Below are 144,179 nucleotides of genomic sequence, written 5' to 3'. Positions count from 1 at the left end.
TGTGCGCACACACACATTCACACAGACACGCATGTACTTTTAAAACATGACAATAACTTATTTAAATGAGAATTTTGCCTTTGTACCCAACAGAAAATGATAATTGAAACTCAAGTAAATTGTGGTGGAAAGTCCACTAGGATTCCATGGAGAGAATTCATTAGCTAGAGGATGCAAATAAGATTGGTGGTGAGAAGTCTGGAGAGACAGCAACAATCGTTTTCCAGTAAGAATGGAAAAAACTGCCTGAGGTTTTGGCTGTGTCTGCAGATCTGGGTTAATGATTTTATAAGCCAATTCAAAATGGCAGGATTCTGTTTGGCCCATTTTCCTACTATAGTGCATTCCAACCTGGAAGTATCAGACCCTTCAGAAGCTCAAGTGTCTGGGCTAGAAAACAGCCACGCTGGATTGAGCTGGAGATCCAACAACAGGCTGAACAGAACAGAAGATGGACACAACTGCTGAGACAGCCTCTCATGGCTAAGGTGTGGTAAGAATAGTAATAGCCATTGAGTTAGATGGGCGAGACACTCTTCTAAGTCCTCTCCTTGAATTGACTCATTTAAGCCAACAATAACTCTACAAGGAGGTACTGTCATTATCCCCTTTTTACATGTGGCAAAATTGAAGTACAGAGAGATCAGTAAGTGGTGGGCCTGGGATGTAGAGCAGGTGATCTGGCTCCAGAGCCTCTGCCCTTAACACCATAGCACCCCTTACCTGCAGAAGCCTAGGTGGATTTCCTTGGAAAACTCAGAAAGTCTTATGTTCTATTGAAATATCTGTGCTAAGAAAGGTTGTGACCTGCTACACTGCTTCCTGGATGAGAGTGAGGAAATTTGGGTCTAGCTCTGCCATTCATTAGCGACCTGGCCTTTGGCAAATCACATAACCTCCCTAGGCATCTGCGTCCTTCCTTATATATGAATCACGTTGTTAGGCTGATTCCTACAATTACATCTAGCTATGAAATTCTATCATCCTGATCATTGTGAGATTATACTATTTACAAATGTTTTTTGTCATTATATATATTATTATTACAATCCTTTTCATTATATTCGGGAAATACCTTTAATGATATATAGCTGACTTACTAATTTGTGAGTAAAAATCTTCTGAAGGAATATGTCTTATCCCTTGAACAATATGTTAAATCATGCCTCTTCTAATATTTTCAAATGAGATCTGGAAAGAAAAAAGAGTAAGGGCTGAGCAATGCATTGTTAATTTCTAAGTATACATGGAAATACCATGAATGGGGAAATACATAATGCTTTGATTAATAGAGAGCCATTCCTGCCATAGTTTATATTAGTAATTGCCCGGTAAAAACTCTGTTTTATCTAGGCTGACTTGAGATGGGAATTTCAGATCCAGCTCTGGCACAAGCTAGACCTGTGATCTTGGGCAAATCCCCACAGCCTCCTTGTTGTCAGTATTTGAAGGAAGATGTTTGGGCCATCTGGTTTTCTTATGAGCATAATGATGCAGATGTGGGCAGGGCTTCCCTGGAAGAGCTCTGTTCCCAAGGCAATTCTGCCAGTGTGGACCCAAGTCAATTGCTCCTGAAAGGAGGCCTCAATCTTGGCATCTTTGACAGGCTTCATAAGATACATTGCTAAAGGTGGAAATTTCCAAGTTACATCTAAATGATATTCAGAAAATGGCAGAGGATATGACGCCTCTTACCATCTCCCCAACTCCATGCATAGGGTTCAGCAGGAGAAGCTGCCCCAGGTATCATGCATGCTCAGCAGGTAGATGCTGGAGGACCACCCTTCAAAAGCTATTGTTTTCCCCCGAGTGTAATGGAAGGTTGTTGCCTCTGTGAGTAGCTCCCTTAGAAGCAGGACTGTCAGGAACTATTCCCAAGTCCCAGCAGAGCTGCCATAAGCTGTGCTTGGCCCTTTAGTATGAAGCCCACTTTAGGTTCTGTCTGGTCCTGTCCCCCAAAACCTCGTTTGATTCAGTCTCTTCAGTTCAATACAATTTGCCTCTGAGTGCACCAATGTGGGGAGATGAGAGTTTCAGCCTCGGCTCTCTCACTCTGTAGACCTGTGATCCTAGGCAAATCTACTCCACCCACTCCTATCCATAGCCTATGATCTGCTCTAGCATTTCTCATTAGTGCTGTATCAGAATTCCAGAACTCTGCCAGGCACAGTGGCTCACTCCTATAATCCCAGCACTTTGGGAGGCCAGGGCAGGAGGATATCTTGAACCCAGGAGTTTGAGACCAGCCTGGGCACTGTAAGGAGACCCCATCTCTACAAAAAGGTTTTTAAAAATTAGCCTGGTGTGGTGGTGTGGGATTATAGTTCCAGCCACTCTGGAGGTTGAGGTGGGAGGCTTGCTTGAGCCCAGGAGTTCGAAGCTGCAACGAACCATGATTGTGCCACTGCATTCCAATCTGGGTAACAGCCCCATCTCAAAAAAAAAAGAAAAAAAGGAAAATAAAAAAAAAGAATTCCAGAATTCCTAAGCTAATCTTTCTGTATTTTGCTGGTTGGAGAACTAGTCGATTAACTACTGTACAGGTAAATTCTATAATTCTACAGGTAAACACAGGCAACTGCTCATTTCCACGGCCGTCATGAGTGTGGCCCATGTGCATGTGTATGTTTGTGTGTGTGCGTGCACGCAGTTTCCAAAAGCTTTTTCCAAACTTGGGTTTTGCAATTCCTAAACACCTATTCGGTTCTTCTCTGAAGATTCTGAGTGTTCTTTTTGTACCAGTATATTTGTACCACACCTACCAACCTGCAAATAGGCGCTAATCCCCCACAGTAATTAGCCCTAAACAATATTTAAGTGCTTAATTTTTTTCAAGGTCTGTTTGTTTTGCCCATGACACTAATTTATGGTTAGGTTATAATGATGGCAACCACGACCATTTAAACTGCTAAGAAATTCTTAAGCTTTTAGGGACCTTATTTTGGGGAGGCAAAACCCCCCCTAAAATGTTGCTTATTTTATTATTATTTTTGTTTTAAAATTCTCCCAGGATTTTCTCTTCACACTTTACCTCATTCTAGGTATTTTAGGAATAACTAACAGTGAACTTGTCTGGGTAAAACTGCCCTGAGCTATTCTTTAATTATCACTTCTTTTGCTTCTGTGAATGGCTGTTCAATGACACTGTCAGCAGTGGAATGAACCAAATTACTTTAATTATGGAGTAATTGCACAGAGTGATGGTAATTAAATCTTAATCAGTTTAAGTGAGTGAATTAATTGCTCTAACTTGGAATGCACACCACAGCAAGAGGAGTTGTTTTTTGGTTTAATTAACACCATCCACTAAAGTCACATCATATTCTAAAATGTAGACAATTAATGAATTTGATATTATTCTCACCTTCGCAAGAACTAGGACAGAATACATGCTGAGAAAGGTAGTGTACTAAGGGAATGATAGAAAACTTAATATTCTTGTCACTTGTATAGATATATTGGTTGCAGTCTCTACTTTGCCTTCTGGAGAAATGTGCAAATAGAAATATTTCCATACAATTAGCTTCTGGCCCCATTTCATTTCGATATTCCTTGATCTGTGCAACAGTATACATTTCCAAATTTGTTAATGTTTTAAATTTCTACAGCCTGAATTTCACAGTGAATCTATCCATCATTTACTTCCTTTTTGTTTGGGAGAGTCCAGCCCTTGTGAAGGTGTGCTTAGGGTCTTCATAAAATTTGATTATTTGTCAATCATCGTTTATTGGAAACAGATTTCCTTGCTGCTTCTATTACCCATTCCCTAGCACTGGAAAATGCTTTGTGTTTTTATAGCAACTTTTCTGCCTCTATCTAGATCAGCAGTGTTCACTCTTGATGTTGCTTTAGAATCATCTATGGAGTTTTAAAAAGTTGCCAGTGCCCAGGCCTCACTCCAGAATTTAGAGGGGTGAGACCCAGGCGTGAGTATGTTTTTAAAACTCTTCAGGTGATTCTAGTATACATCGCCAGTTGATAACCACTGATTGAGAAATTCCATCTGTCTCATCCCATTAACCCTTAGAGGAAGATGGTATTATCACAGATTTCCAGATGGAGAGCACTCTGTGGTCAGGACAGAGTCTGAGGCTTGAGAGCTAGACCTAGTCCTCAGACAATCCTCCACCGCCTCTCTTAAGAGCCAATTTATCTAAATATTTCACCACCATGCTCCAGAATAAATCAAGTTGGTAAGTCCTAGTTTATAAACTAGAGAAGCAAAGAAGCAAAAGAAATAAACATGGTTTATTTAGCAGTCTTAGGCATTGTCCTATTAAACTTCCAATAAGAAAAAGGTATGTTTCTCTCTGCCCCGGGGTCGTGATATGTGTGCAGGTGCTTTATTGTCAGTGGGTAGTAATGATTGAGTAGAATTGATGGAGGGAAATGGCATTTGCCAGTTCTGCCAGATGTGAGTAACAGGTGAGCTTCTCAAGGTTGTACATTGTCAAAGGCAGGAGGAATTAGGTCTTCTCTGATTTCCATGTCCATACGCATTAAGCCTCTATGCTATAGGCTCCAGCTCAGAGTTAACACGAGACAGTGGAAACTTGACCCAATTCTATGAGTGGATTCTTGGATGTATTCACATGTGAGTTAAAATGTGAATTGGGTTTTGAAAAATAAAATTTTTCTATGCGGAAAAAGGAAGAAAATGTCCTACAAACCAAAGGTACTTCTGTAGGGCCAAAACGTGTATGTCTGGGAAACTTACATGGTCTTGGTATGACTAGAGCATGCACTGTGGAGGGAAGATATTTTATTAAAGCCAATAGACCAAAACTGCCAATAATCCACTTCTAGGCTGAAAAGGTAAAAGTATTTGGCTTGTTGTAGCAAGAGAGAATGAATGGCAGAAAGTTTGTGGAGCAGCTCAGTAACACGGAGTTGGGAAAGGCTTATTATAGGACTTGTGTTTTGCTGAGTGGTTCTCAGGTTTGAAAAAGTGCAGGCCCATTCTGGGTTGAGCGCCATCAAGAACAGAGGCAATTCAGTAATTGGGTATTAATAATTTGATTTAGGAGATAGAATAATTAAAGTGGGGCTAGCATCATCAATAGCAAAGTCTTTTGTGTTAGCTGGGAGTGGGGAGGGTTGTAGTCACTTTTGTGGTTGCAGAGTATCCTTGTCTCTGCTGCTTCAGACAGGGTCATGGAGGGAACTTGTCTGATCCTTGTGCTGTGAGCGTAGTTTATGTTCAGCTGGGGCATCAATGCAGTTGCTTTTCACTTTCTCAAGGGACCAGGCCCTTGATTGCCATTTTAAGGAGCTAGGACTTAAATGTTGAAAAGTTTTGAGGAGTGAAAAAACAAAATTTCTGTTTTGGAAAGACCCCTCAGGTGGTATATGGAGGGTGGCTTTTAATATAAGATGAGATACAGATGGCCCCATAGGAACAGAAGAAAGAAAATGCTCTGGGCAGTGAGGCTGGAGAGCAAAGGACTGAGAAGAGATGCTTTCAGGGCAGAAAAGAGAAAACTTGTGCTGCTTAACAATTCAAAGAGAAACAACAATACCAAGTTCCTTGAACAAATCATAGGAAGCTTCTTTATCTTTGTGATTTAATTGGGGAAAATAGCATCTTAAAAAGTGTCCTTTTTCTCCGGGCGCGGTGGCTCATGCCTGTAATCCCAGCACTTTGGGAGGCTGAGGCGGGCGGATCACCAGGTCAGGAGATCGAGACCATCCTGGCTAACACGGTGAAACCCCATCTCTACTAAAAATACAAAAAATTAACCGGTCATGGTGGCGGGCGCCTATAGTCCCAGCTACTCTAGAGGTTGAGGCAGGAGAATCGCCTGAACCTGAGAGGCGGAGCTTGCAGTGAGCCGAGATCGCGCCACCGCACTCCAGCCTGGGCGGCAGAGCGAGACTCAGTCTCGAAAAAATAAAAAAAAAGTTTCTTTTTTCTTGAAAAGTAAAGCCCAGTGTTTACTAAGTTCCTGCATGGACAAATAGTTTCTGGGGTCACCTAAAACTTGTAGCCTTTTGGCTTCAGCTCTGGTAATGCCCCTACAGTAGCCTTTTCCCACTTAGGATGGAAAGAGTTTGCAATATGTTCATCCTGGCACAATTCAAGCAAATACACCAAAGCAAAGAGACAGCTGGTTCAGGATTTTCTTTGGGAGATAAATTCTGTCTGTTTGTCCAGGACCGTGAGTCCTGAATCACCTGCCAGGAGCCTGAGCAGCAGAGAGAGGGACAGGTGAGGAAATGGGTGAGGTCACTCTGCTCAGGCCTGGTTCTCCAGCTCTCGCTTCATCTGATTTTGCCCCAAAGGAAGACTAAATGGGCCATTCTGGAGAAATAAGAAATTAGTAGAATACAATAAAATACTGGAAATGAGGAGAAAAAAAAGGAGAAAACTTTGGTGTCAGGCAGGAGGTTGGCAGGATCTGTGCAGAGGGGAGGGAATGGTCTTACTTTTAAAAACAGGGTCCTAATTATATTGTTTCCCTGATTTTTTTTTAAACCACAAGATTGTCATTTACTGATATAAAAACAGATGAATAGAGAAGACTCACATGATAGAAGGAAAAATGAACTGAACGATGAAATCGGTAACAGCAAATCACATAGTATTATAACTACTAATGACCATAAGGAATTTTAGTTATTGGGGAGGGGGGGAAGGATATGAAGAGATCCAAAAGTCTTTTTTTTAGTCTTTTTAGAGGTGGGGAAGAATTGCCTCAAGTCGCTTAACTATAATCTGTGACAGCACATTTATGTAAATAGCTTTGAGCAGAGTGCTTCTCAACATTTACTTCTATCCCATTTAACATAAATGTTTTGAGGAGCAGATATTGGTTTAAGAGCAACATTTTATAAAATTCAGATGACTTATTTACTTTTACAAGCCTATTCGGCAGATTAATTTTTCTAAAACTGTTTTTTTTTTAAGCCAAATGAAACCCTCAGAAAGTGAGGATTCTATTAGTTCATGACCTTATGTTTTAGTGGCAAAAAAGTGGCTTTGCAACCCATAAAATGTGTTAATGTAGGGATAGAAATCTTTATCCTTCCACTTATACTAGGTCCAATCAACAGAATGGATTGGGCCTAAATAATCTGACATTAGTATTAAAACAAATATTTAAAAACACATGTATCCATTACTGGTACATTATGTATGGAGTTTAGTTCTTGGTATTAAGATACATGTTGACCCCAAAAGTGTTCAGTAGAAACCATTACTATGTGTGAAGTTAGGCAGGGAATACAGATTATGATTTATATCCATTTTTCAATTAGTAGCAGAGAAAAGATTTGATGGCCATTTACAAATTGATTAGCAAGGCAGCAGATTAAAAAGACGGTACCTTGTGGCATTCTTTGCTTTATTGTCTTTGCCTGTGACCAGCTGCAGTGTTGAAGGACATTTGCCATGAGCAAACTGCACATCAATTTTCAGATTTCACAAGTAAGCAATGCTGGCACTAGCCCAAAAGGCATGCCAAAGCCTCCAAAAACCATAAGCCAGTTCAGTGATCAACAAGGTGGAAGTGGCGTTACCTATGGCTATATGGTTAATTTTTACTGTTTTCCAAAAATTTAGTTTTACTTATTTCAAAATATATCTCACTTTCCATTCAATTGCCCAGGTTTTCCAGCACCTAATATGTTAATTACCCAATAACTCAGTGGTCTCCAGCCTTTTTGGCACCAGGGACCAGTTTAGTGGAAGACAATATTTTCATAGGCTGAGGGGTTGCGGGGGTGGTTTGGGGATGAAACTGTTCGGCATCAGATCATAGGCATTAGTTAGATTCTCATAAGGAGCACATAGCCTAGATCCCTCACATGTGCAGTTCACAACAGGATTCATGCTCTTAAGAGAATCTAATGCCACTGTTGATCTGACCCCGAGGTGGAGCACAGGCGGTAATGCTCCCTCACGTGCTGCTCACATCCCTCTGTGCCGCCCAGTTCCTAACAGGCCAAGGACCAGTACAGGTCCATGGCCAGGTAGTTGAGGACCCCTGCAATAACTCATTTCTTTAGCACATATCATTTTGAGCACCTGCCATTTGTTTTCATTCTGTCAAACCCCATGGGAGTCTATACATAGATGGATAATACATGGCCCCTGCCCTCATGGAGCTTATACTTTACATGAAGAATCATTAAACATTAAATGGTGGTCTGTTAAGAAGATAACACTAAGTCAATAACCAAAGGCATAGTAAATTGCTTAAGTGTCAAATAAGTGGAATAGCTGGTATAAGTGCTCTCAGCTCATGTCAAGCAGGAAATCACTGTTGGGTTGGAGTTGTCAGTTGTAGCTTTCTGAGAAAATAGGTAGCAAGCTGGTTCATGAAAGATGAATTGGGGCAGAGGTATGCTGGTAAAAACCAGCTCCTGGGATGGGGAGCCTGATTTGTAGCATTCGTCAATGTCCACAAATACTCCCACCATGGCTGACTTAAAACTACCAATCAAACATTAATGAATGTGAAGTGGGATGCCCACACTTGGCACACATGAGCCAGTGCAAGCCAACTCCCACACCACTAAATGGAAGATTGACAAGCGATCAAGATTCATTCAGCTCAACAAGTATTTTGAAAAAGGAAAGAACTGTATGGTTTTAAGTTCTCTCAGTAAGTAAAATAGCATTTTGCCTTACTTCCTTCTCCTCCCCAATTCCCTCAGCACAGTCCTAATTATAAACTGAACGCCTTTGAAACCTACATGAAGCACCTTTCCTATTAAAGGTGACAATGCTGACATAGCACCAGCACTGCCTTTAAGGTGCTTTTCTCTAGAGTACTGGCCTTGCCCTAATCTATTTACTTGATCTTTCTCAGCATCTCTTATGAGCAGGTCATACATTTCCAACACAATGGGTCCAGATCAGAAGTGCAGGCTGTGCCCCCAGAACGCGTCGAAGTTGCATACAAGCGCAGAATTAGACCACGTTTAAAACGTGGTAGAACTTGGCTGATTTGCTCCCTCTTGGCCATCCATTTGAAGTGTGCAGTGAGGACCCCAAGTCCTGATCTCATCATTCAAGAGATGTTAAAATGCCTGTGGTGAATCTGACTTTAATTTACCATGACTGCTAAAACAGAGGCTTTGGAAACTAAAGCAGTAGCAAGTCTCCTGTGTGAGGCCAGAGCTCTTGAGGGGGCATTTAGCAGCAGCAGATTTTACACGTATGAATCCAAAAAAATTAATGCGTCTTAAATATTTCTAGCAACCTTCCAGGTTCCCAGTTCATGGCTCAGCAGGGGAAAGGCAAGGGGCTCGCTCGTTCATTCATTCATTCACTATAAAAGGATTAAAATAGAGCTCGGTTTTTCTGGCTTCAACCCTTGCCTCCTTTTTCCTTTTTCTTTTCTCACCCCTGCCCCATCCCCTACCTTTTTTTGCTACCTCCCCTTCCGTGAACCCTGACTAACAGACAACCCACATGCTTATAAAAACAGCTCTTGAAAGAACAGTTCTGACGGTTACTGGGATGAGATTGCTCCAGTGCTCCCAAGCAGGAGGCATAAAAAACCCAGAGCAATCTCCAGCTGTTCCAAAGGCAGATCGTACAGCAGTTAGAGATACAGAAAACTGCAACCTCTACCAGACCACAAGGACAGGCCCCCACTCTTCTCAATCTTTGAGACCCCCAATACTGCTTCATCTTGGGGAGTTTCTGGGTCTTCAGATCTAGATTCTCATCAGCTGAATAAAGCCTTTAACCTGTATTTGGATCACTTGAACTATTGATTTTTCCCTGACAGAACAAATGTGTATTGACCATCTCCTCTTGCCAAGTACTTATCCAGGTGCTTTGGGTATGTTGGGGCTCAGAAAAAAATATGCCAAAGTGAAAAACTCAGAAGCAGCCTCAGAAGCAAACATTTTTCTCTGACCTTCTCCTGCTCTCTTATCCCTCAGTTCCTTTCTCCCCCAAGGCAGGTCATAGAAACCAGAACCCCCTTTCCCCAAAGCCAGCCGTAAAACCGAAAAAAGCCTTACTCTAACTTTCCCTCTGCCTTACTATGTAAAAACTGGCCATAAAGAAATTATCTGACTTCCCTTGTTTAGGTCATTAGACTGCCATTCCAGAGAAGGAGGAAATGCATTCTCAGAGAAGCCAAGAAGAATCTAAACAGGCCGTGCTGGGCTTCCCAGCTCAGTCTACAGCTAGCATTAGATGTAACCCTTTCTGCCCAATCATATTTCGACACAATTGTCCAGACTTTGTTGAACCTAAGCATAAAAATGGATAGTTCCTCTGTTATCCTTGAGTCTTCATTCTGAAGGCTCCTGTGTATACACATTAAAGAAATTTGCATGCCTTTTCTCTAATCTGCCTTTTGTGAGTTGATTTTTCCACAAACTTTCAGAGGGCCAAAGGGAAAGCTCTCTCTTGGCCCCCATAGCTCTATCAGTGAGCAAAGAAAAGACTTCCTGCTCTCATGTAGTCTACAACCTGGCCATCCACAAAAACATGGGCTGCCTGCTTTTGGTTGGGACAGCGGTTTTATATAGGGGAGCCATAAACATAATGATTGAAGTAGAATTCTAAGTTTCTAGGCCCACTGCCCATTCCCCAAATATTGTTTATGACCATAATCTTCTCTCTGACTTCCTATTTTCATTCTAAATTGGAATAAATGACTTGGTCTTTACCAAACACTGCATGTTTCCGAAAGGACTTCCAAAAGGACTTTCCAGAAAGTACCAGACTCTTAGGAATGGCATGTGGTGGGAGATTAAAAATACATTCTTAATTTATTTGATAGGAGCAATGGGGAGGTCAAATAGCTTACTGATTTCTCTAATTATATATCTAAATCACCAACTCATTGTGTTTGCTAAGAATTACTAACACAATAAATGAAGTACTACCAGAATGGTCTTTTATTGTCTAGAATTTCTGGTGTATGGTGATAATAACAAGCGAACTGACTTTTAGTTGGTTTTGTTTTTAAATTCTCTCCAGACAATGTACCTCTATTTTGCCTGCACCTTGATCTGACATTCCCACCCTTTCCCCTCCCTTGGGACACCAAAGCTCTTATTTCAAGTATTTTCTTAGACCTTTCTCATCTAGAAAGTCTCTTCTGACAAATCCATGCCAAGCTGACTCCCAATATCTGTTTCTTCTTCAATTTTCTGTAGCTGTTATACTCTATATCTTTATAGCCCTTATTTAAATGCAATGCTAAATGTGTTTAACTATTCCTTCCTATAAATCATGTTTCTCCTCAAACAGAATTTAATGAGGGCATAACTGGGTCTGGAATCCATCACCTACCAAATGACAGAAATTGTTCATCAATTGGTAGTGGATGAAGGTGTGGGTGGCAAGTGCAAACCAGTACCTCTCAAAGGCCCTGCTCCCCTCGCTGTAGGAAAGCATATCAATGCCCCAGCCTGGGCCCAAGTTGTGCTCCTTGCAGAGACTCAGCTACATCTAGCAATGTCTAATGACCTAGTGCAGCAGCCCACCAAGTATCTCCTAGGAGGGAGTGGGGAGTCAGGCCAGTGAGCGTAATCTGGCAGCAACATTTCAGGAATAATGGGCAGAATGATTCTGAGTACAGGGTGGGCACTTAGGCTTGGGTTAGAGGGAAAAAAGGAAGGATGTAAAAGCTCGGCGAAACTTCAGGGCCCTAGTTGTACTGCTGGGGACCTCTGTAACGAGTCTCACGAAAGGTTGGGTCTCTGCCCTCCTTTGCCACAAATTCTTGTGCAGCTTCCACAGCATGGTCTCCAGACAATGACAGGAGCCCTGTGCAGAAGCAGTATGATGAGAAAAAATAGCATCAGGAAGGGGTTGTAGTGGCTGACAAAGGCAGTGCCTGTCAGGGATGGTCAAGCCCAGCAGGTGCCACCTATTAATTGTAAAACCCTAATATTTATTAAAAACATAACCTTGCTCCCCGCACTAAGCTAGTGTACTTTATGCATGTTATTTTAATTGTTCACCATCCTATGAGATAGTTTGATCTCATGGATACAGTGTTATAGAATCAGCATGGCAACTGACTGGATTTGTCCAAGAACACACAAGGCACACCCCAGGAAACAGACACACTTGTGGGGTGAGCTCTCCAGGAGCTGAATATCAGATGAGTGTTTCCAGTGGCTGTTTTATTCATGTGATCCCATTCAATTTCACAGGTTGGTGAACCTCTGGAAAATGTGGGTGGTAATAATAAAGTAATCATACTGGGTTAAGGAGAAGGTAGATAAACACAAATCACAAATAACACAAAGTAATCTATGCTCAAATATCCGGAGGGATGGCACTGTCCTGACAACCCCAGGATAGCTCTGTAACTAGGAGGAAACTGATTAGCACTGATTGCTAGCAGATTGCTGTCCCCTGCAGGGCGAGAAGACAGAAGACACGCCTTGGGGATGTGCATGAGGGTGGGAAGCCTCTCACCATCCTCCTTCTCCCCCTGCCACCCCTAGGGGAGGCTAATTAGCTGGTGCCTATTCCTAGGCCCCAAAGAAGTGACTGCTTCTTCACTACACTTAGGTCAGTGGTCTCAACTTCAGCTGCTGGGTGTTAGAACCACCTGGGGGCTTTAAGAGCGTCCCCATTCACCCTCTCAGAGATATATAATGTAATTGGTCTAGGGTATGGCCTGGGGGCATCAGGAAGTTTTAAAGGTCCCCCAGCTGTTTCTCATGGGCTGTTGCCAAGCTTGAAAACACCTGGGTTACAGCAAGCCCTGATAAAGGAGAATTGATTGCACTTACATTTATTGAGCAACTATTATCCCCAGCCCTTGTGTTGGGTGCTTTATACAGATCCTTTATAATCCTTAAAATCAACTTGCAAGTGGCTATGATCATCTTAAGGTTGAGTTAAGGTCACAGACAGTCCATTCCATTTGCCAGTCCCCAAACCCAATCTTTTTCTGCTAAATCTGTTTCCTCTCCTGGAAGGACAACACCGTCATTCCAAACACTGAAAGCGAGATAAAAAGAGATCACAGACTGTGTTCTCAGACACTCTTTGTTAAAGATATCTGTGAAGAATTGTAAAGAGAGGCTCTATGACACCTTTTCCACAAAGATTGCATAATTGCCATTGAACCTGCCTCCTTCCACACAGTTTTGCTTCCCGTACCTCCAGAAAGGGTCTGTCTCTGTTACTTGATACTTCCTCTTTCTCATCCTTATAATGGTGCTATACTAGGTGCTAAAGGATATAGCGAGATAGAGTACACAGTGCTTGTCTTCAGGAAAATCCTGACTTCGGTGATTGACTGAGTGACAAGTATTAAAGGAAACTACTTTGGAATAGTAATATAGGGCAGGAGGCTAAACACGTGAAAGGCAGTGAATTGCTCTAACCCTTTATTTAAAATGTGGCCCTTAGACCAACTGCACCAACATCATGTTAGAACTTATTAGAAATGCAGACTCTCAGGCCCCGCCCAGACCTACTGATTCAGAATCTGCATCTTCAACGATCGCGGTGTGATGTATTTGTACATTAACGTTTGAGAAGTCATGGTCAGGAGCTGTAGCAACATTACTTTGGTCCCATTTTGTTGCCGTAGGAACATCTGTTTTATCTTTTTTTTTTTTTTTTGAGAACTAAAACTCACCCCCCCTCCCCCAACACACACACTTTTTTTAAGGACATAGTTGCAATTCTCCCTGCCCTTCTGAAAGTACAGAAAACCAAGATGAGCAGAGAACCGGGATCTTGTTCATAACTAAGTCTTTTGTAAGGCTTCCGTATATGGCCCCAGGTGCCCTGGCACAGCTGCTGATATTTAGTTACGTTCTGCACCAGCAATTCTAGCATTTGGGAATGAAATTCATTTTTCTCTCTCTGGATTATGAAGGCCTGGGGCAAAGGAGATGAAGAAAGCGGCACTCGGAGGAAATCTGTATTGGAAGTATCAGGTGTGGCAGCGAGGTCAGAGGCATTTTCATTGTAGGTTCTGGCGTTTTATTTAGGCCTTGGCAATCTATCCCTTTAAATGGAGATGGGAGAATTTCTTTAATAAGGCCACAAAGAAAGATTTGTAGTTCTAAAGGGCTCAACATTTGACTCACAAGCCCTCATATTGAGTTACACCCTAAATAGGGTTTGTGTTCTCTCTGTTTGCAATAATTACTCTTGGAAACGTTCAGTGAGGTTTTCTCGATCATGATCTTCCAACACTTGTAATATTAATTGTTCTGTTTAATAAGGAAATCACAGCCCCATTTAACCTTACGTCAGTGTATGATTTTCATTTAGTCAAGTAATGAAGTGAATAGGTTCTTCAGATCCTGGATCTCTTTAACGAAACTGTTCTGCAACTTGTTTTATCATTAAGAATAAAGACCCACCTTTGCTATTGAACATAGCCAGAAACAAAACCCACTCAAAGGGAGGAATGAATTTGCACAGGCTGGGAAACTCTGGAGTTCAAAGGATGTGGGTGACTTTGAAACAAACTGTGTTGATTCTTTCAAAGTTGCAGAATTATGCAATATAGTGTTTGCATTTGGGAGAATTAATTATGATCCCAAGTCATGGGTTAGAAATATAATTAAACTGATTAGTGTCATAGGATAAAAATAAAAAGCGAGGCTGTGACAGCTTCCCGTGTCCCCCTTTCCCCTCCCCTAGAAAGGCTCTTAAAGGAACTTTTAAAACATAAGCCTTTGTTCCCTCGATCTATGGTGTCCAGGTCAGGTGGACCCTGCGGCGTGGCTGAAATATTTCAAACAGTCACTCACAAATGTGTCATTTGACCTGCTGTTCTTCCAAAGAGGTATGAAAAATATGTTTCTTGCTGAGATAACTTGAAATCAAATAAACATAATCTCTTTAATTCTTTCTAAATAGTTCCATATTTTACATCTAAACACAATAGAACACAAAGCTTCTGGCTTTAAAAAAAGTTTTTATTTTTTATTTTTTATGTGTTTGGTGGTGTGGGATTTTTCTTCCTTTTAGTTCATGTTAGTTTGAATGTAACAGTATAATTTACATTTAAAACTGTGGGAATATATTTCCCTCGGTTTGGAGACACACAGAGCATATGGCAATAAGGTTACTTGGTTAAATGTATAAGTTTGCTTTTATGAGTGCTATCTTTAACAAGGACAGATGTTCTTATTTACATTAACCATCACTTGACAGACCAGAGGAGTCTTCACCATGGCTTGCAACAAATTGAACAATATTTTCTTATGTAAAATTGGTTCTGGTCCATTGTTTTTATTTATCTGAAATAATGGCACTCACTCAAGTTTGTAATAACACTGTCATGGCTGAAGGGAGTTTGCTTTAGGTATTATATCTATTATCTGCTCCCTCTCCTTTCTTTAAACAGAATCTCTAAGGGGAAAGTCTAAATGTGGCTCGGATTTAAGAAGAAGAAGAAGAAAAAAAAAAAAACCCAAAAGCTTCCCTAAAACCTCATTGTGTAGGATGTTATTTTAGATTGTTTTAAGATTTTTAATAATTCTTGTTTGTTTGCCTTTGGCTTTGAGCATTGGATAAAAGAGAACTTGCCTTATTCTTACGGGAGAATTAGATGGCATGGAGTTGTCACACAATGCTCCATCCATTTTCTTTGCTGTTTTATGAGGCAAGCCTACCTAACCTTTTGCCCAAACAAAAAGTATTTACCTGGTACTCCCCAGCAGTGGATACAGTTAGCAGTTTGGAAGTGTTTGCTTTTCTTCACCACCACTAGGGTATGCTCTAGTGCCATAAGATATGCATGTTTTTTTCTTTAGATCATTGGCAAGGTGGATGATGAAATGCCTAGAAAAAAACAAAACAAAACAAAAAAACACCTTTCCATCTAATTACAGAAGTGTCCCTTTAATTGTCTTAGTAAGACTGGATTATGTTCGCCAATTTGATTAAGGTGGAACTGAAGACAACTTCAACATTCATGCATGACAATATTTTGAGTGAGTTTATATTTTGTATTTGAAGTTGTTCTACTTAGCTCCAGTGCAGTGGTGAGAAATACTATGTCCCTTCCATTCACAAGCTACATTTTCAGGCAATAACTCTTTCACTTTACTTATAAGCATCAGTGTGGGCCCAGCACATGAATGTGTAGTGAGGTTACTTGGGCAGAATTAACACCTTCGAAGACAGAAAGGTGTCTGCAAGCCAGGATGGATGTGTCTCCCATTTTTGTTCATTTCCACCATCTTTAAAAAACCTAATCGCCATCTATGTGGCAGACCTTCATCAATATCAATACATTCACTAGAATTAGAAGGCTTAGCTTGAGGGTCTGCTGCCCTCTTCTCAAATCCCCGGCAGAAGCCCCCGCACTTGATCTTGGGTTTCCCGGGGTAGTGGTAAGAGCACAGCGCAGGATCCCCGTGGTGGCTGGCTATGTTGGAGAACGCTCTGTGTTCATCACTGTGATTCTAGCACATTTGAGCAGTGCCTCCTCCTTCATCCCTCTATTAGAACATCTTCATTCCCATCTTCCATCTTCCTTCCTCCCTAGGAGAGGGCAGGTCATTGAGATTCTCTCTTGGTACTGTGGCCCTTCAGTTCCCTTTATGCCTCTGGTGACCTAACGTCCTTTTGCTCCTGGACCTTTAAACAGCTTCAAACCCCAAATAACTTCCTCCTCCAGTACATTAATCATAATATGCAGCAAAGGCTAAAACAAGGTCCTTATAGCTGGGACCGTTTGTCCCCCTGGATGTCTAAGACTCCTGCTCAGGGTTCAGTGACTACCACCTCTGGGTCTCACATTCTCTTTCTGACCAGAGAAGGTTGCCCAAGACTGCTTTCCCAAAAGTATGTGACTGGGTCTGCCTGGACAGACGGAGGCCCAACTCAGAGGAAAGCTTTGTGTGCCAACTTGAATAGGTTGGCTCCGGAGGGACCACAGCCCAGAAAGCTATCTGAGATGGACCAGGGTTCCAGGCTTCCTTTGCCTCTAGATGGGTTAAAGGGACCCCTGTAGATGTCAAGTACCACCTGTGTGGTACTTGATGATCCTCTATTCCTGTGAACATCAAGTTAGATTCAGAGTTGACAGTGTTCCAGCTTCCTTTTCAGGTGGTGGTGAATGCTCTTCAGTTGAAGCTGTCTCTTGCACAATGGGGACACAAAGAGGTACCTTGGGAGATTTAGAAACACCCCTCCCAGTAATCTCCACCCAGCCCCTTTCAAAGCCACCCCAAATAAAAGTAGAATCTAAATAAAAGCAGTGCACCTGCTATGCAGGTACAACTTGAAGCCAAGTCGTGTAACGAGCGGTCCTTCTAAGTTCTAACCAGAGCCCCAACCCTATGGACATCAAGTCATCATTCTTCTGGTATGAAGACCCCATGCTGACTCCTGAAAAACCCTTAAGACTTCTGTTTCAGAGACTTAGGAGAGCTAGCCCCTACTGGGCTCTAAGCCTCTGGGGACAAATGAGCACAATCTGCCCTATTCCTCATCCTGGGGTTCTGTCAGGACCAGGAGCCCCCAGAGTGCCAGGTTCTATGGACCTCAGAAACCTCTGAGAATACCCATGAAGATGGCTTATGTGGTTAACAAAGCTCCTGCACTGACTCTCACTGACCCTGAGTCTCCTCTTACTCTCTTGAAGTTTCTTCTGCCTCGTGCTTGTGTGACTTGCAGACATCTTTGGGCAGCAAAAGCAAAAGCAAACCCAGCAATCTTCTTCTTATCTGGGCAGCAGCATAAAACTATGCATAGAAAAAGCACAGGCTCCAAATTCCTCCACTTGTTAGTGATGTAATCTAGGAGGATTATGCAAACTTTCTGTGCCTCAGTTTTCTTTTTTGTAAAAGAAAGGTAACATGTGACACCAGGCTTAGTGTGGCATACTGCCATCCCCAAAGTGAAAATCAGTGCTATCAGGTGAGGCAGAGAATTTGTCAAGCTAAGTGCATTAACTGATCCATTCATCTGAAGTTGGTTTACTCAATCATATTTGTCAAAACCTCCTTTAAGGAGGAAGTATTATATTATTCCTTCATGGATTTATATCACTTATCAAACAAACTGTAATTCAAATGGCAAATGTTTGACAGACTTGAAGAGAAAAAAATTCTGAGGTTTGCAAAAGCATAAATATGTTTTCATACCATGCTATTGAATTTTCCCCACCAAACATATCATAATATATTGACTTTTTTGGTCATTACAATTATTTAACTGACATTTATTAAATGTACTGTGGGAAAAGTTGGAGGTATAAAAATGAAAAAAAAAAAAGTTCCAATTTATAAGCTACTGATATCCCACCTGGGGATACAGCCACACACCTAGGAGCTATAAAGACAGTTTGTCAAATAGAATTTGTGCATAATTATGGTTGCTCATAGTTTATGACGATGAATGCTATTTGATACTCTTATATCAAAATACAAATGCATTTATATTTGGGAGTATTTTCTCCCAAGCCACTTTACCCGTTGAATACAGTGACAGGAATGTATAATATAGAAAGAACTTTGGACTAAAACCCAGTTTCGGTTCTGCCATCAACCAGCTGTGTGGCTCAGGTGAGATGCTTAACTTCCCTGGTGTCAGCTTCCTTACCTGTTAAATGAAGAGTTGTTGCATGTTCTCACAAGTGGAAGCTGAACATTGAACACACATAAATGTGGGAACAACAAACACTGTGGATTACTAGAGGGCGGAGGGTGGGGTGGGTTAAAAAACTATGTACTGGGTACTACGCTCACTACCTGGGTGATAGAATCAGTACTCCAAACCTCAGCATCACGCAATATTCCCATGTAACAAATCTGCATACGTACCCCCTGTATCTAAAATAAAAGTTGAAATTTTAAAAAACCTGAAGGGCTGTACCTTTAGATCAGTGGGACCCAGACCAAGCTAATCAACACCTGGGAAGCTCTAGAAATGTTCAGCTATTCAGGCTGTATCTGGAACTACTAATTAGCATCAACAGGGGTAAGCCCAGGAATGGGCATTTTTGAAAAGCTCCACCAGATGTTTCTGATAATAAGACATGTTTCAGAAATATTAATACTGCATTAGAAGGCTGGGCGTGGTGGCTCATGTATGTAATCCCAGCATTTTGGGAGGCCAAGGTGGGCAGATCACTTGAGGTGAGGAGTTGAAGATCAGTCTGGCCAACATGGTGAAACCCCATCTCTACTAAAAATACAAAAATTAGCCGGGTCTGGTGGCATACATCTGTAATCCAAACTACTCAGGAAGCTGAGGCAGGAGAATCACTTGAGCCCAGGAGGTGGAGGTTGCAGTGAGCTGAGATCACACCACTGCACTCCAGCCTGGAAGACAAAGTGAGACTCTATTTCAAAAAAAAAAAAAAAAAAGAAAGAAAAGAAACACTACGTTAGGAAACTGGCTACAGTTGGTCTTTCATTGGCATGGCTCTCTTCTTACTCTATTTAAAGAAATACCTCAAGAAGAATCTCTCAAATTCAACTCATCTCCACCATCACCCTCCTTGCTCCTTGCTGACTGATTTTGGGACACATTGCTTTGCACCTGCAGCCTTGGCCACACACCTCTGCTCCTCCTGTGTCCTTGGGGCCCTCGTCCACTGGGAGTCCCACACTGTTCTGACTGCTTGGGTTCTGCCTCTGTAGCTCACTAATTCCTATGTCTGAAGCCACTTATGGGGATAAATCCAGTTCCTCCTATCCCAACCCCACCCCCACCACCCCTCTTATGCACATACTCAGGCTCTGGGGCCAATCCTAGCCCGAGACAAGGACACTTAAAAAACTAACTCCAGGACTCAAATCAAGCGATACAGATGAGATAGCATCCTATCGTAATTGGTATGTGGGCCCTGAGATGAAATTCCTGGGTTTGGATTCCTGCTCTGCTGCTCACTGGCTATGTGACTTGGCTATGTCAGCTAACCTGTCTATGGTTCCCTTTTCTCATCTGTAAATGGGAATAAAATATTTTTCTATCTTTTTTTTTTTTTTTTTGAGATGGAGTTTTGCTCTTGTTGCCCCGCCTGGAGTACAGCGGCATGATCTCAGCTCACCGCAACCTCTGCCTCCCCAGTTCAAGCGATTCTCCTGCCTCAGCCTCTCAGGTAGCTGGGATTATAGGCACTCACCACAACATCTGGTTACTTTTTGTATTTTTAGTAGAGATGGGGTTTCACCATGTTGGCCAGGCTGGTCTCGAACTCCTGACCTCAGGTAATCCACCTGCCTCGGCCTCCCAAAGTGCTGGGATTACAGGCCTGAGCCACTGCGCCCAGCCAATATTTTTCTATCTTACAGGGTTACTGGGAATGTAAAATGAGATCATGTGTAGCAGCTAAGATTTTTGAGTGCTTACCTTGTGGCAGGCATTTTTCTAAGCGTTGTGGGTCTATTAACTCATTTCACTGGTGAGATAGGTCTCAGACCCAGGCAGGCTCAGAATTCACAGTTTCATCCACTATACTATAATTTATGTAATGTGTTTGATGAAGTACTTAGCATTAGTAGGAATGCAATAAATATTAATCTACAGAAAATCTGCCATGCGTTCATCCTGATTCTGATTCACTTTTTATTTAGGACACAGAATCTGGACTATTGCTTTATATGCTGTGACTATTCTTTTATCCTACAGTCCAATTATTGGTGGACTCTGCAGTGTTCTCTGAGACTCCAACTTACTACGTTCTCCAGTCACCCATTTCCCTCAGGACCTGGGTTCCTCCTGTTTCAGCCATCTTCTGAGATCCTAAGAGACAGGCACAGTAGCTCATGCCTGTAATCCCAGCACTTTGGGAGACTGAGGCAGGCAGATCACAAGCTCAGGAGTTTGAGACCAGCCTGGCCAATATGGTGAAACCCTGTCTCTACTAAAAATGCAAAAATTAGGCGGGTGTGGTGGCATGCACCTGTAGTCCCAGCTACTTGGGAGGCTGAGGCAGGAGAATCGCTTGAGAATCACTTGAACCTGGAGGACGGAGGTTGCAGTGAGCCAAGATGGCACCATTGCACTCCAGCCTGGGTGACAGAGCAAGACTCAGTCTCAAAAATAAAAAATAAAAAAAAAAAATAAAAAATAAAAAAAAATCCCTCACGTGAGGTCTTGCTGACCCCTGTGTCTTTAACCCTAGCAATCTTTGTGTTCTGGCTTCTGTCATCATCATGAGAAGGACATGGTCATGCTAATTTAATGGAAGACGAGAGATACATAGAAGAGAATTCAGTCACCCCAGTCCTCCCAGCCAAGGTCATCCTATCCCAGCTGGGAGCTAGCCAGCTGACCCTCAGACAGGCAAGCAAGTTTAGCTAAGATCAGCAAAGTCACCTTGCCAGTTTCCCCAGATGCATGAGCAGTAATAAACCCTTATTGTTGTATGCCGCTGAGGTTTTGTGGTGTTCTGTTACATAGCATTATTGAAGCAATAGATCCATAAATGTTAAGTGATAGCACATGGATGCAATCAATGAAACCCAGAATGTGGGAAATTGTCCAGGATAAATAATGTAGTTTCTTCTCTTGTCCTGTGTATTCTTTCATCCCTGTATTCTGGAGGAAGAAACGTTAGAGATTAAAGAAGACTTAAGAGACTTATGAGTCAAAGGCAATGTCTGCATTTTTTCTTTTTGCAACAGGATCTTGCTCTGTCACGAAGGCTGGTGTGCAGTGGTGTGATCACGACTCGCTGCAGCCTCAACCTACCGGACTCAAGCAATCCTCCCATCTCAGCTTCCCAAGTAGCTGGGACCACAGGCTTACGCCACCATGCCTGGCTAATTTTTAAAAAATTTTTTGTAGAGACAGGGTCTCCTTAAGGTACCCAGGTTGGTCTTGAACTCCTGGACTCGAATGATCCTCCTACCTTGGCCTCCCGAAGTTCTGGGATTACAGGTGTGAGCCACCACACCCTGCCAATGTCTGCAGCTTATATGAACTTTAATGCAAACAAAACTGATATAAAAATATGTATGAAATAATCAGGGAAATTTAACACTAACAGCTTAGTAATATTAAAAAATTACTAATTTGGCCAGGTGCGGTGGCTCATGCCTGTAATCCCAGCACTTTGGGAGGCTGAGGCGGGTGGATCATGATGTCAGGAGTTCGAGACCAGCCTGCCCAACATGGCAAAACCCCGTCTCCACTAAAAATACAAAAAATTAGCCGGGCATGGTGGCGGGAGCCTGTAATCCCAGCTACTCAGGAGGCTGAGGCAGGAGAATTGCTTGAATCTGGGAGGCAGAGGTTGCAGTGAGCTGAGATTGAGCCACTGCACTCCAGCCTGGGTGACAAGAGTGAAACTCGGTCTCAAAAAAAAAAAAAAATTACTAATTTTTGCATGTCCTAATGGTATTATGGTTATGTGTTTTTAAAGAAGACAATACTTCTGAGACATACATACTGAAACATTCATGGATAAAATGATATGATGTCTGGGATTTTCTTTAAAATAATCCAGTGAGGTAGAAAGTGGGAGAGAGGTATAAATGAAATAAGATTAGGCATATATTGATAAGTGTTAAAGCTGGGTAATAGGTACCAGAGGCTCATTATACTATTCACACTAGTTCTATGTATGTTTGAACATTTCTTATAATAAAAAGTAAGAAAGGACAAAAAGGAAGGAGAGAAGGAAGGGAAGGATGGAGGGAGGAAATGAAACTTCCAGGGACAGAGGATGGGTCACAGAATGAGGTCAGGACTTGGGACCTGCCATGCGATATTACTTACGATGAGAACCCCAGGCTGAGCTGTTAAGATAAGACCTACTTGTGCATCCTTTAGTGCTGAAGTAGGAGCAACCATTATATAGCCTCAGAGTAAATGTGGGAAAAAATACAGTAGAAAATATGCATGCAAGCAATAATCTTAAGGCCAAAGAAGGTCTAATGGCATAAAATAGAATCAACAGATCTAACAAATGGGAAAATTCACACCTGAGGAAATAAATACAATAGGGCAATCCTTAAGACATTAAAAAGAAAATAGCAATAATACAACAAAAACTGGAAGTTATGAGAAAGAATGTACAATTTCATATGCACAACATATAATTCAATTATGAAGTAAGCATTAGAAAAGTGAAGAATAAGAAGAAACTAGAAATCATGAAAGTGAAAAATACAGTTGATTATTATACCACTAAAAAATTCATTAGATAGGCTAGCTGGTTTATAACTGTTTGTAACTGAAGAGGCAATAAGCACATTAGAAGAGAGAACTAAGTCTCTCAAAATGTAGCTCAGAGAGATAAGAAATAGGGAATACATAACAGATGTAGAAACAAGGAAAAGCCCAGAGTTCCAGAAGAGAAGGAAAGATGGTATGATAGAGAAACAATCTTTGAAAAGATAATGGCTGACAATTTTCTAAAACTAAAAGAAGATTTGAATCTTCAAGTGGAAAAGAACAAATGAGTACCAAACAGAATAAATTAGAAGAGATCTATGCTCAGATACATTACAGAAGAATTTTAAAACAATAAAGACAAAGTGAAAAAAAATCCTAAAAGCTGCCACAGAGAAAAGGCAAAATAGCTAAGGGAATGACAATTTGATTGATAACAGATTTCTCATCAATAGATTCCACGGGGAAAAGAAAATAGAGTGAAGAAAAAGCACTAAGGGGCCAGGCACGGTGGCTCACGCCTGTAATCCCAGCACTTTGGGAGGCTGAGGCGGGTTGATCACCTGAGGTCAGGAGTTCGAGACCACCCCGGCCAACATGGTGAAACCCTGCCCCTACTTAAAATACAAAAATTAGCTGGCGTGGTAGTCAGCACCTGTAATCTCAGCTACTCGGGAGGCTGAGGCAGGAGAATCACTTGAACCCAGGAGGCAGAGGTTGCAGTGAGCCAAGATGGTACCACTGTCCTCCAGTCTGGGTGACAGAAGACTCTGTCAAAAAAAAAAAAAAAAAAAGAAAAGAGAAAAGCACTGAGGGGGAAAATAATGAATCCAAAATTCTATACCCAGCTAAATCATTCAAAATCAAAAATCGAGATAAAGAGGAAACAAGTTCAGATATACAGAGATTCAGAAACTACTAAAAGATATATTTCAGAAAAAAAGAAAAATGAGCCCAGAAGGAAGTGGCAGATATAAAAAAAGTTAGTAAATCAGAAAATTGCCTGGAAAAGCAAGCATCTGTATTTAAATATGAATATTATACTGTGTTTAATTTTGTTTTTCTTCATTTCTATTAGCATTACTCTGGATGGGACCAAAGTCAGCTCTCACCTAGATTATTGGGATGGTTATTTCTAATCACTTTCCCCACCTCTACTGTTACCCACCTCTTCTTCTCTACTCTATAGCCACAGTGAACTTTCTGAAATGCGAATCATAACCCTTTAAATGTTCCCTAATGTGTTTTAGGATAAAGGTTCTAGAATAATATGCGACAAGATGAGTTTTGTTTTGAGTGTCATTTTTGCTGCTCTAGATATTTTTCCTTCCCCCATCCCAAGAAAGTAGTCAGATTTTTGTGTTTTCTTGGAGTCTGTGTTAGAGAACTGAAAGGAGAGGTTACCAGGAAGAAGATAACTCCTGTCCCAGATTTTATTTGTGACCTTTGGGCTCATGGATGTTAGCTTGTCCCAGAGAAGGAGAGGAAGAGGTCAAGAGCTGGGTGTTTAAGAGAGACAGAAGTAGACAAACTAGAGGACTGAGAGATATTTCCAGAGTTAAGAGATGAGTTTCTGAAAGGCTTTCAATGAGATGGGGACCCTGAGCCACTTGTTAGTAACATTTCAGACTAAGGACTGATGGAAAATGGTGGAATGGATTAACGGGAACTAGGACGGTGCTATTCACAGACAGCCATCTCTTTGGTATCCAGAAGGGAAATATCTCTGCAGGCTCAAATGTGGCACTGGTGTTGCTTGCACCTGCTTTCAAGAGACCATGTGGATGTGGACAATGAGGACATCAGCATAGGCCACTGTGCAGATTAAGCCCAGAATCCTGTGGTTAGAGCCTGGTGGGGTGGGGCTGGAGAAGAAAGGAGCCCCGGTAATGACTGAGTGAATATTCTGATAACCATGTGGGATATGGATTCAAAAAAGATTAAATTTGGCTTATTAAAGTAAAGTCAATGTGCCCTTGTGGTGTGAATTAAAGTTCCTGTCTCTTCCACCTGGGTTATCATCTTTACATAACGTGTCCTCACAACCCATTCCCTCAGCATCACCCTTGACTGCCTACCCTGTCCTCAGCACACAAGGCCCACATAACTATTGGCTTCAGTGCACCATTCCTCTTTAACTCTAGGTCTTCATGTGCACCATGCTTTCCTTCTTCCCCCAGCAGCCCTCACCTGGTGAACTCCTGTTCTACTTCAAGTCTCAGCTTCTTTGAAGCCCCCTGTGATCCCATAACACCCTGCGTTTTCCCAATCATACCCCTTTTTCATATAATGTTGTCATTGCCAGATTGCGTATTGTATCTCCCGCTGGTCTGTGAGCTCTGGGAGGACAGAAATAATGCATGCCATACTTATAATTGTTTACCAGTGCACAGAGCCTGGAACACAGTACACTCAATTGATATTTTTAAAGTGGATAATAATAACAATAACCCACATTTCTTGAGTGCTTTCTCTGTGCCAAGCTGGGTGCTAAACTCTGAATCTAGATTATTTTTATTTAATTCTCATGATATCTCCATTTAATAGATGGGAGAAAATAAGGTATGTGAAGTAACTTGCCCAACCAGTGAGTGCTGGAGATGGGATTTGAACTCGAAGTCTAACTCCAAAGACCATAAATGTAACTATCACCCTTCAGTCGTGAAAGGAGCATAGCTCCTGGTAGGCCAGGCACTCCATGCTCCTGGGCTCTAGCAAGAGTGGCTTTCTGATGAGAGAACCCTCTTCTTGCTCATGACAGTTTCCTGCAACCCATGCGTGCTGCCTGCTCCTTCCGTGTTCCCACCCTTTCTGCTCTTGCGACCTTCCCCCACTTCTATAAACACGTGTGCTTCATGTATTTCTCTTGTGTCTAAGACATTGCTTTTCAAGATGAAGTCTCTAAAACCTATTAAACCTGTATTTATTCATGTACACAGGGAAGAAAATTCTCATGTGTCCCTTGGGTAGTATATTTGAATCTTAGTAACATTTGCAAAATGGTCCCCTGGACTACCTCCACTGATTTATAATCTGCTTATTCCAGATGTTCTGAGCCCAACTTCATGGTTCAACAGAATAACATACTCAACACTAGGTATTACCACAGAGAAACAAAGCCCTTTTATTGGGTTTGTGGAAAAATAAAACACTAGGAATGGCATTACCTGCCCAGTTTGCTATTCCCCTTCCAATGCCTGATAGAAGTCTTGCATGTTCAGGTAGTCTTCATTTCAGCATATCTTTGGTTTACTCTGGACTTGCTCTCGATATCCTTCCAAGACAAGGACTCAACTTTTGGCATGTCACTTTTCCCACGTGGGGAGATGCAAACAGCAGGGACAGACCTATGGCATCATCTAATATAAATGATATAATGCCAGTCCCAGAAGCCTTGGCATATGTGGGTCCCCGACCTACTGAAGTATTTTCCTTTCTCTACTCCATTTGCATTCCCATTCTTATTGGCACTCCCATTTTTCAGAGAAAAGCCAGTTTCCCACTGGGGTCTGTTATATGAGAAGTAAAGGGCTTCTCCCTCACTTATTCACTCCTAAGACCCAGGCAAATGAAAAATGATCTGTCTTAGGAAGATAAATTTAACTATGACACTCTTCCAATGGGTTGTGAAAATAGTAAGTTGTCTTTTGACTCTTGAAACATTTTTGAGCCAATATTTGCCTTCTTCTAAATCCCAACAATTAGTGTGGCTCTTTTCTAAAGGGGTAGGAAAGTATTAGTCAAAGAAAATCCTTAAACTACAGTCTGACACCTATTATGCTTTTTTTTTTCTTCCCAACTTCCAAGATTAGATAATCACAAGCAAACTGACACTTCTGGAGACATTTCCAACTCTAGTGTTTAGTGTGGCTGAATGACTCGAATCATAAGAATTTCAGGTCAAGGAGAAGGAGAGAGCATTAGCATACAGCAACATTGGCCACTGGGGTCTTGGATTATTGATGTTCAAAGAGCACCATCCAGGAACTCCATTGCTATAAGCACAGAGACCACTCACTGCATAGCCCATAGCAGGCAAACTTTAATTATATGTGGAATTGCCATTTGTATGCATATGCATGAAACTATTCATTTTATCAACTACTTTAAACTTATCAAGATGTTATACACCTATCCCTTGGTTATTTTTCTTCAAATCTTGATGACATCAATGCAGGAAACATGAGATAGAAGAACATGTACTAGAGCAGAAGCCAAGTACTGGATCATTAACTACATCTGTGATCCGGAGCATGTAAATCCTGTTACATGGAAGATCCTTTATTCTCCTAACTAAATACCTTGATGATGTTGGGTCATCAAAGGTAGTTTAGAGATAGCTTACCCTAAGGTAAACTAACATGCTGTGCAGAAGAGAGGAGAAGAAAGAGTTTGCAACGGCAAGTTTGAGAAAAGGAGAAATCGGGGGAGAGTGAGCAGGAACCTGGGGAGATGGTTGTTGGTTGAACACTCCTCTTTCCATTCTCTCAGAACTCAGCTTGTTTGGAACCAGTGGGTTTCTCTGGAAACTGAAGAAAGGACTGAGTTTGAGCTATGAGGAGTAATTTTTTTTTTTTTTTTTTTTTTGAGACAGAGTGTTGCTCTGTAGCCCAGGCTGGAGTGCAGTGGCGCGATCTTGGCTCACTTCTACCTCTGCCTCCCAGGTCCTGGTTCAGGCAATTCTCCTGACTCAGCCTCCCGAGTAGCTGGGATTACAGGCACATGACATCATACCCAGCTAATTTTTGTGTTTTCAGTAGAGACGGGGTTTCACCATGTTGGCCAGGCTGGTCTTGAACTCCTGACCCTCATGATCCACCAACCTCCTCCCAAAGTGCTGGGATTACAGGCGTGAGCCACCATGCCCAGCCGCTATGCAGAATAATTGAAGAGCTAGAGATGAGTGGAACAAGGCAGCAAGATTTCCTGGAAATATTGGGATGGAGTTTGGACTTGCACAGACCACGGAATTGAAGTTTTTATCCAAGGCTGACTAAGTCTCTAGGGAGCACCAAGCTTCCCAGATCACGTCCTGGTTGCAAATGGATAGTTTGTTTGTCTCATATATTTTCAGTTCTAGCTAATTACCTTTGAAATGGAAGTAGAAAAGTGTCAGTTTTACTTGCCCTATTTTCAAATAATATCCTATCAAATTTCTTCTAAATGTTATATAACAGTTAATATTTATTGTGACTCACAATATACCAAGTTCTGTTCTTTTTTGTTATTTTACTTAATCTTTACACAAAACTTAAGAGGATGGCACTGTTATCATTCTCATTTTTCAGATGAGTCATATGGGGCCAGTTAATTTAAGAACTTTCAAGATCACAGTGATAACTAGTAGAGCCAGGATTTGAACACAGGCTGCTCCCTGAATGACTATGAAAATGCTTAATATTTTATAAGTTCCATAATTACCTTCTAAATTATCGTTTATAATTATATACCTCTTACATTTCCTTTGTCATTTGGTTTGTATCTTGGGTCTGGGTTAGGAGAGACTTTCCTTAGGGTGGGGGGTTTAGATGTAATCTTTTCTGAAAGCAGTAAGCAAGGTTAGATATCCTCTCTGTGTCCCTTCTACAGTCAATCTTCAAATTATTCCCGGTACTTACTATGTTCTAGGTACTGTGCTAGGTACTTGAATACATTCACAGTCCTAGTATTCAATATTCATTTTCCATCTGATAGATAGATTTTACTATCATTTTCTTACTAAATGTAAAAACTTTATTCTTTGAACTTGAAATAGAACAAAAAGATTTTGAAAATAACACAAACCTTTTAATACTCTAATTAAATAATTCAAATATTAAGTGAATCAGATTTTGAAACAGTATTACCTTAATATTTGTTAGAAGACTCTTCAGTGTTGAGGCCATACAATACTTATTTTCCAAACTGTATATTGAGTTAACGATTTGAATTTTCCCACAATCCTGATTCACATATGATTTTTTCCCCCTTCAGGCAGAAAAAAATATTTGCCCCATATATATTTTTTATTTTTGTATCACGGGTCTTGTTGGGGGTTGTATAGATTAAAGCTGGCTGCAAATTCTTTACGTTTGAGAGGTAAAGTCAAATTCCTCTCCCCTTGAATCTGGGCTGGCTTTACTGACTTGCCTGATCAAGAGAATACAGCACAAGCAACATTCTGTGCCTTCTAAGCCTAAGACATAAAAACCTTACAGCTTCTGCCTAGGCCTCTTATAAGTCTCTGAAAACTTAGTTCAACTACTCTGAGACTGCAATGTTGGAGAAGCCACATGAGACCATTCAGATCAAAAGTCTCAGCTGAGCCCAGCATTCCGGCCATCCCTACCAAGGCATCAGGCATGTAGTAAAGGCATTTTGGACTTTCCGGACTGGCCTATCTGCCATCTGAATACCATCCAGTGACCCCAGTCAATGCTACACAAAACAGAAGAATCTCCTAGCTGAGCCCTGTATACATTTTGGACTCATAAAATTATAAGATATAATAAATGGTTGTCATATGCCACCAGGGGGGTAGTTTAACATAATAACAGGTAACTGGAACAAAGATTTTTGAAACACTTTATGAACATTTAATTTCTCTAATGTAGGAAAAATTATATTTAGAAATTAAAATACAATGATTAAATAAGAAGATTTTTAAATGTAATTTAAACAGGAGAAAATTCATTTAGGGCAAACATTTTTGTAGCTCCTACTGTCTCAGATTCTTCACATGCATTATAATGTCTAATTCAAAAGAGCTGTAGTTTGGCTTTTCTCCTTCTCATTTGCTTATTTACAAATATTTTACTCTTCTTTTTTTCTTTTTCTTTTTCTTTCTTTCTTTTTTTTTGAGATGGAGTCTCACTCTGTCACCCAGGCTGGAGTGCAGTGGTATAATCTCAGCTTACTGCAACCTCCACCTCCCGGGTTCAAGTGATTCTCATGCCTCAGCCTCCTGAGTAGCTGGGATTACAAGCACACGCCACCATGCCCAGCTGATTTTTATATTTTTAGTAGAGATGGGATTTCACTGTGTTGGCCAGGCTGGTTTTGAACTCCTGGCCTCAAATGATCTGCCTGCCTCAACTTCTCAAAAGTGTTGGGATTACAGGCATAAGCCACTGGTGCCTGGCCATACTACTCTTTATCAAAGTAATACAATGCACATGGCAAAACATGTAAGAATACAGAGCAATTTATAATGTAAGCAATATCTCCTATCCTTCTTTGCTTCTCCACTAGTCCTCTTTTCTCAGGGGCAACCACTTTTAACTTTTAATGACTTTAGTTCTACTCAGGGTTACCTCCCTGAACAGTAGACCTCTGGTGCCCCTAGTGCTATTTATCTCTTGATTTATGAGTATAAGACATTATTTATTAGGCTGGGTGCAGTGGCTCACACCTGTAATCCCAGCACTTTGGAAGGCCGAGGCAGGTGGATCACTTGAGGTCAAGAGTTTGAGACCAACCTGGCCAACATGGTGAAACCCCGTCTCTACTAAAAACACAAAAATTAGCCAGGTGTGGTGGGGGCACTTGTAACCCCAGCTACTCAGGAGGCTGAGACAGGAGAATCACTTGAACCCAAGAGGCGGAGGTTGCAGTGAGCCAAGATGGCACCACTGCACTACAGCCTGGGTGACAAAGCGAGACTCTCTCTCTCAAAAAAAAAAACAAAAAAAAAACATTATTTATTGACTCTCCAGTGCCAGAGTTCATTGCCACTATCCTCACCTTCACTCCTAATTTTCATAGTTGTTATTTTAACTTACTAATTGTTTACTTTTGTGCCTTTAAATAATATTTCTTTTTATGTGATATCTTAGAGTTTTGTTTAAAAAAATGGGTTTACTAAAACTGTGAAGATTACTGACAAATATCAGACTATAAAACTGAATTTTTTGTGTTTGTTTTTGTTTTTTTGGCCAAAGATCTGAACAGAATCATAAAGTTTACGTCTGAAAAGTAAATTGGTTTTAGGAGAGAGTTCAGTACTTGATTACATTAGATTACCACAAGGAATTTTGAAAGAAAATTTACTTTCATGCTGAAATATACTTTCCTTGAGTAGAAAACACTTCCACATAATCACTTATATTAAATGGCACTAAAAAGATGCAGGAAAATTCGTGAGTTATTTCATGTCAACTCAGGGTAATATTCTGGTTAGTATTCATTACAGGCCAGGCATGGTGGCTCATGTCTGTAATCCCAGCCCTTTGGGAGGCTAAGGCGAGTGGATTGCTTGAGTTCAGGAGTTTAAGACCAGCCGGGGCAACATGGCGAAATTCTGTCTCTACAAAAAAAATACAAAATGTAGCTGGGTGTGGCGGCACGTGTCTGTAGTCCCAGCTACTGGGGAGGCTGAGGTGGGAGGATCACTTAAGCCTGGGGAGGCCGAGGTTGCAGTGAGCCATGATCACGCACGCCACCACATTCCAACCTGGGCGACAGAGCAAAGATCCTGTTTAAAAAAAAAAAAAAAAAAAAAGGTATTCATTACAATACTGTCCGTTAGATAACTCCAGAATCTTCCTTCCTAGCTATTTTGAAAAATATGTGATATATAGAAACGTGCATAAAGCATTTTTAAATGGTTTAAAGAATAATTATAAAGAATACACCCATGTGACCACCACCCAAATCAAGAACAGAAATATTGACAGTCTGTCGAAGCCCATATGTACCCCTCTCCAATCATAGCTCCCGCTTACCTGCAGAGATTAACCCAACACCTGCAATCTTGATTTTATTTTCTTTATAGTTTTAAACCCTATGGAGGTATATATAGAGAGATATATGATATAGTATACAATTTTTCAATGTATACCTATTGTTTAGATATACATTGTGCATATATAGCATATATGATATTATATATACACAATGCATATCTAAACAATATAGTTTGGTTTCACTATGGCTCACACCTGTAATCCCAGCACTTTGGGAGGCCGAGGCAGGTGGATCACCTGAGGTCAGGAGTTCAAGAGAAGCCTGGCTAACATGGTGAAACTCTGTCTGTACTAAAAATACAAAAATTAGCTGAGTGTTGTGGCACACACCTGTAATCCCAGCTACGTGGGAGGCTGAGGCAGGAGAATCACTTAAACCCAGGAGATGGAGGTTGCAGTGAGCCGAGACCATGCCACTGCACTCCAGCCTGGGGAACAAGAGTGAAACCTCCATCTCAAAAATAAATAAATAAACAAATAAGTAAATAAACAACTAGAATCATTCCACATGTGTTCTATCATAACTTGTTCCTTTTGCCCAATATTTTGTTTGTGAGAATCACCCAGATTTTTCCATGGTAGCTAGCTATAGTTTGTTCATTCTCTTTGTTGTATACTATTTTATTGTATGAACATAAGAGGATTTATTTCTCTATTCTGCCGTTGATAGATGTTTGAGGCTGTTCCTGTATGGGGGCTATTATGAACAACACTGCTGTGGACATGCTGTATGTGTCTCCTGGTTTCTCTAGGTATAAAACTGGAGTGGAATTACTGAGTGGCAGACTCTAAACACCTTTGACTGTACTAGAAATGTCTGTTTTCCAAGTGGTTGGAAGTGGTTTCCAAGTGGTTATGCTCCTGGTAACATTTCTATTGTTCCAAACACTTGCCAACATCATATATAGTTAGACTTTAATTTTTGCAAACCTAGTAGGTGTGTAGTATCTCATTGTGGTTTTCATTTGTATTTCTCTGATTACTAGTAAAGTTAAAGATGTATACAAATATTTACTTACAGTTAATTCTAGGTCAAATTATATGAATATCTTTACAAATTTTTGATACACATAGATAAATTGACCTCTAAAATATTATACCAAATTCCCTTATCACCAATCCCCCATATCTATTAAATACCTTTGACAATTGTAAAGGTGGAAATGGCATTCGTTTATTTTTATTTCAAATTCCTTTGGTTACTAATACATTTGTATGTTTAAAATTACTATTCTGAGGCATTTGACAGGGATATTTGTATCCCTTGTATTTTCTTATTGTAGATGGATTACTGGTTGGTATTCTAGGCATCTAATTTCTAGTCTAAAGTTTCTAACCTTAAATTTCACTGATAATAGAAATATTAAGACATTGACTTTATATCAAGTGGGGTTTGGGGGAATTAGACATCTAAATTGTAATTTGTAGGTGAATTTCAGTGCATTAATGTCTGTGAAGCTACTCTGAATGCTCAGAAAGAATAAAACAGAGGAATGACTTTTGCTTTCAGAAAGATGAAATAGGTATATTTTTTGAATACTTCTTGCTAAGTACAACTAAACACCCTGGACATTATATATAAAGCAAAGATAATGAGACTTCAAAATGTGAAGAAAAAAAGGCAGTTGAGGCAGGAGCTCTGAAATCTGAAGAACAGCAGAGTGGTGAGGTCTCTGGACTTCTTTTTCTCTCTTATATCACAGATTGGTTGCTAAAGAAGCTAGCAACCCAGAGATGCCAATGGGCCCAGACAAAAAAAAAAAAAAAAGCCCCAACAAAAATCCTCATCCCCCTAGCTAAAAGAACAAGAAAGGGGCAAGACAGATACATTTAGAAAACAATCACTGTACTGTAGGCAAAACCAAAGAATAAACCATGAGGAAGGCTGAGTGGGCAGCCTAGACTTCTACCCTCTTCAGGTGCCTCCACATACCACCAGGGTCATGTCAAAGAAGGTAAAGGAAGAAGCCAGAACTTTCATTCTGGTTGGGTGGTAATGAGATCCCTCTTCTCCACAGTGGCAGTGGAGACCACGTGGGGATCTTAGACTTCCACCCCTGCCCAGAAAGAATGAGGTCCCCCTCTCCCTCCCTTCTGGGGTAGTATCAGAGGGAGCCTAGTGCGAGTCAGGACTTTCACCACTGTCCAAGGAAAAGGAGGCCATCTCCCTACCCCCATAACCATGTGGTGCTAGTGGAAACCACAAGTGGAATAGTGACGAGGCACTCCTTCACCTCGCAGCAGGGAGGCAGCAGTAGAGGCCCAGCGGGTAGGTGGAATGTCCACCTCTGCTCAGCAATAATGAGGAGCCACCTCCTTTGTTTCAACAGAAGCTAGATGCTGGCCGTAAATCCCAGGAAGACTCCCAGAGCCAAATTTAGGGTACCATAGGGCCACGGATCTATGTGTTTACTTTCCGTCAATTTGATGTTCTGTATCTAATTGAGTGTTCCCTGGCCTTTGTGATGTTCTTTGAATGTGTCAACTTGGCTTGGCTACATTCCTCAGTTTTTCAATCAAACACGGATCTTGGTGTTGCTGTGATGGTATTTTGTAGACATGACTACAGTTCATAATCAGTTGACTTTTTCTTTTTTTTCTCCAAGCAGAGTCTTGCTCTGTCACCCAGGCTGGAGTGCAGTGGCACAATCGTGGCTTACTGAAGCCTCTGCCTCCCAGGTTCAAGCAATTCTCGTGCCTCAGCCTCCTGAGGAGCTGGAATTACAGGTATACGCCACCACACCTGGCTTTTTTTTTTTTTTTTTTTTTTTGTATTTTTAGTATTGATGGGGTTTTGCCATGTTGGCCTGGCTGGTCTTGAACTCCTGGCCTCAAGTGATTCTCCCACCTCAGCCTCCCGAAGTGCTGGGTTTACAGGCATGAGCCACCACACCCGGCCTCAGTTGTCTTCAAAACCGTGAGATTAGCATAGTTAATCTGCTAGGCCTGATTCAATCAGTGGAAAGGCCTTAAGAGCAGGGATATGGGTCCCCGATGAAGACAAACTTCCACCTGTGGACAACAGCTTTCTGCCATGCCCAAGAGTTCCAGTCTTCCCTTCCTAATGGCCTGTGCTATGGGCTTCAGAGTTACTTAGCCAGCCCTCACAATTACATAAGACAATTCCTTGCAACAAATTGTATCATACATAGGTCTCCTACTAGTTCTGTTTCTCTGGATGAATCCCACATTATTTACATATTTTTCTGCTTTATGGTTTGTATTATAGTGGCTAACTCTAAGCCATCCTAGAATGATGTAGAGCATAAACAATAAATCAATACTCCTTGTATGTCCTTTTGGTCTGCCTCAGGATCAAGTCCAACCATCGCTTGTTTACACATCATGTGTAAAGAGAGACATCATGAGGTCTTTCTCTTTATCTCTAACATTTTCTATCTTCAACCCTTCTCTTCTGTCCTCCTCGGTTCCATCCTCTCCAATAATCTGTACATCTTTACTTCATCACTATCTCTCTCCAAATACTCCCTTGAGTTACAAACAAAACAAGACATTCAAAAATCTTCATTTGACACTTCGATCCCTGTGAATTTTCATGCTATTTCTCTCTTTCCCTTCACTGCCAAACTTTTTGCAAATGTATTCTATTTTCATGTCTTCCATTTGCTCACTTCTTAGCCCTCTAGTACCTTGTTTCCATATATACTACTCTACTGAAGCTGACCTCTTGAACTTTCAAGGTTCAAATACCTCCAGGTCTCCAAATCCAACCATGCAGAGCCTGCTAGTTGCCCATCAGTATCCATTCTCCCCTTCTTCCTTTGTAATAGAATTCTAGGCAAACTGTCCAGCTGAAAAGTCCATTTCGCAGCATCCTTTGCCCCTAGGAATGACCTGTTATTCGATTTTGACCAATTAGATGTAGCAAGATTGTGGAACAGCACGGAAGGGCCTGTTTGAGCGTTCTTTTTTAAAAAAGCTGGAGCAGGCCTTTCTCTTCCCATTCTTTCTTTTTCTTCCTCAAGAACAGATGTAATGTCTGGAGCATTAGCAGCCACCTTGGATCAGTAGATGACCTTGAGAATGTAAGCTGAGTGGGATGGTGCAGAAAGATATGAGGACTTCAGCTTTGTCCCTAGTGGAATCAGGGAGTTGCCAAGCCAGTGTTAGATTGACTTCCTCCAGACTTCTGACTTCTTTTATATAGGAGAATGATTGTTTTAATGTTTAAGACACTGTAGCAGGATCTGTCACTAGTAGCTAAATGCAATCCCTAACGGATATACCAATGATCTCTGATTATTCATGTATTCATTTATTACATAAATATTTGTTTAGCACCCATTTTGTGCCAGGCATCATTTTAAATATGGTAGAAATTAGACAAAGTCCATCAGGTTTGACAGGCTATTTAGACATAGAAATGGAGAGGTCGGGGGCAGTTGGGTTTTTTAAAATAATCGGTCGTTAGAAAAGAGAAGCAGAGGAGGTATAATTTTGAGATATATTGCCCAATAGTTGCCCTTTAAAGCTTCAATATGATCATCTCGGGAAAGAAGACAGAAAGAGAGAAAAGTCTAGAACAGCCCAGGAATACTCCAGCATTTGGAGGACTGACGGAAGCAGAGCCAGGGCAGGGAGGCCATTGATAAAAGGAAAACCAAAGAGTGTGCTATCAATGAAGGCCAGAAAAGAAAATACTTCCAGGGAGGAAGGAATAGTCAGATGCTTACTGAGAGGTAGAGTCAGACACAAACAGAGAACTGGAAGTTCTTAATCTTCAAAGGAAAACAACCATGAAGCTAATGAAGCTTAGGCCTCACAGTTCCTCTCTAGCCCAGGTGTCTTCCAATATCTTGTGCCTAATTCTGTATCTGCAGTTTTGTATCAGTTTGCTTACAGATAATTCTCCAAGTTTTATACACTTGAGCTTCACAAAATCTAGACGTGCCTCTCTTCATTGTCCTTTACCTCTCTGTAACATCCTGACCACATGTACTTCATCGACTTTTCTTTAGCTTCTGGTGGTGCCTCATTCTCTTACACTGTTCTCTCCCCTTCTCCAGCCATTCCCTAAATGAGAATATGGGCTGACATTAGACCTCAACCTTGTTCTCTCTACACTATCCCCTTATCAAGTTAGTCATTTATATCATCCTTACATGAGCAACTCCTAAATTTGTACTTCCAGCACTGATCTCTACCTCCCAAACATGGACAAAGAATTATTCCCCTCCAAAATAAAAAATTTTAAATAAAACTCATCAGCAAAAGTGAAATGCATAAAAAGGAAAAGAAGTATATGCTTGACCCAGTCAAGGTTACTCATTGGCATGTTCTTTCAGCAAAGACAGCCTATCTTAACTATCAACAAAAACTAAGGCAGCCTATCTTAGTTATCTATTGCTGATAACTTACAAATTACCCTGCATTTATCAACTTAAAACAACATTTATTATCTCGCAGTTTCTGTAGGACAGCAGTCTGGATGAGGCTTAGTTAGGTCCTCTGCTTCAGGGTCATCCACAGGCTGCAATCCAAGTCTTGACAGGAGTTATAGTTATCTCAAGGCTTATGTGGGGGAAGGACTCTCTTCTTAGCTCCCTCATATGGTGTTGCCTAGATTCAGTTCCTCTAAGGTTGTTGGACTGAGGGTCTCAGTTCCTTGCCAGCTGTTGGCTAGAGGCAGCTCTCAGTATCTTCCCATGTGGACCTTTCCACAGGGCAGCCTACACCATGGTAGGTGGCTTCATCAGAGAGAACAAGTGAGAGGACAAGAGGGAGTGCCAGCAAGATGAAAGTTAGTCTTTCATAACCTAATCTTGAAAGTGACATCCATCACTTTTGCCTTATTGTATTGATAGAAGCCAATCCTTAGGTTAAGCTCACACACAAGGGGAGCAGCTTATACAGGAAGTGAGTGAGGAGGCAGGGATATCTGGGAAGCCATTTTAGAAGCACTCTACCACACAGCCCCTCTCCTCCAGGAACTCACAGTACAGCTGAGAAATTACCTGGAAAAGGCTGGAAATTGTATAAGTACTTGGAAAAGACTAAGGTATGCTGGCCCCATGACCGTCAAGGTAGGTATACGTTACTCTATAGTTTAGTCGCTGTGTCCCTATCAAATTGCGTGTAACACATTTGAGATTGTCACTGGTTTTCAGTGTGTCTTTGAGATACATTCCATGGGGGTTGCTCTCCTCCCCTCCCACTCCAGGATAATTGCTTTAATAATAAAACATAAGCTTAAAAAGCTTAACTGCGCTGTTATGTGGTTGTCCTATTAACAGCCCCGATTCTTTTTTTGCGTTACAGCTTATTGTAAAATATGGTGATTCAATTTCATTTTCCACTTTGTTGTGTTGAAAGCTCCAGCAAAACACTCCTCTTCATTAAACTAGGAGACACCTTTATCATGGTTTGAGTTATCTGCATGAATACAGGAACTCAAATTTCCCGACTCATCTACAGAGTTTTCATTATGCTATGGAATGAAAAAAAAAAAGACGCACTAGCATATTCTAATCTCTCTAAAAATTACTCAGTGATTTAATAAGTAGCACACAGACTTATTGTAATTAGTCATAGTAACGTAGTAAATCGTAATAAATACATAATTGCGATTAATGTATTTATTGGCTTACTTTGCACATACGGTAAATACACCACCCTTTGTTTTAGCACAGGTAGGGGCTCCTGGCTGATCCTGGCCCTTTTGTGCAGTTCCACCCCGCGCCGTAGGGGGCAGGAGCAGCCCTTCCTCGCTCGCGGTTTTCGACGCTGCTTTGGTCTCTGTCAGACCCAACCAAGTCAGTATAAAAGGGGGGAATAGCCATGGAGACGGTAGGCCTGTGGCCGGGCTTGCTTTTTAAAGGGAAAGCTCTCCCGATGATTAGGAACCTTAAATCACATTATAAGTAGGTGAACGCCAATGCATGGTGCACTGCGGGAAAACTCCCAGGGCCTGGCTCAAGGGAGGCCTGGCATTTTCTCCTCCCCGCGCTCAGGAGGAGAAAGGTGCGGTCCAACCCGCGGAGGCTCGACCCGGAAGCCGCCGTGGCAGCCGCACAAGCTGCGCTCGTCTCTCGGCTGGGGAGCTCCGTGTCGCACCGGGTTCTTGAGCCGGCCGTGTCCTCCTCCCTCGGTCGCCACTGGCCCATGAGTCCCCATGGCGACGGCAGGGGCCAGGCCCGGGGACGGGCAGTCCGAGTGGGGCTGCGGCGCTCCGGGGGCATCCGCGGCGGCATGGCCGTGTTCGCCGCCGTGGCCGCAGTGTTCACCCTCACCCTGCCCCCCTCGGTACCGGGGGGAGACTCCGGTAAAGTACTCGCAGGGTTGCCCCTTCTGTCCCTCTCCCCTGGTCCCAGAACAGGCAGGGTCTGTGTCTGGCCCCTGCTCTTGGCATTCGGTCTGGTCAGCTCTGGGCCTCCATCCACCTGCCTTTGCACAGCGCACTGTTGTGTGTTCCAGAGCCCACTTCTGTTTCCATCCCTGTCTTTGGTTTCTTAGTTCTCAGGCTTTCGAGATGGGGCTTATTGTTGGTTTCGCTTGGTGGAGCTTATCGACCACTCCACTTCCCCAGATCTTTTTTCCTGGTCCTGAGTATTTACTTTCAGTCTTTTTTAGTCCACAGATTTAGTCACCGAGTCCATACTATGTTTCAAACAAAAGAACAGTAGTGGCGAACAGATAATTGCGAGTGTTCCCAGTGCGGTTAGACAATACACAAGTTAATGAATAAACAGCATATTAACTGGTGATAAGTTATGGAGACAGTAGGAGGGAAATATGATTAAGAGTGGGGGTAAGTAGTGGGTCCTTCCGAATGGCTATTCAGGAGAGACCTCTGAAGAGGTGTTGTTTTAGTTGAAACCTGAATATTGAGAAGGAACTAGCCATGCGGAATAGTTGCAGGAGAACTCTTAAAAAGGTGGAAGCCAGGTGTGGCTGTTTCTGTGAAAAAGAAAAGCATGACTCATTGGCCCTTTAAATCACACTAACTGTTTTCTATTTGATGCAAGAAACAAGATCCATGTTTTGTTTTTGGATTCAATAATGCCATATCATGGCCAGTAATTTTGTCAGAATAGTGCTGTAATTTCAGGTGGTGAACCTATGGACTGAAGAAGCAGCTTTTGCTGCACGACCAGTGATCCCCAAATTGAACAGCTTAAACAGTAAACGTTTATCGTCTCCCGTTTCTGTAAATCAGGAATCTGGGTGCCGTTTAAGCTAGATACCCGTACTCAGAACAAGGTTGCTGTCATGGTGTGCGATGGGGCTGCGGTCTTCTCAAGGCTCAATTTGGGGAGAAACGCAATCTAGTTCTTTGCTATGTGGGTCTCCATAAGTTAACTGACTTCTGTCAAGAAAAAGACGAAAAGTAGAGGTTAAGGGGACATATTCTGAAGTCAATATACTTGGGGTCTTTTCCTGATTACTCTGTGTGACTTTGGGCATAGCTTAGCCTTAGTTTTCTCATTCATAAAAGGAAAATAATAATTGCACCTACTTTTAAGGGTAGCTGGGAGGGTTAAATCTGACACCTCTGTCATTTTGTAACCTAATACTGTAAGTGATATACCACTTCTCCATTTTATTCCTGGAACTTCGTCAGTAAACCCAACCCATATTCAAGGGGGAAGGATTACACAGGTGAGAATATCAGGAGTTGTATTCGTGGGGATCATATTTAGGGCTGCCTACCACATTGAAGATCCTTGATGTTCCATCTTCAGATTGTTAGCTTTCTTCTTTCAGGTCCTGTTGCACAAGTAGGGATAGTGTTTCATTCGTGTAGTAGGGAGTTTCTGTACCATGTTACCAAGATTGGTATTTCATAATGGAAGTAACTTTATAGTTGTGAGAGTTTTGGTACTGAAGAGTATTATTCAGAGGTAAAGTCGTTCTGTTACTTGTAAAAAAAAAAAAAAAAAAGATTGACAGTTACTTATGGTTGGTTGAGTTTGAAGGATGGGAGTGAGATTTATAATAACTGACGTTTGTTGGGCACTTTCTGTGTGCCAGGCACCGTTCCAAGTGCTTTATATGGGTTGTTGTTTTAACCCTCCCAGCTACCCTTAAAAGTAGGTGCAATTATTATTTTCCTTTTATAAATGAGAAAACTAAGGCTAAGCTATGCCCAAAGTCACACAGAGTAATCAGGAAAAGAACCCAAGTATATTGACTTCAGAATATGCCCCCTTAACCTCTACTTTTCGTCAAAACATTTCATGAAATTCTTTTCTAAATCCACCGTCACATATGTGGTGATATTTAAAATCTATTTAAAATCATGATTATTGCCTTGCCTTTATTAATACTGTATTTTATTTTTTCCCAAAAGAATAAAGTTGTGTATTCACCTTGAGTTACCAAACTTTAGGTGCTTTAATTTTGTTTGGTTTGATGTTAAATAGTGGTTGCTTCTAATATTTTTATGTTCATTTTTGGGAATGATAAACTTTTCCAAGTATATGCCAATGTGGAAAATTTGCTTTATCGTATATTTGATAATTGTGTTTACGTGTTGAATGTACTATTCTTGAATGTTTATGAATTATATTTTCATCAATAAACAGAACACATCTCAAAGCCAATATAAAGCATGTATTCTTCTTCCTGATAAGTCTTATATTTTACTCCATAGATTCATCACATTGTGTGGTCTTGCCAAAATTATTCTTTGTACCACTTGGCACACATAGTTCATATATGGGCAGGGTGCTCGTGGTGCTTTTCGGGGAGGGGGTAGGAATCTGGCCTTCACTAAATTAGTTTGTATGTGAGTTTGTTTCAAAGATACTGTCTTTAACAGATGTGATGTGTGACAATCTAGTCTAATTAATATTGAGAAGTATGATATAAAGGGAGCTGATTTTTGTAAAGGTTAAGCATCTGCTGACAACTCTGGGCTTGCCATTAGTTTGTATTGCAGACAATAAAGCTGTGGTTCTCAGGCTGGAACGTACTTCAGAATTACCTGGGAAACTTGAGCCCTCAGTGCCAGTGGGTCTTAGTAGATGATGGAATTTGGAGGTATGGGCAAGGAATCTTCATTTTTAAAAAGCTGATTAATTCTGATGCAGGTAGACACAACTCTGAGGAACCTTTCGTGTAAAGGGTTGGGAGAAAGCCAAGACTCGGGAAGCTCGCGGTTTTTTTACTATTCACTTCCTCTGCTCTTTATCACAATCAATTTAAGAGTAGTATTTCCCTTTAGATCTTTATCAAGGTTACATTTAGAGGCTTTGAATGGGGACATCTTTTCTATTTCGAGTTTAGTTTAACATTTGATAAGAATTGATGAAAGTTTGTCACATTCTAGATTTATCTTTATAGCAGCAGAACTCTGGCAAATAATAACAGCACACTGACTTTTCCACGGTAAAAATAAGTTAGAGAAAAATAGGTTATTTTTCTTAATGTTAAATGTAATTCTGAATACATTTTAAATGGAGGAGAATGAATAGTGACCTTTGAAATTTTGAACTTATGGTGGCTTCGTCACAAAAAGATTACAAGAACAAAAAACTTGAAAATAGTTTGGAGCTAAAGACTTAAGAGCTAATCCATTATGGAGTAAACTACAAAATCATATCCTTTACAGTAGTTAACAAAGGGAACAGTTCTTTGAGACATCGTGAGACCATAAACTATTTAAAAAGAAGCATTTAGGATATAAATTGTGCTGGTTTCTAAGGTGCTCTTGAATATCTCTTCACAAAAGTCCTTAAGTAATTGACTAAATCTGTCTTCAGGTGCCCTTATAAGGCTTCCATGATGCAGTCACCTAAGACTGGGGTGTCTTAGTAGCAAGGATGACAATGTGATGTCTTTTTGTTAAGCTCTGTGTGTATGGCTTGAATTGATGCTTGCTTTGTGTGTGGCCAGAGGGGAGAGGTGGTGGTATCCTGGCAGGATCGTGAAATGGATAGGATAATGTTTTTAAACTTAGTGGGAGAGAGAAATGAAAACCAACCAGAATATAAGCCCATCTAAAGTGCTAAATAGACTCAAGCAGGTTCTATGGAGGAGGAAGAAGTGATTAATTCTGATGGGGAGGCTGGGGAAGCAGGTGTCTAAGAAAAGGTTACCGAGAAGGTGGCAATTGAACTTAGCCTTGAAGGATTTCAGGGGAGAATGCTAGGGAAAATACTCCAGGGTGAGAAAAAGTGCGAAGAGGTGCAAAAGAGGAGCAATCCAGAGAAACAGTGGGTAATCAGATTTGACTGGAGGGAACATAGGTTTCATGGATATAAGCCTAGAAAAGGGACCTTGAAACCATAGAAAGCTTGAACATCATGCTGAGGAATCTGAACTTCATTCAGTAAGCAGAGAGCAGCCATTGAGAAGTTTTAGACTAGGGATGCAATCCAGCCTTTTGTGTGTGTGTGTGTATGTGTGTGTGTGTGTGTGTGTGTGTGTGTTTGTTTAGGGGCATGGGGCAAGGCAGGTGTTGATTATACGTGATTTCAGTATGAAGATGAATTGAAGTAGGATTGGTCAAGTCTATTGCCATAGTCCAGGCCAGAGAGAGTAAAGGTCTAAATTGTAGCTGGGACAGAAATTAAAAGCAGAGTATTGCTATCTATGAAAGGATAGGAAATGGACAGTAGTACATTTCCTAATAGATACTAGTAACTTTCATGAGTCATTCATCAATATTGATTCCTTACATTGTACAGTATTACAATGTACAGGGATGAGTCAGAAATAGTCCCTGTGCTCTGAGTACGTAAAAGGTTAACAAATAGGCATCAAATTACTGCATCATAATTTTAGAAATAGTCACTAATGGTGAGGAACTATAAAGGACTGTGTAAGGAATATTATTTAATGGTTTGAAAAAATGTCTTACAGTGGACCTTGCCAAAATAACCTGGAGTTAATAAACACTTGGAAATCATTGAAAGATATCCAGTGCAATTAATGTGGAGAAGATATCCAAATGCCAGTTTTAGGGTAGTATGGGACATTTATGGAGTGTCCAAACCTCAGATGTGTGCACATTTTACCTTACCATAAGGTTGCATCTTTATAGACTTTCGTGCTAATTTCTTGAGGGATAATAAAGCATATTACACTAATGCTCCAACAGTATTTGTATATTTGCAAGTGGATACAACTTTCAAGAGGGAAAACAAGCATTTTTTAAAGACCAGAATTTACCTATATTTCCACTGACCACTTCTTAAAGACTATCAAAGATAGTTTGTTCAATAAGACCTAAGGGAGAAAATATTCTTAGACTATTTCATGCTGTTAAATCTCTACAGATTTACAGTTTTATCCAGTCAAATTAATGCAAAACCCCAATGCAAGCATTTGGATTTTGAAAACTTTGGAGGAGTGTCATTCTCTAATAGTAATTATTGGTTTTACATTATTTTTTCACAGGGGAACTGATCACAGCCGCACATGAGCTTGCAGTAAGTATTAGTTTTATTGTTTAATCAATGCTCTCATTAACAGTTTTAGGAATTAAGAAAGTTTAATTAAGCATGGAGTAAAGTAGATTAATTTATTTTCAAACCCCAGTTTTTAGTAACTTATAAGTACAGTACGTGACAATTTACTTTAAGTTTTAAATCCAATTAAACTAAATTATAAAGCAAAGCCTTTACTATATATACAGTAGCTGCCTTATTATCACCCCAAATTTTGTATAAGCTGTGGAGAATAAAATAAATCGGGTTAACAGTTTTAATAAGTTTATTATTTAATAAACTTTATTATGGTGCATGATCCCTTTAGGCAAGACCTTAACGACTGTCAGCATGGTGGTAATCCGATAGCAGTGTGGTCTTTCAACTTTCTAACCAATACGATATTTCAGAACCTGCTTTTTTTCAATAGCCTTTTAAATGACCCTAATGTACTGTGAACCCAGAGAACAAACTGCTTAAGAACTGACAATGAAATATGTCACCCTTTCTCTGGGTGACGCACCATGTGATAGACGCTGCCAAATCCACTAAAGAAAATATTTATTTGTATCGCCTCAAGAGGATTACAATAGAAAACCACTATTCAAACATTTAGTCATTGGTGCCTAATCTTTATAGTTGCCTGAGAAAAGGGCTACTTTTCAATTAAGGCCTGTGTGACTCTTCCTTTCCTAGATGAAAACCTTCAAACTGTTGCTAATTTTTCCGTAGGTTGCGCATCCTCCTGGCTATCCGTTGTTCACGCTGGTGGCTAAACTGGCAATTATACTGTTTCCTTTTGGTTCAATTGCCTACCGCGTCAATCTTCTCTGTGGCTTATTTGGAGCAGTAGCTGCATCATTACTTTTTTTCACTGTTTTCAGGTAAAGTAGTTGATTAGTTAAAATTAATTTTGAGCAGTTGGAGATGTAGATTTCTTATGGCTCAAGTACATACGTTAAAAAAATCTTTTGTTGCTTGGTTTCCCTAACACATGTGATTTTACTTTCTTAATTTATAATAATTTCATATGCATTCGACCCCTCAAATGATTACACAGTTGGTTTTGTTTCATACAATGGAGTGAAGGTGTCACCAGTTCATTATCACAGTTCTCTGATTAGGCAGAACTAATGAGGTTTGTCATTTTATGAAGATGCAGATGGGCCACTTTAATTCAAGAATATGAGGTTCATCTTTTGGTAAATGGTAAATATCATGTAATTACTCACAGTATTGCTGATGGGCAGCTGCCAATCAGGTCCAGGGCTGATATCTAATTATATTGTATTCTAAATATGACCATGTTGTATACTTTTTGAAATAAGAATATTAACTAAGGAAATCAATTTGGGATGTGGTTTTAGTAAGGTTTCACTCTGTTGCATTATGGCTGTAGGAAAGGTAGGCAAATTAGATCCCATGTAATTCATTGATAGAAGACTTTCTTAGTTTGGAAGGCTACCCTGCTTTTAAAACATTGGTCATTAGTTTAGAATGCTGGTAACCCATTTGTCTTTGATGTTTCTGTCTCCTTCATTCTTAACTCAGTGCATCCTATACCTAAGAGGATTATAGTGAAAAATACAAATTACACTTTCTGCAAAAGGAAAAACCAAATTAAAACACTTCTTCTAAAAACTTTTGCATGTCTTATTATGAAACAAATGATTTCTGTAGGTAAATATAATTTGAATGGGTATAATTTCAAATGTCATTTTTGGAGACCAATATTTTTATTTGTGTTAAAGTCATAATACTGCCCTTTAGCTAAATTCAAAATTGTTTCTTAACTATTTATAGAAAGATAAGAGTTAGTATAACTATAACTCTGAAGTTTACTTTTGATCTGTATGTGAAAAAACTTTCAGATTCAAGTATTATAACTGTTGATCTTTTCCCAAATTGTTATATTATTAAATTTGTTATTTTAGTCTTTATGAAATATTTAAAATAATGTTTCTGCTTAGATTCATTAGTACTATTAATATTTTTCTTTTTCTCAATGGTTAGGATAATTTTTATTAGAATTGTTCCTTCTGAGTCTTTTGTAATTAAGAATCTGTCAGTATTTCCACTGAGAGAAAAAGTGTTTTTTGTTTTTAAATATCTAGGTTGAACGGGAACTTCCTTGTTCTGTATTGAATGAGTACATTATTAATTTTCACAAGATACTTTAGAACAAAAACATTTAAAGAAGACTAATATATTCATTTTGATAGTCTGTATTTTAGATCATTTATGTAACATATACATATATTTAAATGTTATGTAGCTATAAATAGCTCTTTGTGCAAGTAAAGGGATTCATTTTCTAAAACTTTTCCATGTTTTTCAACATTAATTGTTGATGCCATTCCATATGAGAACCACTAAAAATCATAAATAAAAATCTTAAAAATTTACAGAATCTGGATAGCTCTGGACAGTACTTTTCTTTAAAAATAGCTTTTATTAATTACTATGATTGATTATAATGGGTTTAGACTAGCATGCTAGCCTATAACGCTTTTCTTTTAATATACATGGCTAATGATGTATTTTATACTTGCTGACATGTGCTTTAAATTCAGTCTCTTAATATGACTAAATTAGGTATTTGAGTGGTTTTAATAATATAGTATGTGCTTTGGAAAAGTTGCTTTCTTTCAGAAAAGGGATCTAACTATTATCTCTTACATAATTTTAATATGAAAATACTTCATTATTTTGAATACAAATAATTGACAAGGTACACGTCCTTTGGGAATAACCTAGTTCAAGTGGCAAATCTGTTTTGTCAAACAATAGACACCCTTCAAAAAGGAGAAGCCATCTCTATGGTAATAGGACTAACAGTAGCCTATTGATTGAGTGGAAGAAGACATTATACAATGTCAGCTGGCTTGTTACAATTTCATTTGTTGTATGACCTGAACTTAACCTTTAAAACCTTTCTTCTGTGAATATAAACCCAACAGCAGGACACAGTTTTTGTACAACCATTACAGTGATGGCTTTTTTCCTGTCCCAGTGTACAGTAAATGTGTTTCTTTGCAGGTTGACTCCCTTATCAGAATTTGTTTAGGAGACATTTCACTACTTTATTCATTTACAAACCAAATCATCATTCCGTTTTGTTGTTGAATATTGAAGGGTTTTGATCCAGGAAACAGTTTTATTCTTTCTTTCCCCCATCACTTAAGAGACCATTACTGTACATGTAGGATTAGTGCTGACTGGTGTGCAGTAAATTAATTCTTTTAACAGGTTTAGGTTTTTTTCAGGTAATTGTTCACATAGCATTCACTATATTTAGCTCTTGGGGTGGACATAAAGACCTTCTGTACCTTTTAAACAAAGATTTTATTTCAAAAGCAAATTTATGTTTAAATGTGTTGATGTAAAAAGCTCCATTTTTTTCAGTAAACATGACTTAGATTGAAAGAGCACTTTATTCGTTGTTTCCAATTACTATGTAATTTTTGCTTTTCTTGCATCTTTTTCATGCTTTTAAAAGCTGTAAGATGTCATTAACACTGCATTTTTTGTCAGTCTTTCCTAATGGTTGGCAAGAACTCATTAATATTTGCTTTGCTCTAATGTAGAAAGCATATGAGTAAAACAGCACATTGAAAGCCGTATGTGTCACTGTAGTTTATTGAATTAAAAATAGTAAGATTGTGGCAGTTGTTTCTGTAAGTATTTATTTGTGTATTGTCCCCTTAAGGAGTATTTTTAAGCCTCCATTATGTTAGGGGAGTTTAATCTAGTACATCTCATTTATATGAAATAGTATTCATTTTATTAATGTGTACATCTGTGTTTCTAAGGCTGTAATATAGTTAGTGATTTCTGGGAACTGGGGTTTTCTTTTTTAAGGCTATTAAAGTAAATGATTTTTAGATTTAGTAGCATAATATTTAAAATGCCCTATTCTATTTGAAATTCACAAATCCTATTAATATAAAATTTTAAAGTTATAGGTAATATAAATCATTAACATGAACACCATTTAACATTATTTAATGCTTGAATTTCAAAATCATTTTCTAGGAAGTGTCAAACTAGGTCTTATTTACTGAATAAAGAAGGAGTACTGAAGTCACTATCATTAAACATCTATATTCTCATCCTTCATATGTTCCGGTATCACTAAAAGAGAAGGGAGCATGTTGATAGCATTGTATAAAAATTCTTTACCTCAGGGAAGATTTACATTGCTTATGATATCAGTGGAGGGTATATGTTGTGTCATTTATTTTGGTAGTTACAGTGCAGGGGATGTATTCTCAACAGGCCTGAGAGTCAGCCTATCCTTTTCAAACTATGACCGGCCAAATGGAACTATAGAATTCATTCCACAATATTTGTTGAAGACTCATGTGAATTGAAAGTAAAGCTCTTATTTTTTATAATCAAAATTCAGTGCTTATTTTAAAGAAAGTAATACAAAGTTACTAACCATTAAATAGGCAGTTTTTCAAATATTTTTTCTAAAAGGTGTAGTTTCATGAAACTCACATAAAAATACTTCCTAACATCATTAATATTGTGCAGTAAGACATCAGATCTCTTAATGTCAAGTAGATTACCTAGAATATGGGAATATTAATAATATTAAAGGTATATTGAAACTTTGCTTACTACAAAGAACGTACGATCAATTTCAGTAATCCTTAAATACCTTCTGGCAGATTGTTTTGTGCCAGTATTTAACTCATGGATTTTATAATTTTATAACTTATATATTTTTGAACATTGTGTTGCTGCTAAAAATTAATTTGATTAAATTTTAGAAAGCGAAGACTTGATTCTGAGCACTGTGTCTGCTATTCTTATAGCTTCAGCTAAGATTCCATTCAATAAAGAATAGAAAATTAAAATACCATACCTTAGAGAATGCAGAATCTCCTGCTTAAGGGACATTTGGATTTTCCAGCTCAAAGAGTATTTTAGATTATTGCCATAGAGAATAATGTGAAGCTCTTCCTAATTTCAGAAGTAACTATGCATGAGTAACAAATAGTTACCAAGTTTTTGTAGTTGAAGAAGAATGGAAAGTACTGGAGCATTAATTTCCATTCAGGAGAATATCTGTCTTGATCCTTGGTTAATTGATCATATATTTCTCTCATACTTGTATTAAAATTGCATTGACTTAGACTGCTTAAGCATATTAAGAGCTTGGTTCATTTGCATTTTCTTATAAGTAGAGGGACATATTAGGCTCAAATAGCAGCGCTTCATTTTGAAAGAAAAAAAAAGCAGGGCAAAAACTCTTTTTTAAGACTGTAGAGTCTTTTCTGACAGCTAGTCAGAGTTAGAATTAGTTCAAGGAAATGTTAATAATGCACTGCCTGGCCTAATCCCTTTGATATCACCAGGTATCCTCCTGTTCATGGGTTAATTGCTTTAAAAGCGAAGGCAATATTCTGAGCGGTGGGCCGCTTCACCTTTTCACAGCTGTTACCATTGAGTGACAACTAAATCCCATGTGTAAGATGAGGAAGAGCTCAATCTCCAATTGGGAGAAAATTTATGTAAACCACAATCCCTTCAGAATGTGCGGAAGTCATAGACTTTCTTGATTTACTCTGCTTTTCCCAGAAAGCTCTATTGTTCACTTTCCTAAGTCCCATCAACCCTTTGTAGCAGAATATCACAGCAGCAGCAGATAGCTTGAAATATATAAATGCTATCATAGCTCTGATTAATAGCAGTGCTTATGAGTCAAGTCTGATAACAGTGCAGCTCTCCACTCAATTTCAGATACTGCTAATGGAATCTGTCTTCTCCAATTGTAATATGAGAAGGCCTAATTTGCCATGGAGCTTGGAGCTGTCACCAGTAGGGGATTGTGGGGTCAGATGGGAGCTGCCAGGTTTTTGCCCTGCAGCTTGTATCTCTCACTTTGAATAGAGCAGCCCCCTGCCTGCCAGTTAGCTGATAGGCCGCCGTGGGGTTTATGCCACTATATACAATAGGAAAGGGCTACATAGGCTGACTTTATAATTGTGAAGCTAGCTCATATTTCCATAGCTACTGTGCTGCATAATTTCTAATAAGTGGTTTTAACAAATGTCAGATTATGAAAAGTTTCCTCAATTACAAAAACTTATGAAACATTTAAATTGCTAAATCTGTTTCCTGCCGAGATTTTGCCACTGGAACTAGTCATCAGTTATTATGGTTGTAATAATAAGCGCATGTATTTCTTTAAATTACAAATAAAATTATAGATCATAACTCATATAGATTTGGTGCTTTTCAAAGCCATAAAAATAGAAAGTAGCCTTAATGAATTGAGATATTAAGATATACTTCATAACTTTGCATAAGACTACTCAATATTAGATCTCTATTGTTTATTAAGTTGGTTAGTATTGCTGAGGAAAGTAGTTTAATACCTCATTTTGTTGACTTTAGTTATTTGGATGTTTTACATTGACTTCCTATACTTTTAGTATCTTAACATTGTAAAAATTACACAGCATCTTCTAAGTCTTCAGTTAAAAAGGACTTTGCGTGATGATATGCCTTGGCTGGTGCCTTTGAGAATACTCTGACGGAATATCCTTTTAACCAATTTCAGTCTTGCTACTGAATGCAAAATACATTTCGAAGATTGAGTAACAAACTGATCTTGAGGTTTTATATGTTTTTATACATTTTAAACAAAATTGACTAAAATATGTAATTGGGGAGTTATTTTAAACCAGGCTGTACCATTGTGCAAGTTACTTGGCATACTGTGAAAACTTAGTAAAACGTGAATTAAATTGCATTTATAAATTGTGTTATAAAGTTCCTATAAAGCCTAGTTGAATGTTTTCTTCCACATATTCAGGAATAAGTTGATGGAGTATAATAAAATGAATTGTTTTAAACTTTAAGTAGCTTTATGATTTAATAGCTAATGCACAACTCTTAATTCTAATGGAAATTGTGTGATTACATTTTATTTATGGGAGCTATTCCTAACCTTACTCCCTGCATTTTAGTTGTGCTTTTTTCCTTTTTGAAAGCTTTAAATTTTTTACTCTAATTTTATGTAGTGGTTTTGAATCAGGAATAATACTTTATACTTTCCCTTTTAGAGTACTGGTGGTGAATATTTATATAGCTGAAAATTCTGAGTAAAACTGTTCTCCTTGTGATCAAACCTCATGAAGTAGAACTAACCTTAGTAAGTTTTTATCTGGAATGACAGTAAATTTTTCTAAAATGTGGAAGAAAGGACTTATTTGCAAATTCATTAAAGACGGAAATATTTTAAGTTTTTTTAGGTTCAGTGATGATGGCTTCACAGATGTACCTTTTATATCATGTCCTAAATTATTGATTTATGTTCTTAAGTCTAAACTTGACAATGAAAAGATTTATATTCTACTGCTCTCTCAGTGGCCTCATTATAATTTTCCCACAGAGTACCTGGCACATGTTAGATACCCAGAACATATTTGTTGAAAGAATGTTGAGTGAGCTGCCACCAAAAGAAGGAGGCTTAGCAGGACTTAGGTTTTCAGTAACTTAGCTCCCTAGTTTGACCATTCTGCAGGTAGACTGGAGAGAGAAATACATTGTGTTGATTATATGAATGAGCCTGAAGGGAACTTTTATGTCGTTTTCATGAATAAGACCCAGAAAGATAAGAACGTGGAAGGATAAGGGTGGTAGATTTGCTGTTCATTTTATCCTCCTTACCATACCTCTTCCCTGTAGTCAGCTGCACTATTTTAGTTGTCACTATGAATTGACACTAATAGTAATTTATTAAACAGTAACGTTCAGATGCTGCACTGTGGCCTGCCCAGTCAAATTCCACCTCAAGTAGGAATTCTCAGTACATTCAGTATAGACAGTAGGGCAGTGTACCTTCCGTGTTGGGTTCTTTGCATGCAAGTAACACTGAAGACAAATACATTCATGAATTTTATGAGGCATGCCAAATGTGTGTTCGGAAAGAATTTCAGGTTTCTGTTATTTGCCTTTTGATTAAGGGTTAGACAAACATGTGACTACACATGAAAGTCAAATACTGTGTAGCGGAAAGAAAAATATACCTTATCAATAGCAAACCTGTGTCAATGGTGTAAATTGTAACCTCGTGATTTATCCATTGTGTCAACAGATGAATAGTATTCCATCAGTGAGAAAACTACTATGCAATCAGTACCTTTCTTAGGAATCTTATCTAGGTCTCATGAATTTTGTGGACCAAAAAAAGAAGACAGTTATGTTTTAAGCAGAGAATTCTGATGCTCACATTTGATGCTTAATAGCATCACATCATCTTTACTCCAGTGGAGAATTTCTGTCATTTGCATGATCTGGGTGAGATTTTAAACACTTGACTGTCCTTCCCATACTGTCATACTCTTGGTGTGTCTTTTTTGTTGACTAAACACTGTGCTCTCCTGGAATGTGAACTACATGGTTTTATTGTTAACCTAAGTAAAAAGCAATCAGGAGGATTTATCTACTTCAAATATACTGTAAAGTATATTTTTTATATAAAGTATAAAATTATTTATATAAAACAAAATGTACTTCAATGACTTTTGGATTTAATATTTTGAATAATCTGTATCAGTGCTTTCACCCATTATTATGAGATCTTAGAATTAAGTTTACCTCTCTAACAGTGTTAAAACTTGATTTTGATTATTGGTATTGACAAGTGAGTATCTTTTATAATACAAGGGTTGTGTTATTAAAATTATCATAGTGGTGGTGTTTGAAGATTGTGATCTTTTCCTCATATGACCTAATATGATTTTTATCTTTCTATAAGTCAGATTAGATGACTAAAATATGTATTTCATTTGAAGGAATACCTCATTTGACCTTGCTCTATTGGGGCTCTGTAAGAATTAGATTGAGAATGGAAAACATTTTTTCTCATATCTAATTTATCATAAAGTGTTCTCAAGTTAAAATAGAAAATAGTTTAAACTATTAGCCATATATTTGTGAGTTCTGGTGAAAAGAGTTCTCATTTATTCACAACCTCATTTGAATTTCTCTTTTGCTTTTAGTTTGGTTGAAGTAATAATCAATTTCAGTGGGAAAAAAATGGCTTTTCACTTTAATGGGCTAATTTTAAGATTCTACTTTAGCATGTTATTAACTCCTTAGTTGCTTTTTTAAAATAATAAGCATATTTGCCCAAAAGAATAAAATGGAAATTGAAAATAGGTCTCCTGGATTGCCAAGTGAAAACAATCATATTTTTGATTATATCATTTTTATTTGAAAAAAATCATCAGACTTACTCTATGGGTAGATGACAATTGTCTGTCTTATTTTGGGTGTAGTTTTATTTACAGTTCATCTACACTTTAGACTTTATGGATTATACAAGATAGCTTGTTTTGTGAGCTCAGATTAACAATCTCATTTAAATCTCCTATTTAAATAATGTCAGGTTGGACATTCCTTCCATTTATTTTTAAAAGAAAGATTACTTAAGTCAGAAATTTGGACTACCAATTCATTTAATAGTATTGTATACAAAAGATTTATGAATAATGTTTTGCTCTACTTATATAATTTAACTCTGCCAAAAAAATTTAAAATACATGTTGTAGCCTTTCCAGGGGAAACATTTTTATAGAGTATGTCTCCTGATTAGAGTTATTCCCAAAAAGAGATTGCAACTAACTTGTCTGATCACTCACTCACAGGTTCCCTTCATTGATAGCGATGATAATTGGCCAGGATCATGAGACAATAAAGGCCCCAGTAATGAAAAAGGATAGTGGATTAATTGGAAGCTCTAGGAATTCTGTAAACTCATAGGAATATGGCTTTCTTTTAAACTCATAATAAACAGATGATAAAAGTGCTTCTCAGTACTCTCTCTTAGCAAGTGTGAGACTAGATATGCCTTCAGATATATTTGTTGTTATGATTTTTGTAGCATCACAACCTCATTTGAATTTCTGCACAGGTAAAAAAGTCTTCTGCACATTTGACTTTCTTTTTCTAGCTCCAATATGTAGTGTCTTATTGATATGGAGGGTTCATTGTTGTTTGGCTCAATAAAATATAAAATGGGAAATTTGATGTGTTTGTTTGAAATTTCACAAAAGTTTGAGAAAATTTCTTTACAAATCAATGTGTAAAAGGCAATATGAGTAACTGTGAACCTATATTTTATTTTATTTTCTTTTTTGGAGTCAAGGGTGTCACTCTGTCACCTCAACCTCCTGGGCTCAAGCCATCCTCCCGCTTCAGCCTCCCACATAGCTGGGACTACAGGCATATGCACCATGGCCAGCTAATTTTTATTCATTTTTATTTTTTAGTAGAGATGAAATCTCACTAAGTTGCCCAGGCTGGTTATGAACCCCCAAGCACAAGCGATCCTCTGCCTCAGCCTTGCAAAGTGCTGGGATTACAGGGATGAGCCACCACGCCCAATCTGTATTTTATTATTCTCTTTGAAATATTTATTTTATAGACAAGGAATAAAGTAATATGAAAATAGAAAGTTTTTGAAAGGAAATTATTACTTCTATACCCTTGCCAAAAGAATATTTAAACACTCGAATTAAGGTACAGAATGATAAAATAATATTCCTTAGTTTCTGGAAGATCTATCCATACAAACATCATTTTATTTAAGAAAAAAAATCAGTGTAACAAGTTTAAAATGAATTCTTTAATTTTTCCCTTAATAGCATTTGTTACCAAGACACCATTTATATAATAGTAAAAGACAGTGATAATAAAGGACATGGCTCTTAAATAAAATTTACCCCAAGACCAAAACATCTTTTGTCTTAATTTTTTGCAGTTTAAAAAAATATTTATTTCCAAATAATGGCATAAGTAATTTTATCAAGCATTATTTGAAAATGTTTGGACTTACATTGAGGTCATTAGGAACCACTGCTACTTGGAGGGCATTAAAAACTAAAAGTATGTCTTAATATATATATGGGAAACAATTAGTTTTTCAAAAAATCAAGTAGTTTTTCTAGGGACACATACACATATATATGTGAATGCATACATACATGTATTGAGATATATTTTTAATTAAAAAATATATCAGGCCGGGCACGGTGGCTCACGCCTGTAATCCCAGCACTTTGGGAGGCCGAGGCGGGCGGATCACCTGAGGTCAGGAGTTCGAGACTAGGCTCAACATGGAGAAACTCCGTCTCTACTAAAAATACAAAATTAGCCGGGTGTGGTGGTGCATGCCTGTAATCCCAGCTACTCGGGAGGTTGAGGCAGGAGAATTGCTTGAACCTGAGAGGCAGAGGTTGCAGTGAGCTGAGATCGCGCCATTGCACTCCAGCCTGGGCAACAAGAGCGAAACTCTATATATATATATATATATATATGTATACCAATATGCTGACAGGTTATCCAGTATTATCAATAGTCCAAAAATAATTTTTTGACTTTGTAATACATTATATAGAGGATTTTAAGTTCTTAAAATCTGGTTTCTTTATAGTGTTTTGATTAGGTTACGGTTAAAAATTTATATTCCTCAGGGTCTTTTTTTTTTATAAATATAGAAAGATCTATTTCATACCTATTCATTGCGTTTAATTGGATGAGAACCTAGAGAAGGGGCAAGTATACTAGTCTTAGAGAAAATATTTCAGGGAATACTTGCAAAAGACGATGCTTATACAGAGTTGTAAACAGTTACGTGGGAGTTAGCAAAGTGAAGGCAAAACAGTGTTCCACATACAGGTTAAACATCCCTAATTAAAAAATCTGAAATCCAGAATGTTCCAAAATCTGAAACTTTTTGAATACTGACATGATGCCCAAAGGAAGTGCTCATTGGAGCATATTGGATTTCAGATTTTCTGATTAGAAATGTTTAACTGATATGTGTTCTTAAGATATTCCAAAATCTGAAAAAATCCAAAATTTGAAACACTTCTGGTCCCAGGCTTTTCAGATAAGGGATCCTCAACCTGTATAGAGAACCTCATTTGCAAAGAAACCCCAAAGTGGAGAAACAGCTTTTAAGTATAGGGACTTGCAAGTCATTTAGTGTTGATGAAACATAAAGTTTGATGTGCTATGTTAAAAGACCAGATTATGAAAGGTTTTTTATGTCAGATGAGGGGCTTATATTATATCATTAAAGGAGAGGACTGGGGGCAGATGGCTTACCATGTTGTTGGATTGGTTTGAGTCTGAGGTGATGATAATAGCTAAAATGGGATGGCGGTGGTATGGATGGAGGGAAGATTAGCTTTAAAAATTATTATGAAATGAAATTGGCAGGATGTGTTATTTTCGACAGAGAGAGAGAGGGAAAATAAGCTTTGATGATCACTACTAGGTCTCTCAACTTAATTAACTTGGTAGATAATGAAAGTCACTAAGATAGAGAATACAGGAGTAGGAAATCATTTTTAGAAAAGAGAATGAGAAATTAATTTTGTACATGTTGACATTGAGGTTCTGTGGGGCATCCAGAGTTGGACCGGCATTGGAGTGTACCATAGTTGGTTGGAGATATTTAAGTCCAACAGTACAGGAGAGTGCAGTGCGGGGAACAGATCTGTTTTTTTCAGTTTGTGGTTAGCAGTTGAAATCAAGATAGTGGATAAAGTTACTCTAACCACCTAGAGTGTGTAGAGTGAGAAAAGCAATTGCCTGAGAATGAAATCTGGGGAAATAACCAGCTTTAAAGAAACTAATGGAAAAAGAGGAGACATTCAGAAAAAAAACACAGAAGGAAGATGCAGAGCGAAAAAAGGAAAACCAGGGGGATATGTGGTCCCAGACATCAACTCAGTAAAGTGTGTCAAGGGGAGTGGTCATCAACAGGGATCCACACAGCAGAGAGGTCCAGAAAGCCTGTTGTCACTGGGGACCTCAGCAAGAGCAATTTCAATAGAAGGCTACAATGAGAAGAGAGGTAGAGGCTGCAGATGTGGACATGTGAGGCTGATACTGAGCCTAGCCCTTACCCTGAAATGTGTCTTCATGAAAACATCCCTGATGCCAACCTGCTTTGTAGTCATTTATCTTTGTCTCACTAAGGTGAAATGAAGTATGCTCAGATAATGCATAGGAAATATGACTTGAGCAATATAATGAGACTGTCTTCTTACAGAATCAATGAATTAACTGAAGACTTTCAAAGTCTTCAGAAAATCATCATCCTTATCACTACTGGCGTCATCCTTTGATGTGTCAGCACAAATCACAGATATGACTTGCTGTGTCCTGACGTGGGGGTCACGGCTCCTTAGTAGCATGCATGTGAAGCCATGGCACTGGGCCACAGAGCTGTATTTCTACATTGCACTCAGCCTGCAGACTTACTAGTGCACATGTACCAACTACTGGCAGACTTTCAGGACAAATACTTAGTTTTATTGAAAATCTTAGGATTTTGAGAACAGCTTTTTAAAACTCTGTTCCATCATTGGCTGCTTTCAACAGTAGAGTCTAATCTTGCTTAACTGGCCTGTTCCATCCACCAGCAATTTGATGTTGCCTTCCCCAATCCACTTTTCACTCCCTGGTATGACTTTAGCTTTCATTTCACCCATTTCATTGATGGCTCACACTGTCTGCGGTGTAATTGGCACCCACAAACCTTTGCTCATCCTTCTTACCTCCTCCATTAGCTCCGTATTGGCTTTACTTCCTTTGCTATTCAGTCTAGGCCCCATGATTCATTACTTTAACTCCCACTCTTGTCCTGTCCTTTTGCCCTCCTGTCCCTCTCACCTAGTAAAACCCCAAAGGATGGCTCTATCCAGCATCTCCAGGATAAAATAATATTTTATTATTATAATAAAGCCTGGCTCAGGCTACTGCAGACCTACCCACAGCCATGTGTACTGACGCTGCTGCTCCATCTCCACAGTCTCTGTAGTCTTCAAACTCAGCTGAGCATTAATTGCTACCTACAAAGCCTTGTGTGTACCCTTCTTGAGCTGTGGAATTTTTCCATAACAGATGTTTCAAGTTATCTCAACTTCTTAATCCACTAGTTTGTATATGTTACACAACAAGTAACTGTTGATTGATTCTGAGTCTTAGCATAAGGTAAACTTAAAAAAAAATTGTGTTAGCAGAGGAGTCTTATTATACATATAGCTCTGATAAACTGGCTCATGATCTTCAGTCTGTTTTCGTTGCTGCTTAACTGGATAAGGTGTAAAGGTAAAACAAAAACAAACAAAAAACCTCCTGATTTGGAAGACTTAGCTGAACCTATCTTTGGAAACAGAATCAATTAAACATGTATGTGTTACTTGGACTAAATCCAACATAAGCCCATACAAAATGGTAGTTCAAGCATCTCAGGTTTTTTAGAGAACGTTAGAATCTATTGTTTAAATTATCTATCATCCTCTTTGCAAAAATCCAAAGTCATTTGGGTCTTAATGGATAATTTTTCTTCCAAAATGAAAAGAGATGATGATAGTCAGATACAGTAGACAATTTGGTCAACATTTAAATAAGCAGTAAATATCCTACATATTAACTGTCATAAAGTAAACTTTTAAAGGCAGTGTGTTGAAATATGTACATTTTAAGGAGCATTCAGAGTTTGACTTATAAAATCCTATTGAAATCAAAGAAATTCATACAGGCTTACCCCATATAGATTATTGTACGAAAACATGAATACTAGTTCCTCCAAAACATTTCGTATTCTGTATATCCTATGTATGGACGTACACATGACTTTCTGCTCTTAGAGGCATACCTCCACTCTTCTGTTTTGCACAAGACTAGGAGAACAGGAGCATTTTATTTTCAGAATTTCTTCACACAGTTTTCCTTGAAAAAATAATGAGAAGTATACTAAAGAGGGAAGACTGTGTTTCAGTCAGGGTTCTTGGTTGCAAGCAGGTGACTCTGGCTGTGGTTTGCCGAAAAGAAACATAGTAAAATGAAGTTGGGAAGAACTCTACAATTCAATAATTAAAAAAAATCCAATTTAAGAAATGAGCAAAGGGTCTGAATAGACATTTCTTTAAGGGAGATACACAAATGGCCAATAAACACAGAAAAAGATGCTCAGCAGCATTAGCCATTAGGAAAATGCAAATCCAAACCTCAGTGAGATGCCACTTCACACTGACTAGGATGGCTAGAATTAAAAAGCTAGATAGCAAGTGCTCACTAGGATGTGGAAAAGTCAGACTCATACACTGCTGTTGGGAAACAAATTGAAAGATCCACTACGCTTTTGTGTGCAATACATTAGGACTACAAGGCAAATTCCTGTAGACTTAGTTTGATTTCCGAGCAAGTTCATCTGATGCTAAAAAGGTTGAGATTTTAGATTTGATTTCCATTACTGGTTTCATAATCAGTTACCTTGTCTTCTACGATTTTACCCAGCGGTCTCACATTATTTCTCTAATGCCAAGGAAAATCAGGTGAAACAGTACATGGATTGCAAAATCATGTTGACCTTAGTGGGGAGATGGAGAGAGAGAATTCAGATTATAGACCTTGCTGATATGGGATTAGTCTTCAGTAAATTACTTATGTACCTAACTTTGTGTAACAATCTAAGATAACCAGATAAATATTATTGAAGTCAAAAATTTGACCTTACATTCTTCAATTTTTAAAAGCTTAGGAAATATTTGAAAAAGCAGTTAACGTAGTTCATAATTCTAATATTTAATGTCAGCGGTTCAAATGCGTTAGGATGCCTTTCTGAGTGTAATAATATGTGTTAAAAATCATTGTAGATTAGTGAATGTTGAGTTTTCTTCCTGAGGATTCATTTATATCAGGATTTTATTCTGCTTAGCTTCAGGTAACACATTTCTGCAGGAATGTTGTAGAAATGATGCTGTATTCTTTTCACTAGAAGAGATTGGGAAGCATATGATGTTTGTCCTATTAGTAATGCTGTTAATTTTGCTCCTGTGGTTAAGATTGTGTCTGACAGTTTTCACCACTGTGAAGTTACCATTTTTCCCTTGGTAATTCATCTATTTATAGGAGGTACCTTGAGACTATACATATTCTGTTACTCCAAAACTTTTGCCCACTAGTTTTGGTATTCCTTGATTATTATTAAGATGGCTGCCAAATGGTGATTTCTGATTCCATCATTTCTTCTGCAATTATTAGTGACTTTCTATGGAAAGGCCAATGATGTCCTTCTCACCTATTTATTTACATCACTAGATTCATGGTTTCTTATGAATTAAGTGATTTACAAGCTATTACTATAATTATTTTTGATGCTTAAATTATCCCAGATTTGCCCAGTGGGAGCCTCTTTAAGCTGGCTCCTGTGTCCTTCTGTCATGCCCCCATCATTCTTTGAGCACTTCTTTACTTTCTGGCACAAGATGTTTCAGACTAATTTTGTGCTAGAGCTACCCCGGCTCTAGAATCAGCCATTTCTCCAAGGATGCTAATTTCGGTTTTAAATAGAGGAAGGAATCTTGTATCTTATGCTGACTTTCCTAAATAATATTGGCATATGAAACTTAGAAGTTCCTTTAAAAATGTTAGAAATACTTTAATTTGTTCTCTCGTTCAGTAAGTTTCCTTTGTGTGTTTGGGGCTAGATACTTCCAATATAAATGAAATTTAACTCCAATTCACATTTCAAAAACAATGTTAAAGTAATTGTTACAGACAATTAAATACTATAGATGTACAGAATGGGCTAAAAACCTAGGAACTGAAGAAACATTTGAGAAAGAAGTAGGATTTAAATAAATAGGAGCAGGGAGGACTTTAGAATCAGGGGTACAGAATGAGCAAAGGTATAGTGCTAGGCATAGGCATGTCTTATTAGGAAATTTTGATGAGCCTGACTAATTGGTGGAGAGAATAATGTTGATCATTAGTGAATGAGTGGGATCCAATTTATTGGAAGCCTGGATTCTAGGCTGACTGATTTAGAACTTATCCCTGAAGCAGCGGAGAGTCCTTAAGTTTTTGGACTGGGTAGTCATAAAGAGTATGTTTTAGGAAACTTGATATGATGTTATATTGTAGAATAGATTGAAAAACAGAAGACAAATTAGGGAACTCTTAAAATAATTAAGTTTAAGGCAGTAAAAATACAAATAGGAATGAGTAGACAGGAAAGTAATTTGGAAGGAAGAAATAATAATGTGTTGAATCAGGATCACTAGAAGAATGGGAAGCTGAAAGAAACGGGAAACTGCTGATTTTTATAAGAGAAAGAAAACAGAAATAAATTGCAAACAGAAACTCAAAGTAAAAACAGGTTTACTGATATTGAGATTTTTATTTAATCATTTAAAAATAATGATTGACTAAAGCCATAGAACTACTCTGTAACTTTTTATACAAAAGAATATAGTTGAAAATTAATGGTTTGGAGCTATAGAATATAATTGTTAGATGCAGTAATGCTTGCTGAATTTTCTAACACTATTAGAAATAGGCATTTCATAATAGCTTTCATTTTCATAGTTTTAGGTTAATAAGGAAATAGAAAGTTGTTTTGGTTTGATATGCACTAGTAAATTCAACCACACTACCAGTCTCACATCAAATCTCTGAACTGAGATCCAGATTCCTGATTGTTTTAAATGATATGGGTTTTGTTGGCATTTGTGGGTGAGAAATTTGTTTCTAAGTATAGCATCTGATTCTTCTGGTGTTACTGAAATTCACATTCCCATCTTCTTCTTTAGAAAAAAAATTAGTTTCAACTTCAACATTGTCTAAAAAAAAAACCCTTGCAAAGTAAGAACTGCACTGTATAAGATATTGAAATCATCAAATATTGTGATCAAGACATTCTTTGCCATGTGCTGAGAGATGATAATAGAAGGTACCTAGGTCCAAACATTCTACCTGAAGTGAGAATGTATTTTCCTGAATAAATATTTTTTCATTTATTAATTTTTACAATCAAACATTTAGGTGTTAACTAGACCATCCTTCTTCATGGATAGAGCAAGAAAATGACACAGGTTTGTTCTCTCTCTAGCTACTGTGTCTTCAGGTTTTCTGAACTGGCGTGAATCCTAGCAGTTAACATCTGAGGACTGAACCTCATTCTAGCCATAGGTTAGTTTATTTGTTCATTAATAGGTTAACATGTGAACTTCCTAATTAAAATTTGTTGAAGGAAATTATTATATGAGGTAATGTATTAACCATATAATGTGTTGGAGTAGTGCTGGGTGACTGTCATAGTTTCTGCTGGTACGGTTTACCAAAAGGAAAATAAAGTTAGTTCTTTTTGTTGGGAAAGAAGATTTCATGTTATCTGTGTTTGCAGGCTTTCTGGCTCATCTGCTGGAGGAATCCTTGCTGCGGGGGTGTTTTCATTTTCTCGTCTAACATGGCAGTGGTCCATTGCAGCAGAGGTTTTTAGCTTAAACAATCTGTTTGTGGGGCTGCTTATGGCTCTTACTGTACATTTTGAGGAAGCAGCAACTGCTAAGGAGAGATCAAAGGTAACCTATTTTGATCAAAGTGAAATCAGTTTTTGTTTTAATTTTTAGACAGATGTATTTCTTTTTAACGTTGGCTTAAATACCATTTATCTATTCTGATTACCGTCGGGATAATCTAGCATGTTGAGAAAGAAAATGATCTCAGTCTTTTTTTATTATGGATGGAACCAGGATAGCCCTTATAAAACATGGCACTTTTCTTCCCTCAGAGTTCAAAAGTTTTTTGGAGAATTAGAGGATTATAAAATCCCCTGTGTGTCCGGTGGGAAAGATAGGCTTGTTGGTTAATTCACCATCATTTGTTTGTGTATATTATCAGAAGGTGCCAAGCTCTACACTGGCCCCCTTAAGTTAGGATACATTGACTCACTCCTTAATTGCCAAGAAAGGTCAAATTTGTAATTTACTTAACTAAAAGAAGAGTGTCAAATGTAAACCATGAAGTAGTTCAGAAGAGATTACAATGAACTTTAAGGTAAACACTATCATCAAAATCACTTGACATGTGAAAGAACCTATCTTCTAAGAACTTACAGTCTACACATTGGGAAATGCCAAATCATCTTAGTATAGGCAGCTTTGTGTTGTTAAAGAGTATAGAAACAAAAGAACATCATGGTTTATATGTGGTTTCCTGTGATGCTATTAGAGGGGGTTTTTGGCTTAAAAAATGTCTGATCATGTTAAAAAATTATTCAATTCACTTTTTAAAGAGTGAGAAGGCACACTATTCAGGTTCAGGTATAGGGACAACTGCAATGGGGTTTTGTAGTAGGGGAAAGAAATCAGGCTCAATTCCAAATACAAGGGAAAGTGGGAATTTATAGCCAAGGAGCAGGGTGGGAGTTAGTCGATGGAAAATTACTGAGAGGAAACATCAGTGGTAAAGGGAGATTTGACTGAATTCTTGCTGAAAGCAAGCCAGGGTGATCAGACATCACCTAGGGAATGGTAGTGGATGAAGAACTTGATCGGATATTGAGAATTAGTGTTCTGGCTAAACTGACTTGACAGGATTGATGCTAAAACTGGACAATGCAGAGATGAACATGGAAACTCAAAAGTCAGGACCTAATTGGGAAGAGTTCAGAGGAGCCTGACTTGAGTTTGGTCAAGGAGAGAACCTTTGCCAGTTATGAAACTAACACATGTTGGAAAAACAAAAACACCACCCAGTGATAACCAGGTTTCTAAATAAAAGTGGCTCTATTTCATTTGTTTAATAGGAGAAAAAACAATTGCTGAATTTCAATTACAGATTTTACTTGAATAAGCATTACACAATACCCTATTACTATTACAACTTACCTATTTATCATACAGGATTTTCTAAAAGTTGGTTTGAAAACAGTTATTTAAGATCAAATTGCAATTATTTGAAGAACGTGGAAAATATTAATAAAAATAATAGTAACAAATATTAATGATTATTAAAATAACTGCTTGCATCTTAAAGAGGTTGATTTTAACCTAACTTATGATACAAATGCTTGGTTTTGATATAAAAATGGCTTTTTATTATTGTTCTTAGAGTTTTAGGTGAATTTTTTACTTAGTTTTTTTTTTTTTTAAATTTATTTTCAGATAGCTAAAATTGGTGCTTTCTGCTGTGGCCTCAGTTTATGTAACCAGCACACAATAATACTCTATGTTTTGTGCATAATACCTTGGATTCTCTTTCAACTTTTAAAAAAGAAGGTAAGTTTTTGAATTTTGTAAAAATAAAAATGTACAATATTTTACTTAGGTCTAATATAACATTTTTGTCATGAGAAAATTTCAGGCTTTTTCTTGGGTTTCATGTAAAGCATAAATAACCCTAGGGCCTAACAATATTGACTGAAAAAAATAGGATTTACAAAAATTATGCGGTATTGATTGCAGTGGCATCTGGCCTGTTCCATAATTTTGTGACTGATTCTGAATAGCATCTCGATGAAAGTAGGCTAAAAGGACTTAAAGCAACAATATCAAATTTTCTTAATTATCATTTTATACATTCTAAAACACAGAGTGGTGTGCCATCATACTTCATTTATTTAACTGTGTGCCGAGTCCTTGCCCTGTGCCATATGCTTGCTCCAGGTGCTGAAGAGTCAGCTCTCAACAAAACAGACATCACTGCTATTGTGAACTAAATAATAAAATCTCTGGTAACAGTATTGTTTTCTCAAAACGGATTCCCTAGAATTAAAAATGATTTATTGTTATTCTTTCTCTGAAAGAAAAAAATGATTGTTAATTAAAATGGCAATATGAAGCAACATAGGAAAATTACTTCATTAGGCAATGCGAGATTAAGGAACCCAGAGGTTAAAATAGTCTATATACAAAGCCAGCACTAGAGTCTTTTTACCTTATTGTTTGTTTGTGTACAAACTCAACTTTACTTATCCTTTTATTGTTTGTTCATTATACCCAGCTATAATCAGAATTATAATAGAAAACATATAAAACAAATAAAATTATTATCTAGAAATAGGGAAATAATTATACCAAAGCTTTAGATAACTATATTTACTATACTTGAAAACATTTCGCTTCTTAGCTTCTTAACAGTAAAGCAAAAAGGGTAACACGGAGGTTATAAAATTTTTATGATGTGATTAAAAAGTAAGTAAAAGGGGCTGGGTGCAGTGGCTCATGCCTATAATCCTAGCACTTTGGGAGGCCAAGGCAGGTGAATTGCCTGAGCTCAGGAGTTCGAGACCAGCCTAGGCAACATGGTGAAAGTCTGTCTCTACTAAAAATACAAAAAAAAGTAGCCAGGCTTGGCAGTGTGCGCCTGTAGTCCCAGCTACTCGGGAGGCTGACGCAGGAGAATCTCTTGAACCCGAGAGGAAGAGGTTGCAGTGAGCCGATATCGCGCCATTGCACTCCAGCCTGGGTGACAGAGCAAGACTCCGTCTCCAAAAAAAATAAATAAATAAATAAAAAATAAGTAAAAAGGAAACATAGCAGTTGACAGGAAAGAACTTTTCCTTGTCACTGAATTTTGTGAAGTCAATCATGTAAGTCCTTACGTAAATCTTACTAAACAGCATAACAGGCAGTGTCTTTAACGGTGGTTATAGTGTATATAGCAAGTTCTTTATATGGCCTTTTATTATATAAACCCTTGATTAAAAATGGAGATACAAAATATAACTCAGTGAAGCTTTTCTATGGAATACGAGAAGGAGGCCCAGATGTTTCTCTTGTGAATCAGTGGGGGTGGATGGATACATCTCCCTCTAGTATCAGTCATCTTAGCCAGGCTTCTGACCTGAACAGACATCAGAGGGGTGCATTCTCAGCACATATTTCATGTTAGTTGATTGAAAGGAGAGGCATATACTTTCTGTAAGACATGGAGGATTCAGAGTTGATAATTTTGGAGCCTGGACTAAGGGCCTGTTTTCCCTGTACTGAGGTAAGCTACCAGAGAGTGATGAAATCGTGAGAACTGTGACTCTTTATTTCCCATTAGTTAAAAAGCAGAGGCTAGAAAATAAGGCCTACCAATGAAGTAACAGGGTAGTTGGATCTCACTGGGAGGTGATTTGAGACAGAACAGAAAGTCCTGAGTCAACTGGTTTCAACCCTGGCTGCTTACTTATCTGAGAAGCTTTTAAAAAGTTCGTGTTTGTTTGTGTGTATATATACACAGATGTACATATGTACACAGTAATGTAGGTACATATGTATATGTGTATCTATAGGTATATACATACATAGGGGTGTGTGTGTGTGTGTGTGTGTGTGTGTGTGTGTGTATGTATTTATTTATTTATGCTAAAACTTGATTCTACCCTAAAATAATTCTAAGTGATCTGGGGTGAGGCCCAGACATCAGTATTTTTAAGAAGCTCCCCAGGTGATTTTAATGTGCAGTTAGGATTAGGAGCCACTTATTCCCCAACTCTGCAATAGCTCTCATGCAATTGTTTCCCTGTTTATTTCTCACACAAAAGGAAAATTCTGCAGCAACTCATCTTACCATTCTAAATTCAATTTTATAATATGCAGAAACTGCACAAAAATAAGCATTTACTTTCTTTAAAACTAATTTTAAGAATAGCAAAGGCATGTTGTTAGATTAGTTATTTCTTACACTCCTTTCATGCCATCATTTTTTATGCATCACTGCTATAGAAATCTCAAACGAAATCAGTACTGTAATAAAACACTTCATTTTCAATTAAGAATGTTTATTTGAAAATGCTAATATAAATCAACTGCTTGTTCTACTTCTGGTGAATGTGAACCTTGATTCTCACATTCATTCTCACATATGAATTTCTCTTTTTCGTAAAGGAAAAATTGGCCATTTCCAAATATAATATTTGTGAGAGAACCACCTTTCCCAGTTACTAAAGTAAGCAGTGTTTGAATCTTGGTTCAGATACACAGGAATTGATTGAATATATCAGAATTCGTATTCTTTTGGATTTAATATTTATAAAACTTTGTCGATATTGTCCTTTAAGAAAAGTATTTACAAATGAGAAATATATTTTCCCAAATAAGGTATATGAAGCAGCATTGTCATAACAACTAATTTTTTTTAATACTCTATCCTATATGTAAATTGAGGGGAAAAAAGCATTTGGATGAGCTTGGAGTTTATATAAAAGCTAGTTTCATTTATGCCAGACATTTCTGTGAAATGTTCAAAACCCTTGTTGAAATAATTGTCAACATATAATCATAATGATATATATAGTTGAAGTCTACTCCTAATGATGATGACGAAGTGAATTGGTCTTAGAATTGTATTTTGGGCATATTCAAAATCAGCCAAACAGCACATAATCACTTCCAAGCAGGTTATCTTAGCTGTGCAATGCTGCTTGTCATGACATGGTTTTAAATGTAAGTGATGCAATAAACATGATACTCATGAGCCTTTGCTAATATTATTTGCTTCACTCAGCTTTCACTTGCCATGCAAAGGAGTTCAGGCTGATGCAATTTTCTAGTAATCCATAGTAATCAGAAGGTTTAACATAGTATTCTGTGGTGACTTAATATAAATTGGGAGATCAGCTCTGAGTAAACATATTTGATGTTTTCCTTGATATGTTCTTGAAGTTCCAGGATGAATCTACTAAAATAAACATTGTTATACCACCCAATGTGCTCTGATGCAGGAACTCTCCCTGGGCTCTTTGTTGAAGTTGAGCCTGTACTTCTCTGCTGGTTTGCTGCCCTATGTCCACCTTCCTATCTCATCTTACCTTAATCATGCCCGGTGGACCTGGGGAGACCAGACAACACTGCAAGGATTTTTGACACATTTTCTCAGGGAAGAATATGGAACCTTCAGCCTGGTAAATTCAGATTTAAAGCCCTTCTAAGGAAACAAGTGGCAAAACTTCAGTGCTCTGCCTGGGCCTTGATTAAAAAAACAGTATTTATCAATCACAGTGGATCAAATATTTATTTTGGTTATTTAACAAACTTGCCCCTTGGAATATGGCCTTTGATATATGTTAGAAAAAAGTCGGAATCACTTAATTTAACATCATGTAGTTGTATATCCTGAATATACTTTTTAGGATAGCAGTCATTAAAAAGTCTTCCACCTGCAGTTGAAGCATTTCAGTCTTGTTAGCAGTGAGTCACTATGGGTACTTGATCTGTGAATAAAACTATTTGGAAAAGATCGAAGGAAAAAAAATCCTCAATTTTAAAAATTTTCTTTGACCAAACAACTTATTATTATTTATTTTTTTTTTTACATATTTCATGAACAGTGTTTATGTTAGTGTCTAGTTTTTAAAACTCAAGACATATCTGTAAATGCCTCATGAGTTCACTAAATGGAAAGTGTGCTCCAAAGAAGTTCAAAAGGCCTTGCTTTTCCTAAGACATATTAGAGGAACACATTAAATATAGTCGCAGTAAAGATTATCTGAAAAATGAAAGGATGAGCAGAAGATTTTTTATTTTCATATAGACAGTTATATCAGGTTTTTCTTTCTTGATTTGTACTTTTGTGTCCTACTTAAGAAGGCAAGTCTCAGAAGAGTATTTAGTACATAATACCACTTACACAAAACTCTAAACCATGCGAAACTAAACAATCTATTGTTCAAGGGTACATACAAAAGTAGTGGAACTATATATTTATAAAAAATAGGGAAATAACACCAAATTCAAGGTAGTAGTTACTACTGTGGGATAAGGAAGAAAAAGTTTTTGAGGGCTTTGGGAGATACCTTATGATATTGATGAGGTTTTGTTTCTTTTTAAAAAAAAAAAAATTTTTTTTTTTATTTTGTTTGTTTGTTTGAGATGGAGTCTCGCTCTGTCACCCAGGCTGGAGTGCAGTGGCGCGATCTCAGCTCACTGCAAGCTCCGCCTCCCGGGTTCACACTATTCTGCTGCCTCAGCCTCCCCAGCAGCTGGGACTACAGGCGCCCACCACCACGCCTAGCTAATTTTTTTGTATTTTTAGTAGAGACGGGGTTTCACTGTGTTAGCCAGGATGGTCTCGATCTCCTGACCTTGTGATCCACCCGACTCGGCCTCCCAAAGTGCTGGGATTACAGGCGTGAGCCACTGCGCCTGGCCAGTGAAGTTCTGTTTCTTGAATGTTGGATCTGTAGATTTTTAAAAGGTTCTTTGACCCTTAAAGATGTATTATATATGTTTTTTATGTGTAGGAGATGTTTCATAATAAAAAATATTAATTATTTTGACTTAGAGAGTTTGATACTTTACATTTATATTCTGCTTTACTTATTTTGGTTATTCCATAAAAATATTGTCTGAAGACCATTCTAGATTTCAAATTTCTATAATTCATACATAATTGTGAAATTATAGATGAACAAGTTATAATGAAGTTTAATCAAAGTGCTCATAAGGAGCTTAAGGAAAGTCTATAATGGAAGTATAAAAAGGTTATTAATTTATTAACATGTAAATCATTTTTGCTGGAATAGTTTGATTTCTAGCCAAATATTCTTTCCTTTCCATCTTTTTTTTTTTTTTTTTTTTTTTTGAGACAGAGTCTCACTCTATCGCCCAGGCTGGAGTGCAGTGGCGCGATCTCGGCTCACTGCAACCTCCACCTCCTGGGTTCCAGTGATTCTCCTGCCTCAGTCTCCTGAGTAGCTGGGATTACAGACGTGCACCACCATGCCCGGCTAATTTTTTGTGTTTTTAGTAGAGACGGGGTTTCACCATGTTGGCCAGGCTGGTCTTGAACTCCTGACCTCGTGATCCGCCCACCTCGGCCTCCCAAAGTGCTGGGATTACAGGCGTGAGCCACTGCACCCAGCCTGCCAATTATTACTTCTAAAATTCTTCCTAAAGGATGTCCAAATTAGTTTTCACTGACTTCTCTTTAAAAATTCAGTAAGACTCTGAACTAAAGACTTTGAGTGAAGAGAAATGATACATTGTACATTTAAAACCTGTATCTTTTAGACATACAGCCAAAAAGCATATGAAAAAGTGCTCAATGTCACTAATCATTAGAGAAATGAAAATTGGAACCACAATGAAATACCATCTCACACAAGTCAGAATGGCTATTATATGAAAAAGTCAAAAAACATGCTGATGAGGTTTTGGAGAAAAGAGAATGCTTATACACTGCTGGTGGGAGCGTAAATTAGTTCAGCCATTGTGGAAAGCAATGTGGCGATTTCTGAACTTAAAACAGAATTACCATTCAACCCAGCAATCCCATTATTGGTTATATACCCAAAGGGATATAAATTGTTCTGCTATAAAGATACATACACACATATGTTCATCACAACACTATTCACAATAGAAAAGACATAGAATCAACCTAAATGCCCATCAACGGTAGACTGGATTTTTTAAAATGTGGTACATATACACCATGGAATACTACACAGCCATAAAAAAGAATGAGTTAATGTCCTAAGCGAACTAATGCAGGAACAGAAAACCAAATACCACATGTTCTCATTTATAAGTAGGAGCTAAACATTGAGTACACATGGACACGTGTACTTAAGGGCAGAGGGCAGGAGGAGGGAATGGATCAAAAAAACTACCTATTGGGTACTATGCTTATTACCTGGGTGATGAAATAATCTGTACACCAAACTCCCTTGACACAGAATTTACCTATGTAACAAACCTGTACATGTACCCCGAAACCTAAAATAAGTTTTTTTAAGAAAATCCGAATCTTTTAAGTCAAGATTATTAAAATACAATAGCCTAATAAAGCGTCAGTTTAATGCTTGTGCAGATAAACTTTTGTCTTTTGTGTTTAGGCCAAATCTGAAATAGGATCCAGTATGTCTGAAATATTGCTGTGAGTATGAAATATTTGAAACTATTTTAAAATGAATTCTCTGTTAGTTCCTTTAAGTGATTTTAGGGATTTCTGAGTTTATCTCTTTGTAACAAAGTACGTCTGAGAAGTAGTTTTTACCCCTACAGTTAACAGTTGTTTGTATTTACAGTTGTCCCTCAGTATCCATGGGGTATTGGTTATAGGAACTCCTGAGGATATAAAAATCCATGAGTGCTCAAGTCCTGATATAAAATGGCATAATATTTGTATATAACCTATGTACATCCTCTTGTATACTTTAAATCATCTCTAGATAACTTATCATAACTAGTATAATGTAAATGCTGTGTAAATAGTTGTTGTGCTCTATTGTCTAGGGAATTATGACAAGAAAAAAACATCTGTATATGTTTGTACAGACAGTTTTTCCCCATTTTTTTTTTTTTTTAATTTAAGGTTAATTGAATCCACGGAGGCAGAACCCATGGATACAGAGGGCCGACTGTACTATCAAATATTTTTAGCACCTCCTTCAATAAGATTGAGCTTAAAATGAGCAATAAACACAACGGTGAATATTAGAATACTATATAGAGCATTTATAGAACTAAAATGTTTCAACCTTCAATTGAACAACTATTTTCTTGTTATTTTGGTTTTTAGTATTTCAGAGCTCAATTTATATAATGTCTGCTATGACTTCTTCAGGCTCTCCTTGCCATAAGCTCTATCTTTGGCTTACATATTTTTAACATCCAACCTTATTAGAGCTGGCTTAAGCAAATATATTTTCATCTATATTATTTTAATAGTGTACTTTGAAAACTGGGTTAATATTTGCTTTAAAACCTACAGATTAAGACAAGTGGAAAGATATTCATACCAACTTGATACAAAATTTTGGAAGAAAATAGGTTTCTACAACACTAAAGTGATGTCCTAACTAATTACTAATTTGGAACTCTTGGGGCTGTTTGAAAAAAAACTATGAGGAGAGTATTTCAACTTCATATGTGAGGCAGTTTATGAGTTCTCACAATTTCGGTGTAATTTACTTATTAGCTTGCTTTCTTCCAGCCATCCTTCCTTCCTTTCTTTTTAAACAACTTCTTTTTTCTACTTCAAAAAAGGTACATAATCTTTATAGAAAACTTAGAAAATACAGGTAAGCAAAAATAAGAAAATTAAAACTACCTATAAATCCAACATGCAGAGATAACCACTGTTACTAATCTGTTAATGACTATATTTTTCTAATATTTTTAAGATTGTTATTTCTTTTTAAAAGTAGGATCATAGTAAACATACTGTTTTATTAGCCTGCTGTTTTTCACTTTACATTATATCTTGGAAATATCTCCCTGCCATCAGTTACTTTCACATAACCTTTTGATGGTTCTCACCATTGATTTTAAATATTTCTTTTTATGTGTGAGACTTTTGTGGCTTTCTCATTTTCGCTGGGGGAATGTAACAAGAAGCTCACTTTTCTTTTCAAAAATAAAGATGGCACTGGGTGTGGTACCTAATGCCTGTAATCCCAGCACTTTGGGAAGCCAAAGTGGGAGGATTGCTTGAGCCCAGGAGTTTGAGACCAGCCTGGGCAACATAGTGAGACCTAGACTCTGCAAAAAAAAAAAAAAAAAAAATTTTTTTTTTTTTTTTTTTTTGAGAAGGAGTCTTACCCTGTCACCTAGGCTGGAATGCAGTGGTGAGATCTCTGCTCACTGCAACCTCTGCCTCCTGGGTGCAAGTGATCCTCCCACCTCAGCCTCCTGAGTAGCTGGGATTACAGGTGTGTGCTACCATGCCCAGCTGATTTTTGTATTTTTAGTAGAGACAGCATCTTGCCATGTTGGCCAGGCTGGTCTCAAACTCCTGACCTCAAGTGATCCACCTGCCTTGGCCTCCCAAAGTGCTGGGATTACCGGAGTGAGCTAACACAACCGGCCTACAAAACATTAAAAAAAAAAAATAGACAGGCATGGTGGCAAGGGCCTGTAGTTGCAGCTACTCAGGAGGCTGAGGTGAGAGGATCGCTTGAGCCCAGGAGGTCGAGGCTGCAGTGAGCCATCATCATGCCACTGTACTCCAGCCTAGGCAACAGAGTGAGACGGTATCTCAAAAAATAAAAAAAATAAAGACAGTCAAATGTCATATCAATGTCTCTGAGCTTTCATTTTATTCTGCTTTGCTCCAGGCAGAAGGACTCACTGCCTGCTCTTTTCTATCTACCTTCCAGAGATCATTATAGTATTAAGGATAACTGATATCTTTTGCCTTAGCAAACCCTACATGAACTCCCAAGAACTCTCGAGAGTAATCCTAGACCATATGACTAACTTTTATTAGTTGCACATGAAAGTCATCTATTGGGACCCTTAAAGGCCTCCTTTACGTTAAAATAATAGCAGGCTGTATACCCAGAAAAAAGACTTGACAAAAGTGATGACCACTCACACCCACACTTTTGTGTGGACCAAGTCATCATGTAGAATGAAGGCATAATCTTAGCACTCCCTGAATGAGAATGTCTAGTCTTTAATTGTTTCAGGTGGGCAGGGATGTTGAAAAAGGCGACTCATAATTAACTTATGAGAAAATCCTTCAAAATGATAGAAGCTAATCATCTACCCTTTTCCAGTCAAGCAAATTAAATTTTTTCCCCATGCATATCTCTAAATTGCAACCCTGTACAAGGAAATTATTGAATCTAACCTTAGGCAGTGACCATCTTTCAGCGCTTACACTTAAGCAATAGATCTCCAAGAATTAATTTTGAGACTGACTTCATTCCTTTTGAAGAATGGTTTGAAATGGGCCTCATGCTAGAATCAATTTTTCAAGTATATTTGAAAATGAGTAAGGATATCTTCTCATAGTAGATGAGTCTTCATTAGTAAAATGCACATTGTATGGTTTCTATAATTATGGTATCACATTTTCTCCAGTAAAATTGCCGGCAGGGAGAAGAAAGTTCTTTGAGATGATATATAGAGTCATTTCTTTTTTAACAATTAGAGACAGCTAGAGCAGAAGCTATTCTAGAACTCAAATTTTAATACCTGAAAATGCATATGAGTTACTGGAAGAATTTAGTTTATTTGTAGGAAAAAAAATACATTTCTCTGAGATTGCTTAAATGTTTCTTGAACCAAAACAAATAATATAGAAAACAAGGGAACCATTTAAGGAAAAAGATAACCCACAAAAGAATGGCTGGGAATTATCTCTCATGGCCTTTATTTTCTTCATATTAGATCTCCAGAAAGCTATTTGAATTAATTTTGTTATCATTTGCTAAATCACTGGAGGCCATGTCTACATTGCCAAGAGAAAAAAGTTCAAAAACTCATTTCAAACAGCTTCCTACCAAACGAGTTGGGGATATTCTATACAGTATACCAATATAAAAAATCCAGAAGAATTATTTGTTCTGATCCTATTCCAAATTATGGAAGTTGATAACCAAATGTTACCACTGGAAAACGTCTTGGAACTATTTGTTTCTATTGCACTTTCTTCCAACTCTGAAAGACAAAATTTTAAAGTCTGACCCCAGCTCTTATGATTGTTCAGTGTATAATCAATGGTATCCTACAAGGAATATTTTACTTGGAATTAATCAGATTTGTTTCCTGCCAACATTAAGTTAGGTTGTTTTTTTGCAGTTCTCAAGTAACAAATATGAGGACTGAACTCTCATTCAACATCCAAGCCCTTGCAATTTGTGCAAATATATGTTTAGCAAGAAAGTAAGTAATACAGTTCCTTTTTCTGTTATTTTTCTATGTTCATAAATTGAATTAATGTTTTCAATATGTCACTGTAGGACATTGCCAGTATTATTTTATACTCCAAATAAATGACTCTCCTAGCTATCTATTAAGATAAATGTGTATTGCTTTCTTACTTTTATCCTGATTCTAAATCAATGATTTCAAGAAATTGAGCATTATATTATGTCTAAGTAGGCAGTCATTTGATGTCCTAAACTTCAGGTTTGATCCCTTACTCTGCTATAACCGATTATTATTGCTGATTTTAAAAAGAAATAATTATTTAAATTCCTCTGATAATAAAAGTGATCCCTGATGACAAAAGAAACCCTGAAAAATGTAGCACTGTAAATCTCCATTAATTTATTCATTTATGATCTAGTCTGTTGAATGTATGTATTTGTATGTAAATGTATATTTGTACATTTATCTATAGTTTTGTTTACTTGACACAAACATTTTATTGTGAACATTTTCTCATACTATAAAAATACTTAAAATCATTTAAATGTCTATATAGTAGAACATTCTATGACCACAGGAGAATTAATTTAACTGTTCTTCTATTGAGAGGTCTTTAGATTGCTTCCACTTTTTCCACTGTTACAAGTAATACCAAAGCATTTTTATGGATTAATCTTTATTTACATTTCTGGTTATTGCTTAAAGATTTATGCCTGCATGACAAATAACTGAGCCAATGATTATTAATATTTTTAAGGCTTCTGATATAGATATTACCAAATTAACTTTTCTGAAGGATTATACTAACATATATTGTCATACCACCGCATTCACACCAACATTGAGATAATATCGTTCTTAAATCTTTATTATTTCAAGCCTGAAAATATTTCTATTTTGCCTATTTTTGATCACTTCTGAAATTTAACAAAATCAGTAGTTTGCATTTCTTCTGTAAATGTTAGCTTTATATCCTTTACTGCGTAGTCCCAAGTTGTAGTTCAAGTTTATTATTATATTTTGGTTATTTGTTTCAACTCAGATTTTAAAAACCAAAATCTCTCTTTGCTCCTAGTTAAAAATGGAAAGTTTTTATAGATCTAATAGTTTAAAGTCCTGTGATATTATATTTGACATTCATGTATCTACATATTTTAGACATATTTTTATTATTTTTTGTAGGGACAAACAGAATCCATCATTAATATGGCTTTTTACTGGAATGTTTTGCATTTATTCATTGTTCTTTGCTTGGAGAGCAAATTTAGATATTTCAAAACCACTTTTCATGGGTGTGGTAAGTTTTACTTGGATATATCCTTTGACCAGAAAGTTTGTGAAGAATGTACAAGTTTGCATTTCATAAAGTTTGTAGAAGAGCAAATTACTTGAGGAATAGTTAAAATTTTATATACATTTTTATAAATCAACGTTAAATTATTGAGTCAATACAGCTAAGGCCTCTTTTTAGGATAAAAAGAATGCAGTGTTTAATTAACACAGTTGTTAAATAGAAAAGTAAATGTAAAGTAGATTTAAGTCAGTCATTGTATGTGTGTGTGCTTGCAAATATAGGTACAACTGCATTTCTCCTGGAATTTTTTTAATAGCAATATGAATTGTAATTGAGGGCACTTAACAACATATTTTCTTACTTCTTACCTCCCCAGTCCCAGGCCTAGGCAAAAGAGCAACCGTATTTCTGTTTTCTTTGGCAGCAGTCTCTGAGATTAGAGTATTTCTTCTACTTATAATAGAATCTCTGTAAATGTCAATAGCTCTTTTTTGACAGCTGAAACCAAGTCTGCGTATGTGTGTGTTCAGGAAGCCTAATAAATAATACCCTACTTGATCACCTGAGTTCTGAATCAATTGAGAAACAAGGTAATACAGTACAACGGGTAGGAGAATCACTTTTATTACTGATAATACTGAGATTGGAAAATGCAGCTTATATCTGTAGCCAAGGGGGCTTCCTCTTCCGGCATCCCAGAATAGACGTATTTACCCACTAGTCATAGGCAGTGCTGTGCAGGTCAGGCCTTTTCCCATGTCTCTCCCACCCCACTGGTGCCACAGAGATAGACTCTGGCCCTGGACAAGTGCTTCCTGTGGGTAGCTGACTTCCAGGAGAAAGGGAGATGAAAAGGGAGGGTGCTGCAGGCCCAGTCCCAGCTCCCAAACTCCCCAGTCGGATCAGTCCCTACATCCTACAGGAGGAAATATGTGAGGGGTCAGAGAGAGGCCAGGACAGTGGAGCTTCTCCACCTGATGTGGAAGGAAACATCAGGAGTAAAGCAAAAGCATTTCTCTAACTCCTTCAGCCTGTATATTACTGGAGTTCAAGACTAAGGCCACAGTATTGAAATGAATGTGTGGATCTAAAAAGGGAGATCCACCTGTCAAACTGGGAAGGAAGAATGTTTGAAAATAGAAAAATAAAATGACCTGGGCTTGGATTGGGGAAATCAGTTAACAAAACCTGAATGACAACAGGCACACACAACTAGGTACATGCAGTATATTTAAAAAATATATGAGGAGCTGATTGATAGCATAAAATAGTCACCTGGACCCACTGGTTGCATATGTCTTTCACAGGTGGAACGATTCTGGATGCAGAGCAATGCAGTAGTGGCCGTCCTCGCTGGCATTGGTTTGGCTGCAGTTGTGTCTGAGACTAACCGAGTGCTGAATAGCAATGGGCTTCAGTGTCTGGAATGGCTTTCTGCAACTCTTTTTGTAGTTTACCAAATATATTCTAATTACAGGTAACACATGGTTATTTTTATGAAAAGTAGCTGTCAAGCCAGAGATACCTGGATATTCAGATTCTGACACTTTATTTCATTGTTACTTCTACTGGTTTTCAAGACTCAAAGTGAGACAGCTTGGTTGAATGCAGTAGTTCTTTAACTTTCAGGGTTGTTAAACCTCCTGAATCAGAATCTTAGCATGGGCGATGTATGGTTTCAGGCCATTGCAAACAAGGGTTTAGGTGGTGTGTCTAGACTATTTGTATCTTTTTCTCTAAAGAACCCAAGAGATACTTTTAGAATCCCTAGTATGGGTAAAATTCCATGACCTAAAATACCACTTAGATGGAGAGTAAAATGATTTAGGGTTTTTTGCATACCCTAAAATAATTCACTTTATGCTTCCCTTTATGTCCAGTTTACTCTGTAATAGTAAATACTAATTTTTTTGAGACACGGTCTTATTCTGTCCCCTAGGCTGGAGTACAGTGGCATGATCGTAGCTTACTACAGCCGTGAACTCCTGGGCTCAAGCAGTCCTCTGCCTCAGCCTCCTCAGTAGCTGGGACTATGGACACATGCCACCATTAGCATGCCTTTTTTCTTTTTTTTTTTTGTAGAGACAAGGTCTCACTAGGTTGCCTATGCTGGTCCTGAACTCCTGGTCTCAAGCAAGCCTCCCTCTTCAGCCTCCCAAAGTGCTAGAATTATAGGTGTGAGCCACTACACCAGCCTTAATTATTTTTAAATTAAGTTCTAAAATTTCTTAACTCATATGTTATTAGTATTACATGTATTTTTCAAAATCTGTTTAATAACCATTACAATAAAAATCTCAGTCTAACATAAAAGACGTCTAAGTCTTAGACTATAGTTCATTTATTTCTAGCAATATCAAGTACACATTATGGAAATGAAAGAGAGAGTCCCTTGGAATTTTGCTGTAGTGAGATTGGACTGGTATTTTAAAGGATTAAATTTTCTCTTTTAACTTAATTTTAAAAACCAATGTTCTTACCATTCAACCCTGCAATCTTATTACTGGGTATATACCCAAAGGAATATAAATCATTCTACCATAAAGACGCATGCATGCGAATGTTTATTACAGCGCTATTTACAATAACAAAGACGTGGAATCAACCTAAATGCGCATCAGTGGTAGATTGGAAAAAGAAAATGTGGTCCATATACACCATAGAACACTATGCAACCATAAAAAGAATGAGATCATGTCCTTTTTAGGAACATGGATGGAGCTGGAGGCCATTATTCTTAGCAAATTAACAGAGGAACAGAAAACCTAATACTGCATCTTCTCACTTATAAGTGGGAGCTAAATGATGAGAACTCATGGATACAAAGAAGGGGGAACAACAGACACTGGGGCCTTCTTGAGAGTGGAGGCTGGGAGGAGGGAGAGGATCAGAAAAAAATAACTATTGTGTACCAGGCTTAGTACCTGGGTGACGAAATAATCTGTGCAACAAACCCTGTGACATGAATTTACCTTTATAACAACAAACCCACACATGTACCCCTGAACCTAAAATAAAAGTTAAAAAAACCCCACAACATTGTTCTTTATAATACTGGGGTAGAGCTGGTGTTAGGAAGGCCACCAGGAGGCCGTGAGAGAAGGGGCTGCATGTCCTAGACACAACATCATCGCTAGCTCAAGAAGGTGCACCAAGCCCACAGTGTGTTTCCCAACCTTTACTTATCCCAGTCATCTCCTGGCTCAGGCCATTAGGGCAGTCCAGGTTCGACACCAGACATATTTGCACACGCTAGGTGTTTTTATCTTGTTTTGATTTTTTTTATTTGTCCCAGGGGAATGGAATACACAGCACTTTTGCTAGGTGGCAAAATGTGCCTCATCACTCTGCAACACAGGGAATCAGGTAGGAAACAGTAATTTTTACATCAGTTACAAAGGCAGGGATAATATTCTGTTCCTAGAGGTGTTCATTTGCTTTGTGATACCCCAGGTATTCAACTTTAGGCCGTGTTTCTCAGCTCCATCAAATGTAATGGACTTGGTAATAACAGAAAGGACATTGCTTGTCTCATTTTTTGATACTAATTACTGTTTTGTCATCTTTTTCTTTTTTCATAGAATGCTCTCAGAATTCATGCCAGTTTTTCTTTGAAGTTAGAAAGGTTCACTTCATTCTTGAAAAGAATGAAGTTATTGGCAATAGCAAATAATGCCTGGAGAGAAGTAAACAACTCAGGAAACTCATCCTCCCCTTGCTTCTCATTGGTCTCATTCCCTAGCGATTTCTTGATCTCCAAAGGCAGAGAGGAACACAGGAGGCCTGTGATTCAGGGGAGAAGTGGAAAGGATCAACCTCTGCATGCAAGAAAATCATACAGATGCCATACAAATTCAAGTCAGAAATGGGCAGATTTCCTTTTGCATTTCTGAAAGGTTCTTTGAGTAAATGGAATGAACATAAAATTGCCTTAAACTCCAAGTGGAATCAGAAATCTTACTTTCTAAAAATAAAATTGGATTGCACTTAGGGGGAAAAAGGACCTCTTCTTGTGTACTGGTTCCCTTTTTGTGGAAATGATTATAAACTCCAGAAGTAAGCAGTAGACTGATTTTTTTTCAATTGCACAATTAGCTGCTGCTTATCAGATGATAGTATTCTCTCTTCAAATATACGTATTATTTTAGAATATATTGAAACACTAAATGTTGATTGTATGATGGGAAAAGAATGGCATAGAAAATAAGCCTAGTCTTATTAAAACTGTAGCAAAGTGTTGCTATTTTAATTTTTTTGAATCCTTTTATTTAGTGTTTGTGACCAAAGGACCAACTATGTGATCGATAAGTTCGCGAAGAACCTTCTCACCTCTATGCCTCATGATGCAATTATCTTACTCAGAGGAGATTTGCCAGGAAATTCTCTCCGTTACATGCATTACTGTGAGGGGTTGAGGCCTGACATTTCATTAGTGGATCAGGAAGTAAGTATATGAAAAATATACTTAGAATATAGCGATGATTTAAAAACATATGTTTTGGAAAAAATCTTTTTAAAATGGTGGATGGGTACAGTTTTCATGATCACTGTTAGGTAGAATATATATGACATTCTACGTGTTAGGTAGAATATATATGAGCATACTTGTTTTTTTATTTTAACTAATAGCATAAGTCACACTAGTTGCTTCTTTCTCATTTAAAAACATTTAAACTGAATGTTTTAAGAATTAGTGTGTTCCATGTTAGATTCATGTTTTAGGTCTCCAGTTCATGTGACAAACCATAAAAGTGTTTGTTGTATGGTAAATCTATTTTTAAATTGTTATTTTACATTCAGGCCAGGCGCAGTGGCTCACGCCTGTAATCCCAGCACTTTGGGAGGCTGAGGCTGGTGGATCACGAGGTCAGGAGATCGAGACCATCCTGGCTAACATGGTGAAACCCCGTCTCTACTAAAAATACAAAAAATTAGCTGGGCGTGGTGGCACGTGCCTGTAGTCCCAGCTACTCGGGAGGCTGAGGCAGGAGAATGGTGTGAACCTGGGAGGTAGAGTTTGCAGTGAGCTGAGATCGCGTCACTGCACTCCAGCCTGGGTGACAGAGCGAGACTCCATCTCAGAAAAAAAAAAAAAAAGATTGTTATTTTATATTCAGCTAACTCAGCCATTCAAATTTACCTTGCCCATTGGTCCAGGGATTAAAATAAATTATATTGAATATGAAATCATACTGTAGGTAAGTAAACATTTCACTCAAAATAGAAATTATTAACCATAATTATGCTATAGAATTTTTATATAAACTTTGTTAATGCTATGACAAAAATACATTAAGAGAGGATTCGTGAAAATTTTGAGGGCTATGAAAACTTTTTTTTCACTGAAGAACTATTTAAACTGTAAGATTTATTATTTAAGCCATAGATACATAAAAGGGAAGAAACCTGTCTCTGGTGTTTTTTAGAGCAGTCATTAGGAAAAGAGAAATTCTTAATCTTAAAAGAATAATATGATGAATTCAATTGAACAAATTATTAGGCATAGTACTTAATGCACTTTGCTGAATTAATGAATAATTATAATTTTTGGAGAAAACTTTGTAAACATTTATGAATATACAATTTTACATTTTTATAAGCAGTTGTATTTATATCATGGATGTCAATTGATTAATTTGAACTTCAGTCTAGATTCTGACAAAAGCTATGTTACTTGTTAATAACATGGTTCCACACTATTTTAAACACTGTTTAGGATGTCAGCTCCTGTAGTTGAGAAGCATGGATTAGAAAGTGAACTAGACCTAAACTCAAGTCCTCATTCTGTCACTTCCTGGATATGTGACATGGGGCTAATGATTTTTCCTCTCAGAGCTTCTGTCCTTATTTATGAAATGTAAGTCATCATTATATAAGTTAGGGTGCATTTGAATGCAAGAAACAGAATACCTGACGTAAATGACTGAGTTTTTAGCCTCACATGAGAAGCAGTCTGGAGATAGGTGATGTTAGGATTGATAATATGAGCAGTTCAGGGACGTCAGTTTCTGAGGCAGCTTTTCTGCCATTCTCTCGACTTTTCCCTCCCAGTCACAGGATGGATGCCCAGTTCCAAACATCGCAATCTAAAACAAAGCACGGTGCTTCTTCTGGGGTATCTTCCTCTCTCTTTCAATTTATTGGAAATAACGTGCCCCAGAAGCCCCCCAGCAGACCTCCACTCAGGCCCCACTCACCAATACCGAGTCATATACTCACACCTAAACTGCTCATTAGCAAAGGAGAATGACTAGACTGAGAACATTGCAGCCTGAGCTACCTGATCAAAATCAAGATTGCATTAGTGAAAAAGAAGAAGGTATTCATTGTTGAGTGGGCAATCAACAGTGTCTGATACAGTTATTCTCATATAGCAAGGTTATTATGAGAACCAAATGAGGAACAGTAAAGTCCATAGCACACAGTGGGTATGTAATTAATATTAATATCCTCCAGAACTAATGGCTAATAAAGCCTAATTCAGTAAGTATTTTTTGAGTATTTACAGTTTAGACTTAGATTAAAATTAATTTGTCATTTGCTAGGTAATGTCTTATATAAGACAAGTAAAACATAAGCACAATTTCTCAAATGATGATATCCGAACATAACAAAGCTTTGGTGGTGTAAATGGGAGTCTCTTCTTTAAAAAGAGGGAATGAATACATATCAAAGTATAGAGTTAAGTATGTGTTAAGTATAGAACTAGGTAAAATGATTTTTTCTAATATAAGTAAATTATTTAAATCAAAAGAATGTGTAAACTTGTAAGGATATGTAATTAATATAGGGCTACTAATAAATTCAGATAATTTGAAATGCCAAAAGAGTTTTTAACTTTGAGGCCTAGATTATTACATGATTGAGCTTCTCCAGGGCAGGGGTTATATCTTATTCATTATAGATGAGCATACTTGATTTTTTGAATGAATAAAATAATGGCTATTTTGTCTAGGTTGTCTAGTCTGGCCATCAAAGGCATTTCAACTTCAGCAAACATGATTTGAGAACTGGCCAGGCGTGGTGGCTCACGCCTGTAATCCCAGAACTTTGGGAGGCCGAGGCGGGTGGATCACTTGAGGCCAGGAGTTCGACACCAGCCTGGCCAACATGGTGAAACCCTGTGTCTACCAAAAATACAAAAATTAGTCGGGTGTAGTGGCACGTGCCTGTAATCTCAGCTACTCGGGAGGCTGAGGTAGGAGAATTGCTTGAACCCAGAAGGTGGAGCTTGCAGTGGGCTGAGATCATGCCACTGTACTCCAGCCTGGGTGACAGAGTGAGACTGTCTCAAAATAATAATAATAAATTTGAGAACTATTCTATGCCAGGCAGTGTGCTAGGTGCGTGCAGATACACAGAGATGAAAAAATACAGTGACTTTTCTCTAGGAGCTCACAGTCTGGTGAGGAACGGGCTCTAATAGAGGTGAGTACAGAGTACTAGAGGATCGTGCCATTCTGGCTATGGAGACAGAGGAGGGCATCAGAGGAAGTGATATTTACACTGGTTCTGAAAGTTGAATACATGTTCTCTAGGTCAGTGGTCCCCAACCTTTTTTACACCAGGGACCAGTTTCGTGAAGGACAGTATTTCCATGGACTGCGGGTTGGGGGGTGGGGGTGGGGAATGGTCTCGGGATGAAACTGTTCCACCTCAGATCATCAGGCATTAGATTCTCATAAGGAGCATGCAGCTTAGATCTCTCACATGTGCGGTTCACAATAGGTTCACACTCCTGTGAAAATCTAATGCTGCCACTGATCTAACAGGAGGCAGAGCACAACAGTAATGCTGGCCCCTACTGTGTGGCCCAGTTTGGGGACCCCTGCTCTATGTATAAGAATGGGGGAAGGTCCTTCTGGGGAGTCAAATGCGGCAGGTAAATTGGAAGAAGGTACTGATGTGACTGATGATAGTCATAATAAAATCCAAAGTTTACATCACTGAAAAAGTAATCAGTACCACATTCTCAGTTGTGCTTATATTTTTCAATTATATATATATTAGGTTGGTACAAAAGTAATTTAGGTTTTTGCCATTACTTGATAAACTTGATTCTTTTTGAGAAATATATTAAAGGTCTGACATTATGTGTGACTTTTCTGGCAGATGATGACTTATGAGTGGTATTTACCCAAGATGGCAAAGCACTTGCCAGGTGTCAACTTTCCTGGGAACCGGTGGAATCCTGTGGAAGGAATATTACCTAGTGGAATGGTCACATTTAATCTTTATCATTTTCTTGAAGTAAATAAACAGTAAGCATTCTTTTTATATAATAGCTTTTCTAAAATCTTAAGCTTTTCTAAAATTGTTTCTGTAGCAGCTGTGCCTCATCCAAAAGACCAATTTTCTATACCTATTTCCCTGTCACTGGTGAGATTATCTTTGTAATTAAATTGAATATCTGTGCATAAATGAGGCCAGGCAGAAATAAATGTTATTGTTTTGGATAAAGGAAAAATACAGACAGATTAGCAAGAACAGCAAATAAGATCTTAGTACAATTCACAGAAATTGGAGATGTGCCTGCCTACTTGAAATCATTGCAGGTGGATGGCAAGCAATTATAGTTCCCCCCATCAACACTATGGCCCCCCTTTTAAGTGTAAAGCAAATGTTTTCAGGAATAATCACTATATAAAAATAGCTTAAGAATTTTTATAAAGGATAAGACATTTTTATAAATAAGAAAAACACCTACAGTTTATGCTAGCTGAGATAAAATATGAGAATTTTGAATTCTATACTTGAGAACATAAAATTATTTGTAGTTAGGTCAAGAATAAATAATTCCCCCGATGATACAGTGTTGAACATTTCTTCTGCCATAAAGTGCTTGAGATTGTCCAGAGCTTGAAGGAGAAACACTTATTTCATGATTTATTTTTTCTTATAAAGAAGACTTCAGAATGTCTTTGTAAATCCCAAAGTTAAATTATCCCTTGCTAAGAACATAATAATGTGGTATTTTGGGTGTTTAGAGCCTGAAGTTTATGTGGCTCGTGGAGTAAACGAAAGTAATGGGTATAAATGTGCTGTGAGAGTAACATTTAATTATTCTATTCTAGATAAAATATTAGGAACCATTAACATCCCCAAGTTGGCATTTTTGTGAATTTTTGAGAATTCAATCCCACAAGCATTTACTGAATGTCTACTATGTTACAGCTTGTATTAAGCTCCGGCAATAGAAAGATGAATGGGACTCAGTTCCAAATCCAAATAGAACACAATCTAGTTGTATACATACATAGATGTGAATATGACTAGCCATAATTTGGTGGGATAAGTTCTATACTATCCATGCCTTGTAAAGTGTCAGACATAGTAAATGCTCGATAGGTGTTTACTGAATAGATAGATGATTTAACTGACAACATATGCCAAGTATTCTGGCAGCATGGATAAGGAAGCCATTAATTCTGTTTGGGGACATTGTTTCAGCATTTATTTAATAAAAATTGCCTGTCCAAAATGTTCCAAGAACAATATGATGGAAGTATCATATGTTCTTTGAGGAAACTCTAAACAACACAGAAAAGTGTAAAGACGATCAGTATCATCTGTCTTCCAAGGACAGCTGCTGTTAATATTTTGATAAATGTTGTTGGATTCCACTCATCTTTAACATAAATGACTTATTTTTAAAACATACACATACTCATACATACTGTATTATATGTAGCTGGGATATCACTTTCTGTCCAATTTTTTTTAACCTACCATTATATCATAAGCATTTCCCCATGTATATTATTGTCATTTTTGGCTAATAGTCTCATAAGATGCATAGTAATTTAACAAATATTGTATTTTTGGGATATTCTGTTTCAAGACTTTTGCTATTATAATATACAATGATGGTGAACATTCTGCCCCATAAAGTTTTGTTAATATTTTTGACTAACAAAGATTGCTGCATAAATATGACTTACTAATATCAGTTTTTTAAATAGTTTTTAATTTTAAAAGTTTCATGTGCTTGTTACAGAATGAGAAATTTTTTAAAAAACGAAGAAAACATGGTCCTATTCACTCAGAAACAACACATATATAAAAAATGCATATTTTTTACAAAGGCAAAAGCATAAGTGTCCTGTTTTTTATATTTACTATCATAAAACGATTTCCTTATGTTTTTACAAACTATTTGTAAATACATGTACTGTAATTTAAAAATAATAAGTGAATAAAACTATTAGGAGATATTTAACATGGTATCTAATTTTAACTATAATAAAATTATACCTACAACAACTGCTTTTGTATATGTAGGTTTTTTTGTGGAGGGGAAGAATTTTAAATTATTAGTATAGATTCTCAGAAGTAAAATTACTAACTCAAAGGACATGAGTTATTTAAAGGCACGTGATAGAGATTTTTTTACCCCCCAAAGGGATGGACCATCATCATATGAAAGTTATCTAAATGTGTACCTCTGAAAGGAAGCTAGCTAATGTTTAGTGAGCACCTATTTTATTTTTAACATGCAGTAATATTTACTTTTCTTTTTAGGGGGTGTGGTATACAGTTCTATGAATTTTAACCCATGTATACATTTGTGTAACCACCACAGCAGTCAGGACACAGAGCAGTCCGTGATTCCATAAACTTTCTTGTGCTGCTCCCGTATAGTCATACTGTCTCCTCAGGCCTAACCCTGGCAACCACGGATCTGTTCTTCATTATTATAGCTTTACCTTTTCCTGAATGTCATATAAATAGAATCAAAGTATGTAACCTGCTGATATTGGCATGTTTCATTTTAGTGTAATGCCTTTGAGAACCATCCTAGTTGCTGTGTATATCAATAGTTTATTCTTTTTGTTTCTAAGTAATATTTCATTGTATGGATGTACCGTAGTTTGTCTATCCATTACTCATTGAAGGACAGTTGGGTTGTTTCCGGTTTGGGGCATTTATAAATAGAGCTGCCATAAACATTCATATACAGGTTTGTGTGTGAGTATGTTTTCTGCATAGGGTTGGGATTGAGTTGTTTTCTTATTGTTGAGTTTTGAAAGTTCTGTATACTAGGTACACAACCTCTGTCAAATATGCAATTTGTAAATATTGTCTCGCAGTTAGTTGCATATGTTTTACAAGTGTCTTTTGCAGAGCAAAACTTTTTTATTTCTTTGAAACTCAAATCTGGTTTTTTTCTTCTGTGAATTATATTTTTGGTATCATATCTAAGAACTCTTTGCCTAATGCCAGGTCACAAAGATTTTCTCATGTTTTCTTCTATGAGTTCTATAGTTTTATTTTTGTGTTTGGATGTCAAATTGTCCTCATACTCTTTGCTACAAAGATTATCCTTTCTTCATTGCATTGTATTTGCACTTTTCTCTGTCTACACAAAAGAAAAAAATCTTCTGGGGTTTTTTATTGGTTTTAACTTTGCGTTTTTGTAATTTATCTTTTTCATCCTTCTGTTTCTAACCAACCTATATTATATTTAAAATGGGTGTTTTATAGACAGAATATATTTGAGTCTTATTTTACTATCTCAGATATCTCTATATTTAATTGCTGTGTTTAGACCATTTGCATTTAATGTAAATACTGATATGTTTAGATGTATGTCTACTATTTTATTATCTTTTTTTAGATTAATTGACTTTTTGTATTTTTTTTTTTTTCTTTTGAGATGGAGTCTCACTCTGTCACTCAGACAGGAGTATAGTGGCACAATCTTGGCTCACTGTAACCTCCACCTCCCAGGTTCTAGCAATTTTCCTGCCTCAGCCTCCTGAGTAGCTGGGATTACAGGCATGTGCCACCACGCCTGGCTAATTTTTGTATTTTTAGTAGAGACAGGGTTTCACCATGTTGGCCAGGCTGGTCTCAAACTCCTGACCTCAAGTGATCCACCTGCCTCGGCCTCCCAAAGTGCTAGGATTACAGGCATGAGCCACTGCGCCTGGCTGACTTTTTGTATTTCTTTTTAAAATGTTTATTGAGATTTTTTACTATGTCGCTTGGTAAAGTTTTTGTTTTTGTTGTTTAGTTTTTTTTTTGAAGCTGGTTGCTGTTGAGATTACAGCATCCATACTTAACTTTTCATGGTCTACTTAGGAGTAATAATTTACCACTTCAAGCAGAAAATGGCAACCTTACTGCCATATAAGTCTTTTACATTTTGTGTTATATATTATGTCAGATAGGGTCATTTTAATTTCAGTTGTCATACATATATTAAAGAACTTAAGAGAAAAAATATTTTACAATATTTATCAGATACTTACCAGATCTGTTGTTCTTTCTTCAATCCTGATATTCCACATTTTCCTCTTGTATGATTTCCCTTCATTCTGAGGATATTCCTTAAGCATTTCTTTTAAACCAAAACTATTAGCAGTGAATTCTCTTAGTTTTCCTTTATCTGAATATGTCTTTATTTCACCTTTCTTTTTGAAGGATATTTGTGGAAACAGAATTCTGGGTTGATAATACTGTCTTCCTCCGCATTTAAAAAACGTTACTTTAGGCAGGGCACAGTGGCTCGTGCATGTAATTCCAGCACTTTGGGAGGCTGAGACAGGAGGATTGCTTGAGCCCAGGAGTTCAAGACCAACCTTGACTGCATAGGGAGACCCTGTCGCTACAAAAAAATAAAAATAAAAAATTAGCTGGACGTGGTGGCACACACCTGTGGTCCCAAATACTTGGGCAGCTGAGATGGGAAGATTGTTTGAATCCAGGAGTTTGAGGCTGCAGTGAGCTATGATTGTGCCACTGCACTCCAGCCTAGGCAACAGAGCAAAACCCTATCTCAAAAAATAAATAAATAAAAAAAAAAGAAGAAAAAAAGTAAGTTACATTTTTTGGCCTGTGTAGCTTCTAATTAGAAATCCAGAGTAATTCAAATAATTGTTCCCCTAGGTGAAATCTATTGTTTTTCTCTGGCCATTTTCAAGACCTTCTGTCTTTAGTTTTCAGCAGTTTGATTATGATATATTTTAGGATGGACTTTTTTTTTTTTTTTTGAGACGGAGTCTCGCTCTGTCGCCCAGGCTGGATGGAGTGCAGTGGCGCAATCTCAGCTCACTGCAAGCTCCGCCTCCCGGGTTCATGCCATTCTCCTGCCTCAGCCTCTCCGAGTAGCTGGGACTACAGGCACCTGCCACCACGCCCGGCTAATTTTTTTGTATTTTTAGTAGAGATGGGGTTTCACCGTGGTCTCAATCTCCTGACCTCGTGATCCGCCCGCCTCGGCCTCCCAAAGTGCTGGGATTACAAGCGTGAGCCACGGCGCCTGGCTAGGATGGATTTCTTTGAGTTGTTTGGAGTTCGCCAAGTTTCTTCAACCTGTAAGATTGTATCTTTCACAAAATTTGGGAACTTTTCATACATTATGTCTTTAAATAATTTTTCCTGTTTCACAGTCTTTCTTTTCTCCTTCTGAGACTCTGATGAAATGAATTTAGACCTTTTGGTATTGTCCCACAGATGCCTGAACTCTGTACTTTTTTCAGTGTTTTTCTTTTTTTGTTTAAATTGTATCTTTTCTCTCTCTCTCTCTTCAAATTCCCTGACATACTGTCTCGCCAAACTTATATTAAGCCATTTGGTTCCTTTTTATATATTTTACTTTTTTGTTGAGCTTCTCCATCTTTCCTTTTGTTTCTAGAGTATTTGCCCTTACTTCGTGATGCATGCTTATAATAGTTGTTTTAAAGTATTTGACTGACAATTCTAGCATTTGTGTCATCTTAGAATTGACATCTCTTGATTGTTTTTTCCCTTATGAGTTGAGATTTTTCTGGTTCTTCATATGCTGAGTAATTTTGGATTGTATCCTGCACATTTTGAATATTTGGGTCTTCTTTAAATCCCAAGGAGAATGATGACTTTTTGGTTTGTTTGTTTAGCAAGCCCTTGGCCAGGTTAATCTCAGGTTTCAAATTCTGGCCTGCCTTCTGTGAACTGTGGTTCCAATACCGGTTCTGTTTCCAAAGCATTTGCAGTGCTGTTTGGATCAATCCCATGTGTGTGCTACTATTACCAGTGGCGAGTGTCTGAGTTACTGGCAGCAAACTCATACGGGGCTGCAGCAGCCTCAGTTCTTGCCTCCTCAGAAGAAAGAATTCAACTGAGGGGAATAAGACAGAAGGAGAGACCAAGGCACATTTTAGAGCAGGAGTAAATGTTTATTAAAAGCTCTAAAGCAGAAATGAAAGGAAGGAAACTACACTTGGAAGAAGGCCAAGCAGGCGACTTGAAAGATAAGTGCCCCATTTGACCTTAGACTCAGGGTTTTATATGTTGGCATACTTCTAGGGTCTTGCATCCCTTCTCCCCTGATTCTTCCCTGGGGGTGGGCTGTCCAGATGTGCAGTAGCCTGCTAGCACTTGGGAGGTGAGAATGTGCAGTGTGGGCCAGGCATGGTGACTCACACCAGTAATCCTAGCACTTTGGGAGGCTGAGGTGGGTGGTTTGCCTGAGGTCAGGAGTTCAAGACCAGCCTGGCCAACATGGCGAAACTCTGTCTCTACTAAAAATACAAAATTTAGCCGGGCATGGTGGTGCATGCCTGTAATCCCAGCTACTCCAGAGGCTGAGGCAGGAGGATTGCTTGAGCCTGGGAGGCAGAAGTTGCAGTGAGCTGAGATATGCCACTGCACTCCATCCTGGGCTACAAACCATGAGATGGGGGTCTTGCTGTGTTGCCCAGGCTGGTCTCAAACCCCTGGCCTCAAGTGATTCTCCCACCTCAGCCCCAAAGTGCTGGGATTACAAGTGTGAACCACCGTGTCCAGCCTCTATTATGCTTTGAGACTGTTAATTATATTAGATATCTCATTAATCTTCAACAGTTCTGAAAGATAGTTGCCATACCTCTTTCACAAGTGAGAAGACTAAACACAGGTAGTTAAGTAATTTTTCCAAAATCATATAGGTAATAAATGTTGGGAAAAAATCTAAAAATGATCTTTCATGAATTATATTTACTTAACATTTAAAACTTTAAATTTTAAGTACATCATGTATTTTTCTGTTTCCAACAGAAAAGACACATTTGTTTGCATAGGAATTCATGAAGGCGACCCAACCTGGAAAAAGAACTATTCACTTTGGCCATGGGGGTCTTGTGACAAATTAGTTCCTTTGGAGATTGTATTCAACCCTGAGGAATGGATTAAACTTACAAAAAATATCTATAACTGGACTGAAGAATATGGAAGGTATGAACAGCAGTTGCATTTTGATGCATATAAACGTAGCAGTTTTGAATACCTAAAAAAAGACTACATTTTGAGATGCCTTTTAATTTTTTATTAACTGTTAATATTATTACTTGCTACCCACAAAATACCATAAAACAACAGAAAGAGAACACGTCCTTCTCGTTCTCCTACTTACAGAACAATGGGGAAAGAGGAGGGAAGAGGGTGCTGGTTGCGTGGATACCATGATGGTTAGATGCATGGCACCTTCTACTTCCAAGTCTTTGAATGCCGCATCGTCTACCATCCTATAGCTCATTATCCTAAAAGCAGAAGAGGTTCATTAGCTGCAGTTGAACTTTAAAAGGCATTCTGTTGTTTATGATAGTTTCCATATGCACAAACTTGTCATTTTTTTTTTCTTTAAGAATGGCAGATAACTTCTCTGTGAGGGAAGACTCAGCTTTGAGTAGCTTTGTTTTCAGTTTCTTGGCATCTGGTTATGTTGTTGGGGCATTACTAGCCTTCCATTTAGCATTTCTACATAGAGCTTAATCTTGCCTATACAGAAAATGAGTCACTATCTAGGCTGCTCTACCTATGGAGTAGCGATTCTTTTACTTGATTTCACACACACACACAGAGTCACTATCAAAAGAAATGTGCCTCCATTACCTACTTTTAAAATTATGAATTATTTAAAGATTATATAACCTATTGCTTATAATCTAAGAGCAGCAGACAAGATTATATTTTAAAATACTGTAAAGGTTTTTTGAAAAGTCAGTATGCAGAAATACAGACCACATTGTTGTATAACAGCCAGAGATGGATGATCAAAACACTCTGTGGCCATCATAAGAAAAAGCCAGAACAGCTGACAACTAGTACACGTATATAACTTTGCTCATTATCCCCATTCTATCAAATATGTACGTAGTAAGAAAATTTTTAATTAAGAGAAAGAAAAATCAAATGGCTTGGCCATTGTTCTTTGAGCAGCATCAAAGCTCCAGCAGTGATTTTCCAAGCCAGGAGTCCCCTCCCTTCAGGCTGATCCCCTTGTTTCACAGCTCTTTCTTTGGCTCTTACCTCTGTCCATAGAGTGACCTACACCTCACCTCTGCCCTGTTGCCATCTAACATATAGTTCTTATGAACGCCTGGCTCCCCAGATACTTTCAATGTCTTCCCATGAATCTTCTGTTTGCTCTCTTGAGGCATGGGGGCTTATTATGCAGATTAAGAAGGTATTTACCACAACTCAAACTTCCTTATAATTCAGCTTTTTTAGGAGAACAAGTTTATTAATTTGATCACTGTCAGTATTTCAAGATTCATCTTATTGGCCTTGTCAGATGATAAAAGTTATGATGTATCCATTGCAAAAATGTGGATGATGCCTGAGCATGGTGGTTCATGCCTATAATCCCAGTATTTTGGGAGGCTGAGGTCAGGAGTTCGAAACCAGCCTAGCCAACATGGTGAAACTCCATTTCTACTAAAAATACAAAAATTATCTGGGTGTGGTGGTGGGCACCTGTAATCCCAGCTACTTGGGAGGTGGGGGCAGGAGAATCACTTGAACCCAGGAGGTGGAGGTTGCAGTGAGCCAAGATCGCACCATTGCATTCCAGCCTGGGCAACAAGAGCAAAATTCTGTCTCAAAAAAAAAAATGTGGATGACAGAAAGATATTACTGTTTTCTTGTAACTACAGGTTTGATCCATCTTCTTGGGAATCTGTGGCCAATGAAGAAATGTGGCAAGCGAGGTGACTATTCTACATTTTTGTGTGTGCAGTCTTGTGTGCAGTCTGTTTTTAATATGGCAGGGAAGTAGCCTATGGCACTTTTAATTTTGAGAGTAGGGGTGAGTAGTGATAATAAAAATAGCATTTATGAGTATGTTTTTGAGGCACTGTACTAATCATTATACATGAATATTTCAGTTCATCCACACAATAACTTCTGAGGTTATTATGATCCCCATTTTATAAAAGAACAAACTGGATGTGGAAAGGCTACTTGTCCAAGGGCACACTGCTGCTAGTGATGGAGTCCAAAGTTCACATCTATCTGCCTCTGGAACACTCATCTCTCCTATGCTTTCTTGCCTTAACTAAAGTGAGTGTAATATCGAGTAGAAATTAATCATTACAACCTCGCCTCCATTTATAATGTGCCTGTTAATTAGTTAAGCACTTATTCAGTACTTACTGGAGGCCAGGCACTGGGCTAGGCATTGAAGCTACACATATGAATATGACACAGTTCCTACCCTCATGAAGCTCATAGTCTAATGAGCAGACAGACACGTTAAAGGAGATTGAAATATTAATCTGATGGAGCCTATTCTTTGCTGTAGTTCAGAGAGGAGAGATGTCATCCTGTCCTTTATGGAACATTTCATAGTGATGCAACTGCTTCTTTTGGTTCCTGTCATTTTTTTTTTTTTAATCGAAATAACACTAACAAACTTAGGACTTTTACATTAATACTTAGGCCAAAGTAGTGCAGACGGAGTATCTTGCACATAGGGAGTGCTTCCTTCAGCAAAAATGTATTGATGTCCAGTCTGAGCCAGGGACTGTGCACTGAGAACAGTTATGATATAAAGAGCTTACATAAGTTTAAAGAGGTTTTTAAAGAGTGGTCAAGAAATACAGCTGCAAAATAATGATTGCAAATATATATATCTATATCTATATATATATATATAATAGTTTATGCAATAGTATTTTTGAGTAAGTCAGAAAATAGCATATTTTAAGTTGTCATTGTAGTCATAGGGACAAATTCTTACTTTAAGGAACTGATCAAAGATATACCGTATGTTGGCACAATTCACTGTGATTGAATGTGGGAAAGCAGGGAAGAAATCACATAAAAGAAGAAAGAGGTCATTATTTGCACAGGTATTGATTTAATTGGCATTCTGAATATAACCTGGATGAGTTCATGGCGTCTAAGGGTCTGGCCACCTTGGAAGAACTGGGCACACATGGCATGAGCTTCGTGATGGGTACCTTCAGGGATGTGTTGGCAAACTCAGCAGGTTTCCCTTTTCCTGGCTTCTCTTGCATAACAATAACATACATTTGGAGGATGAACAATGTATAATAGTGATGATAAGTGTAAGCTTCTTTTCTAAAAGATTTGGTCATCAGTGTGAATGCAGCATCTTGGTGGGTGGGTGGAGGGATTGTTGTTGGTTCAGAGCAAATGTCCATGAATATGAGAGAATTGAAAATAATACAGTAAAGGATTTTGTACATCCCTTATCAGTGGAGAAGCCTGGAAGATTTAGCCCTGAATGTGCAATTGACTGTATGATTTAATGAAAGTTCCTATCCCCACCCGCAGGATGAAAACACCGTTCTTCATCTTTAACCTGGCAGAAACTGTTCACATGCCTTCAAAAGTGAAAGCTCAACTCTACGCTCATGCATATGACGTATGTTATACTTTTATATGTAGATATAGATATATTTGGTGGGAAGGTGATGGTGATTGTTTGGGATGGATAGAGGGTATATCACATTAGAATTTTTATTCTTTTATTTCTCTCTTAATTTGGGCGGTATAAAGCAGCACATATGAACAAATCCTCAATTATATCACAATATCCAAAGTAAATGGCTGTGGTAGGCAGAATAATACCTCCCACCCAAAAAAGATGTCTATGTCCTAATCTCCACAACCTGTGAATATGTTACCTATGTAACAAAGCAGGGGGTGGCGGGGATTAAGTTAGGTGTCTTGAGACAGGGGGTTATCCCAGATTATCCAGGTGGGCCCAATATAATCATAAAGGTCATCATGAAAGGGAAGCAGGCAGGTCAGAGTCAGAGAAGTAGACATGATGCAGAAGCAGAGGGCAGAGAGAGAGAAACTTAAAGATTCTACATGCTGCCTTTGCAGATGGAGGGAGCCAGGAGTAAAAGAGTGCAGGCTGCCTCTGGAGGAAGCTGGAAACAGAGTGTCCTCTAGAGCCTCCTGAAGGAACGCAGTCATGCTGGTTTTATGACTTCTCACCTCTAGAAGTATGAGATAATAAATGTATGTTGTTTTAAACCACTATGTTTGTGGTAATTTGTTACAGTGGCAATAGGAAACTAATATAATAGCTTCATATAAAACAAGTTCTAGCTGGTTACTCTCTCTGCAAAGGTCATGATCCTGGCTACACTTGAAATGATGATAGGGCCCTGGCTTGTTGAGATTTGACGAGAAGAGATAAAGAGTCATGGAGGGTGGCTCTGTCTTCTAACTGTGGCCCCAGGAAGCCAAACGAACCTTCGGAAGACACAGCCACACCGAAGGTCTTGCACAAATCGGTCCCTTCTGATGGGAAGTGGGAGCAGATACAAGAGGCTTGCTGTGGCACTATTGTAACCAAGTCTCTGCTTTGCTGTGACTTATGGCACCGGCCACTTTGGACACTTGCAGAGTCTGCTCTATAGGAAACTAATATCCTGACAAGGGCCAATGAAAACAGAGGGTAGGACCTATATATATGAGCAGCTGAGATATTTCTGCCATCTTTAGACTGCTGTGGTTCTACTCAGCCAGGACAAGTGGTGCTAAGACAAAGTAGCATGGTGCCCAATCAGTATGACTACTTTTACTCCTCAATTGTGATCTCTGGTTCCTTATTTATTCACTTATTCATTCACTCACAAAGCATTTCTCGAGCACCCACTCCATAGCAAATAGTGTGTTGGAGACAATTAAGTCTTATCCCTGCTATCAAAAAGGTGGCAGTCTAGAGAGGGAGACAGAAGATCAAGTCCTCAGTCACAGGTCAGTCTTGTGAGTGCTGTGAGAGGCACACAAGGGTGCTACAGAAACCCAGAGCCCTGGACCAGAGCAAGCTGGGAAGTAGGCTGGTGAGGGAGGGAGGAAGGGAAGGCTTCCAGAGAGGATGTCATTGGAGTGTCATCTTGAAAGATCAGAAGGAGCTAACCAGACAGATGGTAGGGCAAGGAAGCGAGAGAGGGAGGGGAGAGCAGTCCATAAGGAGCAAGCCATGGGGGCAAAGGCAGAACCCTCCGAGACACCCCACTTGAGGACAGCAAGATACCTGATTATAGAAGGCAGCATGCTGAGTTCTGTCTGGCAGTAGGGAGGCCCAGCTTCTAGGCCCACTCTGCCTAGAAGTTGTTGTCAACTGTGAGTCAATGAACCTTTCCAGGCCTTGATTTTTTTTTTTTGAAAAAAAGAAAGGACTTTAAACTTGAAAAGCTCGCCTTTCATATCCCGTTCATATAATAATCCTGTTTATCTCTAATACCTTGTAATTCTATGAAAAACAAGTAGTATTTAGTTGGGAGAAATCTGAGACTTACTGATACTTTATATTCTCATCAGTGACCTCTTCCATGGTCAGTTGTTATGCTACTACTAAAGCTCGTTTGTGGATTTATTGTCCCTTTGGGTCAGCAAGCTCTATTTTTTTTCAGTCAATACAGATTAGTGGTATCTCTTTTGCATAGTCTCCAGATGTGTGACAATGTTTACAAGACAAATGAGGCCAATTACTTCATGGTAATTACTGAATTCCCACCCCCAGTGCTAGTTTTTCAAGAATGTTTTTCTTAGGTGTAAAGAATATATTTTTGCTGTTTATATTATCCTACTCAATAGCTCATACAGAATATTAAGTTCAGGTGACTTAATAATTTAGCTGTGGTCAAGGAGCAGGGCAGGGAGTAGGCAATGCTATAGGAATAAATTGGATAATTTGAAGGTGTCCCCAACTAACAGAATACATCCACTAAGACTAATATCACAGCAACACATGTAGATAGGGGAGGAAATATAATTCCACATAAGAATGATGGGCTTCTTAAGATATGGTACATGTGACTTAATAGGACATCTAAAATAAGCTGATAATAAATGTTCCAGAAAAAGGTAGCACAGTTGTCCTGATGCCTGAAGACTAGTAGGTGGGTCATGAATGAGCCTCCATTCTCTGGAGCAGTTGGGGAAATGCTGCTGGAAGTGTTGGCATCTATATTGGACTTCAACACTTTAGTGCAGGGCGCTGGGTTGGGGATGGTTAATTAATAGGTACAAAAATATAGTTAGACAGAATGAATACGATCTAATATTTGATAGCACAATAGGGTAACTACAACCAGCAACATTATGATACATTTAAAAATAACTAAAAGAGTATAATTGGATTGTAACCCAAAGAAGGGATAAATGCTTGAGGTGATGGATACCCCATTTACTCTGATGTGATTATTATGCATGGCAGGCCTGTATCAAAATATCTCATATACCTTATAAATATATACACCAACTGTGTATCTGCAAAAATTAAAAGTAACAAACATCAATCTAACAGGTATATATTTGTATAGAAATATGTATTATAGGAGGTGGAGCCAAGATGGCCGAATAGGAACAGCTCCACTCTACAGCTCCCAGCATGAGCGATGCAGAAGACAGGTGATTTCTGCATTTCCAACTGAGGTACCGGTTTCATCTCACCGGGGAGTGCAGGACAGTGGGTGCAGCACACCGTGCATGAGCCAAAGCAGGGCGAGGCATTGCCTCACCCGGGAAGCGCAAGGGGGCAGGGAATTCCCTTTCCTAGTGAAAGGGGTGACAGATGGCACCTGGAAAATTGGGTCACTCCCACCCTAATACTGCGCTTTTCCAACCATCTTAGCAAACAGCACACCAGGAGATTATATCCCACAACTGGCTTGGAGGGTCATATGCCTATGGAACCTCGCTCATTGCTAGCAGAGCAGTCTGAGATCAAACTGCAAGGCGGCAGCGAGGCTGGGGGAGGGGCACCCACCATTGCTGAGGCTTCAGCAGGTAAACAAAGCAGCTGGGAAGCTCAAACTGGGTGGAGCCCACCACAGCTCAAGGAGGTCTGCCTGCCTCTGTAGGCTCCACCTCTGGGGGCAGGGCACAGACAAACAAAAGGCAGCAATATCCTCTGCAGACTTAAATGTCCCTGTCTGACAGCTTTGAAGAGAATAGTGGTTCTCCCAGCATGCAGCCTGAGATCTGAGAACAGGCAGACTGCCTCCTCAAGTTGGTCCCTGACCCCCGAGTAGCCTAACTGGGAGGCACCCCCCCAGTAGGGGCAGACTGACACCTCACAAGGCCGGGTACTCCTCTGAGACAAAACTACCAGAGGAACGATCAGGCAGCGGCATTTGCAGTTCACCAATATCTGCTGTTCTGCAGCCACAGCTGCTGATACCCAGGCAAACAGGGTCTGGAGTGGACGTCCAGCAAACTCCAACAGACCTGCAGCTGAGGGTGCTGACTGTTAGAAGGAAAACTAACAAACAGAAAGGACATCCACACCAAAAACCCATCTGTATGTCACCATCATCAAAGACCAAAGGTAGATAAAACCACAAAGATGGGGAAAAAACAGAGCAGAAAAACCAGAAACTCTAAAAATCAGAGCACCTCTCCTCCTCCAAAGAAAGCTGGACAGAGAATGATTTTGATGAGTTGAGAGAAGAAGGCTTCAGATGATCAAACTACTCCAAGCTAAAGGAGGAAGTTCGAACCAATGGCAAAGAAGTTAAAAACCTTGAAAAAAATTAGATGAATGGATAACTAGAATAACCAATGCAGAGAAGTGCTTAAAGGACCTGATGGAGCTGAAAACCACGGCATGAGAACCATGTGACAAATGCACAACCCTCAGTAGCCGATGCGTTCAACTGGAAGAAAAGGGTATCAGTGATGGAAGACAAAATGAATGAAATGAAGCGAGAAGAGGAGTTTAGAGAAAAAAGAATAAAAAGAAACGAACAAAGCCTCCAAGAAATATGGGCCTATGTGAAAAGACCAAATCTACGTTTGTTTGGTGTACCTGAAAGTGATGGAGAGAATGGAACCAAGTTGGAAAACACTGCAGGATATTATCCAGGAGAACTTCCTCAATCTAGTAAGGCAGGCCAACATTCAAATTCAAGAAATACAGAGAATGCCACAGATACTCCTCGAGAAGAGCAACCCCAAGACACATAATTGTCAGATTCACCAAAGTTGAAATGAAGGAAAAAATGTTAAGGGCAGCCAGAGAGAAAGGTCGGGTTACCCACAAAGGGAAGCCCATCAGACTAACAGCTGATCTCTTGGCAGAAACTCTACAAGCCAGAAGAGAGTGGGGGCCAATATTCAACATTCTTAAAGAATTTTCAACCCAGAATTTCATATCCAACCAAACTAAGCTTCAGAAGTGAAGGAGAAATAAAATGCTTTACAGACAAGCAAATGCTGAGAGATTTTGTCACCACCAGGCCTGCCCTAAAAGAGCTCCTGAAGGAAGCACTAAACATGGAAAGGAACAACTGGTACCAGCCACTGCAAAAACGTGCCAAATTTTAAAGACCATCAAGGCTAGGAAGAAACTGCATCAACTAATGAGCAAAATAATCAGCTACCATCATAATGACAGGATCAAATTCACACATAACAATACTAACCTTAAATGTAAATGGGCTAAATGCTCCAATTAAAAGACACAGACTGGCCAACTGGATGAAGAGTCAAGACCCATCAGTGTGCTGTATTCAGGAAACCCATCTCTCATGCAGAGATACACATAGGCTTAAAATAAAGGGATGGAGGAAGATCTACCAAGCAAATGGAAAACAAACAAAGGCAGGGGTTGCAATCCTAGTCTCTGATAAAACAGACTTTAAACCAACAAAGATCAGAACAGACAAGGCCATTACATAATGGTAAAGGGATCAATTCAACAAGAAGAACTAACCTAAATATATACGCACCCAATACAGGAGCACCCAGATTCATAAAGCAAGTCCTTAGTAACCTACAAAGAGACTTAGACTCCCACACAATAATAATGGGAGACTTTAACACCCCACTGTCAACATTAGACAGATCAACGAGACAGAAAGTTAACAAGGATATCCAGGACTTGAACTCAGCCTCTGCACCAAGCAGACCTAATAGACATCTACAGAACTCTCCACCCCAAATCAACAGATGATACATTCTTCTCAGCACATCGCACTTATTCCAAAATTGACCACATAGTTGGAAGTAAAGCACTCCTCAGCAAATATAAAAGAACAGAAATTATAACAAACTGTCTCTCAGACCACAGTGCAATCAAACTAGAACTCAGAATTGAGAAACTCACTCAGAACAGATCAACTACATGGAAACTGAACAACCTGCTCCTGAATGACTACTGGGTACATAATGAAATGAAGGCAGAAATAAAGATGTTCTTTGAAACCAATGAGAACAAAGACACAACATACCAGAATCTCTGGGACACATTCAAAGCAGTGTGTAGAGGGAAATTTATAGCACTAAATGCCCACAAGAGAAAGCAAGAAAAATCTAAAATTGACACCCTAACATCACAATTAAAAGAGCTAGAGAAGCAAGAGCAAACACATTCAAAAGCTAGCAGAAGGCAAGAAATAACTAAGATCAGAGCAGAACTGCAGGAAATAGAGACACAAAAAACCCTTCAAAAAATCAGTGGAATCCAGGAGCTGGTTTTTTGAAAAGATCAACAAAATTGATAGACTGCTAGCAAGACTAATAAAGAAGAAAAGAGAGAAGAATCAAATAGATGCAATAAAAAATGACAAAGGGGATATCACCACCAATCCCACAGAAATACAAACTGCCATCAGAGAATACTATAAACACCTCTATGCAAATAAACTAGAAAATCTAGAAGAAATGGATAAATTCTTCGACACATACACCCTCCCAAGACTAAACCAGGAAGAAGTTGAATCTCTGAATAGACCAATAACAGGCTCTGAAATTGAGGCAATAATTAATAGCTTACCAACCCAAAAAAGTCCAGGACTAGATGGATTCACAGCCGAATTCTACCAGAGGTACAAGGAGGAACTGGTACCATTCCTTCTGAAACTATTCCAATCAGTAGAACAAGAGGGAATCCTCCCTAACTCATTTTACGAGGCCAGCATCATCCTGATACCAAAGCCTGGCAGAGACACAACAAAAAAAGAGAATTTTAGACCAATATCCTTAATGAACATTGATGCAAAAATCCTCAATAAAATACTGGCAAACCAAATCCAAGAACACATCACAAAGCTTATCCACCATGAACAAGTGGGCTTCATCCCTGGGATGCAAGGCTGGTTCAACATACGCAAATCAATAAATGTAATCCAGCATATAAACAGAACCAAAGACAAAAACCACATGATTATCTCAATAGATGCAGAAAAGGCCTTTGACAAAATTCAACAACCCTTCATGCTAAAAACTCTCAATAAATTAGATATTGATGGGATGTCTCTCAAAATAATAAGAGCTATCTATGACAAGCCCACAGCCAATATCATACTGAATGGACAATAACTGGAAGCATTCCCTTTGAAAACTGGCACAAGACAGGGATGCCCTCTCTCACCACTCCTATTCAACATAGTGTTAGAAGTTCTGGCCAGGGCAATCAGGCAGGAGAAGGAAATAAAGGGCATTCAGTTAGGAAAAGAGGAAGTCAAATTGTCCCTGTTTGCAGATGACATGATTGTATATCTAGAAAACCCCATTGTCTCAGCCCAAAATCTCCTTAAGCTGATAAGCAACTTCAGCAAAGTCTCAGGATACAAAATCAATGTGCAAAAATCACAAGCATTCTTATGCACCAATAACAGAGAGCCAAATCATGAGTGAACTCCCATTCACAATTGCTTCAAAGAGAATCAAATACCTAGGAATCCAACTTACAAGGGATGTGAAGGACCTCTTCAAGGAGACCTACAAACCACTGCTCAATGAAATAAAAGAGGATACGAACAAATGTAAGAACATTCCATGCTCATGGGTAGGAAGAAACAATATTGTGAAAATGGCCATACTGCCCAAGGTAATTTATACATTCAAGGCCATCCCCATCAAGCTACCAATGACTTTCTTCACAGAATTAGAGAAAACTACTTTAAAGTTCATATGGAACCAAAAAAGAGCCGACATCGCCAAGTCAATCCTAAGCCAAAAGAACAAAGCTGGAGGCATCACACTACTTGACTTCAAACTATACTACAAGGCTACAGTAACCAAAACAGCATGGTACTGGTACCAAAACAGAGATATAGACCAATGGAACAGAACAGAGGTCTCAGAAATAATGCTGCATATCTACAAATATCTGATCTTTGACAAACTTGACCAAAACAAGCAATGGGGAAAGGATTCCCAATTTAATAAATGGTGCTGGGATAACTGGCTAGCCATATATAGAAAGCTGAAACTGGATCCCTTCCTTACACCTTATACAAAAAATTAATTCAAGATGGATTAAAGACTTACATGTTAGACCTAAAACCATAAAAACCCTAGAAGAAAACCTAGGCAATACCATTGAGGACATAGGCATGGGCAAGGACTTCATGTCTAAAACACCAAAAGCAATGGCAACAAAAGCCAAAATTGACAAATGGGATCTAATTAAACTAAAGAGCTTCTGCACAGCAAAAGAAACTACCATCAGAGTGAACAGGCAACCTACAGAATGGGAGAAAATTTTTGCAAGTTACTCATCTGACAAAGGGCTAATATCCAGAATCTACAAAGAACTCAAATTTACAAGAAAAAAAACAAACAGCCCCATCAAAAAGTGGGCAAAGGATATGAACAGACACTTCTCAAAAGAAGACATTTATGCAGCCAAGAAACACATGAAAAAATGCTCATCATCACTGGCCATCAGAGAAATGCAAATCAAAACCACAATGAGATACCATCTCACACCAGTTAGAATGGCCATCATTAAAAAGTCAGGAAACAACAGGTGCTGGAGAGGATGTGGAGAAATAGGAACACTTTTACACTGTTGGTGGGACTGTAAACTAGTTCAACCATTGTGAAAGTCAGTGTGGCGATTCCTCAGGGATCTAGAACTAGAAATACCATTTGACCCAGCCATCCCATTACTGGGTATATACCCAAAGGATTATAAATCATGCTGCTATAAAGACACATGCACATGTATGTTTATTGCGGCACTATTCACAATAGCATACACTTGGAACCAACCCAAATGTCCAACAAAGATAGACTGGATTAAGAAAACGTGGCACATATACACCATGGAATACTATGCAGCCATAAAAAAGGATGAGTTCATGTCCTTTGTAGGGACATGGATGAAGCTAGAAACCATCATTCTCAGCAAACTATCACAAGGACAAAAAACCAAACACCGCATGTTCTCACTCATAGGTGGGAATTGAACAATGAGAACACATGGATACAGGAAGGGGAACATCACACACCGGGGACTGTTGTGGGGTGGGGGAATGGGGGAGGGACAGCATTAGGAGATATGCTTAATGCTAAATGAGTTAAGGGGTGCCACACACCAACATGGCACATGTATATATATGTAACAAACCTGCACGTTGTGCACACGTACCCTAAAACTTAAAGTATAATAATAAAATTAAAAAATATATACTTAATTTAAAAAATAAAATTGATATCTGTAAAACAACAATAAAAAACTTAGTAGGATTTTGAAAACTGAAGAGTTCCTTAATGCCTGCTTTGTGTGAGGCAGCATGCTACAGCCTTTACACCCGTGTCTTATCAGAGGAGGGCTCAGGAAGTGAAACCACTAGAGAAAAAAGGATGATGACAAAAAGTGTAAAGCAACTTTGAATATTTTACCAAGAGGATAAAAGGGTAGGAGTCTGACAGTAACCTTGATGTATATGAAAGTACATGGTGATTCTTTCCCATTTTTTTCTTTCTTTTTTATTTATTTATTTTTTATAACTGGAGAAGGGGTCTTGCTTTGTGGGCCAGGCTGGTCTCCAACTCCTGATCTCAAGCAATCCTCTGGCCTCGGCCTCCCAAAGTGCCGGGATTGCAGGCATGGGCCACCATGCCCAGCCTCTTCCCTACTGTATAAAATAAAGGGAACTAAGGGGAAATTTGCTTTAAAAGGAAGCTGGACAACTGAGGGTTATTAACTATTGAAACAACATATCAAACATGAATTGTGGAAAATTTCATGAGGGTGCTGTTTAAAAATAGGTATGCATTTGTCTGCCCTGGAGTAGGAATTGGAAAAATAGATAATATGATTGGGTTTCTTTTAACTAAATTATGTCATGTCTAACTCAAAAAGCACGTGTCCCTTGGAGAAAGCACTATTGTTTTTCTGTGCGCTCAGAAAGTCTACAGGTAACTCCTGTGAATACAGCTCTAACTTGACAATCTCCAAGAAAGCTGTGAGATTCCCAAATAAGCAACTATAATATTCCATTTTGCAGATTTGTATCTGCATTTTTATTTAATTTTTGATGTGTTTCCTCTAGAAAACTCAGTATCAAAAAATCTAACTCTATCCAATTAATACTCTCTCTGATGTTGAAAAATGAAATTCTAAATTCCTATGGGCAAAGTTTTAACTATCAAAATTGTAAATTACAGGATACTGTGAAGCTTTTCAGAGTCTCGCTTTATGCATATCTCTTAAATTCTATCACACCCAGTCTCTATGATGATGAATTTGTCTGGATTGTTTTATCATTGCTATTGTTATTAGTGTTGCTTTTAATGTAGAGAGAAGTTTCTGTCAAAAATGTGGGACAAAAATTTAAATTCCTTTAAGTTCTTTTTCTAGGCAGTCTTCTAAAGAAAGCTGTTTTTTTTTTTTTTTCTCCAACAGCTAAATTTAGAGTTTCAACCCTTCTGCCTGTTGAGTAAATAGCTTTCCATGAATTAAAACTAAATCCCTTCCCCAGAACATCTTTCTGGAGGAAGAGCATTTTGTCCTAACACAGTGTGTCTTAGGTTTCCCCTGCAACATCTGAAAACCTCAGAAGCAGTTTTAGATACAGCATATTTGCCTCCTGCTAATGTAATAATTACAGTAACATTCTTGCATTTTCTGCATGGCCTAGCAATGATTAGATTTTTACTGGAGGCTGCTTGAATTTTTTTTTTCTTGTTATTAATTCCTCTGTGTGATTTTTGTTTTTGAAAAAAAAAAGTCAAAGAATAACAATGGAATACCAACATTTCTGCTGTTTTCTAGCTTTATAAGGAGATTGTCTATTTACAAAAGGAGCACCCAGTGAATTGGCACAAGAACTATGCCATCGCCTGTGAGCGGATGCTGCGTCTTCAGGCAAGAGATGCAGACCCTGAAGTGCTGTTATCTGAAACCATCAGACATTTCCGTCTGTACTCTCAGAAAGCACCGAATGACCCACAGCAAGCTGATATTTTAGGTGCTCTAAAGCACCTAAGAAAAGAACTGCAAAGTCTGAGAAATAGGAAAAATGTCTGAGACAGCAAAATATGAAAAACCTGCTCATCATTCAGCTTCCAAAATTCTGAAGTCCGGAAGTTTTTCCTTCAAGAAAAGAAACTGCATAAAAAATTTAAAACTAAGTCATCTCCCAGATATAAGTATCATGGTCCAGCAGTACTGTTTAATGGGGTGTTCAGTGACTAGGATCTACTATTTATGCAAAATTCTGTTTATCCCGTGTTACCAAATTACCATTTCAGTGAGAAGCTTTTGAAAAGTCTTCTGACTTCCAGTCTTTCACCAGATGACTGCGCTGGATTAGATTCTAGAAGAGAATGAACCATTTTCATATAACTAAATATTGGTCATGAACGGTGTAAGGGCCATGCTTATTGGGATCAGTTTTAAAGTTAAATTCTTTTGATATTAATACCAGACCAAAGACATTTTCTGTTTCCTGGAAAAAAATGAATCATGTTAGGCTTTAGGTGAGAGTACATTTTTTACCAAGTAGCTATAGTTGTTACATAGTCTTACACTTCAAGCTAAACACCAAATGGGTGATATTTTGAAAAAAGTTTGTATTTTACTGTCTTAGATTGTTCTCGGAAATCACTAAAAAAAAAAAAAAAAAAAAAAGCTAATTTGATGTTTGCTTATTTCAGTTGCAGAAACTGATTGGCGTGTAAAAAAGATTTTGCATTTACTTAACTAATTTTATATTTATGTTTTATTTCTATTTGGACTCAGAGATCTAGGCCCAATAATTAGTAGGCTCCTGCTGCCAAAATGCAAAGGGGAAAAAAAAGGCAGGGATTGGGGGGGATGGGGAAGTGGCCCAATAAATTCATTTCTGTTACAAGCATCTTTTATACATATTACTAAAGAGAACATAGTAAGAAATGCAAATAATAGTTCTTTATTTTATTATGACAGTTAATTAATAGCAACCTGTTTTAATGAATAAAGTCACTCAGAGTCCTTCAGCACTTCCTAAGTAGAGGCCAGAATCTGTAGGGCTTCTTTTCCCCCCAATTGTATAGCTCCTAGACTCCAAGCACTATATAGGCCCCTGTATAGAAATGCTCACTAATGAAGAGGGAGGGCTAGAAGCTTGTCTGCATTCAAAGATCACTGGTGAGTCATTCAGCAAGAAAAGGCCCCTTACCAGGAATAGTCACAGTTCCGTGGCATTGTACTAGCAAAAGGGTCTGATCAAAGGTCTCCTGTGGAGCTTGCATGGTTCCCTTTCATACTACGACCATAATTAAAACCACTAATTCTCTTTTAAAATGCTGCAGGATGCCATGTAGGCATCTGTCTGGAGTGTCCTTTGTGATGTCATAAGCTGTTAAGGACCAGTGCCGAGGGCTTTTGAGTGAAATGCCAGTCATGAAGGTGCTTCAAGACAAGGGTGCCTCTAAAAGCTTGACAGGGCCTTGACTGCACAATTCGAGCTGAATTTGCCCCTTGTCAGCTGCCAGTAAATAAATCTCAAAGGGGGAAAAGCTGAAGTTTCATTACCTGATCCATGGGGCTTTGTTGGTTTTGGCATCACACAGGGGAAGCTCTTGCCCCTCCATTCTCTGGATTTGAAGATGTCCATTGGAGCCTGCAGTGCCTGGACAGGGTTCAGAGCGGAACCTTTTGAAGAGTGTCAATAGTTGTAACAGTTCAGCTGTTAGGAAGACAAATAAATGGAGGAGCTCATTAATCCGCTTTTGGCTCTCAGTGCCTTTTGCCCTTTTATCACAGCCTTATTAGGCTCCTACTCATCTTGAACCAGAAAAAAATGAATTGAAGTTGTTGAGTACTAATTGGCAAAGACTTTTAATCATGGGCCAAGAACTTTCACTGACTTGAAAGTAACTTCTCCACAGGGAAGGACCAAAAACCTGGTTTACCTTAAAACAAAAACCTGTTGGAGTTCAGCGTGGTGTAAAAATGTAAGGAAGCGTTGATAAATTGTCTAAGTTTATCCATTTGAAAGAAATTGTGTAAGATTATCATATTCTCTTTTCTTTAAAAAAAAGTACAATAAAATTCAAACATTCCTTAGGAAAGCATTGTCTTTACTGGTTCAGAAAAAGAGATTGCACACAGGCGTGGTGGTCGTATTTGTTTCTGAACATCTATACACAGATATGTGAATATTCATCTCTGCATCTACATACGCATGTGGTGTTTGAGGAACCTTATTAAAAGTGGTATTTCCTATTAGTAGCCTTAAGAATGGCAAATGAAGACCTCTTTTTGAGACTCTCTGCTTTTAAAATTTTTTAAAATATGTGTCTGTACTATAGAGATCTGTGTATGGCTGAATGTGCTTTGTGTATAGATTATTGTCAAATGGTACATAGATTATTTTGTATGTGTGCAACTGTGACTTTAGGCCACTCTGCCTTTGAGAAACCAATGATATGATGGCCCAGAGTAGATAGGATCATAATGATTTAAGTTTCTAAAAACCACTGGTAAATGAAAACTAGTAAACTGAGCTGAGATTTAGGGATGTTGGGCTTCATTCCCAGATCAACTACTTTGGAGAATCCTTTCCTTTCTATTAGATGAGGTTAAACAAGTTGCTTTCTTTTTCTTTCTCTTACTTTCCTTGGCTAGTGTACAGACACCATAAAATCTGATAAAAGGGGTTTCCTGTAGTCTGACCCCCGACATTGAGGAGACTGTAATGGAGGTGACTTCTCATGCAAGATTTGGCCAGCGTTCTAGCAGTGTCCCGGGAGTGCCATGGTTCGGCAGGACAACAGGAACCCCACAAGGCCAACTTCTGCCTGGACTTCGGCCTGAGGAGCCAGTGAGAGCCAGTGAAACTGTCTGCCTCTCCACATGTGTCAGGGCCCTGCCGCCCTGGCACCAAGGCTGGCACGCACCAGAGGGCAAGTGGAGAAGCGGATGGTGGCTCCCATGTTATCTGACTAACCACTGGGTGGGCTACACTCCCTGTGCCCCGCCGTTGCCTCTGATAGGAGTATGCTTGGTTCTTGGTATTGACTTGCCTTTTTTTGTTGTTTTTTAAAAGGACCCATTTTGTTCAATGCTTCTGTTCTATTACTCAAAATGTAGCCAAAATAGAGGGGAATCAATTACTAGTGTATTATTTTGAAAGCTTCAAACAGAAATTGTGAAATGTTATTTCTGCTCATATTCTTAGTGTTTTTTTCTTGGTAGAATCATAATGTTTAGCCTTTATGATATTTAAAACCCATTTTGAGTGTTAGATTTATTTTTGTGATACTCTGCTGGTAACTTTAAGTCATCAAGCTAGGATATGAAGAGTAGTTTTTTAAAAGTGAAATATTGTGAATCTTTAATCATAGTTCTCATCAATATCCCTCAGAATTTTTAAATGTTAATGCTTTAATATTTAGGAAAAAATTTTATACCAAAGGTTGAAAAAAAAGAATCCTGTTACTCTGACTTCTGATATGTTTTATAAATGCATCAACACAGGATATTACTTAAAATTCTGTTCTAACTGGCTTCAAGTCTTATGGTTAGGTAAAGAAAACAACTTCAACCCAGTAAGAGATTCACATTTTGTTGTGAATGCAAAGCCATTCTAATGCTGATACTCACAAACAAACAAGTAATGTTTCCAGGGATTCTGGGAACATCTAAAGGCCAAGATCTTGGCACAGCATTACAGAGCAAACAAGGAGCTAAAGCTTTAGCAGTGATCATATTCAATGAAGACATCATTGTCAGCACCCTCTAAAGGTCTGTTTGATTTGGATCAGCACGGACAGTATTTTTAAAACAGCCCCAGGAATAGTACAGTGTGCTTACCCAGCTATAGAAAATTAAACAGGAATATATCCTGAAAAAGGGGTTTTTCAGGAAAAAAAAAATTCAGATTGCTCTTCAACAATGTAACATACATTTGATGGAAATTGTATGTACTAGAAAGATTAGCTCATGCCATATTGGAAAACAAAAAAAAGGTGGTGATGCCACATGGGAAGGACAAGTAGCATTTCCAACAGTATACATGTGAAGCCAACAATTATTGGCCTGAAAGTGGAGTTCTCTGACTCTTTGCTGCAGATCCAAAGTTAGGTGTGAGGGTTAATTTTCAATACAGACATTGCGATGATATTAAAAAGTTGAGTTGACAAGGTTGAGAAAGTTACAAGATAAAGGTCAAGACACAAAGGCACAATTACGGGGCCATACTCCTATCCCAGTGATCCAACCTCACAGAGCAACTGCAGAGTTGCAAGTCTTCTGGTACATAGTTGCCATTAGATGAGGATAAGTATAATAAAAGATAAATGGAAATAAGCCAAATCTAAGGTTTAACCATTTCAAAACTTTAACTTTAGCGTATAAGAAGAATGGGGTGAAGTACAGTAGATGGAAATGGCATAAAAGTTTTTAATCATTAAGTTCATTGTTTAATAAACATTGCAAACTAATAAATGGAGATTATGTCCTGTTTTTAAAATAACAAACCATAATCATCTTCTATTTAGAAGTGTTATCTGAAAGGGTATTTTTTGGAATGTAACCTTTTAAAAAAGGTACTTGATATTTCTCTCAGCTAAATGAAGTATTCCCTTAGATAGTTGAACTGTTGAAGATATCTTTAATACCAGTGGTTGTTGTTCACATATAAAAGTGTGTGTGATTAAAACTGAAAGGGGAACACTGCTTGGAAAATCAGACCCAGTTTTCTCATCCTTGGATTATGGACCTAAGTGAATCACCCATTACCCTGGATCCTTGAGTATCAGCTAAGACACGAGAATTCAGGGCCGAGAGTGGTGGCTCATGCCTGTAATCCCAGCACGTTGGGAGGCTGAGGCGTGTGGACCGCTTGAGTCCGAGAGTTTGAGACCATCCTGGGCAACATGGTGAAACCTTGTCTCTACAAAAGAAATACAAAAATAAATTAGCAGGGCAAGGTGGCATGCACCTGTAGTTCCAGATACTTGAGAGGCTGAAGCAGGAGGGTCCCTTGAGCCTGGGAGGTGGAGATTGAAGTGAGCTGTGATTGCGCCACTGCACTCCAGCCTTGGTGACAGAATGTCTCAAAAAAAAAAAAAAAAAAGTTATAAAAACTCAAGAGCTTTTAAAAATTACTCTTGGAAAAGCTACAGAAACTTTAAAGAGGATTGTTTATAAATGGAAAATGATCCATTTATCAAAAAACTAGGGTTCCTTAGTCTAACAGGTGAAAAAGTTTTCAAAAAAGTTCATTCTTAGAAGCATAAAAAACGAGTTCAATTATGCAGCGCTTAAAACAAGCAACTTCACTGATTGATAGAGAATACTCGTACTTAGTGTTTGTTTTTACTTAGAGTGTCATAATTTTCCCCTAAAATTATAGCATATTCATTCAATATGTGGCTTGCATCTACACAGTTAAGTTTCTCTTTCAGTGATTAGAATTTTAGCCATTAACCTATGCAGTTGCCTGTATCCACCTGGAGGCAGTTCCTCCAGTTGCAGGATTGTGCTTATTTAAACTGATTGTCAGACTGTGGGTCATGAAGTCAATTGAGTGAGAATTGACCAGCTTTTTCATAATGAAATAGAATTTAAAATACCACAATGGGCCGGGCGCGGTGGCTCACGCCTGTAATCCCAGCACTTTGGGAGGCCGAGGCAGGTGGATCACCTGAGATCAGGAGTTCAAGACCAGCCTGGCCAACGTGGCGAAACCCTGTCTCTACTAAAAAATACAAAGTTTAGCCGGGCATGGTGGCGGGTGCCTGTAATCCCAACTACTCAGGAGGCTGAGGCAGGGAGAATTGCTTGAACCCAGAGGCAGAGGTTGCAGTGAGCCAAGATCATGCCACTGCACTCCAGCCTGGGCAACAGAGCAAGACTCTCAAAAAAAAATAAAAAATAAAAAAATACCACAATGCATTCGAGGTAACAAAGGTAAGTATTGTTTCATGGAACCTTCAGTTTCATTTCATATGTGTATGCACATATGCATGTGTGTATAACATATATGTCATACTTTTGTATGTATATAAAGAAATTGATAAATGTGTATACTGAGTCAATATAAAATATACTCATTGTAGGTCATAGTAAAAAATAAATCTGAAAGTCACTGGCTTAGAAGAACTTAACACCAGGCCAGGCACGGTGGCTCACACCCATAATCCCAGCACTTTGAGAGGCCAAGGCGGGTGGATCACTTGAGATCAGGAGTTGGAGACCAGCCTGGGCAACAGGCAAAACCCCATCTCTACTAAAAATACAAAAATTAGCTGGGTGAGGTGGTGCACACCTTTAGTCTGAGCCACTCAAGAGGCTGAGCCTCGAGTTTTGCTTGAACCTAGGAAGCAGAGGTTGCAAGTGAGCCGAGATGGCACCACTGCACTCCAGCCTGGGTGACAGAGCAAGACTTTCCAAAAAAAAAACAAAAACAAAACAAAACAAAAAAACAGGACATCAAAAGGGTTAGTGAGGGATCATCCAGTGTTAACTATCACAGCTAATCTAGTTTAATAAATGAAAACTGACATCTATACTAAACAAGTAACTTGATGAATGTCACAGAGCTAGGTAGTAACAGCACTGAGACTAGGACACAAGCTTCTTGGTTCAACCTGGTACAGTTTCCGTACTCCAGTCCCAATTACATGATACCAGCTATATTCCACCATCAACTCTCTGGCACATTAAAGTCCTCAAATAATGCAGCCATTTTAAAATTAGCATAAACTTGTCTAGGGATAAATGGTGTGTGAAATCAACTGTGTTGCAGGAAATGAAAAGCTATACGTTGAACTTTCCCCCTCTCCTTCAACCCTCCAGAGTGTAATTTTTTTCCCCTTTCCTTTTAGACGGGGATAGTTATATCCCTGGCTTTTGACTGAAAATTTCCTTGCCCTTTCTGGACTTAGGAATGTATACCCAAATTAAAAGGTTTTAGTGTGACAAGAAAAAAGTCACTTTGAAATCCAGGAACTTATTAGCATAAATTACATTCCAGCTGAATCAGCTGCTAGACGCTCAATTTGAAAAACGTTGCACTAGTTTATATATTTCTTACCTCTCTTAAGGAGACATCAAAACACAATCATATTTCTATATTTTGGAGAAAGAAATATGTCCCAGCTCCACTGGAATTAGACTTTACCTCCCAGAAACGGACCCCACCTACCACTGGTATTCATGATTCTTCTATTTGGTTCAGCCACTTTTTAAAAAATGTTAAATGTCAGGCGAGCGTGGTGGCTTACACCTGTAATCCCAGCACTTTGGTAGGCCGAGGCAGGCAGATCACGTGAGGTCAGGAGTTCAAGACCAACCTGGCTAAGGTGGTGAAACCCCGTCTCTACTAAAAATACAAAGTTAGCCAGGTGTTGTGGCACACGTCTGTAATCTCAGCTACTTGGGAGGCTGAGGCAGGAGAATCGCTTGAACACGGGAGGCAGAGGTTGCAGTGAGCTGAGATGGTGCCATTGCACTCCAACCTGGGCAACAAAAGCGAAAGTCCATCTCAAAAAAAAAAAAAAAAAAAAAAATATTAAATGTCCACAAGGCAGAAACCTCTTTGAAGACCTAAGTGTCTGATATCCTAAATATGAACCTTATGTATTCAGTGTAGGTGACAATGGTTTCTCCCAAATTTGACTCTTGGTTTATACGTATGATTTGTGAAAATATAGACTGTAGTAAAAATAGTAATAATAGCTGTTATTATAACAATCTTGGTGACATCTGTTAGCCACTTAATTGCTTCACCTAAATTTCCTTCATTTACTCTCAGAATTAGAAGTAATTTGGCCCTGCTGGGCGTGGTGGCTCACTCCTGTAATCCCAGCACTTTGGGAGGCTGAGGCAGGTGGATCACGAGATCAGGAGTTCGAGACCAGCCTGGCCAAGATGGTGAAACCCCGTCTCTACTAAAAATACAAAAATTAGCCAGGCAAGGTGGCAGATGCCTGTAATCCCAGCTACTCGGAAGGCTGAGGCAGAAGAATTGCTTAAACCCAGGAGACGGAGGCTGCAGTGAGCTATCGCGCCATTGCAATCTAGCCTGGGTGACCGAGCAAGACTCAGTTTCAAAAAAAAAAAAAGTAATTTGGCCCTTCATCTTTGGAGGCAAATAAGTTTGGCACCCCTCAAGAAACAAAAATCCCCTTCTGATGTGACCACATAAGCCATACTGCATGCACTTCGTGCATTTGATAAAGATATATAGATTACCTATTTCACAGGGTTCGCTTTTACTAGGACAAAACTTTTCTCTTTCACTTGTCCCTTGCTGAACAAATAAATAGTTGATTTAAAGAGCCTAAACCTGGTAAATATGTGAGCTCATTTGTACCAAGAACATGTGTGAACCTGTACAAGACTAGAACTTTATTTTATGGGATCCCATGAAATCCCTTAATAATTGTGCTTATATTGTTATGTGAAACATGTGACCTGCTTATAATTGGGATACAATAGAGATTCTATTTTCCTATTTTATTATCATGCACCTGGATGAAGTCAACACCTTAACATCTTCACCTCATCTCTTAAAGCTCCCACAGCCATGTGCTATCTCCTGTGGGAAGTCACTGTGACTTCCCTCCCAGGAAGAGGGGACAATTCTAGTTCATATTGCCTGCACAAAGAAGCACTTGGAAGGATGTGGGTCTGGAGTGTTCATTTTGCCCCTAAAAGAGCAAAGAGCAGAAACGGAGTTCTTTCCCGAACATAGGCTTTTTCTGGATTGCACCAGAAGCACTGTATAGTATAGCGATTAGACTCCCAGCTCTGCCACTTCCTCACTGTGTGACTTGGAGTAAGTTTTTAAAGTTCTGCGTGGGCCAAGCACAGTGATTCACACCTGTAATCTCACCACTTTGGGGGGCTGAGATGGAAGGATCGCTTGAGGCCAGGAGTTTGAGACCAGCCTGGGCAACATAGTTGAGACCTCATCTCTACAAAAAATTTTTAAGAATTGCCAAGCATGGTGTCGTGTGCCTGTGGTCCCAGCTACTCAGAAGGCTGAGGCGAGAGGATCGCTTGAGCCCGGGAGGTTGAGGCTGCAGTGAGCTGTGTTTGTGCCACTGCACTCCAGCCTGGGGCAATATAGTGAGATCTTATCTCAAAAAAATAAAAAATAATAATAAAGCTCTGTGTGCCTTAATTTCCTTTTCTGTAGAATGGAAATAGACTACCTCATGATGCAGCTATAAAAATGAAAAAGGTTAATATTTATAAAGTATATTGAACAGTGCCTAGTATAGACCAACTGCAAGTAATGTTGGCTGTTTTCATTAATATGTCAGTAAAAACAGTTCTTCTCTACTTTCTACTCAGTGAAATAAATGTTCAAAGCCTCCTGGCACTTTGCTTGTCTCTCTAGTATGTTTAAAAACGTCTTTACGGCCGGGCGTGGTGGCTCACGCTTGTAATCCCAGCACTTTGGGAGGCCGAGGCGGGCGGATCACGAGCTCAGGAGATCGAGACCACGGTGAAACCCCGTCTCTACCAAAAATACAAAAAATTAGCCGGGCGTGGTGGTGGGCGCCTGTAGTCCCAGCTACTCGGAGAGGCTGAGGCAGGAGAATGGCGTGAACCCGGGAGGCGGAGGTTGCAGTGAGCCGAGATTGCGCCCCCGCCCCCCCACCTGAATGACAGAGCAAGACTCCGTCTCAAAAAAAAAAAAAAAAAAAAAAAAAAGTCTTTACTAAATATGCATCTGGAAAATTTAAATAATTCAAATAAATTACAATGATAATTATAAATATGTTATTTAAATTATGTAAGTATCTGGGAATTAGAAGAGAGTAACCAAAAAGCACTAAGCAGTTAAAGAAGTGAAATCAGCCCCATTAATAAGGAAAACACATCTCAATCTGTGCACACGCATGCACACACACAAGTAAAAATCATGTGTGCACCATTCATTTTCACGAGACCCTATTACCATGACCGTCCTTCCCTCTTTCTACTGGTTTCCCCAAACCATGGCCCACCTGGAAGCAGGCATCTACATTATCTCCTCTTCTTCCCAAACTTAGATTTTACCATCTATATATTTGATCTTGGAAGCAGGCATCTACATTATCTCCTCTTCTTCCCAAACTTAGATTTTACCATCTATATATTTGATCTTGGTCTATCGTCCCCTGCATTCCACCCCTCAGGGACTTCTCAAAGAACAGTCTCCTACCAGCACAGCTTCTGCAGGCGCTTTGAGGACTGGCATGGGGCAGAAAGCTTGCAGTCCAGAGCACAGGGGCCCTGCTGGGCCTTCAAAACCATCCTGGGGCATAGGTTCGTAGATCGCTGAGCTGGGATGAGTGGAGTGGCCAAGAGTATGTTTTGTAAATGAGCACCCCATTTATTCACTTCTTTTTTTATTACTTTTTAAAAAATAGACGTGAGGTCTTCTATGTTGCCCCAGCTGGTCATGAACTCCTGGGCTCAAGCAATCCTGTCACCTCAGCCTCCTCAAAGTGCTGGGATTACAGGCATGAGCCACCATGCCCAGCCCGTTCACTTACGTTTAATACATTTGATCAATAAACATTTTTTGAGCTTCTATAATGTGCCAGGTCTGAATACGAGGTTTTCAGAGGGGAACCAGACAAGGGCCCTGTCCCCGACAGAGCTTCCATTCCAGAAGGGGAGAAAGCCAAAATGCCAATCTAAAAATCTGCCCAAGGATCTTTGTTCACCACTACTACATTCTACCCAACCAAGGAATCAAACCCGCTTTCTCATTGTTAAAAGTGTTTCTTACGAAATGTTTACCACCATCCTCTCAACCCGAATTACAAGTTTCCCACCTGTTGAGATGTCTGCATCTCATTCTTGGTCTATCTGGAGCTTTGCTGAATCCACAAGGCTTCACTGGACCCCCAAATGGTCGTTAGACCACACTTTTATTTTGGCACATCTCTCCCCACCTTCTTTCCCACACCAACTTGAGTAATTCTCTGCTTTCCTTGGCTACCCTTTATCCTTCTGCTGGTCTCAGCAACGTTGGATTAAAAAAACATTCATGCTATCTGTGGCAAAGAAATATTCCCATCTCTCCCATTGCCACTCATAGTAACAGAGAAAGGAGGTGAGAGGTAATAAAAGTGTGTCACCTGCTCTTAAGCTTGGTGCCTAACTCTCCTTAAAGCCACCACTCAAATTTCTAGAGGGATGTTGATCTCATTCAGGCTCTTATCCCATGCCCCTGCTTAGCTTCATTGCTAGGAAAGTGGGCCCTGCTTCCACAAAGCAATGCAGGGAATCATTGGAATCATTGCTTCGGTAGCATTCTTGCCAAAAATATATAATCTCAATTTAATTTGTTTGTTTGTTTTTGAGATGGAGTCTTACTCTGTTGCCCAGGCTGGAGTGCAATGGAGCAATCTCAGCTCACTGCAAACTCCGCCTCCCAGGTTCAAGTGATTCCTGTGCCTCGGCCTCCCGAGTAGCTGGGAATACAGGTGCCCACCACCATGCCTGGCTAATTTTATATATTTTTGTAGAGACAGGGTTTCACCATGTTAGCCAGGCTGGTCTCGAACTCCTGACCACTCGCCTCAGCCTCCCAAAGTGCTGAGATTACAGGCCTGAGCCACCGCACCCGGTCTTAATTTAATCATGAGAGAACATCTCGCAAATCCAAATTGAGAGACTGTCCACAAAATACCTGACCAGTACTCTTCAAACATGTTAAGGTTATGAAAAACAAGGAAAGATAAGAGAGTGTCCTGAATTTAAGGAAGCTAAAGAGACACGACAGCTACGTGCAATGTGGGAATCTGGATTCAATCTTAGGACAGAAAATACTATTACTATTATTAGACAAAGTCTCACTCTGTCGCCCAGGCTGGAGTGCAATGGTATGATCTCAGCTCACTGCAACCTCCACCTCCCGGGTTCAAGCGATTCTCCTGCCTCAGCCTCCTGAGTAGCTGGAATTACAGGCATGTGCCACCATGCCCAGCTAATTGTGTATTTTTAGTAGAGACAGGGTTTCTCAATGTTGGCCAGGCTGGTCTTGAACTCCCGACCTCAGTTGATCCGCCCGCCTCAACCTCCCAAAGTGCTGGGATTACAGGCGTGAGCCACCACGCCCAATGAAAAATACTATTATTAGAAATAGTGGTGAAATCTGAATTTAATCTATAGTGTGGTTAATAGTATTGCACTAAAGTCCCAGTTTCTTGGTTTTGATCATTACATAAGATATTAAGGTGAGTGAAGTTGCATGAAGGGTAGACAGGAAGTTTCTGAACTATTGTTGCAACTTTTCTGTAATTCTAAAACTATTTAGGAATAGAAGAGAGTTTTTGTTTTTTGTTTTATGGGGTTTTTTTTTTTTTAGTTTTAAAAGCAAGGCACTCCTTTTCCCCCTTACTCCTTGTCATTCTTTGTCAACTACTGCTTTAGTCCTCAAGACAAACAATAGATAGGACAGTGGTCTTTATGACTTGGGTGCACCAATGATCAAAGAGACACAATCCCTAAGGCCAAAGGCCACAGGCCTGCCACCAGCCCAGTCGTTAGGGTAGGTAGCTCTCGGCCCTGGGCCTGAGCCTCTTCCTAGTAGCTGTCTAGGTGGACCTGGGTGAGAACTGGGCAGCCCCAGGGAGCCTGAAGCTCTGTTTTCAGCACCTTGGGAGGCTCAGGAGAGGCCGATGGGATTAAATTCCCCTCAAAGCCACTGGGCTCACACCCAGCTTGAAGACAGCAGGATCTAGTCGGGGATTATTCCTCCAGTCCGGGTTTCTCTCTTCAGGCAGCCACTACGGAGAAGAGGGAGTGGAGGCGAAGCACCCTTAATACCCTCATTCTTTCAAAAGATGAGTCAGGTTTTTGTAGCTTCATTAGCATTTGCAGATAAAAATACATTTTAAGTGGCATTATGCTAAGTAATTATTCTTACAAGATGTGAAATTAAGCACATTTTACTCAGCATGAAATTATTCCTGCCACGTACTGAGTTTTGTGATAGCTTGAGAGTTTGGACAGTGGGTTGCAAGAAGGGGAGAAGCAATCTATGTACTTAAAAAAAAAACCCAAAATATTTTACCAAAGGTAAGTCCTTGTAGCGAAATGATTTGGCTGGATGGAATATTAAACCTGCTACTATAAATTTCACGCCTTGCATTCCTAAAGCAGAACAGAGTGATGATGCCAAAAATTAATTGGAAATAATGTGACTTGCCTTGTGTACTCTGTCCAGTAGAGGGCATAGCAGATAAGCATTGTGTGCATTGGTGACTTAGCAGCAACTGATAAGGCTTGTTTGTAATTGCTTCTGTAAAGATATGTAGCAGCATGCTTGGATGCTTATTTACATTTAGGAATGTGGTTCGGAATAGGAGATTTAGATTTATAACTTTGGTTTTGTCTGTCAATACGTGGGAGACTTTTGGTTGTTGCGAGCATTATATTTACCAATGCGCAATGTTAAATTGCTGGATTTAATTGTTACAGTACAGTGAATTATTCTATTATTTCTTACTTTTTTATCCCAAGGAAAATTCAAACTTTCCAGGCTTAAGGGCAGGATAAAATGGCTCTGGGCATGTCAACGTCTCAAGAGCACATTATTTTCTTATTGGATTGTATTAACTTTACAGATGGAAATTTGAAGGAGAATTAGAAGGCTTAGAGATGGGAAATTTGGAGAAGAAAAGAATAATGTCCTAAGATTTCTGGAGGGGCTAACTGGTAAGTCATTTTGAAAGCTGCTGATGCTAATTCTCATAGCAAAAGACATAGCAGACCCTAAAATTATCAGGAATGAGGCATGAGGCACAGAATTGCTAAGAAGGAAGTGAATCTTATGTCACACTAAGAATTGCCAAAGGATTATTCAGGTTCTCTCTCTCTCTGTCTCTCTCTCTCTCCTCTACCTGTTACAATTGGCACAGATTTTTCTTATGTAAACTCCTAATAGTGCACCTGTCCACAAGCTGGGTGAAGGGTGTTTGGCAGTTCCACTTAGTTTAAAAACCAAACACAGTCTCCTGCTTCAAATACACACATTTGTTCTGAAGGGACAGCAACATGACATATGTAAACAAACATTCATCCATAGGCACTCTGGTTTGCAGCTGAAGGAAAGGCTGGAGGCGGGAGTGGGGACACAACATAATAAAACCAAACAGACAACCATGCTAAAGAAAAAGTCACCACCCTCCCTCCCACTACTGCCCAGGTGTCAGGTGGCTGCAGGGGGTAACCACAGACTGTCCTGTCCACGCTGGAGGATCCAACCCTGGACTGGGCACCAGCCTAGTGGGTCTGGAATCCTTGTGGTCGCCACCCCTCCTCTTCCTAGACTCTGCCTCTCCTCTGGAATTCTTCCCCACGATTTTGGATGCTTCCATAGGATCTGAGGTGAGAGGAGTGGGGAAAATGAACAAGGGGAGAAACCACAGAGTCTGCTTCTGGGTAGGGAACCAGGAATGCCCTGGGGGGTGGAGCAGGAGACTTGCTTTTCACTCTGTGCCCTTGTTAGCTTTGAATTTTGTACCATGAGCAAGTGTTAGCCAATCTTTAAATGGATAGACAGACGGGTAGTTGGTGAAAGAAAGAAAAAGCAAGAAGGAAGGAAAGGGAGGGAGGGAGCGAAAGAGGGAGGGAAAGAAGGAGGGAAAGAGGGAAGGAAGGGAGGGAGGGAGGAAGGGAGGGAAGGAAGGAATTAAAAAAGGGAAAATTGTAGAGAAACAGGACCTGGCCTAAAGGAGTGACTAGCCAATTCCTAAACTTGTTCTCATGGTCAGCCTCTCCCTGCCATGTGAGTGACTTTCCCTTCTTGCTCTTGTCATAGAGGAATAATCGTCCTTTCTCACAGGCATATGTTCTATTGCAGATTTTGTTATCTTTTCTCCTTTGAAACTGGAGTTTGTTGTTTGTATGACACTGTTTCTTTACAAATGGCCTTCTCCCACCCACATGTGTGTATGTGGGGGTGGAGTGGGAGTCCTTACTCCTAGGGGAAGGGAGAAAAAAGAGGTGGAGAATGGAGAGAGGCTATTCATCATTAGAAAGGTTGTGACAGAAGAATTAGACCCTTGGGATTATAAGTTTAGGTCTCAGGGTGAGTTCAAGTTTAGTGTGAAAGTTAGGGCCCCCAGAGGTCTGCCTTTCATTCACCCCTCAAAATCCGATTGCTGTTACTGTCACGGAAAGTTGTACATGCACCCCAAGTGGCAAGAGCCATGATTTGGCTTCTACGTAGCTGCAGCTCTCAAGAGAAAAGTCTAAATCTTGTCTGTCTTCTCAGATAGCTACTTTTCTTGTCTAAACATCTTTCCAACCAGAAGCTATATTTAATATTGCAGACAACTACTCCCATGGCATATAGGTCATGAATTTATTGCCAAGAACAGAATCCATTCCACCTAGTTTAAGCATTAAATGGCTGAGAGAATTACGAGGAGGGTGAAGAGACAGGCTCTAGGTTTAACCTTCCCAAAGAAGACTCTCAAAACTTCTCTGCAGAGCCCGGCCACCAATAGAACTGCGGCCTTTCGCAACCAGGAAGCTCCCTAACAAGATGGGAAGCTACTGCTTTTGTCCCCAACTCCAGAACCATGACACCCCTGCCACTCTCAGAAGCCACCGTGGTCGGGAAGTTACTGCAACTGCTACAAGCAGAACCACCCCTGTGCCCACTAGAATCCACACAAATTAAATGGCCTCCCCAACACTGCCTTTCAACACACACAAAGCTACTGAGCAGACACAGGGAAACTAAGCATCTCCGACTAGGCTTGCCTGCAAAAACAACAGAAAATGTAGGCTGTGTCTCACTGCCACCTTCTGAATCCCACATGAGTGTATCTGAATGGCCGAACTAGGCTTACGTCCAGAACCCTCACTGCAAGGGCATTTGGGAAGCACAGTTTTAATTGTCCAGCCTCTGCAGTACACAAAACATTCTAGAAGGCAGTTGCATTGGCCGGGCACGGTGGCTATGCCTGTAATCCCAGCACTTTGGGAGGCCAAGGTGGGCAGATCAGCTGAGGTCGGGAGTTCGAGACCAGCCTGACCAAGATGGAGAAACCCCATCTCTACTAAAAATACAAAATTAGCCAGGCGTGGTGGCGCATGCCTGTAACCCCAGTTACTCAGGAAGGCTGAGGCAGGAGAATCGAATGAGGCGGAGGTTGGGATGAGCCGAGATCGCGCTGTTGCACACCAGCCTGAGCAAAAGAACAAAACTCCGTCTCAAAAAAAAAAAAAAAAAAAAAAGAAGGCAGTTGCATTAAATGTTGAGCATCGATACACTGTATCTGCTACTCTTTAACAATTACAGAAATGAAAACATGGGTTTTATTTTGAAACAGCATATTTACAAACTGTACACAAGAGCAAATTTTTTTTTAACCAAAAACAAATGCACATTCAGAAGTGGGTAAATTAGTAATGCAGGAATTTTCAACAAGGGTTTATGGGTATTGAGATCAACCCAAAATAATGGGGGTTAAGAATTATGTATTTCTGGCCGGGCATGGTGGCTTAAGCCTGTAATCCCAGCACTTTGGGAGGCTGAGGCAGCGGGAAGATCACCTGAGATCAGGAGTTTGAGACTAGCCTGGCCAACATGTATCTATTTATGTGACATCCAAAGCACACTAATCAGTACATTGATTAGAACATGAGGAAGAGCAAAAGATAGCCAGTTTTACCCACTAATGACATGAAAGCTAGGTGAGGACTTCTCTGAAGACTAGAACTGAGAAGGGAAACTATTATTTCATCAATAGAATGGGTTAAAGATGCAGCGTGATCTTGCCAGTCTGCAGGAATTGGATCTGCATGCATGAGCAGTTGGAATCAGCATGCTTCCAAAATGATCAGAAGGCCTTCATGTAGAAAACTAATGCAAAACAGAAACCACAGCATCTTCTGTTCTTTTTTGTCATTTGAGAAGCCATTCTAGGACTACTTGGGTGTGAGTGGAAGCACATCCTTGGGACACTGCCCGAAGGCAGAGCAGGAAGTATGAGAACTGGGACAGTTATTTATGCTACAAGAAAAGAGCAGCTTACAATAACAAGTTCTAGGAATTCAAAATCAAATGTCCCGGGAGAGTCCAAGACACCCTCTTCCAAGGCTCTCAGAAGCTGGATGAGCACTTATAAAGAAAAGCATTCCCTGTGACCAAAACACAGAGACCACTGATTACGAAAGAGACAGGGGGTGCAAAGGGGCAGAAAGACACAGCAGAAATTATCCTGCGGGGAACCCTCCCAAAGCCTCATGCAGTTCGTGATGGAAGTCAGAAGTCCAACTGAGAAGCAGAGCATGAAACGGGGGGGGGGGGGGTCTGAGTCCTGACACAGGTGCAGAGTGCGCTTCCCTGACGTCCCCCGCATCAAGGTCAATCCCATTGTGCCTTGAGGGGAAGCAGAACCAATTGTTTGAAAGCTTTGAGTTACTTATGACTTTTAGCATAGACGTTAACTGTTTCAATATTTTCATTTATTTACTTATTTCACATTTTTTAAAGTATCTGGCATGTGTCAAGTAATATGAAAAACAGGATACTTTAAGGGGTTTATACTTTTATGAGGACCTAAATAGGTAAAGGAGCAATTGCATTACAAGGTATACTTGCTCTAATAAGGGAAACATAGAGGGTTGTACGGGAAACCTGTCTAGACTCAGAGTGGAGGATGTCAAAGAAAGCTGGCTGGCAGAGGGGACTAACTGAGCTGCAGGGAGGAGGAGAGTTAGCAGGAGAGGGCAGATGACTGGGGAGTGCTAGAGTAGGAGGGGAATGAGGATTCGGGAACAGGGATGAGCAAGTGCAAAGCCTTGAAGGGGAGAAAGAGAGGACAGCACGTTCAAGGAATTTATAAAGTAATTCTGAGTGGTTGAAATGCAGAATTTAGGCCATGTGGCTCACACCTGTAATCCCAGCTCTTGGGGAAGATGAGGTGGGAGGATCACTTGAGGACAGGAGTTTGAGACCAGCCTAAGCAAAATGGTGAGACCCCCCACCACTACCCCACTCCAGCCGCCACTCCCTGTCTCTGAAAAAAAAGAAAAAGAAAAACACTAGCTGGGTGTGGTTGTGCAAGCCTGTAGTCCCAGCTACTCCAGAGGCTGAGGTGGGAAGATTGCTTAAGCCCGGGAGTTTGAGGGCACAGTGAGCTATGATCGCACTACTGCACTCCAGCCTGGGTGACAGAGCAAAGCCCGTCTCAAAAAAAAATGCAGAATTTGAGTGGAAGTGGAAAGAAATGAGGCTACTGAAGCATAAACCAGCTGATAACGATCTTGAGAGCCACAGTAAAGAGTTGGGTTTTACCTGGAGGGCAGTGGGAAACTAGGGGAAGGACTTTAAGCTGGAGAGTGATGCCACGCAAACTTTGAATGACCATGGTGACAGCAATGTGGAGAATAGACTGGGTTGGGGTGGGGGTGGGGCACGATGGGAAGAAGAAAACCCAATCAGAGGTGGTTGCACTTACACAGGGTGATGATGTGGCCTGAACTAGGTCGATAACAGTGGGGAGAAGGAAAAATGAACACATTCTAGAAACCAAACCCTGAACAGACTCTTAACACTGCCCAGCCATCCTGGCAAGCATGACTTCTCACTCTCCAAGACAAACATCCCAAGCTTTCTTCTCTCCACACTTCAGCTCCCACTCCTCCAGCTCTTAGCTATCTAATGTAGTCGGGAAAATAGAAGCCTTTAGACAGGATTTCCCTTTTCCCTGACATCATACCTGTCTGCTTCTGTGTCTGTCTTCCCCTCCTCCGCTCCTGAACCACCGCCTTCTCAAGGAGTCTGTCTGTTCCTTTAGTTCTCTTCTCTTCTGTATCCTTTCATTGCTCTCTCTCTTTCTCCATATCACACACCGTGGTGTTCTCCATCTGGAGAGACGCTTTTCCTTGCACTTCAGCTGTTTCCTATTACAATCCTTCATACCCTGGGTCTGCCTCTTTCCCAGCTCACCTGGGTTCATTCTACTCCTTGCGCCTACACTTCAGCCACACTGGCTCCAAACACTCCAAGCCCTTTCACCTGAGGGCCTGTGTAAAAACTGCCCTGTACGCCTGTAAAAGAGTGTTCCTTTGTACTAGGTTGAATAGTGTCTCCCCAAAATTCTGGCCTTATTTGAAAATAGGATCTCTGTAGGTGTCAATTTGTTAAGGTGAAGTCACACTGGATTAGGGTGAACCCTAAATCCAATGACTAGTATCCTTATAAGAGGAGAGGACACACAGAGATAGAGACATGGAGGGAATGTGACCATGTGGAGGTGGAAACTGGAGTGATGTGTCCATAAGCCAAGGAATGACAAGAAGTGTCAGTTTTGATTGAGGAGAAAGGAAAAAAAAAAAAAAGGTTAGGCAGACAGGGTGGCTCTTCGGTTAAATCCTTTCAAACAAAAGAACAGCCGGCAGGGACAGATAAGGGAACTTGCACAGGAGGGCTTACCTGAGACATGCCACAGCCATACAGATAAGAAAGATTACACAGGTGACTTGCCCAGGCATGCCCGCAATGGAAAATTCCATTCCCTGACACGTGCAGTAAGGGGAACAAAGCAATATGGAATAACTCAAGCTAAGGGCCCACACGTGCATTAGGAAGATGGGTGGAGCGACCAGAAATTCGTGCTTTAGGCAAATGAGATACCCAGCCCTCATCGATTTCCTAAAAAGGCCTTTGCATGCAACTGTGAAAACGGCAGCCCTCTTCTGCTTCCCCTTTCTGCAGCAGAGAGCTTCGTCTTTCGCTTATTAAACTTTTGCTCCAACCTCACCCATTGTGTGCACGGTCCTGAGAAAAAGAACTCTGGGTGATACCTTATAATGAGAAACTGCTACATTGTGGTACATTGGTGAGACTGTAACAGTTGGAGGGAATTTGTTACTGCAGCCCTAGGAAATTAATACATCATTCTTCACCTGTGACTCATCCCTTCTCAGGCATCTCCTCCTAAGGAGGTCCTTCCCTGGCCACCTTACCTAAGAGTATTGCTATTTTTCTCCTTTGTTGAAACTAGTTTATTTTCTTTATAGCCCTTAGCATGAGAGGAAGTCATATATGTATTGTTTCATTTTTCATTTTGTTATGTTTCACACACTAAACTGTAAGCTCCCAGAGGGCAGAGACCATCATCTACCTTTCTAGTACTGGCCTGAAACACGGTCAGTATTTAGTAAATGTTTGACAATCTAGTGAACTAGTGAATGAATGAATGAATGAATCAATGGGCTATTCAGAAGCTAGAGTGGACAGGACTTGTGACTGGTTTGATGTGAGGGGAAGGGGCTGCAGGGGCAGAAATTCCAGGTTCTGGCTTGAGTCCCTGGTGGATTTGGGTGTCCTGAGCACAAGAGGAAGAGCAAGTTTAGAAGAAGGGTAATGAGCTCAGTGTTGGAGTTTTGAGTCTCAGGTGCCCACAGGGCATTTAAAAATAGATGTCCAGTAGCTGATATCCCTGTTCCTGCCTATCTCTGCTCACTCCTACCCGCCTCCTCAGTCTATTTGCAACACAATAGCCAGAAGGGCCCTTTAGAAATACAAGCAGATGATATCGCCCTCTGCTCATCATCCTTTGATAGTGCTAACATCTTATTTATTTATTTATTGTCTGACCTCCCCTATTCTAGTGACCTCTATACTTCATGAGGATGGGATTTTTTCTGTTTTGTTCACTACTTGTACATCCAGCACCTACAACAAGTGTCTGGCAGACAGGAGTGGTCAGCAAAATATTTGTGTAATAGATAGATGATACTTCAGTAGGAAACCAGATTATGGGTCTGGCACTCAGTAGTGAGTTCTGGTCTAGAGATGAGGACTGGAGGCCACCAACAGATAGATGGTACATGAAACCCTTGCAGTGGATGTGACCTCCCATGGGAAGGACATAGAGTAGGAATAAATAAGAGGCAAGGAAAGGGCCCTGAGAAACATCAGTCTTTAAGAGAAGGGCAGAGGTGAGGCCAGGCACGGTGGCTCACACCTGTAATCCCAGCACTTTTGGAGGCCAAGGCGGGGGGGTGGATCACTTGAGGTCAGGAGTTCGAGACTAGCTTGGCCAACATGGTGAAACTCCGTCCTACTAAAATACAAAATTAGCTGGGTGTGGTGGCACACGCCTATAATCCCAGCTACTCAGGAGGCTGATGCAGGAGAATCGCTTGAACCCAGGAGGCGGAGGTTGCAGTGAGCCAAGATCATGCCACTGCACACCAGCCTGGGTGACAGAGTGAGACTCTATCTCAAAAAAAAAAAAAAAAAAGAGAGAAGGGCAGAGACAGTGATGTCCCCAAAAGAAAGAAGGAAGAAGCCTGTGTGATACCAAAAGACCAAGAAGAAAGGGCATTTCAGAGAGGGGGTGGTCCAAAGTCAAAGCCACTGCGAAGAAACAGTCTAAGAACAGATATGTGAGGGTGGTTTCCTAGGATAACAGTGGAGAGTCCGATTTCGATCTGGAGGAATTAGTGGGAAATTAGGATGTGAAGACAGGAGCTAAGCAACTGACATGGACAACTCACCAAGAAATCAGACTGAGAAGGAGAGTGAGGATGATTACTGAAGGAGAACTTGGGGGTCAATATGGATGTTTTGGTTTAGTGATTGGAGCCAGCAGAGCCAGTTTAAATGCGGATGAGGAACAAGTGAAGGAAACAGCTTTCAGACACAAGTGAGGGACGGAGATGCCTGGCAGAGTGCAGAAAACAGGCTATAAAACAGGTAAAGTGGGGGAAGCCCTTTTGTGAAGGAGAGATACAGAAAGATGGGGCAGTAGCATATGACAACGAGCACTTATTTCTTGCTTGCACACCTGTGATAAGACTAGAGTTTGGCTGATCTAGGTTAGGCACAGCTGGGCTTGGCTTCAGGCTATTCAGAATGTCTCATTTCCTGGGACTGGCCGAGCAGGATGTCTTTCTCATTGCCATGACGGAAGCCAAGAGGGAAAACGCAACTACGCAAACACATCTCTCTGCAGTGTGTTTGGGCAGTAGCAAGTAGGTCTGAGTGCCTCATAAATAGGAGTGAAGGCTACGATGATGGGGAAAGAGTGTGGGGTGGCTGCTGGGGCCATCTACAGAAGGGCGTTGTACTCCATGCTCAGGGCTTTGAACTTTATAAGAGAGTGGAAGCAATATGAGGCCAGACGAACATATGGGTTTGGGGTATTCAAGGTTACCCAAGGTGTATTTAGCCCTCCAAATAGCCAGATGCCAAACAAATAATTAGAACCTATTCCATCTACAGCATGCTTCCTGTTTCAGGATACCTTGCCCAAACCTGAAAGAGCGATCTTTGAGATGACTTTGCAGTTGCCCTTTCCCAGACGATCGTTGGCTTCTCTCTTCTAACCAGCTCCCAGGGTATTGAACGGTGACCTCTCTATGCTGAGATAGGGCTGCATTAACGTCTGCAAGGCCCTCTTCACTTCTGCCTGTGGCAGCCAAGGAGTGGAGTGTCCCTGTAGGCCCCCTGCTAACTTAGGCTTGGCCTTCAACATGATCTTCAATTTGTCCCTGAATTGGAGTAAAGAGGATTTTTGCCTTTCTCCATATTTCCAAAGCATTGGCAGACACCATCTGTAGGAGCCTGAGTTAACCTGGCAGAGAAATACACATGATCTCTTTGGAGTGCTTGATGCCCTTGGAGGCTGGTGATAATGGTATTCCCCAACACAGGGTCATCTCTCAACATCATTGTGTGTTCTGGATGGTATTTGATAAGCACCAGGAAAGAGAAGGAGACCTCGGTATTATGATGCTGTTTCTTCCTGGATTGTTCATATGCTCTTGCCTTTCCTTCCCTAACTCAGAGCTAGTGCAGGGGTGGGTGCCTGTGGTTCAGACATTCCCCCGTTCCCAGATCCTTCGTGCCCTGGCACTTGCTTGCAAGATGTGACATTGCTTTCTCCCATCTCATATGCTGGCCAGAAGCAGGACGCCCCAGCATCCCAAAGTTCCATAGGTCCACATGAGGAACACTCCATTTACTACTACTTTTTGGCTACAATCTTATTTCTTTGCCTTTGGAGAGTGGCATAAAGCTTCCCACATTGTTCTCTACCTACACATTCAGAATGAAGTGTGTAATTTTTTGGTAAATTGAGATGTTTCTAGGGCAGGTCAGTGATCCACAGTGAGCTTTCAGACATTCCTCACTAAACTGTTGTCCAGCACGCCTTTGCATTGTACTGACATAACCTGTTTGCTTTCTTGAGATGACTGTTTCTCTGGTTACTGAGGTGGAGCTTGGCCAGCCCACTCCAGCCTTCTGAATGTGCAGAGCACCTGCTTTCTGTGTCTTAAGGCATCCTTCCAGGAGCACTAGCCTTGGGTGAGGAGCTAGGGTGTGGCATGTGTTTAGGAGTTCGTGATCCCATCTTTCCTTCTCATTTGGGAGACCCCTGCAGGGTCTTGGACCTGACCTGAGTGTCAGCTTCATCTAGAAAATGTAGGCAATAATATTTCCTCTATAGGATGCCTGAGGGGATTCAATGATATAATAAATGCAAACTGATCCATGCTAAGTGCTCATTCAGAATCTATTGCTGTTATTATACCACAAGCCAGGCCTAGGCAGTGGTTTTCCCCTGACTGTTATTCCCTTCTGTCTTATTCCATTTGGGATGCTAGGACAGAATAACATTGTCTGAGTGACATATAAGCAATAGACATGAATTTCTCAGGAGTCTGGGAAGTCCAAGATCAAGGTGCTGGCAGACTCAGTGTCTAGTGAGGGCCCATTTCCTGATTCCTTGAGGGATGTCTTCTTGCTGTGTCCTCACATAGCACAAGAGAGCTCTCGGGGGTCCTTTTTATAAGGGCACTAATCCCATTCATGAGGGCTTCCCCATCATAACCTAGTTACCTCCCAGAGGCCCAATCTCCAAATACCATCACCTTGGGGATTAGGATTTCAACATAGGAACTTGGGGGAAACACAAGCATTCAGCCATAGCACCTTCCTTCCCTTATTCCTGGACAATTTATTTCCCTTCTGGCTCAAACTCTGTTAGACTTAGCCTGCGGGCCACTGTGTGCTGCCTTCCCTGTCCAGCCAGAGTGGCTCTAGTGACAGCTTGACTACTCCCAGGGTTATGGATCCAGGTCACTGCTGCTGCTGCTGTCACCCCAGCAGACAGAGGAGTCCACTGGCTGGATTGTTCTCTCAGGCAGGAGTGCTGGCCTCCCCAGTGGCTGCACAGAGACAGGTAATGCAATCCACAGTGCAAAAAGGTAAATCACTTATGGGCCAGACTCTAGCCAATGGGAGACAGGGATGGAAGGCAACTCTTGGGATCATTTATCTCCCTTTCCCCTCCTGTACAGACTGTGATGCAGTTTACATAGTCTTTCTAATGAACCCCACAAGATTGAGCAATCAGTGGCACCTGTTTTGAAGCTGAGGCCGGCTCAGTAAAATGCTCCCATATTTATGTCACTGCTGCTCTGCCTCACTCGACTTGCCCCTCACTTCTGCTTCCCTATGATTGTACCCTGCACCCCAATAAAGGGTAACCATGTAAACTATTGCCTTTGACACTGCCTTTTAGAGGACTTGGGCCAAGATGCACAGATATTTTTTTTCCTAGTATACTTGGCAGATGGTCATAAATGTGAGACAAAGACATGAGAGGACAATGATGAGCAGAGCGTAAGGAGCTCACCATGTCATGGCCAGTCTTTCCACCATGGCTTTGAGCACTCTTTTCTCTGTGAGTTGATTTGCATTCATGTATGTTGGTTTTGGTCTTTCTTCCTGGAACACGTGGTGTGAGTCCACTACCCCTCTACTAATAGTACTTTTCATTTTTTATCCACAACAATGGCCTTCCTCAGTCTTCTCCAAGTTAGACACAGCTAATCTCTTCATTCATTAAAAAGTGGTTTCCAGGCTCGCACCTCCCATTGTTGTCACCTTCCAGGGCCATGGTGTCCAAGATCAATGTTCCTCTTGAAAGGCAGCTTCCAAAAAGAGAGCCAATGTTGCAGGTGTAAACTGAGCGGAACAGAGGCTGCGTGTGCCGTACTTTGGCCCCTCCCTTTGCTGACAACTGCATTAGATTATCCATCAACTCTCACCTGATCCACTGCATCTGAAGCATTGTCATCGCCTCATTCTTATTAAATAGCAGAGGGGAGCCAGTTTTCAAAAAAAAAAATAATATTTATTACATAACACCCTTTCAAAGTTTCCTAATCTAGAAAACTGCACAGTACATTGACATCATAGAAAGAAAATTCATGAATTTTGGAGTCCAGTGAAATTGGATTTGAATCTAGGCTCTCACTGGGAAAATTGGATAGCCAAATGCAAAAGAATGAAACTGAACCCCATCTCTCCCCATATACAAAATCAACTCAAAGTAGATTAAAGACTTAAACATAAGACCCAAAACTATAGAAATACTAGAAGAAAACCTAAAAAAAAAAAAACTCTCCCAGACATTGGTCTAGGCAAATAATTTGTGACTAAGTCCTCAAAAACAGACAACAGAAACAAAAATAGATAAATTGGACTAAACTAAAAAGCTTCTATACAGCAAAGGAAGCAATCAACAGAGTGAAAAGAAAACCTGTTGAATGGGAGAAAATATTTGCAAACTATTCATCTGAAAGAAACTAATATCCAGAATATATGAGGAACTCAAACAACTCAACAGGAAAAAAAGGTCCTATTAAAAAGTGGGCAAAGGAAATTAATAGATAGTTCTCAATAGAAGACATACAAATGGCCAGCAGGCATGTGAGGTATATTTTTTGAATGCTCAATATGACTAATCCTCAAAGAAATGCAAATCAAAACCACAATGAGATATCATCTTAACCCCATCAGAATAGCTATTACTAAAAAGACAAAAATTAACAGATATTGGTGAGGATGTGGAGAAAAAGAAACTCTTACACATGGTTGGTGGGAATGTAAACTAGTACAGCCACTATGGAAGACTGTATGGAGATTTCTCACAAAACTAAAAATAGAAATACCATTGGATTCAGCAATCTCACTACTGGGCATCTACCCAAAGAAAATGAAATTAATATATCAAAGGGATACCTGCACTCACATATTTATTGCAGCACTATTCACAATAGCAAAGCAATAGCAATAGCAAAGATATGGAATCAGCAGATGAATGGGTAAAAAAAAAAAAGTGGTATATATACACATGGAATACTCTTCTGCCATAAAAATAATGAAATCCTGTCATTTGCAGCAACATGGATGGAGCTGGAGGCCATTATGTTAAGTGAAATAAGCCAGGCACAAAAAGACAAATATTGTATGTTCTCACTTATATGAAGGAACTAGAAAATTTGATCATTTGAAGGAAGGAAGTGGAAAAATAGCTAACAGAGACTAGGAAGGATGAGTGGGGTGAGAGAGGAGGAAGAAGAGAACTGGGTCAAAGGGTACAAACATACAGTAGTAAAACAGAAGGAATAAATTCAATGTTTGATAGGAGAGTAGGGTGACTATACTTTACAAAAATGCATTGTACTTTGACGCCCTGAAAACCATGACTTGATAATTATGCATTATATACATGGAACAAAATTTCTCATGTGCCCCATAAATTTGTATGAATAACTAGAAAACAAAGCTTTGTGACCTTAGGCAAGTGACAATTTCAATGAGCCTGTTTTCTCTTCTTTAAAATAGAAATATTGAAATCTACCCCACAATACTACTGTTAGCATTCAATTAGATAATATAATAGTGAGTGCTCAGTAAGTGTTGGCCTTGACCATCCCTACTCACTGAGCCTCTGCTTCCTTAAGGGTGGCTTTGAGACACGAAGTGCTCTTGACTGGACGTGAAGAAACTTGGATGCTGGTCCCGATTTTCTTTCTTCACATAGCGTGAGGACTATGATTTCTATTCTACATAGTCTTTAGGGCTAATGTGATATCAAAGAGATAGCGCAGGTAGAAGTGACTTAAAAAGGAGTAAGGTAAACATAGGGACCTTTATTTTATTTTTACTTAGCTGATATTTCAAGTGCATTTGCTGTGGGTCAGGCACTGTGCCAGGCGGAGTGGATACAGTAGTGTAAAAACTAACCACAACCCATCCTCTGCCACATCGCGACTGTAAGGAGGCTAGGGCTAGTGTCCCCATTTATTCATGGGGTTGGAGGATGTTTTCAAGCCTTCTTTTTATGGATAGGCCCAGCTAGATTTCAGCTTGGCTTTTCAGGCCAACCAACCTCTAATCTGAAATAAGTTACCTGCTAGGGCTACTTTCTGGGTTGTGTGAGCTGAAGCCACCAGCAGATAATAATTCTGTTCTTGCAAAGCACTGAGTTTGCAAGAACTGTGCAACCTTCCAGTTCAGCAACCTTACCCAAATACCTGAACTTCCCTGAGCCTCATTGCTACCCTGTATAATGGGCACTTTCCCTATGTGGGAATATACTTTGGTAATAAACGTGACAGTTGATACTTCATCTATTTCATTCCTTCACCATTGTATAGTGGCAGAATTACCATCTGAAGAAACAGAGATGCTTCCAGAATCTATTTTAAAACAGGAGGGTAATTTTGATACTGTGGACTATAAACAAGAAAACTGGATGAAACTAATTACTGCAGTAAAAAATTCATGATGGGCTGGGCGCGGTGGCTCACTCCTGTAATCCCGGAACTTTGGGAGGCCAAGGCGGGTGAATCACAAGGTTAGGAGTTTAAGACCAGCTTGGCCAACATGGTGAAACCCCGTCTCTGCTAAAAATATAAAAATTAGCTGGGCATGGTGGCAGGTGCCTGTAATCACAGCTATTCGGGAGGGAGAGGTTGCAGTGAGCTGAGATCACGCCACTGCACTCCAGCCCGGGTGAGGGTGTGAGACTTTCTAAAAAAAAAAAAAATTATGATGGTTGTTTGAGTTGTTTTCTTTCCAATAGACTGTGGGCTTCTCTAGGGTAGGGACTTTGGTAGGCCTGGCACATAGTAGGCATGCAAGCAGTGCTTACCTTGATGCATAGAAGTTTGTCAGTCAGTGAATAAAGAAAGCAATATTCTAAGCAAAGTGCAATGTTCTGGACCCAAAAAAATGGCACTGCGTGGTTAGGAAAAATGAGAAGATAAAAAATGCAAAGGATATAGGCAAGAATTTGTGGAGCTAAGTTTAGGGCGAATGATACCATCTTGACAGTGAAGAGTCTTTTATGTCATAGTAAAGTTTTTTTTTAATTAATAGACTATATTTTTGAACAATTTTAGATTTATAGAAAAATTGGTCGGAAAATACAGTTTCCACCCTCTCTCATCCCCCTTTCTCTTCCCCCCTAGTTTCCCCCATTAATATCTTGCATTAGTGTGATACATTAGTTACAACTGATGAACCAATATTGATACACTATTATTAACTAATATCTATAGTTTACATTAGGGTTCACTCTTTGTGTTGTTCAGTTTTACGGGTTTCGACAAATGCACAGTGTCATATACCCACAAGTGTGAGTCACACAAAAACAACTTCACTGCCCTAAAAATCTCCTATTTTCTACCCATTAATCCTCCTCCATCTTCCCTGAAACCCTTGGCAACCATGGATCTTTCTACTGTCTATATTTTTGCTTTTTACAGAATGTCATGTAGTTGGAATCGTATATTATGCAGCCTTTTCAGAATTACTTTTTCTTTTTTTAAAAAAAAAGATTTTGTAGAGACAGAATCTCACTTTGTCACCCAGGCTGGAGTACAGTGGGATGATCATAGCTCACTGTAGCCTTGAACTCCTGGGATCAAGAGATCCCCCCACCTCTGCCTCCTGAGTAGTTTGGACTATAGATGCTGGTTACCATGCCTGGCTAATATTTTTATTTTGTAGAAACAGGGCCTCGCTACATTGCCCAGGATGGTCTCAAACTCCTGGCCTCAAGTAATCTTCCCATTTCATCCTCCCAAAGTACTGGGATTACAGGTGTGAGTCACAGTGTGCTTGGTCCAGACTGGCTTATTTTACTTGGCAATGAGCATGTAAGGCCCCTCTAAGTCTTTTTGTGGCTCGATAGCTCACTTCTTATTACAGACTAACATTCCATTATATGGATGTACTTGAGTTTGTTTATCCATTTGCTTATTGAAGGGTATCTTGGTTGTTTTCAAGTTTTTGACAATTGTAAATGTCAGGTTTTTGTGTGGGCATAAATTTTCAACTCATTTGTGTAAAACACCAAAAAGTGTGATTGCTGGGTCATAGGGTAAGACTATGTTTAGCTTTGTAAGAAACTGCCAAACTGTCTTCAATAGTGGCTATACCATTTTGTATTCCCACCAGCAATAAACGAGAGTTCCTGTTGCTCTATATCCTCACCAGGATTTGATGTTGTCAGTGTTTTGGTTTTTATCCATTCTAATAGATATGTAATGGTATCTCACTGTTGTTTTAATTTGCAATTCCCTAATGTTGAGCATCTTTTCATGTGCTTATTTGCCATCTCTATATCTTTTTTGTTGAGATATCAGTTCAGATCTTTCACCCATTTTTAAATTGCGTTGTCTGTTTCCTTACTGTTAAATTTGAAGAGTTCTTTGTGTATTTTGGATACAAGTGCTTTATCAGTTAGGTGTTTTGCAAATATTATCTCCCAGTCTGTAGCTTGTCTCTTCATTCTCTTAACAGTGTCTTTTGCAGAGCAGAAGTTTTTAATTCTTTTTTTTTTTTTTTTTTTTTGAGACGGAGTCTTGCTCTGTCACCCAGGCTGGAGTGCAGTGGCGTGATCTTGGCTCACTGCAAGCTCCGCCTCCTGGGTTCACGCCATTCTCCTGCCTCAGCCTCTCCAAGTAGCTGGGACTACAGGCGCCCGCCACCACGCCCGGCTAATTTTTTGTATTTTTAGTAGAGATGGGGTTTCACCGTGGTCTCGATCTCCTGACCTTATGATCCGCCCGCCTCAGCCTCCCAAAGTGCTAGGATTACAAGCGTGAGCCACCATGCCCGGCCTAGAAGTTTTTAATTCTAATGAAGTTCAACTTTTTGATTTTTTTCTTTCATGAATCATTTTTTGTGTGTGTATTGTATCTAAAAAGCCATCACCCAATCCAATGTTATCTAGATTTTCTCATATTATCTCTAGAAGTTTAATAGTTTTGCATTTTACTTTAGGCCGATGATCCATTTTGAATTAATTTTGCAAAAGGTATAAGATTTACGTCTAGATTCTTTTTCTTTTTCCTTTCTTCGCATGGTCCAGTTGTTCCAGCACGATCTGTTGCAAAGAATGTCCTTTCTCCATTGAATTGCCATTACTCCTTTGTCAAAAATCAGTTGGCTATATTTGTCTATTTCTGTAGGTCTATTCTGTTTCATTGATTTATTTGTCTATTCTTTCACCAATACCATACTGCCTCAATTACTGTAGTTTTATCATAAGTCTTGAAGTTGGCTAGCGTCAGACCTCTGACTTTTTCTTCAATATTGTGTTTACTCTTCTTGGTTTTATTTGCCTTTCAATATAAACTTTCTTTTTTTTCTCAACTCAAGATTTTATTGTCTTCCCAATCAAACAAAGGATCACACTTAGAACTGGATCACTTGGCTCTCTCTCTTCTTACCTCCTCCCCGTTCAAAACGCTTGCATCTCTTCATAGCCAGCATTCTTTTAGATCTGCAGTTGGACTCAATGCACTCAAGCCTTAGCACAATCTTCTTTGTAGTTTTAGCCTTTTTCCAGAAAATCGGCTTAGTCTGCCCACCACAGCTGCTCTCCTTCCTGTCGTAATGCTGCTTTCCCTGGGCCTACAGAGAATCCTTGCCCTTCTTGTACTGTGTCACTTTGTGGGGTTGGTGCTTGCCTCATTTCTTACAGAAAGTCCAGTGGGTTTTAGGAACATTCACCATGTTTGCGGGAGTGCTATCGGTAAGGAAATATATATACATATATATATATATGTATGTATAAACTTTCGAATCAATTTGTTGATACTCACAAAATAACTTGCTGGGATTTTGATTAGCATTGCATTAACTCTATGGATCATGTTGGGAAGGACTGACATCTTAATAATATTTAGCCTTCCTATCCATGAGCATGGAATGTCTTTCGATTTATTTAGCTCTACATTGATTTCTTTCATAAGTTTTTTAGTTTTCCTAACATAAATGTCATACAAATTTGTTAGATGTATACCTAAATATTTTATTTTTTTGGTATGTTAATGCAGAGATGTTTAACTTTATATTACAAGTGATAGCAAGTCAAAGAGGTTGCTACACAAAATAATATTATACATTTATTTTTGAGAAGATGGTCCTACTAACAATGTGGAAGTTGGACTAGATTTGATTAAGATTGGAGGTAGGAAGACCAGTTAAAAGAATTTTTTTTAGTGTGTACAAACAGAAGTAAAGGCTTTAACCGAGGAATTGGCAGATATGGATAATAGTAAGTCTCATTCAAGAAATAAGGCAAATAGTAAGGATTTACTATTTAGTAAGGTTCTTTTCCTGAGAAGCCTAGGCAGACAGACATTCCAGCAGCCTTGATGACTCTACACTAATCTTCACATCCCCCAAGGGATTGGCATTTAAAGGCCAAAATGATAGTGTTAGCTGTCTGCCCAGCATCCACTTCTCCCCTGCCCCTTCTTCCTTCCCAACACAACCCCAATTTTGCTCGAGTGTCTTCCTTTCACACCTGGCCAAGTATTAGAAGGGAAGCCAACTCCAGGAGTGGCTTGGTTGGTCTAAGAGTGACCCCAGCCTCCATGACAAGATGGGATCACAAATGGACATGTGGGCCTTCTGGCCAGTGAGACAAAAGTAGTCTGCTGGAAGAGGCGGAGACATGGGCTAGACCATTTTTCCTCCATCCTAAGGGAAAGCAACAGGAAGAAAGAGTCTTCTATCTTTAATTGCTGCAGCCATATAGCTATGAGTCCAAAGATGGGGCCAACAGTGAAGATGGTATAACCCAGAGAAGGCATTGTTGAGCCACTGAATTAAAAAAAAAAAAATCACATTTCTTTATTATTTAAGGCAGTTTGAGGTGAGATTTCTGAGATCTATATCTGAAAGCACTCTATTTGTTACACCTGCTCTTACTTAGCAACTGAGCTCCAGGAATCTTGCCTGCTATCCACCCACTCCTCTGGGGATGGTAAGTTCTTTCTTAGCATCAGATGAGATCATACCCTGAGAGTAGGACTTTGCCCACCGCTTCACTGCTCTATTTCCCTTACTAGAGCCTGACACTTAGTAGGCACTTGATAAATATCAAATGCACCCGTGAATGAATGAAGTACCCCAAAGCTAAATTTTATTTCTATTTTTATTTTTTAGAGATGAGTTTTGCTATGTTCTGGAATACAGCAGCTATTCACGGGCATGATCATAGTGCACTTTAGCCTCAAACTCCTGGGCTCAAGTGATTCTTCCGACTCAGCCTCCCTGGTGGGACTACAGGCATGTACCACCATGGTGGACAAGAAATAAAATTTGATTCACATTTGTGTAGCTACCCTTCACCCCACACTTTGTTTTATCCCATTAAGATTTACCATTACTGAGTTGTGATTGATATATGCCCTTTGCAAATGCCAAAGATTATAGCAAGAAAGAGCAATATCAGAATAGCCTCTGCATTTACTGTATAACAAGATTGATAGACACACTGTATAATGTTTTCAAAGTTTCCTATACAAAGTCTCCTAAAAGAAAGTTAATGCACCAGGCGCGGTGGCTCACCCCTGTAATCCCAGCACTTTGGGAAGCTGAGGCGAGTGGATTACCTGAGGTCGGGAGTTTGAGACCAGCCTGGCCAACATGGTAAAACCCCGTCTCTACTAAAATTACAAAAATTAGCTGGGCGTGGTGGTAGGTGCCTGTAATCCCAGCTACTTGGGAGGCTGAGGCTGGAGAATCGCTTGAACCTGGGAGGCAGAGGTTGCAGTGAGCTGAGATTGCACCACTGCACTCCAGCCTGGGCAACAAGAGTGGAACTCCGTCTCAGAAAACACGCACACACACACAGAAAGAAAAGAAAGAAAGTTAATGTCAGAAGAAAAAACAAAAAACCTCTCTTAGAGAATTGTCCCCCTTCCTTCTAATAGGTTGTATGGACTGTCTCATTGGGTATCCTTTCTTGCCCTGCCTGCCAGGAAGCTCAAGGCCTAATCTGATGCTAAATCACAGTAATTCTATTATACTTCCTAGTCAATGCTTGGTTCTTCCTCCTTCCCATGGCTTTGCTTTTCTAATTTTAGTTGAATGACTTTACTGTTTGCCTTTTTGTAAGTTGCTTCAAATCCTTTTTAGAAAGAGGTGCATATAAAAAAATTTAACAGCTCAATTCTAAAAAGCCATGGTTGGCACCACTTGCTCTTTGTAATAACCTGGGAGGGCCCCTAAAGTAGCCTGGTGCTTTATCTTTACAAACACATGTCAGCCAGAGCAGCGGTGCTCACCGGAGATTTCGGGAGACAAGGGCAAAAATCACCCGTCATTTTCTACTGAATGGGTGTCTGGAGGACCATTCAGGCTCCTAGTGGCTGGATTTGGTGGGGAGGATTAATGTGGAGAGCCCTTGGAAAGTCAGCATTGCTCCTGCCTGCACCGGCTATTGTTCCAGAGGTGAATGTTCTATTTTAAAGATAGAATCTCTCTCCTGCCTGGTTCCCAACCCTGCAAGCTTTGAATGCAGGGTGCCGTGCCCTTTCCCCTGACTCTGGGCCACAGGCCTCTCCAGCCAGCCCTCTGTGCCAACTGGCAGAGGGTGCTCTTGTATAGCAGATCTGACTCCCTCCCCACGCCTGAGCTCCTGAGGCCTTTCTGTTCCAGCCTGCTGCCTCGACCTGCTGGGGGCCCAGGAACCCTGCAAGCATAGAGAGGAGGAAAATTCCTATTTTTCCCCCAAACCTGGCCCCATCTCGCCCCAAAATCACTGCTGAGCTGGCCTCATTTACCTTGAGGCTTGTGTGCCCCTCTCTGTACCCCAATTTCCCCCAGAGAGAGAAAAGAATGGGAAAGATACTGCCTTCTTAGAGCTCTGCAATAATAGATTTCATGATTTAATTGGAAATTTAGTAAATCTGCTAAAACATTTAGTGGTTTAAATTTTTCCTGTTCTGCAAAGAAACAAAGGCTTCTGGTTTACTCTGTGTCTTTCAACAACTTTAATTTCATTTGTAGATTATGGATGGAAGTAGCATTTCCACTCGATTGCATACTGGGCATTAAGAAGACAAAAACCTTCATTGTTTGCAGCCCTCAGAATTTTTTTTTTCAGATATTAAGCTGTAGGTGGCATTCTTTATACCTGACATCAGAGCACTTTTGTCAGGCGTTTAGTTGACAGGATTTACTGCAAGCCCGTCCTAGGTGTGTGAAGCAGGGAAAACAAGAAAATATTTCATTCAGGTGGACAGAGAGAGGAGCGCAGAGCCCGATCAGGCCGATCGGGTAACCGCTGCTTTTCAAACTGTGTAATTAAAGATCTTTAGAGTTCTTCGAAGGGAATTAATTAGTAGAGAAAGGCTGTTTTGTTTACAGTCTTTATCATCAACATAATCAAAAGCAAGCCTTGATACTGGTGGCAAATTGGACTGAATCCTCCCGAAGCCAAGAAGGCCTCCTGCAGCGCTTTTCTTGTTTTTCGAGGTTAGTTCCATCTGCAGTTAACTTGCCTTTGGGTGTCAGGGACAGAGTGGGACGCAGTGCATCGCGGATGGTGTAGGGGAGGGGCACACTCAGTATTGTCAAAACACCCTCAGCCTTGTTCCCATCACTGATCGCCCACCTGTGCGTGGTGCAGCAGTGGGTTGGGATTAATGTTTAGGTTCACCTGTCTGGATGGTTTGTTCATGAGTGACTACGTTTTCAGGTCTGAACCATGCTCCTGGGAAGCCCTAAAAAGATCATCCGGTAACATGTCACAGTGGATGTCACTGTCCCGGCCTGGTGGCATCAGAAATACCTGCACTGCTTCATAATAAATGCAATTTTTGGGTCCTACCTAGCCTAGGACCTCCTGGGATAGGGCTCAGGAATCTGTTATTAACTCACTACCCAGGTGCTTCTGATAATGCAGCCAGGTTTGGGAACTACCGATCTAAATTATTTGGTAACCTAGGACATGAACACGAAGAGGGGAGAAAGGCAAGGGTGCCCAGGAGATGTCAGGCCAGAAAAGGCCGGTCACAACGCATTAGACCCATGGCCTCCGAATAGAGACTAAAGCTGCTGGGCGGCAGGGCCAGCTGGCCAAGTCCAACAAAAGACTTGAAGGATTATCCCGTGCACCTTGACTGGGCAACAAGGGCCAGTCCCCAGGCTGAGAGAGCCTACAGGACAGCTCCAGCCCCACTGCCCATGTTCCTCTCCGGATCCCATTTCATGGTGTCAGGAAATGTTCCAAAGGACCCACAGATTTAGAGGAAGGAGCTCCAGTTGATCATATGATTATCCAGTGTGTGAGAAGTAGGTCTCAGTGGAGTCTGGGTTTCACAGGCCTAGTGTGAGCTGATGATCTATATGAGAATATTCTGGATCCTATCTTGTCTTAGTCATGATAAGTGCTCAGAGACTTTTTCCTCAGTTGTTCCCAGTTGGTCCTTATTTGGCCACCTATGCAATCCTTACCCACCATTTCCTCTGGATTTTATAGGAGATCTAGCCCTAGCCCCTGAGTTTCCATTTCAATGAAAAGTTTATATTGTACAAGTAATACAATGTGGTGTTTAAAAAAATGTTTTTAAACAAGTAGAGGTTTTTAAAGTGAAGAGTGAAAGTTCTTCCTATAATCTCATCCTTCAGAGATAATTCCTGGTAATGGGGTCAACTACCTCATTTAAAGATACGGATACTAGGCTTCAGAAAGGTTAAGTCAAGCAGTCATTCTGTGGCAGAGCAAGGGCAGGGGTCCCTGATCCCGTCGCCCAGTGCTCTTTCCACCCCCTCCTCTGTGCAAGAGGCCTCTCCCAACACCTCAGGCCATTAGGAGCTTTTTGATGCCATCAACAGGGAGGTGACTAACCCATTCCTCATGTTCCCAAAACCTGAAGCCACACCTCAACCCCAGATTCTTCCAGATTACAGGGAACACATCCTGTGGCTGATTCCTCCTCCGCTTCCCTGCTCTTTATAGCCATCCATTCATCATCACAAGGCTTCACTTTTCTGAATCCAGTTCTCAATGAGGAAAGCAGAATTGTGCGGGCTTCATAACTGTTGGCCTGCTGCGGTCGGTGGGCGGAGCGACTGCAGCCAACTTGGAAAATGCCTTGGGAAGAGTCAAGAGGGTGAAGCAGGTTGGGTTATGGCCCTAGGAGAGCCCACTGGGCTATTCTGAGAGTTCTCCTAAGGGCCTTTTCACTTTTCCCTAATATTCCTGGAGACTCAAGCCTATGCGTGGTTGTCATATCTTTCTATAACATACAGTCTAATGATGGGGTGGGGAGTGGGTAGAGTTGTAGAATTAAATATCCTCAATTTCCAAGTAATAGGGGAGAATCCCAGAGCAGTTTGGTTATAGAAGCAACACTAACAACAGCACGCACAGCAAACTTAGAGGTTTAACAACAAAGGTGGAGGTTGAAGCTTCAGGATGTGTTTTGTTGTTCACTAGTGAAGAGTCTCACTTAGCCCATTCACAGTACACACAGAATCCTAGTACAACAATAAGTATCACTATATTATCCGCATTAAGCATCAAACATGTGCCAGACACCAGGATTGGTGCTCCACATAAATTACCGTATCCAATCTACTCTAGCAGAAGGTGTTATTATCATCTCCATTTTATAGATGAAGAGATTGAGGCCAGGCATGGTGGCTCACACCTGTAATCCCAACATTTTGAGACTTTGTAAGCCCAGCCACTTTTGGGGTGGGAGGACTGCTTGAGCCCAGGAGGTCGAGGCTGCAGTGAGCTGTGTTTGTGCCACTACTGTACTCCATCCTGGGTGACAGAGCAAGACCTGTCTCAAAAGAATAATAATAATAAAAAAAAAACAGAAAAGAAATTTAGACTCAGAGAAGTTATCCAAGGTCACACAGCTAGTTGCTGATAGAGGCAGATTTCCAATCCAGGTTGATGTGATTGCAAAGTCTGAGAGTTTGTAAATATAAATGCAGGCCTGGTGTCAAATCTTGGCTTATATTCACCACATTCTGAGACGCAGCTTGTCGAGGAAGGTGAAGACAGCTAAGGTGAGGACTGGTTTTCCACTCTGCACCCCAGCAAGTGGAGGCTGAGCAGGGCTGTCCACGGCTGCTATGTTGGGTAGACCTTGTGGGGATACCATAGTCCCTGAAAACATGACAAGTGCAGACTCAGCCAGGTTTAGGAGTCTGTTATTCAGCCTGGCTGATTTATTTATTTTACGTTTAATCCCCTCTTCCCCTAGAAAAATGATCTCCACCTCTTTTGAAACCCTTTGCCAATAGTTCTGTTGACTGTAGTAATGTATACTGACCACAGCAATTGATAAAGAAATAAAGTTTTCTGTCAGATCTCAGGGTGGAAGGAAGCTGAGGGGCTAGTAATCACTAAGAGAGACCCAGCCAACTGGGAAGTAATTCCAGAGTAGCCAAGAGGCCAGAGTAGTGTTTTTTTTTTTTCTTTTGCCATTTTAAAATTCACGTCAGTAAAGCTAGGTTCTCCATGTGCCTCTCTGAGGAACCTCTTGCTTTTTAAGCTTAGTCTGAATCTCCTCTGTATTTGCCATGCCATTGTTGGAAGAGACCTTAATTTTAATTCTGTTCTTTTCTGTGGGCCCCTCCCTCCTCCCCAAATGTTTCAGCATCTGTTAATCCCAGCTGGAAACCTCAGCAGATAAAAGTCGTGTTCTATGTAGATTGCTTCCAGAACAAATACAGGGTGGTAGATAATTCAGCATTCAGTTTCAGGAGGGTTTAGGATGGGGGCTGCAGAGGACAGCACCTCTTCCTCAGAAGACATCCAGTGAAAGCCAAAGGAAAGTAATTCCCAAGCTCAGATGGAATGCATGTAGATCAGGTTCATTTCCAGAACTGCCGCTGCCTGCATTGAGGTGATATTAGAAGCCACCGTGACAGCAAAGTAGTTTTATGCATAGCGGCTTAGTGGACACTTTGAGAACAGTTTAGTGAAGCTATCAGGTTGAAAAATACCAAGTCACAAAGTTTTAATGAAACTAAGTGTGGATCAACATATCATAAAGAGCATCCAGGACGACTTAAAACATCCTTGGGTGGAAATTAGAATGGATCTTTGGGATTTATTTGGCAAAGCTGTCTATTTTGACCTTTTCCCATTTCATATTAAGGCCACTGAAAGTGTGTTTTGTTTGGCTGAGGCTGGAGGAGGACAGCAGCCACTGGTGCCGTTACACTGATGCTGCCAGTGAAGTTTAGCTGCATTAATTGACTGATAAGGGCCTGGGCCTCAAATAGCAGAGAGAAAGGCCATCGGAGATTTTCTTGCTTTATTTCTCTCTGCACTTCATTTACATCTTAAGCCATATTGGTGATCCAGATTTGAATAAAGCCACAGCTTAAGCAGTGATTAGATCTCAATAGCTTGGATTTCTATGAAATTGCTGCATTTTTACTAGATGTATTTAGAAATACTGGTGAAAACTGACACCTTGGGTAACTTTATCATTTAAAACGGAGCTCTGAGTGGATAAAAACCCCTAGCTAAAATGGGGGTATTAGTTGCCAGGCCTTTGACTCAAGTAGTGTCAGGGGTTAGAATTAGACAAAAGACAAGCTCAGCATGATTTGAACAAGAAAGAACGCAGATAAGTCAACCTACCACCTTCTTATAAGCCTCCTCTCCCCAAAAATGTTAATCGAAGCGGTGATCCCATCACCTGAAGAAAAAGAAGGAAGGCACAATGAATATATAATGCAACAAGGAGCTTTTTTTATTTTGAGATTTTTTTTAATCATAAAGCAATATTTTTAATTCTAAGGTTAA

General features: G+C 39.5%; 1 protein-coding gene, 2 long non-coding RNA genes and 1 pseudogene across 5 annotated transcripts in view; 2 read left to right on the top strand and 2 right to left on the bottom strand.

Moving 5' to 3' along the window:
* LOC116484753 (uncharacterized) overlaps positions 1-10,855 on the top strand; it is a 38,842-nt gene extending 27,987 nt beyond the window's left edge. The window contains exon 2 of the long non-coding RNA XR_004252658.1: positions 8,814-10,855. This is a non-coding gene — a long non-coding RNA (uncharacterized LOC116484753). The remainder of the gene's footprint in view (positions 1-8,813) is intronic.
* Positions 10,856-38,763: 27,908 nt separating this feature from the next.
* On the top strand, positions 38,764-109,739 carry TMEM260 (transmembrane protein 260). Of its 3 annotated transcripts, none has more exons than XM_032179649.2 (16): positions 38,764-39,040; positions 44,122-44,153; positions 44,883-45,034; positions 62,377-62,554; positions 64,139-64,252; positions 67,687-67,866; positions 70,801-70,841; positions 74,495-74,578; positions 75,749-75,863; positions 77,168-77,337; positions 80,133-80,304; positions 83,973-84,121; positions 90,879-91,055; positions 92,756-92,809; positions 94,401-94,491; positions 105,100-107,337. In XM_032179649.2, the coding sequence occupies exons 1-16, from the start codon at positions 38,881-38,883 to the stop codon at positions 105,352-105,354; spliced, it is 2,124 nt and encodes a 707-aa protein (XP_032035540.1). In that variant the 5' UTR covers positions 38,764-38,880; the 3' UTR covers positions 105,355-107,337. The 3 variants fall into 3 exon arrangements, 2 of the variants coding, with proteins under 2 accessions (XP_032035540.1, XP_032035541.1); XR_004252657.2 differs by lacking the exon at positions 105,100-107,337 and adding an exon at positions 92,987-93,161 and having other exon boundaries at positions 38,782-39,040; XM_032179650.2 differs by lacking the exon at positions 105,100-107,337 and adding an exon at positions 107,938-109,739 and having other exon boundaries at positions 38,782-39,040.
* Positions 91,139-96,306, bottom strand: LOC131381495 (uncharacterized). The gene is made up of 3 exons (XR_009210269.1): positions 96,121-96,306; positions 93,528-93,631; positions 91,139-91,360 (listed from the first exon to the last, which is right to left on the bottom strand). It is a non-coding gene; the product is annotated as an uncharacterized LOC131381495 (long non-coding RNA).
* Positions 109,740-135,799: 26,060 nt separating the features above from the next.
* LOC116484751 (large ribosomal subunit protein eL42-like) lies at positions 135,800-136,120 on the bottom strand (annotated as a pseudogene).
* Positions 136,121-144,179: the final 8,059 nt, after the last annotated feature.

Source organism: Hylobates moloch, unplaced genomic scaffold, assembly GCF_009828535.3.
Source record: "Hylobates moloch isolate HMO894 unplaced genomic scaffold, HMol_V3 SCAFFOLD_16, whole genome shotgun sequence".
Lineage (NCBI taxonomy): Eukaryota > Metazoa > Chordata > Mammalia > Primates > Hylobatidae > Hylobates > Hylobates moloch.
The sequence above is the reverse complement of the archived record's forward strand: the minus strand, read 5'-3'. Positions and strand labels throughout refer to the sequence as shown.

Bases quoted from the DNA above. Each gene is read 5' to 3' on its own strand.
- TMEM260 (XM_032179649.2), top strand. From the start codon at position 38,881: ATGAGTCCCCATGGCGACGGCAGGGGCCAGGCCCGGGGACGGGCAGTC. The intron at 67,867-70,800 runs GTAAATTCAGAT...TTTTGTGTTTAG, and splicing joins AATATGGAACCTTCAGCCTG to GCCAAATCTGAAATAGGATC. The intron at 70,842-74,494 runs GTGAGTATGAAA...GTTTTTTTGCAG, and splicing joins AGTATGTCTGAAATATTGCT to TTCTCAAGTAACAAATATGA.